Raw genomic sequence first — 144,179 nt, forward strand, 5'->3', positions numbered from 1 at the left:
TCACAGAGGGTTTGTTGTGGGGGAGGAAGGGAAAGGAGAATGTTAGCCGCTTTGAGACTCCTTAAAGGGAGTGAAAGGCGGGATATCAAATCCAAACTCTTCTTCTTCTTCTAGTACAAGGACAATGCTAGCCTGGTTCATTTCTACCTGCTGTGTAACATTGTGTTATTCCAGTGTAACCGTACTAGCAGTGATCCTATCCCACACAGTATGCGTAACAAGTATCACAGGACTGCTCTCTTGAGACATGGAACTAGCCCTGAGAAGTTGTATGTTGCATTTTTTCTATATTCTTGGACAAATGTGCACTCACTCCTGTAGTGGTTCCCCTGGCAGCATTTGAGCAAATGGATTGTCATTTTAAAGAGGTGTTGTGGAAATTGTGAAAATGGGCCTAAGGCAATCTTATGCTCAACAGCTAAATTGCTTGTGTTCAGTGCTATTTCTCTAGAAAAAAGAGGATCTCGCCACGAATGCTTCCTTTGTCCTCTCATTGGGAATGACATCCACCTGAGTTCTAGCGAGTTCCGGCTGAAAACAAAAGCCCGTATTGTGCTAGTTTTGAGGCACTTGATGGTGAGCTCTGCTAGAGTTGGCCGAAAACATTTTAGTACCTGAGACAGATAATGCAAATACCTTTCGCTCTTTAAAAATATGAATGAAGCAACCACAAATTGCCATCATTTAAGTTCTCATTCAGAATGTCTACCTCATGATAGAACTGATGGTAAACTCCTGTTCTCCTGGCATTTCAAGAAAGTGCGTTGACTGCTTGCAGCCATCTCCCCTAGCCTACTGTGCCCCTTCAACAGAAAGACCTTGCCCGATGATGTTCTAAATAGATCCTTTAGCATTTATAAATCACTTACAAGAGCTCTTGCCGAATAGCTTTTGCTGACACAGCAACTCCCCATTTCCCTCTCCAAAGAGAAGGCCCGTTTTATCTTAAGGCAGTAAAACTATTTAATGTGACCACTGCCTAGGTTGACTTGCTGCTTGCCTGAGGATTTTAGCTTTGGAATCTAATAAATAAAGCCTGTGTAGCAGGCTTCCATGGTCGGCTGGATCATCTTGTGTAAAAAGAGAGAGAGAGAGAGAGAGAGAGAGAGGGAAGGAAAGAAAAAAAGCTGAATTGTTTTGGTGAGAGCTTGTGAATAAACTATGTTTAGACAGGCTTAGCCTGTTTTTAGCAATTTAAAAATACTACTAAAGCTGTCAAGCTGTCATTAAAGCGCACTTACTGTGGGTTCTAGCCAAAGCAAGTAGAAATAAATTGGCTGTCTTCAGTTTGGAGGCTAAGCAGCTCAGTCTATATTGACTTGTTAGGCAACATCTCATTAACAGTTCAGAGCTCAGCTCTGACACCTAAGCACACCAGAATCTAAGCAAAAAGCAAAGTTGGTTTCGGTGCACTTTTTCTTTTTTTCTTTTTGGATGGGGGGAAATAATCTAAAACTTGGCCAGAAATGATACCAATGATGTGGATTTATTTATTTATTTATATGTGAAACTTTTAAACCGCTCTTTGTTGCAGAAGAATTACGGAGCAGTTTACAAAATACGGTACTGTAACACAAAATATTAAAACACAACCATGGAACCAATCAATCAATTATAAAACCATAGCAAGGAACAACAGCAGCTCAATGCCTCCTAAAGCGTGGAATAGCCTAAATTTCAACTGACAAATGCTCAGGGAGAACAGATCTCATTTAACCTGGGATCCCATCAGGATTGGGGAGATAATTCCACAGTTTGGGTGCAACCACATAGAATGGCCTGATCCTGCGTGCCACATCTGTCAGCAGGGCAGCAAGACCAAAACTTGGATGACAACACCTTGAATTTGGCCTGGTATATTACGTATAGGCAGCATGGCAGGCTCCACAAAACAAGTTCTGTGTGACATGCAGACACACCTTTCAATATTCTTGAAGTATTCTGCACAAGTGGCAGTTTCCAGACTGTCTTCGAGGGAAGCCATGTCATTAGGAGGTTTGGACTGAGATGTTCTGAAGATGTGGATGACACCCAGTTCTTTGTCCCCAAAGCATCTGCACCAGCGGAGGCAGTTCAGGTGCTAGAGCCCATAAACCAGACCAGATATAGCTGTTATGTTTTTCATGTTCCTGAGTATGGGAGGTGACCGCCTCACCACCTTGCTCCTGTGACAGAGACTGTGGCATGCGTACATGACATTTGCATGCCTCGTGGCGTGTGTGACATGCACACAACCCACAGAACATGGGAGGCAGCCCCTTCATTGAAAAATTGTGGGTGCCCGGCTCCCCAAAACCCTGAATAGATGGCACCAAGGGAGGTGGTAAAATAGCTTTTTCTGAAGAGAGTTGCACTTTCCTGAAAGTTGTGTAGTCTAGGGCTGCTTCAGGATTTGGTACTGTCACTTGTGGCCTGTTTGTTTAGGAGTGCCAACTTCCATCAACAGTTGGCTTGCCTGCTACAATTTCTCCTAGGCAGAAATAATTTGGCCAATGGAAACCATCCTGTGAGTACAATATAATGGTTAGTGGCCCATAAATTTTGTTGACAAATATAGCAAATTGACCCAAATGAGTAAAGCACACCAAACTTTCTTGTAAATTCCTCCCTCCTTTATACAGTTTAAAAAATAGAAAAAGTATTTCTCCTCTTCTGTGTGTAGGGCTAATGAGGTGACAAATTCAGGTGACAGAATCCACAGGGGCATCAGATCCTGATGTAGATATTTAGGTACTTCCTTCCTTGTTCCTGATGTAGATCTTCACTCACACCTTCTTCCCTGGTGGGGAGGGAGGTGCCATTTTGTGGCTCACTTCAGGTGCCAAAATGTCTTGGGCTGGCCCTGTCTGTGTGATAGAGACAGCAGGGCAAGGTAAACACTTCAAGAGGAAGCCAATGTAACTTGGCTTGTTATGCAGTTTGCATTTACAACATTTCCACCTTGAAGCCTTGCACCACCTCTTGTGGAATGGTTAACAAGGGATCACACCAACTGTTCAAGTCCAATTAGGTGGGATATATCAGGGAGCAATGGTCAGGAGGGAATAATCGCAGGGGGTGTGTGTTCATTTTTCCATGATCTGAAATTGTCCTTCTGAGTCTTGGTGCATGGAATTCTCATTAGCTCTTCAGCAGATGGAAGGCTGGCAATCCACAAGGAAATGCATAAATATATTTCCGTTAGAAGAAATTGAATCATGATAGCAACTGAAAATGTACTTTTTTGGTCATAGGATGACCTGGCAGACCCAACACAGAAGTTTTGGAAGCTTCATTTTCAGATGTTTGAAAGGAATAAATATAACATAAGGTGGAAATGGAGGGGTGGATGAACAGCTGTTTGCATGCCAGATTTTCCAATGACTGAACAGCTCCTACGTACCTATTCGTTGCTGTCACATAAACTATTTCAACATCTCAGCCCACAAGGCTCAAAACAGAACCTAGGAAGGCACTAGAATCTAATTCTCTTCACCGATGTACGGCTAGTCAGAGAGGGATATGGGAAGATGATGAGCAGAAATGTTGGGCGGAGTCCTTCAAGTTTGAGAGTCAGGTGACAAGGAGGAACCAATAGCTTCCTCCTACATAAAGGGCATGCTGTAATCATGATTCCTCCTGAACAGCAGATTATCTGGAAAATGCATTTGGCTGCCTCCAAGCACCTGTCAGCCTCTTCTATCTCTGTGTCACACCAACACATACACCAACAAACATGTACACACACTTGCTGAGACCTGGCAAAAACGGCAAAGTTAAACCAGCCTCTGAATCAGGGCCGTCCTCTGTCACGGCTTCTTCCTGCTCACTAAATCTCTTCTGCTTCGACACCTCCTCCTCCCAGTCTGCTCCCCCTTCTCCCTCTGACCACTCATCATCAACCCACCACCAGTCTCCTGGCTCTGAGCCTTTTCCTCTGGGGGGTTTCAATGGGGCTTCCCATGGGAATCTGCAGATATTGAGTGGGGTTTCAGACCCTGGTCTTCCAAGTTCTAGTCCGACATGCTTAACCACTACACCATGCTGCCTCTCACACAAAACTTTATTAACAATATGAAAGGAATTCTAAAGCACCATTTAGAATCTCTCTCTCTCTCTCTCTCTCTCTCTCTCTCTCTCTCTCTCTCTCACACACACACACACACACACACACAAAATTTAAAAGGTTAAAAAAGATACAAAGATGCACAGCTGGGAAAGACAGTAATGCATATAAATTACTACACATTGAAGTGTTTTCCCCCTGTTCACTGCAATATTCTCTAAATCAAACAAATGGCCATATTCTTTTTTAAAAATAAAATAAATGTCCCCCATTTATTGTTAAATCCTGCTATTTGATTATCTTCCATTCTTGCCCTGCTATTAGATGTGATTCCCCGCCCCCATTAGTGTACACTTATGGTAAATGTGCATTACACAGAAGGCCACATTGCCTGTGCTGTGTTAAGTACATCTATCCTGCTCTCACATCTGTTGCTGGGCCCATTTGCATAAAAGAAACAAATGGCTAATATTTAGCAAGCGATAGGAGGGTACACATTTTTTTTCTAATGAAGCTACCCACTTATGCTTCATTTTATTTATTTCTTAGCTCAGCATGGTGCTGGAGTTTCCACTAGGTGACTTTGGTGCCTGCCTATGAAACGACATACATTGCGATGTCAGATTATGAAACTGGCCCCTCACTTTTCATTAGTATCTTGAGGAACTAATTTCTGTTGTTCATGATGATAGTATATGAGGAAAATATAGAGGGCCTGATGCAACAGGAAGAGAAGATGGGGACAAGCACCAGAAAAGTGTAGGCAAGAGTAGGAAGGTGGTGGGGCAGACCACCCAAATGCCCCTATTTTCCAGGGAGAGTCCCAGATTTACAGAAGCCATCTTGGTTTCTGATTTGATGCGGGAATGTTCAGCTTTCCCTTAGGATGTCCCTATTTTCTTCAGAGAAATGTTGGAGGGTATGGTGGGGATATATTTTCTGGGTTAATGATTACTTCTGGAGCCAATTAAGATGGGAACGTGTGCTAAACTTCCACTGTATTCCCCCAGATTTCTGGAAGAAGCTTTTACGTTGTGTGAAAGCTCAAATGTAATATGGAAATTAATAATTAGGGAAATGTTGGGGAAACAGAATAAACTGTTGTGTGAATGCAGCCCCAATTCACATCTCCTAGGTTAATACACACATCAGAACATGAGTCTCCTTTTCATTTGGCACTTCTGAACTTAGGGATACTAACAAACAATTTAATAAAATGTGTTTGCAACATATCATTGTAGGATAAGACAAATATGGAAATGTGTGCATTTATCACATTTTCTGGGGGGAAATTACATATTTGAATCCAAATTTCCATATGGATTTTTAAAAATCAGAGATTAATGTGGAAAGGGGATGGAACATGCTTACGAATGAACACACATGAAATGGACATGGATCAGAAGTAAACTGATGTGTTCATCCTTAGGCAAGGACAAGATCAGTTGAGGCAATAAATAGGCTAGGAGCAACACGTGGATATATGGATGTGCCTTAAATATCGAGTCAAGACCATTAGTGCACCCAGCTCTGGACTGTCCTTAGCTATATTTTTGGAGAAGTATGCAGAAAATATCGGCAGAGATTCCAGTTTATGGCAGCAGTGGAAACCTGGGTGAGTCATATGGCCAATCTAGATAAGATGAAAAATTTAAAAGTTGCTACTTATTTATACTGTTTTTCTTCTAGCTGCCTCAATTTGGTGGAGCCGGCCTGCATACTGAGTATTGTGCGAGCAGAGGTTGTCTTGTTCTGCTTATTTATTTATTACTTAGTTATGTTTCTATACCACCCTTCTTCCTGAAGGAGCTCAGAGCCGTGTACAACACAGTCAGATAAAAGAGCCGATTCTCACGATAGATTAAAACTATAAAACAATAGAACCATTTCCCCCCTTGGCTCAGCTACTTTCGAAAATACAGCTTAAAAAATTCACCAACTATTAAGCACCCGATCACCTTCATCTCCTGAATTCTCAGGTGAACAAAAGGATCTTGAGTTGATGTGGGAATGTTGACAGCAAGGGGGACTAGCAAAATTCCACACAAGGGTGAATTCCCAGAGTGCTATAAGAGATGTGGAAGGAAGTATGTTATATGTACTATGAGGATTTGCTTGTAAAGGAGTGTCCTACATGAAGAGAATATGTGGATCTCTGCAGAGCTATGGACTGTTGCCAAGGCATATAAATTGAAGAAATAAATAAAATGAGCAGAATAAATTATTTCATACTTGCTGTATTCAGTGGTTTTTAAAATCCTTATTGCACCTTCCATATCAGCACAATATATTCTTGCTATTGCCATTTCACAGTCAAACTCTCTGGATCACACTGGTACAACTACTGTCATCAGCAGAAGATAACCTTTAGAATGCAGAATCTGTTCCACATGATGTAAGGTTAACATCTGGGTGATAATTTTCAGTATGGACTAGCCACCTGTTCTAGAAGTTTCCTCCTGCCCTGCTCAACATACCAGCTTTGTTATGATGCTGGTAGAATCTGTTATGGTTCATAATTACCACATGGTAAGAGAGGTTTCTCTTCCTCCAAAAAAGATTGTTTGTGTTCTGATAGCTCTGTTCCTAGTACCATTGCTGAGCTGTGTATACAGTGGTACCTCGGGTTAAGAACTTAATTCGTTCCAGAGGTCCGTTCTTAACCTGAAACTGTTCTTAACCTGAAGCACCACTTTAGCTAATGGGGCTTCCTGCTGCTGCTGCACCGCCAGAGCATGATTTCTGTTCTTTTCCTGAAGCAAAGTTCTTAACCCGAAGCACTATTTCTGGGTTAGCTGAGTCTGTAACCTGAAGCGTATGTAACCTGAAGCGTATGTAACCCGAGGTACCACTGTACTTGGAAGTACTAATATACTTAATGAACTTTACTCACTGTAGATGTATTATTAATATTGGCTTATTACAGGATTGCCAGATTTCAAAAAGTAAAAACCAGGAGCTTTTTTTATTTTTATGAAAACACCAAAAACCCATGATTTTTTGGTTTACTTGCCGAGGACCCAAGACAAACCACCGCCTTCTGGAAATTCCCTTCGGACGTCACTTCCACCTTTGAAATCCTGGTAATGTCTGGGAAATCCTGGACATATGGCAGCCCTAGTTTATTTATTGCCATCTAAACAGCCATATCAAGGCGATTTACACATAAGATAATAAAACAGATAAAATAATGAAAAAAGCAAATAGAGTACATTTAAAACAAGACTAAAACCCTAACAAAGTACACCCATGGTAAAAGATCCATTTAGGTGGCTGGGATAAGCTGTTGGGACAAATTTTATGCCAAGTTTCCCCTGCTATATGCATACTCTCCAACATTTCTCCGATGAAAATAGGTACGTCCTGTTCCATAAAAATAGTAACAACAGCAACAATGTTACTATTTATACCCCAACAACAACAGCAACAATTTTGCTATTTATACCAGGGGTCAGCAAACTTTGTCAGCAGGGGGCCAGTCCACTGTCCCTCAGACCTTGTGGGGGGCCGGACTATATTTTTTTTTGGGGGGGGGGAATGAATGAATTCCTATGTTCCACAAATAACCCAGAGATGCATTTTAAATAAAAGTACACATTCTACTCATGTAAAAACACCAGGCAGACCCCACAAATAACCCAGAGATGCATGTTAAATAAAAGGGCACATTCTACTCATGTGAAAACATGCTGATTCCTGGACTGTCCATGGGCCGGATTTAGAAGGCGATTGGGCCAGATCCGGTACCTGGACCTTAGTTTGCCTACCCATGATTTATACCTTATGCATCTGACTGGTTGCCACTCTGGGTGGCTTCCAACATATATAAAAACATAATAAAACATTAAACATTAAAAAACTTCCCTATACAGGACTGCCTTTAGATGGCTTGGGGGTCGGATAACTCCATTCATTCTTCAATGAAAATAGGGATGTCCTAAGGAAAAGCAGGACATTCCAGGATCACATCAGAATCCAGGACTGTCCCTGGAAAATAGGGACACTTGGAGGGTCTGTTATGCATTTCCTCAAACATTACTTGATGGGACAACTGCTTGGCAAACATGGAATATATGCAAATTTTGAAGAATGCTTGTGTTTTGTTTCAGAAAGTGTGAATCAGTTAGGTCTACCTTTAAATGGGAACTAAATTGAATCCTACCCCCTTCCCCCACATCGCTACTCTGTCTATAGCCCAGCATTATTCCCAGAAGTGGATGTTGTGGCCCTGTCTGGCCCTGTTCTTTTGTTTCATATTTACCTCAGGCAGAGTTACCAAGTGGGTGGGGAAGGGGGAGGCGAGGGTTTGTATCATGGTACTATTTTTATAAGGAAAATGTAGCAAATTGTAATGGCACAAATCTATATCAGGATGGCTGGGGGAAGATATGTACTAAGAAGAAGTAGACTGCTCATATGGGAATAATTTTCAAGAAAAGGAAAGGCAGCATAAAAAACAAATGTTGGACTTCTATTCTGTAGCTGCACCTCTTTCCTTTCTTCTTGGTTATTTTTCGCTTCATTCAGGATCAAGTATATCATGCTGGGAAAGGGCTTGCTGTGCTCTACAGTTTGATAATGCTTTAGGCAGTACATCAGGTTCATCAAGGATTCTCTGTAAAAGCTGATCATTCAAAATAGACCTCAGTTTTTCGACTGTAGAGTTGTTTTCGCTCCAAGCCAGACTTGAAACATAAATTAACCAGGCACGGGGGCCATACTTGCTTGAAATTCAAAATGATTTTGTCCCTCCCCCAATTTGGAAGGCAAGGAAAGTAGAGTTAAAAGTTTGTTTGGAAATATCTTGAAAACAACACTGCTAATGCCGTTGCTGAAATATAGCAGAGAATATTGCATTTGCATGTTTTTGCTCAGCTTTTATGAGTGTTTAACCTAGAGTTCATGCTCTTTGCCTGTTGAAACATGTATGGGGAATCATATTTCCCTGCCCCTCTTAGGTCCAGGGGTCTTACGAAGCAGAAGGAGCATTTCAGGGCAAGCAAAGTAGTCACGATACCACAGTTGCATGCAGATAGCTGAGGCAAACTGTAGAAACATCAGCATTAAAAATGAATGATGGTGGAGATGTTAAGTATTGTGATTTAATTTACTGAAATTGGGAATGCTCAACTGCATTTCGGTGTGTTTAATTCCCGATTGCTCCCTGGTAACTTGTGCGATTGGTTAATTTTGGTCAAACAGGAGGTATCTTATTACAGTCTCCATTTTGTTTCATGTGTGAGTGACTTGACTCTAATAGGTGCATCTCCATGAAAACTGAAGAAGAGAAAGTGATAGATAACTCTCTCTCTCTAAACACAACTGAGGACAGTAGTGCTAATGTTTATGTGTGAATGTATATGACAGAAAGAAGTAGAGAAGTTGATGCTCTTCCAAGGAAGGAGTAAAGAGAAGTCTGCTAGAAGGAGGAAGTGGAACCTCTCAGAAGGAACTCGTGGCCTAAAGTACAGAAGGCTGAGTGCAAATACTGAAGGAAAGACAGTTTGTTTGGGTGTTCAAGGAAGAAGCTGGAACCTCCAATTTAGAAAAACTAAGCCCATGCTTGGATAAGCTTGTGAATGTAAATACTATTCATATAGTCTTCTTTAGCTATATGTTCTGCAAGTGAAAGCTTTTTAACAAGCGTTTTGACTTTGTTTAAATTTCAAGAAAATGTCATTATTGCACATGATTGGGCTTCCTAGCTGCAATTTAGCTACTCTGCCAACAGGAGAGCTATTATATGGTTGGATGGCTATTCCTTTGACCAAAGTATGAAATTTTCTGGGACAACACACATGCGCACACACACTTGGATAGTTCTTTGGCTGTTGCTGCAGTGGCCATTCTCAAACCGTGGGGTAGGCTTCCTTGGGAAATACAGGACACCAACAAGAGCATAATGAAGTCCCTGGAACATAGCTGTCAACTTACAGATTTGAAAATAAGGGACCAGCAGCCTTAAAAATAAGGGACCAGCAGCCAAAATAAGGGACCTGCAGCCTCACCTGTTCCAGGCACTCCAGTCTTCCTGTCCTCCTGCAGTCTGGTCAAACTCATGCTGGTATCCTCGAGAACACTGTCCAACCAACTTTGAACCAGAGGTTCAACTGAATAGAATCTGAATCACATGCACCACAAGGCCTATGCAGCCTCAACTTAAGATGGCTCCCCGGCCTGGCTTTGCACTGCAAAGTTTGCAGCAGCACGTGCAACAAAATGGCGTCCAGCATTCAAACCCTCCCTCAGCTTGCATTAACTAGCCACATACAAGGCATGCAATCTCCACCCCCCAGTCGTTCTTAGACTTCTTATTGGGTGAGCAACACAGCCAAGCAACACAGTTGGAGTCTCCCTCCTCCCTGGCTGGCAGGGAGGGAGGGAGAGGAGCTGCTTCCTTTGAAATTTAAGGGACATCATTTAAGGGACATTTAAGGGACATCCATCAATAAGGGACAGCAGCGGGACATGGTGCTGGAATAAGGGACTGTCCCTTCAAATAAGGGACACTTGACAGCTATGCCCTGGAAGGGATAGGTTTCTGAAGCAGGCGGTCTCACTCCTCCCTATCTGCCAAGATATGGATGATTGCCAAAGTCATTTTTCCCAGAACCACCCTCCCAATTCTCTTTCTGCCCTCTTTTGCCACACACGTAAAGCTGAATGTACACAAGCTAAATGCCTGCAAGTTGTGGGCTTACTGTATGCTATTTGCCCAGAAAAGTTGCTTTTGATTCTTTAAAGACCTCTGGGGCTGTGTGGGCTTGGCTATTGTTAAATGTCTCTGTGTGTGTATTTTTAATTTCTACATTGTCTTTTTAGGTAAAAAGTTGATGAATATGTGTTATAAACGACTTGACAATCAATATGATTAAAACTCCTAGCTGTATAGTTTGTTATTTTTGCCTCCCCTTACTTGTGAGCACCCAATCCGTATCTTTTGAACATATTCAAAAGTTTCCATTGATCTACCATCTTGTTATTGGTCAAATAATAATTCTTTTCCTTTCATCTGATTGACCTGAACACGCTAGCCTGCTACTGCAGTGCCCAGACCTTTTTTATTTTAAGTCTGTTTGATGCTTTCTATGTCCATATTTGTCAAGCCAAAGACGAGACACCAGTGGGAGTCATGTTCTCTTAGGCTGCAGCGCAGAGGATAATAATAAAAAAAATCATTCAAAAGTAATGATGGAAGAGGAAGTAAATAGTGAGATTCAAACTTTGGAACGGCACAGGATGCTCTTCAGAAATAAAGGAGTGGATTTTGAACACAGGTTGAAAAACTCCCTTTAGTCCTGTACTCCCTTTGGCAGCAGTGTGATGTTTTCCACAAATCAAAGTTGCATAGTTGTTTTTGTTATTGTTTTCCACGTTTCTCTCCCCCCACTTCGGGGCATTGTTTCCCAATTCTGGCACTGTGTGGGAGATAGTCATTATATTCTGCTAGGAAAGCAGATAGAAAGTTTTATAGAATCCTTGAAAGTTTTATATGAACCTCTCAAGTCACATCAATTTTTTCCCCTTGGGCACTTTTCATAGCTCTCTGAGAGCATTCACTCAGGTGGTTGCAGACCATCCAAGTGTTTTCCAAGGACAGTCACAGATTTACAGAAGCCACCCCACTTTCTGACTTGATCCTTGAATGTCCTGCTTTTCCTTAGGGCATACTTATTTTCATCAGAATCAGGCAGCAAGCTCCTACCTTCTCCCAGAAGACATGGCTGGCATTTAGGGAAAGTCTTGGCCTTTCTGTGGGGTTTTCCAACCAAAAGTCAGTCTCTCCTTCCTGCCTGATGCCCCACCTTCTGATAGCCATGGATCACTATGGGCAATTCAACCTGACCTGTAGTAGTCTGTGACTATCTGTACCCAGCTTGTCTAATAACCAAGCCCCAAATATTTCTGATTTGGCTATGATTTCTGATATGTATGCCCTCCAACATTTCTCTGATGAAAATATTGATGGCCTATTCAATAATAATAATAATAATAATAATAATAATAATAATAATTTTATTTTACCCCACGCCTCTGACTGGGTTGACCCAGCCACCCTTCCCTATACAGGGATGCCTTCAGATGTTTTCTAAAGGTTGTATAGTTACTTTTCTCCTTGGCTCGGGGGTCACATAACTCCATATGCTCCAAAATTTCTTCAGTGAAGGGGAAAAGCAGGACATTCCAGGACCAAATCAGAAACTGGGACTGCTTCTGTCTGGGGCTGTCCCTGGAAGGGTCTGAATATGCAAAGTTCTTTGCAACAAGCATTTCACACATGAAGTCATATAAATTAGTGTCCCATGTTTGCAAATTATAATTCTCGTGGAAAGATCTCTGTATTTCCTCCCCATGCCAGAATTTATTATTCTTTACTCCCAAATCCACATGTTTACTGAACAGCAGTAAAAGTGATAAAAGTAGAACGGCATCAACTTACGGACTTGTTGCCAAGAATGCTGATTGATTATTTTTTGTATCAAGCTAATATTTTTTGCTGTCTTCATGCTTTCTTCACCTTTAAATTCTGCTCTGGCTTTAATTAAACTAGCCAGTAAGGTTTTCTCAAGCTGCCAAAGCTGTAGTAATAACTTTCATCAGTCTACAAGACAAATCGATAACTCCTTGCTATGGTACTTTGGGGAATTAGTACATTTGGATAAAAGTTGCTCAAAGCTTTATTGAATTTATGCAATTCCAGTTACCAAACATGCCTATTAGAAGTTAGCTTGATGACTTCAAAAGCATGTTAAACTTGGTCTGGTGTAATATTTGGAACACTGGACTCACTTTAGCAGGACAAAATGCATTCTTAGCTTCTGCAGTGTGTTGAAATGCATATTGATGCTTGCATTTCTTTATACATAGACCTTGATCCATCAGTTAAAATGTCCACATGGGAGCTTAGATGTATATACATAGCTCTCTGTGAATACAGGAGGTGTCCGCTCTCTTCAGCATCCCTATAGGTTTGCAGAGGCAGGGTGGATATACCCTGACATTTAAAAGAACAGGGTAATAATAATAATAATAATTTATTATTTGTACCCCACCCATCTGGCTGGGTTTCCCCAGCCACTCTGGGCGGCTTCCAACAAAGATTCAAAATACATTAAAATGTCACACATTAAAAACTTCCCTGAACAGGGCTGCCTTCGGATGTCTTCTAAATGTAAGGTAGTTGTTTATCTCTTTGACATTTGATGGGAGGGCGTTCCACAGGGCAGGCCCCACTACCAAGAAGGCCCTCTGCCTGGTTCCCTGTAGCTTTGCTTCTTGCAATGAGGGAACCAACAGAAGGCCCTCAGCACTGGAACTCAGCATCCGGGCAGAACGATGTGGGTGGAGACGCTCCTTCAGGTATACTGGGCCGAGGCCGTTTAGGGCTTTAATGGTCAACACCAACACTTTGAATTGTGCTCAGAAACGTACTGGGAGCCAATGCAGATCTTTCAAGACTGGTGTTATGTGGTCTCGGTGGCCTCCCCCAGTCACCAGTCTAGCTGCCGCATTCTGGATTAGTTGTAGTTTCCGGGTCACCTTCAAAGGTAGTCCCACGTAGAGCGCATTGCAGTAGTTCAAGGGGGAGATAACTAGGCTTCCGGAGGCAGCGCCAACGGCAATGGCGGTCTCCTTCTAGTTCGGAGGGAGAAGCTCCGCGGAAATCGGGTCTGTCCGCTACAGCGAAGCGGAGACCCTTGTGAAAATCACAGGCAGGAGAAGCCTGTGACCGTGGGACTCGGCGGGCACCTGTAGCGCCCCCCGGACTAGCGAAGGGACCCCGTAAGGGGCTCCGGAGCGCAACGGGAGTTTGGCGTGGTGCTGTGAGTCGATCGCTTTTTCCGTGGGGTGAAGCCGCACAGCTGTTGCCGGAGAGCGCTGACCTTTTTCCTGTGACAATTCGGCTGCTAAACAACTACCTGTGAGTAGGTGAAGTTTAAGAATTGGGACTTAAAGGAGGAAAAAAAAGGATTAATTCGGCACTGAAGTGGGAAGGTGTAAACAGGAAGTCCGCCTTTCCGCTTTCTGTACACAGTTCAAAGCAAAGACTCTTCAAGCTAAAGACCTAGAGAGCGGTGTTATAAAAGTTCCAAATCCGAACATCAAAGTAAAAGAACTCCCCCCCCCCAGGCTGGAGAGGGCGGGGGAGAGGGAAAAGTGACTTTTTTACTTCTGGAAACAATAGAGACAATTATCTAACTCCTGGGAACGGACTGCCAGGTCCACTAGAATTGTTGCACTGAGAGTCGCACTATTTATAGACAATGTAACTTTTTAATGGTTAACTCTGCAAAGGAGATACTTGTTGAAGGTCTTCTCTGGACTTGAAACTGTTGCTTTTCCTGAGGGGGACTTAGGGAAGTTGGAAAAGATTTTTTATTGTAACTTTAATGACTGTTACAGTGTCCCCCTAGAGGAACATTGAAACTGCACACCCAGCTGGGGGATTTTTCCATTCTTGACTTTGGGGATTTTCCACGGTAAGACTTGACCGTGGGATCGACCTTGATTCATAGACAAAAGTGTGATAACTGATAGGACAACAAGATCGGGCGAGGCTAGAGTGCAGCAGCCCAGCACAGTTTCCCAGCAACGTAGATCATCTGTTCCCGGCCCTCCTGTGACACAGGGGGAAGACTTTGCACAAGCTGGGCCAAAAGGAATGGCTTCAGAAGGGGATTTTACTTCTGTGTTAAATAAAATTTATGAAAAATTGGAAGGCCTAAGTAAACAAGTCACGGAACAATCAACTAAAATAGACAGGAATACTGCCAGCATTAATAATCTGGGACAGAAGGTGAATTCCAATACAGAATCTATTGAAAAATTGCTGGAAGAATCTGCGTCTAATCGAAAAATAGCTGAGGAAGCAAAAGAAAAAGCAGTGGTTGTAGAGGAAGAAATAAAACCTATGCGCAAACAGATTGGGGACCATCAGTCACTTCTGTCTATGATTGAACTGAGGGAGAAACAGACCAATCTGAGGATTAGGGCAGTACCGGAATCTGAAAAAGATAACCTAAGTGACTACCTTACACAGGAATTTGGAAAATTTTGGAATTTGGAGGTGGAGAAAGACTTTAAGATAGTAAGTGCGTTCAGACTTGGAAGAGGAGGGAGAAAAAACAGGGTGAGAGACTGTTTGGTTACCCTCCGAACGAAAGAAGAGAGAGATAAAATACTGAGTGCGCACTTCCAGAAGACTTTGGAGATCAACGATTCGAGAGTGGAGATTTTTAAGGATATACCGAAACATCTATTGGATCTTAGAACCAACTGCGGAGATCTGGTGGCCCTACTGAGAAGAAACAGAATTGTTTTTAGGTGGGAATTCCCCCAGGGACTATCTTTTACCTTTAAAGGGAAAAAGTTCAAAATAAGATCAGTGGAAGATAAGTGAAAATTTTTGAGAGACCACGAAGAAGACCTGCAAAAAGAAGTACTAGAAGAGCTAAGAGCTTTAAGATCAGGAGTACTAGACATAGTACCACCACCTTTGGGACTGGACAAACTAAAAAAAGCGATACCACCGTCAGAACAAGAAGAACTTTTGGGAGCAGTTGGAGGAGAATAGAATAACCACACCATGTCTCTGCAATTATTAAGTTGGAACATTCATGGATTTAATTCCCCGGAGAAGAGGAAGAAAATATTTCATTTATTGAAAAAGGAACAATTGGACTTAATTTGTTTACAGGAAACTCATGTGATAAGGCTTCACAGGAAAGTACTGATTAATAAAAGATTGGATCAAGAGTTTATTTCATCGGACAAGGTTAAAAAGAGAGGAGTTGTTATTTATGCCAAAGAGAGCCTATCACCGAAATTTGTTTTTAAAGATGAACAAGGAAGATTTGTGGCAATTGAGATTCAATCACAAGGAGAAAAATTTCTGATTGTAGGAGTGTATGCACCAAATGAGGGGAAATCTGAATTCTTCAAGAAATTGCATGAGACATTGCTTGACTATATGGACTACAACATTATTATGATGGGAGATATGAATGGAGTGGTATCTACAAATATGGACAAGTCGCAGAGACAGGTTGTAACTAAAGATGGCAGACTACCAAAAACTTTTTTTGAACTGACTGACAATATGGACGTGATTGACATTTGGAGAACTAAGAACCCCCTTGGAAGAGAGGGAACATTCTTCTCTGAAGCCAAAATGACATGGACAAGAATTGACCAAATATGGATAACTAGAGGACTGGCACCTAAGACTCGAAAAGTGGAAATTTGCCCAAAAACTTGCTCCGACCATAATGCGGTGAAGATGGAGATGAGACTAACACCAATCGGTTCCTTCAGATGGAGGATGAATGACACCTTATTTAGAGATCAAGAGGTTACCAAGAAGGCCCAAAAAATCTTGAGAGATTATTTTGAGATAAATTTGAATACCACGGTTGAAAAAAGAGTAATCTGGGACGCAAGCAAAGTGGTCATGAGAGGGTTTCTGATTCAACAGAACGCAATAACGAAGAGAATCCAAAATGAGAAAAAAGATAAAATCTTGGAAAAAATAAAAGGAGAGAAGAAATTAAGAGCGAAACCAAAGTCGCAAGAGATTCTGAGAGAAATAAAGCTATATCAAGTACAATATATGAAAATGATAAATCAGGAAGTAGAATGGAAAATTAAGCAAATGAGACAAAAGACATTTGAATCGGCTAATAAATGCGGGAAATTGCTGGCCTGGCAAATGAAAAAAAGACAAAAATTAAACACTATCACAAATCTGGATGTGGAAGGAAAGAACATACAGAATCCATTGGAGATTAGAAAGTGCTTCCAGAGATATTTTAAACAACTATATACACAAGGGCCACAGAAAGAGACTGATTTAGACCAATTTTTAAGAACAAATGGATTACAAAAAATCTCTCAAGAAAATAAGATAATGTTGAATCATAAAATTACAGAACAGGAGGTAGAAGGTGCCATTCAGAACATGCAGTTGGGTAAATCTCCAGGGCCGGATGGTCTAACCTCCAAATACTATAGATCTTTGAAAGACTGGTTAATTCAGCCACTAAAGGGGGTCTGTAATGAAATTTTGGAGGGGAAAAAGGCGCCAGAGTCGTGGAAGGAAGCTTACATTACACTTATACCGAAAACTGAGTCTGAAAAGACACAACTCAAGAACTACCGCCCCATATCCCTGCTTAATGTGGATTACAAAATTTTTGCTGATATCTTGGCTAATAGATTAAAAAAGGTATTAGTTGAAGAGATACATAAAGATCAAGCCGGCTTTCTCCCAGGTAGACATCTGTCTGACAATACAAGGAATATAATTAACATTTTGGAGAAGCTGCAAGTGAACATCAATACCAAAGCAGTTTTAATTTTTATAGATGCGGAAAAAGCTTTTGATAATATTTCTTGGAATTTTATGAAGAAAAATCTTCAGGGAATGGGGGTGGGCCAAGGGTTTGAAAATGTATAAGTGCAATTTACTCAGAACAAAAGGCTAAGTTAATAGTCAATAACGTGATAACAGAGGAATTTACGATAGAGAAAGGGACACGACAAGGCTGCCCAATTTCCCCATTGCTTTTTATCTCGGTTCTGGAGGTTTTGCTGAATATGATTAGAAGGGACCGTCTGATTAAAGGTATTCCGGTCGGAGCCAAACAATACAAATTGAAAGCTTTTGCAGATGACCTAGTTTTGACGTTACAGGAGCCAGAATCTAGTACGAAAAGAGTATTAGAATTGATTCAAGAATTTGGTCATGTGGCAGGATTTAAGCTGAACAAGTCAAAAACTAAAGTGCTTGAGAAAAATTTTACACCAATTGAGAAAGAGAGGTTTCAGAAGGAGACAGGTTTAACATTAGTTAAGAAAGTAAAATATTTGCGGGTTAATATGACTGCTAAGAATTTAAATTTATTTAAAGATAACTATGAGAAATGTTGGATAGAAGTGAAAAAAGATTTGGAAATATGGTCAAATTTGAAGCTTTCCTTGTTGGGTCGAATTGCAGCTATAAAGATGAATGTATTGCCAAAAATGTTATTTCTGTTTCAATCATTGCAAATTTTGGACAAGATGGACTGTTTCAAGAAGTGGCAGAGAGACATTTCCAGATTTGTCTGGCAGGGCAAGAAGCCTAGAATAAAATTTAAAATATTAACTGACGCAAAGGAAAGAGGTGGATTTGCCCTGCCAGACCTTAAACTTTACTATGAATCAGCAGCATTTTGCTGGTTGAAAAATTGGCTGCTTCTTGAGAACACAGACATTTTGGACCTAGAAGGTTTTAACAACGTTTTTGGATGGCATGCATATTTGTGGTACAACAAGGTTAAAGCACATAAAGCATTTAAAAACCATATTGTCAGGAAAGCATTGTTCAATATCTGGATAAGATACAAAGATTTACTGGAAAATAAAACCCCAAGGTGGTTGTCACCAATGGAAGCGAAGGCTCAGAAAAAGCTCAATATGGAGGCCAAATGGCCGAAATATTGGGAAATATTGGAACAAGAAGGAGACAAATTGAAATTGCAGAGTTTTGAGAAATTAAAAGATAAAGTGCGAGACTGGCTTCATTATTATCAAATAAGAGAGGCCTATAATTTGGACAAAAAAATTGGCTTCCAGGTGGAAAAATCAAAATTGGAAACAGAACTGTTAGATCCCAAAACTAAGATACTTTCAAGAATGTATAACTTGCTGTTAAAATGGAATACGCAGGATGAAACGGTTAAATCTGTTATGATCAAATGGGCACAAAATATTGGTCACAACATTATGTTTGCTGACTGGGAACAGTTGTGGACCACTGGTATGAAATTTACGGCATGTAATGCCTTAAGAGAGAATATTATGAAAATGATATACAGGTGGTACATGACACCAGTCAAGCTTGCAAAAATATATCATTTGCCCGATAATAAATGTTGGAAATGTAAAGAAAATGAAGGTACATTCTTTCACCTTTGGTGGACGTGCCCAAAGACTAAGGCTTTCTGGGAGATGATATATAATGAAATGAAAAAGGTATTTAAATATACCTTCCTGAAGAAACCAGAGGCCTTTCTCCTGGGCATAGTCGGCCAATTGGTGCCAAAGAAGGATAGAACTTTCTTTATGTATGCAACAACAGCAGCAAGAATACTTATTGCAAAGTATTGGAAGACACAAGAGTTACCCACTCTGGAAGAGTGGCAGATGAAGGTGATGGACTATATGGAATTGGCGGAAATGACTGGCAGAATCCGAGACCTGGGAGAAGAGATGGTGGAAGAAGACTGGAAGAAATTTAAAGACTATCTGCAGAAACACTGTAAAATTAATGAATGTTAAAATGATGTTGGATTGAAAATAAGTGGCATTAGCAACAAAGTTAATAAGAATATGCAAAAATGAATTGATAATGGATGAAAATATAGAGTTATAATATGTTAAGATATAGAGTTAAGATAAACGAAAGAGGGTAAGGATTTGCTGATTTGATTATTTAAATGGGAATACAAAAAGGGGAGGTGTGAGGAGGCCAAGGAAACAAGCTAATGAGTTTAAAGTTATAAAAAACGGATTTGTTCTTAATTCTTTTTTATCTATTTGTATTTTGTATTTTGTATTTTTATTCTTCTTTTTTCTTTTTTATGTAATTTTGTATGTTTTTTTTTTAATCTTTTTCTTTCTATATGACTTTTTTCTATTTTGTAAACTTATGTTTTTGTAAAATTTCAATAAATATCTTTTAAAAAATAAAAAACAAGGGGGAGATAACTAGAGCATGCACCACTCTGGCGAGACAGTCCACGGGCAGGTAGGGTCTCAGCCTTCGTACCAGGTGGAGCTGGTAGACAGCTGCCCTGGATACAGAATTGACCTGTGCCTCCATGGACAGCTGTGAGTCCAGAATGACTCCCAGGCTGTGCACCTGGTCCTCCAGGGGCATAGTTACCTCATTCAGGACCAGGGAGTCCTCTACACCAGCCCGCCCCATGTCCCCCACAAACAGTACTTCTGTTTTGTCAGGATTCAACCTCAATCCATTAGCCACCATCTATCCTCCAACCGCCTCCAGGCACTCGCACGGGAACTTCACTGCCTTCACTGGTTCTGATTTGAAAGAGAGGATGGCTCATGAGAAACTAACTCTGCACATTTGAGTTCCAGAAGATTTGGATCATGGATCAAGGTTTTGGTCTCCTGCTTGCTTTGAAGGAGTAATAGAATTGTAGATTTGGAAGAGACCCCAATTTCCAACTACTCCAACCCCCTGCAATGCAGGAATCTCAGCTAACTCATACATGACAGATGGCCAATCTCTGCCAAGTGGTAGCAAAATTCCAGGAGGCTTGGCACTTAACCAGGATTTGTGTTTCCTTGGGGGAAATGAGGTACAGCATAGACTAATAAGTTTAAGAAAGTTGGTTTATTTTACACATATTTACAACCTGTGTTTTGATGGAGAAGGGGTTCACAGCATTTACAAGAAGGGCTTGGATCTATTGGATTCAGAGGCATCCTAAACACCAGCCCCTTGTCTCTTTGTGACAGCCTGCTCCAGCCAGCCAACATGGCTGCTTCCACTCAGTCTTCCCATGGAATTCTGCCTGCTGCCTCCTTCTACTTCCCACTTGCAGAAAACAAGTTCTTAACTACTTCCTGCCCGCTGGCGATGTCCTGGACAGGAAAAGAAGCTTAGACTGCCTTTTTGCACTGTTAAATCCAATGCCTGTTAAAAAAGTAAAGGGACCCCAGACCATTAGGTCCAGTTGTGGATGACTCTGGGGTTGCGCGCTCATCTCGCTCTATAGGCTGAGGGAGCTGGTGTTTGTCCACAGACATCTTCTGGGTCATTTGGCCAGCATGACTAAGCCGCTTCTGGCGAACCAGAGCAGCGCACGGAAACACTGTTTACCTTCCTGTCAGAGTGGTACCTATTTATCTACTTGCACTTTGACGTGCTTTCGAACTGCTAGGTGGGCAGGAGCAGGGACCGAGCAACAGGAGCTCACCCCATCACGGGGATTCAAACCACCGACCTTCTGACCGGCAAGCCTTAGGCTCTGTGGTTTAACCCACAGCACCACCTGCGTCCCATTTAAAAGGTAAAACACTGTTTAAACCCTAACACCCAGAAATCTACTGCAGATATAGAATATTATACAGACAGCACTGCCTTGGTACAGTGAGGATTATTTTTTAAAAAAATTGACGTTCCTCTAGATGGATCTGATTTCCATATCATAGAAAACAAGAAGGGGAGAGAAAACCATAGGTCATCACAGGATACAGTTACTTGAATAACTATGATAGATCACAATGGCTATGATCCAGTCCACTAGATACCTCTGCTGAAGTCTCAATGAAATCAATGGGATTTAAAATGGCATAACTGTGGTTTGGATTGCAGCCAATGGGAACGATACGATACATTTATTTTTTCTTGACAGCACACTTAATTTTTCCAAACTGTGAATGCAATGGTGCTTTGGGAAGCTTTTGCGCAAATTCCGTCACAGGACTACAACGGAATGTTCTTAATGTGAATTCCATATTTATTTAATGGGAAAGGGCATTTTGTGGACAAATGGGTGCAAACTTCTATATTGCTTTGACAAGGATTTTGAAATAAAAGGGGTAGAGAGCATCCCTCAGGGTGGGAGGCTGAAGAAAGAAAGAGAAGCTCACAGGAGAGATCTGGGAGGGTTCACTCTTCTATGTGTGGAATAAGGGTTACGGTATAATTGTGAAAAAGCGTTTGGTATTGCGTGGACAGGCAGAGTCCCCCCAACCCCAGGCAACCCCCGAGTGGAATAATGACTCAAGACAACGTGTTATGGGATTAAAATTGGCCACAACTTTATTAAGTTTCAGATGTAGGGAGAGCTTGGCTCAGGCATTGGGTGTTTATCCTTCCCAGTCCCCAGCCGGGGATCTGGGAGACTTCAGGGTTATCCAGAATGTGTGGGGATTGGGCTGGCTCTGGAGAACATATGTTCAAGCAGAGAGCCCGCCCCCCATTTCGCCACCATTGGAGGGGAAAGCAATGAAAACCTCTTGGCGTATGACCAGTGCCTCCCCTCAAGACCCCTTTAACAGGGAACCCTGGTATCACCGCCGCACGGGGGGGGGGGGCGTGGGTCACTGCTTCACCCCCCCCCACCATTTAGGAAGATAGACTAAAGGATTCCGCCCAAGGCCTGAAACCGCCAAAGTTGTGATGTTTTGCTACAGGAAAGGCAAAACCTGCCAATGCAGGAAAATTCCTTTTCTGCCCTTCAACAGCGACCTTGATGTAGCAGTGCCTGCATACCTGTAGAGAAGAGGTTAACTGAAGAGTTAACTGAGGGAGGGGAGGGTGGGAGAAGCTCTGGAGCTGGCTGCCGCTTCGCAGGTAAGGTTCACCTTCTGTTGTGTGGGCAGGATGGTCCCTCCCCTTACCTGGCCAATCCCCTGGCAACGCCTCCCCAGGCGGGATTGGGCGATTGGCTGAGGTAGGCGGAGACCTCCAGGTAGCCAGCCTGGGGAGGATGAAGCCAGCCAGAACTACCAGGAGTCGCACTGGGATCTGGGGGGCTGAGAGCGACCACGCAAAAGGCGCCCCCCATTTGATGTGGGGAGTGGTCATTATGATCTTCTTCTCCCCCCTTCTTCTTTCCTTTTTCTTTCCTCTCTCCTTTTCGTCTCTTCTTCTTTGGTTTCTTCCCTTTCTCTCTTAGATTAATTTGGCTGTTATTGTATTTCATGTTTAAACTTTCAATAAAAATTGATTACAAAAAAAGGAACTCAACCGGGAAACGTATTAACTGTGCCTTGGATCCTATCAAGACAATGCTATCAAAAGACATGTCCAGCATCTCCCACACTCACCCCTGTCTAACCGTTAGGTTTGTATAAAGAGGTACCTGAAAATATAGTGTGGAATTCAGTGTTGCATTAATAGGATTGTTCCGTCTGTTCAAGCAGACAGACAGAACTATCTCCCCTCTCTTCCTGCTGTGTGCTGTTCTTGGGGTTCTCCTTATTTGGGGGTTGGGGCATAGAGGGCACTGGGTGGAGAAGGGGGGAATCCCCATTGTGCTAGCTCCCGCTGAATCTGACCCCGATTGTTCTGTGTGTCCAAATAAAGCAGGAATGAATGAATTTAATTCTATGGGAAAGGGCCATAGCTCTTTCATAGCTCTGCCTACAGAATGTCCTATGTTCAGCACCCAACATCACCAGGTTATACTGGGGAAGGCTGCTGTCTGGAATTGGAGAGCTGCTGCCAATCTGTGTAGCTACTACTTTGCGAGAAAGACCTACTTGGTCTGACTTGGTATAAGGCAGAACTGCATAGCTCAGTTGGTTAGGGCATAGTGCTGATAACGCCAAGGTTGCAGGTTTGATCCTGTATAGGACGGCTTCAGATTCCTACATCACAGTGGATTGGACTAGAATAATCCTCAGGGTCCTTTCGAACTGCAGAATTGCAAGATTCCATGATTCTAAGGCAGTTTCCTGTGTTCCTATGGCTAAGCCCAAATATTGGAGAGTGTGACCTACTTTCAAGCACACATCCTTCAGATTGGGTTGCAAGATGTGCAAACTTTCTTTGAAAATAAACCCACGCATAGATAGTTTCCTGCAAATCTATTGCTTCATCGTGTTTACAGACCCAAGTTCCCTCAAAGATTTCCTGACCAGATCTAAATTAAGTGGAATGTTTCCTCTACAGTCAGCCTACAACTGCATCAGCATTAACTAGATGGTTGCAGGGCATTGTGGGTTTGGGGAAATTCCAGCAGATGAAATATGAATTCTGAGAGAGCTAGAATAGTCCATTCTTTACCACTAATATCTATCTATCAATGTGTGGTCCATCTGGTTGGCATCAAACTAAGGTGGCTTTTGGTTTTCGTTTTTGTTTTCAGAAGAGAAAAGAGTTACCAACTTTAAACAAACAACAAGCATCTTTATAATGAATGATTGCTTTTGGTATTATGTATGTAAACGGATGCATTTTGCAAGTTGGTTTTAGTTGGATGAAAGATGTTGCATTATGTCTTTAAGTACTATGTATGCATTTTGAGAATCAAGCCCCAAATTCAAAAGCTTACATAAATAATTTTCTGTTTTCATCAGTTGAAGCTTAGCATGCAGCCTTCAATTTTTCCTCATTTTGGCTAACCAGAAAAATATCAACCCTTGAAAATTCTGGCACCATAAATAGAGCAAGCATGCATTCAATTTAAAATATCTAATTAAGGATGTTTTTCTATGTGTGGAATTGCTAGTGAGTGGTGACATCATAAACTTGAACCAGATGACGCATTTTTGTCCTTTCCTTAAAAAATGACAATACTGGCTTTCAATAGTAAATTAAATTTTGAATGTGCCTAATTAGAGATCTAATCCGTCCTCAAATATGCAGAGCTATGACACTTTCCAGATTTCAGGAAGAGTTAACAGAAAATGTTTATTATATTCCAGAATTACAAGTTTCCTCTTTCAAGCATCAATTTACATTTTAAGTACTGAGAAAATGTATATTATTTCATCTCATTAGCTATTCCTTCTTATTTATTTAGGGTGATATTTAGTTGTGGTCGGCTTCCCACTCACACAAAGGGAACTCCCCCTATCATGGTAGTTCCCCTGTGACCCCCCCCCCCAGATTTGCTCCGGGGAGGAGAATAAGGTAAAGTCATGTTTCATCTACTGTCACAATGTTGGATCTCATCCTTAGCTATAAAACAGAAAGTTATGTTGGTAGCTACAGTCTTGCTTTCTCATGATTATCATCCCACTCATTATGATTTCAAATGGTGACAAACTTTGCATGATTAGTTTTGTTTGGTCAATCTCAACTTGTTTTTCTTTTTCTAAATGGTGTGTTTTAGGGTTAACTGCTTTCCAGTTTTGTTTTTATAAATATAAACCTAAATGATTTAACATAACTAGCCTTAAAATGCTATACAGAAATAATTACAGTAAAATAGTTTAATTATGTTTACCTATGCTTTAAGTAACTCATTAAGGATATTGACAAGTTGGAACGTGTGCAGAGGAGGGCAACCAAGATTATCAAGGCTCTGGAAACCAGGACTTATGAAGAGCGGTTGAAAGAGCTGGGTACATTTAGCCTGGAAAAGAGAAGACTGACAGGAGATAATAGCCATCTTCAAGTACAGTGGTACCTCGGGTTAAGAACTTAATTCGTTCCGGAGGTCCGTTCTTAACCTGAAACTGTTCTCAACCTGAAGCACCACTTTAGCTAATGTGGCCTTCTGCTGCTGCCGTGCCGCTGGAGCACGATTTCTGTTCTCACCCTGAAGCAAAGTTCTTAACCCAAGGTACTATTTCTGGGTTAGCGGAGTCTGTAACCTGAAGCGTATGTAGCCTGAGGTACCACTGTATCTCAAGGGCTGTTGTATAGAAGGCAGAACAAGCTTATTTTCTCCTGCTTTGCAAGGTAGGTCTCAAACCAATGGATTCAAGCTACAAGAGAGGAGATTCCGACAAAACATCAGGAAGAACTTTCTGACAGCAAGAGCTGTTTCACAGTGTGATGGACTCCCTCAGGAAGTTGTGGGCCTGCCTTCATTTGAAGTTTATAAACAAAGGTTGGATGGCCATCTGTCATGGTTGCTTTAGCTGATATTACTACATTGTAGGTTGTTGAACTATAGGAGCCTTGGTCTATACAATTCTATGATTTGAAATGCATGTTTACTTGGACATCCTTTTAAGTTCAGTGGGCCTTACTCATAGGTAAGTAGACAAAAGGGATTGCAGCTTAACCCGGCTTTGTGCAATATTTCCCCCCAAGCTGACTAGACAAATGTAGTAAGATAATAAGTTCCACTATCATGCAACAAGCACGAAAATCACACTCTGGGTGGATCATTGTGAGCTTTCTGCCAGACATTTTTTGTTTGTATATATTATGTACATTACTCTTCATTCTTCCATTAATTTTCAGACATCAAGTTTTTTAGCAGGGTACCTCCATCACTTTCTACCTGTCTGCATGCAAATGCTGTAGGACTGATGTACTTTAAATTCACATTAAATAGAGATTAATGTGCATTATGGAGCTGATGCAGACAAGCCCTAAATCACTGTTTTTATCTCTTGTCCCCTCTCTGATAGTTCAAGGATTCAAATTCAAGCCTTGGCTTTCCATAAGATCAATACTTGTGCTACTAGGGCAATGGTATGTGAAGCCACTACACAGCCTATTTAAACTCTAATTAGTTACAATCTTAGCCTCATTAAATAAAAATCCTATGGTCTGATCAGCTTACACTTGAAAGTCATGTTAATAATGGTTCATGAATTCTGATGAGTGCTTGGGAATTAATTTTGGACACACCTAATGTGCTACATAATCAACACATACATCCCTTGGGCATGCTAGGCCTAATGGGAATATATTTTATTTCCCTTTCTCCTTTTGTTGCTGTGCTCAAAGAGGACAGTTTATTACTATTCTGCAAGCCTGTCATTCTTCAAATGGAACCATATCAATGGAATACATTACTAGAAATGTGCTTTTTCTTAGTATCTTTTAAAGCAATTTTCTATCCGCTTTTAATATATGTTAATTGAGTAGGTGAGCTTGCCTTTGACCACACAGTGTTCAGACACACCAAAAAAAAACCCTCATCATGCCTTCTTTTCAGGTTATCTTGAAGGATTAATATGTTTCATTTTTTAAAAAATATTTATTAAGATTTTACAAAAACAAATATACAAAAACACATAATAAAAGAAACAAAAAAATAAGAATAAACACACAGAAAAAATAAGAAAAATTAAAAACAATTCTTTTTCATAACTTAAAACTCATTTGCTTGTTTCTTTGACTTCCTCACACCTCCCCTTCTTGTATTCCCATTTAAATAATCAAATCAGCAAATCCTTACCCTCTTTCATTTATACGACTTATTTCCAATCCAACATCATTTTAATTATGTTTTTACCTATTTATACCCTTTTTCCATAGGATTTTTCCATAGGATTAATATGTTTCAAATGCAAAAAGGTTCCACACCTGTAAAATTATTTTGGTGTAATCCAAAGGGCTACGTGAGGGCCTTCTTTGAACCTGCCTCCTAAAGTAGCTCTCCACAGTTTCCAAAAAGCCTCTTTTAAAAGTGATGGAACTGTGTGAGGTGATCTGATGCAGTTAGTGCAGCTGTAATCAAAAGAGGAAGTTGCTGAAAATAGAGATGGATGGATGTCTATTTCCAGAGTGTGTCAATTTGGCATCCTATTTCCACATTAATCTGCATTTTAAAATAAATACACCAGAAAAATCTTTGATTTAAATACCTATTTTAGCACAGTCACACATTTTCGCTCGACGTGTGCATTTCTAAGTGTATTTAACCTAAAATATATGCATTTAAATTAATTTTGGGCATGCTTGCCTTTTAAGCCAAGGACTGTACCATAAAATATGGAGAAATGCAAAATCGCTAATTACACTCCAAACTATTTATTAGTTTATTAACTATTTATTAGTTTGGAATGAGTGGATTAGGACAGTACTTTTTAACTGAAGAAAATGCTTCTATCTTTGTAGCTGAAAAGTTAGCATGTGGTGGACAGTTCTTGGCCAAACAAGAATCTTTGGACATCAGCCAGTTATTGAATGGATTCACATAAATCTTTGTACTCACCTCATGGTGGATATTCATGTAGGATGCAATCTTATTCAGCAGATGTTTGGTAATTTCCCACTGTGCTTCTGGAAAGCCGAATGTTCAAATTCCCTGAACGTGGTGGAGTGGGCAGACCTTGTTAGTTCATCCACAAGGATATGACCAGATTCCTCTGTGGGGTGCCTGAGAGACATCACTTTAAAATGGGGGGGGGGGGATCCTAAGAGGTATTGTACACAACCATGCTTATATTTGCACAAGGTGTTGCTGCTCATTTTGTTGCAGGGCCTCTTCTTTATATATCATGCCTCTCAGTTCGAAAAAGTGTCATATTAGCCTGGAGAAGAGGAGGTTAAGGGGTGATATGATAGCCATGTTCAAATATATAAAAGGATGTCACATAGAAGAGGGAGAAAGGTTGTTTTCTGCTGCTCCAGAGAAGCGGACACGGAGCAATGGATCCAAACTACAAGAAAGAAGATTCCACCTAAACATTAGGAAGAACTTCCTGACAGTAAGAGCTGTTCGACAGTGGAATTTGCTGCCAAGGAGTGTGGTGGAGTCTCCTTCTTTGGAGGTCTTTAAGCAGAGGCTTGACAACCATATGTCAGGAGTGCTCTGATGGTGTTTCCTGCTTAGCAGGGGGTTGGACTCGATGGCCCTTGTGGTCTCTTCCAACTCTATGATTCTATGATTCTATATGTTGTCTCTCAAATTTGTCTTTCTGGTGCAGAGATATTGCATTTTTCAAGCACTTTTTTAAACACTTGCCCCTTGCTGGGTATACGGTGGTACCTCGGGTTAAGTATTTAATTCGTTCCGGAAGTCTGTTCTTAATCTGAAACTGTTCTTAACCTGAAGCACCACTTTAACTAACGGGGCCTCCTGCTGCTGCCGTGCCTCCGGAGCACGATTTCTGTTCTCATCCTGAAGCAAAGTTCTTAACCCGAGGTACTATTTCTGGCTTAGTGGAGTATGTAACCTGAAGCATATGTAACCTGAAGCGTATGTAACCCGAGGTACCACTATATTGCTGTTCTTTCTCCCAGCTGCTGCATCCACTGCTATTGTGAGGACTGTATAAAAGATAGTTGCACAAGTATATCAGGCTCTATTGGCTTGCCCTTGTTCCTTCATTGGCAACGACACGGTTACTACTTCTTTCATGCCATCAGTGGTTTTGAGCCAAAGTCACCAACATGCATACATCTGATCACATTCCAGTTCTCCTGCTACATCTCCACATCCCCTCAAGTAATTGCTCCATTCATGGGAATTTCCTTTTGTTCCCCATTGGTATCCCTCCCATGTTGCGTAAAGTGCTGGCTGTCTCTCTGGCAGTGTAGACAAGGAACCAACTGGATCTTGTCTCTGTGGAATGCTGTCAAAGTGCCAATAGGAGTGCCCAAGGTGGATTTTGAAGAAACACTTGGTATGGCTCATACTTGTAAAAGTACCATTCATACTTGTTGTCAGGGACTGTGCTGAGGAGGGCTGCACTGAGGAAGAATGGTGGGAGCCACCCCCTCCCCCCTGATCCTGAATCTTCCCAGGAGCAGGAGGACAGTATAGATTTGGAATGGTGGTTTGCAGAGGGACATAGCTCAGAAGGCAGAAGCTGGGAAATACTGGATGGGGAACAGCTAGGAGAAGAAACACTGGAAGAGAGAGGGTTGACAGATCCACAGTCGTTGGGCAGCATTCATCCACCACCTCCCCAAGGTCAAGAAGAGCTCAAAAAGTCTCAGAACAGGAAGGACAGAGGGTACAAACTGAAGGCACGAGACAGGTGTTGATCATGATGTGAGCTGCACACAGGTGGTCTGAAGCGAGCGAGCTACCACCATTCCTGTGGAGCCTCCTTTTATTGAGACAAACATGCAAGCTAGGCAAAAACATTTTTGGGCTGTGACCTTTACACATCTTCCGTCTCGAGATTGTGGGGTGGTACGAAGCTATTTGGCACCTGTTCCACAGCATCATTTTTCCCTTGCACAGTGTATGACGTAGGAGACAAAAGTCTCATGGAAAAGGATTACAGACAGGACACCGCAAACTGCTGAGATCGCGAAAGGTCATGCAGAGGTGGAACGATGTACCAGACAGCTGTGGCTTGTCTGGGGGGGGGGGTTCCCTGCACCCCAAGGTCACGCGTGCAGGCAGATTGTGGCTGCCTGCTGGTGGGGAAGTGTGCTCCCTCCGGACCCCACTCCCCACTCCGCGATATCCCTACACAAACTCAGATTACAAGATGTAGGAGTGATGTAGATTAGTAGGGATGGAGGGGGTGTGAGCCTTAATTGGGAGCACTGGCATTTCTAGGGAGACGTGTTCTGTTGTCTCTCACTGTGATTATCAAAGAATCTAACTGGTAAGACGTTCCTTTTTTTGATCTTCTTATTTACTGCCACGGGGGAGGAAGCTGATTCCATGAACCCTGACACTTGTGTACCTGTGGGATATTTTGGACAAGACAGCGCAAGACTGTCCCATATTTTCAGGATGCTTTAGGAAATGAAAACACCTTTGGAAAAAGAGCAGGGAATAATGGTTTCCTTGCCAGTGTATTTTGTTGCACACCATCCCAATCTCCAAGTGGTGCAGGTTTCCAGGGGTCCCAGGAGTTTACCCGGGGTTCATGCTTCCTTTTGGAAATGCAGCACAGTAGAGCCTGTGGTGTCTTTATGATGTATGACTTATTTAGGCATATATACAACCTGAGCGTGTGATGGAGGGGTTCACAGCATCAGCCCCTCCAAAGGGTCTTGCTTCTCTCATAGCCACAGCCTTGGATTCAAGCAGAACCCTCTTTCTTCTGTTCTCTTAATGGCCCATCACCTTTTCTTTGTTTCTCTTCATGAGCCATCTCCCAGGTGATCACTTCATGAGGAAGCTAGTAAAGGTAAAGGGACCCCTGACCATTAGGTCCAGTCGTGACTGACTCTGGGGTTGTGCCGTTCATCTCGCTTTATTGGCCGAGGGAGCCGGCGTACAGCTTCCAGGTCATGTGGCCAGCATGACTAAGCCGCTTCTGGAGAACCAGAGTAGCGCACGGAAACGACTTTTACCTTCCCGCTGGAGCGGTACCTATTTATCTACTTGCACTTTGACATGCTTTCGAACTGCTAGGTTGGCAGGAGCAGGGACCGAGCAACGGGAGGTCACCCAGTCACAGGGATTCGAACTGCTGACCTTCTGATCGGCAAGTCCTAGGCTTTGTGGTTTAACCCACAGCGCCACCTGCGTCCCCCATGAGGAAGCTAGCCTGGTTTATTTTTTTTTAACATTTCCTAGGATTATAGGGATTAGAAGTCTGGCACCCACAAGCTCATAACAATATGTTCTAGATTCTCTTACAAGTCAACAAGTAACTTCCTGCCTTGTTTAAAGTACAACGTTGGCTTCCCTATACTGCAACCTCATTATTCACCAAAATCAAAAAATCTGAAGAAATAAATTTGTCTGGTGTTTAATAGATTTGGGAACAAGGAAAAAATTCTAATGATTTATAGCTTTTAAAGTAAGAATGTTAATGCTCTCAATAAGCTGAACATGATGGATAGGTATATCTAAAAATATAATGTATGATATTTCTTCAAACTGGTATCTCATCTGTAATTTTTTTTTTTTAAGTTTACAAAAAATGTGGGGGGTTTTTTGAGTAGTGGTTCCCAATCTCCGCACCTTCCATGAACCACTTGAAAATTGCTTTAATGATTTTTCTACTTCTTGTAGCTATTGTAATGAGCCATACTATGTGCTGTATAATTTTTAATTTTAGACTTGGGGAAGCCCTGCTCTAGAAATTGGGAGGGGGGAGTGAATGATGCCTCAGACTTCTCATTCAAATAGTTTTTTTTTTAATGGCTACAAGAAGGAGATGGTGCTCTTTATATTAAGGATTGCAAATGCATTGAAATTGGGACCTGCGGCAACAAATGTTGTTGTGGATCATCACCTCTACCAGTAGTGTTCCTGTTGAGAGTTCCAGCCAGCCTTCTTCTCTTCTAGGATACTAAAAATAGTAAGAAGCTGGAGACTATTGGAGAAGACAGGCAACAGTATTTTCTTTGAAGCCATTTCTAATGTTATGATGGACTGAGGTGTTAGTTGGAAAGGAGATAAGGATTGTGGGGATTAAAGTTAGAGCAGTTGGAAGGTTTAAAGGGAGTTGGTGGTTCCCTCATGGTTCACCTTGGACTCCTGCTTGGACTTCCTCATCATCATGGTAGAAAGTCCAAGGGATTAGTAGGGGGAGTGGGGTGGTAATGAGGTATAGGGTGGAGGGTTGGCAAGGTGCGTGGGGTGGCTTGGTGAGGGGGGTAGGCAGGATTGATGAGCAAAGTGAGCAGAGATGCAGCCCCTAGTAGAAAAATGTATTTCTTAAACTAAGTCAGACCATTGGTTTACCAGAGATCTGCAGAGATGCAGGAAACCAGGGAGTGAAACCAAAGAACTAGAGAAATGCAAATCACGAGTGGAATGATGAGATCAAAATCAATACTTAAATAGCAAATCAAATGTTTGAATGATTTCTTAGGTTTGGGGCTTGCATTAGGGGGTATTTATATAAAGCTTGGAACAAACTGAGAGTGGCGACCTTGAAACACAATGAAGGTTTATCCTTGTCTATATGAACAAGACATTAAAGGTAAAAAGTATAAGGCGTAGGAGAAAAGTAACAGTGAAGTAATTGTCAGCCATCTGAATTGTCAGAGAAGTAATTGTCAGCCATCAGAAGGACATGGTTACATTATTTTCCCCTTTGATGTATACATTTTATAATGATAAGTTTCCCATGTGAAATGAACTTTTCATTATATTGTTGGTAGTTTCCTTTTCATCTTGGTATTAAGTGACTGCACTCAAGCCAAGCAATTTATCAAAACAGTTTTAATTTCTGCATAATTTGCATGCTGGCTTGACAAAAAAATTCTACTGTACTGAAAATGCAGATTTCAGCCTGAAAATATAAACTAAAGCAAAAGCAAAAACTTTTTCCTCTATAGTTGTGCCTCACTACCTTCTCAGAGTAAGAGAAGGTAATATCTCTATCGCTATCTATATCTCTATCTATATCTATATCTATCTGGAGTTTGGTGTTTGCCATTTGATGGAACTATTTATACACAGCACCATCAGAACCAAATGTAGAAAGTACAAACTTATGTAAAGAAAGGAACCTCTACAGTTCTCGCTGTTCCAGAAGAAATTACATTCAACCTTTCTGAAGAAAATCAATGGCACACTCACACTCAGTAAGGACCGTTTTACCACTGAATCAATTTAAAGCTTGTTGCAGTATTATCTAGAATACATTAGCCTTTTTGTCTGAATCAGAGGTCACAAATCCCTTTTCAACCGGAGAGTTCTACTGCCATAAAATGTCAGACAAAGTGACTAATTGAAGCTTCAATAAAAGTGCGGGAAGGGCTCTCTGTTGTTGGAATTGTAGCCAAAAAAGAGTTTGTTATGTAAAAAAAGACTAATAAAATAACATGTACGTCATTGAAGAATATTGTGGAAGAAAATTGGTTTTTGATAAAAACATGGTTCTATTATGTTTTAGGTGATGTGGAACAAATATGAAAAAAAATCTATAAATGGAAGACCTTTTACAAATCTTAATATGGTACATGATATTGTCCATTCAAAAACACCAAAAGGGATTATCTATTTTTGTCAATATGCTACTCTAAAGTACTATTTTTTCACTAAAGTGAGATACAAAGAAGACCCGAGGTGTATGGAGGAACTGAAATATAGCATTTCTTTATTTCTCTAACTACATGGCCGTGTAAATGAATTTTATAGATTCACCTTGTTCTGTATCTATGCATTTTAAAATTTTCCGCTCTGTTTCTGAGTCATTCTGTGCTCTTGCTACTTCAATCTCTCAGGGTTTCAAGATGGGGAATTTTAAAATGTCTATATCGTTCTCTCCTTTTGGCCAAAGTGGATGAAATTTGCAGCCATGTAAGCCCCTTCAGAATGGATTATGCCCGCCAAATTGCAAACAGTTTGTCCAGGGGCTTTTTGTGGGGGAATTAAAAGGGATTCACTTTCCTCTATAAACCCTTATGGGAAGGAGGATGGTGGTTTGTCTCTTGTTTTTTTCTTACCTTAAAATAATTATGAGGTGGTTGAGTAGTATGTATTATAAGTTGCACAGTTTAAAATGTTTGCAGCTTCACAATGATCATTCCTTTCCATTGCTTATCTGTAGCTTCTGAAAGGCTAGACAATGTGAGGCTGTGCAAACTGCTGCCTGCAGACTTCTAAGGAGCTCTGAATGTTATTGTTAAAACAGAACAATGTAGATTTAAGAAAATAAAACTTGAACGAAGCTTTGACATTTTTATAAAGTTCCTCCAATGCTGTATTTTAACAGCACCAAATATCTATAGCTCTTCAGTGTTCTGCAGACAACAGTTTAGACAGCCTCGCCTCTTATAAAGCCCATAGACCTAGAGAAACAGAGAAGTACAGAAATGAGAGTAACAGAGGACCAAAAAGCTTTGTGAGGGCCCAATTCTGGCATTGAGGGGGTTGCTGGCATGGTGCTTCTATTTGGGAGCGGGGGTGAGGCTTTCCAAACAACCTTGATTCATATTGTTATTTGACCTCACAGAGCTGATGCACACCTCTAGTATCAATCATTAGACAGATTCAGAGTAAACCCATTGAAATGAATGGATATGACTCACATTTATCTCACTGAGTCTATTCTGAGCAGAACAATGTTGAATCCAGCCCATTATGTCTCTTGTCATCTGTAATAAAGCTTTCATTGGAACACCATCCTTCTGAATCCTGCATTGTTCGATTGTAGAGAATGTTTTGTATTAATGCTTCTTGAGCCATTGGCATTAAGCATGAAGCTCAATACTCCTTAAACAGATTCTGATTGTATTATTAAATTTTGCCAGATAATGGAGGAGCCTAGTGATTTGACTCCCATGCAGAATCAGAATCCTAAGATGCGAGTAAAGGACCAACGTTTGGAAGCTATATTATGCCAAATACAGCACATTGGAATGTATGGTTGGATCCCTGAGTTAAGTGCATGCTGGCAGAAGCTGACTTCTCCTCTCTTCTCATCAGAGAAGCCACCAGTCTCCGGTTTTAAGGGACCAGACAAGGAGTTTAAACTCCTTGACTAAGTGGATCTTCATTTCCCTAATCACTGGTGCTACTATTCCTGTTGAATTGATCTAGTAGAGGTTAGCTGAAACAGAAGGTAGCTTGAGGTATGGGGAGATGAACTTAGAAGGCAGAAGTTAACAAAGAGGAAAAATGTGGTCACAGGGTGAAACTTGAAGGTCAGTGATTTTTTTAAAAGCCCACAATGCATTTGTTGTGATTTCAAGTGGAAGACAGTCATAGAATTATTGCAGTAGTTCAAGCCTTCAGCCACATTTAATGAAAGTTACATTTCTCTGATAGGATTCAGGCTACAGCTGGTATTTTTTTAATACACTGAAATTCAACCAGACCCATGTTATAATGACCCAAACCACCAGCCCAAGGGTCCCGGTGAAATCATGGCAGTCATATATAGCTTAATAAGAGCATTGGAAAAGTAGTAAACTTAATGAGCCAGTAAAGCAAATGTTTATAGTATCGAAAGACTCTCTAATTAAACTCCATTCTTGAAATACACCATATAGTCCTCACCTGTCTTTGGTGGAGTATTTTAGCACTTTAGTTCTTTATAAAATATATATGAATTTAGTTTTGGCTGTGGCCAGTGCTTGGAAAGTTAATTTTAAAACTAAATTAGCTCTTCATTTATGAATAAGGAGGCATATGGACAGATGGTGCCTCTACCTCATGCTAAAGAATAGGTTACATAGGTTACATAGGTTACATTGCTGTTTTATTTTATCATATATCATATTTTATATATATATACACATTCATATGGTGTGCACATGATAAGAAAGCAATGAAATTAAAAATATTAAATTTTGTTTGATCTACCTCATATAATTACCAAATTGGTAATTGCTGTGGTATTTTCTTTTCCTAATATGTTGTAATGTTTGTTAAACCACAACAATATTTTTCTGTACTTGTGTTTCAGGTCTGCATTGATGTTGTCTAATGCTTTTCTTATTCTCTTTATCATTTCCTTCTGTATTTTTTCCCTTTTTCTTAGATTTTCCTCCTGGGGAGGAAATAGTTCTAGTTCAAGAAGAACTAGAAAAAGAAGGCAACACAATTCCAATTAAATTCACAATTTATTCATATGGTCCTGAACATTTTTATTTCCAGCTTTCAGAATTTTGCAAGTGGTTTTGAGGTTTTCATGTGCACTTTCATGCATACTTACGATATATACTTAAGAAAAATAAGAAAACATTGAAGTACACACATGCAGCATAATGTGAACAATTTTCTCCCACCCAACAATTGTGAATTTTACACTTAAACTGCAGCAGCCCTATTCAGTTTAGTAAAAATAGTAAAGGCAATGGCCACAATCAAACACAGAATTAAGTGAGATGAAACCTTACATATACCATGAATCAAAGGTTTTTCCAGAAAATGAGCTTGATTAATATTCAGTTCACATGGAAATTATAGGAATTACTTTCAGGTGTAATTCAGCGATTTTAAAAAATTAATTCAGTAAATCTTAATTAGTTTGTTCCAAAGCCTGGATATGGCATATTAATTATCTTGGCGCAAAGCAGCCCACACATCAAATTAACAGGAATAAGAATGTTTCATCTTAGATCTTAGAAAAATTAACAGTAACCTTTTGACCACATTTTTTTCCTCACATATTACTACAATTTGCTTGTTAATATTGATTAGTCTGTTTCATTTAACTTGAAATTGTGTTCTGTAGGTATTAGCTACAGTTCAGCCTCAAATCCAAACATTGTGGTAGGTCCATTGCAGGTGAATGCCTTAAAGATCATAACTTTTAGGATGTTTCCATCCTCCAGCCTCACTACTCTGTTTGTAGGCTTCAGAGTAAGAAAGGATCTTTATGGTTTGGTTATTAAGGTGTGCAATCAGGTGTGAGGTGAACTGGTTCTTGGTGGACACCATTTTCAACCCTAGAACATTCCAGAGTGACAGCAGGGAGCCTCGCTATTGCTTCAGGATGACACCATGGCTCAATACTCTAATGACTGCACCACCACAGGCACCTAAAATAATCATAGCCTCTTGGGCTTGCTGATCGGAAGGTTGGCAGTTCGAATCCAGGCGATAAGGTGAGCTCCCATTGCTCTGTCCCAGCTTCTGCCAACCTAGCAGTTTGAAAGCACACCAGTGTGAGTAGGTACCACTGTGGCAGGAAGGTAAATGGTGTTTCCGTGTGCTCTGGTTCCATTGTGCCAGAAGTGGTTTAGTCATGCTGGCCACATGGCCCAGAAGGCTGTCTGTGGACAAAGGCCGGCTTCCTCAGCCTGAAGTGAGATGAGCGTCGCAACCCCATTGTCGCCTTTGACTGGACTTAACGGTCCGGGGTAATTTACCTTTTTACCTACCTTATTCTAATGACTTGTAAATAAAAGAAAACTCTCCTGAGACTCATTCAGATGGAGGGGTGTGTGTAATTTCAGTTGGCTTCATAGTTTGGATTGCATGTCAAGCATTCTTGTTTGCTGCTACCTACATTTTGTTGACACTGGTGCAAGTGCTGTCGTGTTCCTTTTTTCTTTCTAAAAACCACGACTAGCTGCTTGGAACATCTAGTATGTTTAGTATTTGCCAGGCTCACAGATGTTTTGAGTAAAACCAACAAACCACAAACGAACCCTGGAAGTGGCACCCCTTCCTGGGTAATTTTATGGACATGTAATGTCCCTGAGGCCATAGAAGAAGAAGTAGTAGAAGAGGAGGAGGAGGAAGAGTTTGGATTTGATATCCCGCTTTATCACTACCTGAAGGAGTCTCAAAGCGGCTAACAATCTCCTTTCCCTTCCTCCCCCACAACAAACACTCTGTGAGGTGAGTGGGGCTGAGAGACTTCAGAGAACTGTGACTAGCCCAAGGTCACCCAACAGTTGAATGTGGAGGAGCGGAGACATGAGCCCAGTTCACCAGATTACGAGTCCACTGCTCTTAACCACTACACCACACCAGCTGGTGGACTCCTTTGCAATATCAATCTGTCCATCCCTACCTTAGAGTCTGTGGTGCTATCACCTTGGAAGAGAAAGGGCAGAGGAAAAACCCAGGTCACATTGACACTACTACATTTACAGTACATGGCTTCCCCCAATCTTAGGAACTGTAGTTTATTAAGGGTGCTGAGAATCATAGCTCTGTGAGGTAAATGACAGTTTCCACGAATCTTTGGAGGAAGCCATGTGCTTTAAATGCAGGGCTTTTTTTCAGGTGGAACTCAGTTCCGGCACCTCTCAGGTAGGTGCCTTTGCCATCCTAAAGATTGCTATCTCAGAGATTCAGGACCAGAAAGAGACAATACTGGATTAGTGGTATTATTTGGCTGATCAGGGAGATTCCTATGTTGCCTGTGACTTTCCTTCAGACTGTACTGTATTCACTGCACCAAGAAAAGACTGTCTGCCACTTTGCGTATGAAGGCATTTGGCTCTCTGAAGTTCTACATTTGCTTCGAAATGTGACCAGCCTTTAAACAGATCTTCCCCATCATCTTTCGGCACCAGCTGCAATATTTTTGCTTATGTAGGGGTTTTTTTTGCCTGTGCAAGTTTCAGTTCTGGCCTTTCAAGTTTTCCTTCTCCCCACCCTAGGGAATAATAATCTCTTCCTCTGTCACATTGGCCTGTAACCCCTATCCTTGTTTTAACATTATTTTTGGGGGGTGGGGAGATGGGGCTTTTTTGCCTTTGAAAATAAAATGTGAGATATTGGGAGGGGAAACAAATGATTTTTTAAAGTCAGATTTGGTCAAAGCACTTTGGGTTTTAATATTAAGCAAATTAGATTAGTGTGTTTGGTTATTGACTTATTTCAAAGATTTTTTTACACTGCCTGGCATCTGGCAATCTAGTTCTAAGAGGACAAGGGAGGTGTTCGTGGTGAGTTCCGGCACCTCATTTTCTAGAAAAATGGCACTGTTTAAATGTATGGTGTTGGTGCAACCACAGTTGGGATCAAGCCCACCTGCCTGGCCTTGGTGATCTCTCGAGCTCTGGTTGCTCTCTGCGAATGACACTGAAGGCAGTAGGTATGCATCCATATTCTGAGAAGCACAACCTCTCTCTGTATGTAGCACCCCATGCTACTTTCCTGTGATCCAGAAGTGATTCTGTGATGTGGCAGAGGAACTGCTTTTTTGAGAACAAGAATGAGGGCGTGGAAGCCCTGCTGAACGAAATCAATGCCTTGCAGGCACATAAATGGACTAGGTGGATCTCAGCCAAGGTGGAAAGTTATTTCTACATTTGTGTTTGTTCGTATTATATAGCTGAACCTGAATGAAAATAAAACCCACATATGCTAGAAATAGCATAATAGACTGGCAGGAGCTGTTATGGCTGCTTTCAAATCTGTTCGTTGGCTGTAGTTAAATAGTACTAGATCTTTTACATTTATTAAATCAATCTACACGGGCATCAAAGTGACTGATGCCTATTACACTTATTTCTTTAAATCATTTAAATAAATTAATAGGATTTTTTTAAATAAAAAAAAATAGTATTGGGTACTGTATTTGATAGCCCTTTGTTATGAAATCATTGGCAAGCTTATTCAATTTTTTAAAACATGGAGCTTGTAAATGGGAATTCTCTGCTTTAGAAGAAGAAGAAGAAGAGGAAGTTTGGATTTGATATCCCGCTTTATCACTACCCAAAGGAGTCTCAAAGCAGCTAACATTCTCCTTTCCCTTCCTCCCCCACAACAAACACTCTGTGAGGTGAGTGAGGCTGAGAGACTTCAGGGAAGTGTGACTAGCCCAAGGTCACCCAGCAGCTGCATGTGGAGGAGCGGGGAAGCGAACCCGGTTCACCAGATTACAAGTCCACCAATCTTAACCACTACACCACGCTGGCTCCCACTTTAGTAGTAGTAGTAGAATCATAGAATCACAGAGTTGGAAGGGACCCCAAGGAACATCTAGTCCAACCCCCTGCAATGCAGGAATCTCAGCTAAAGCATCCATGACAGATGGCCATCCAAGCTTAAAATCTGCTTAAAATCCTGAAAGGAAGGAGGTTTATAGTGACAATAATGTCATTGTTGCTTACAAACCAAACATAATGTAAACCTAGACTTTTTGTTGTTGCTGCTGATCTTTAAAAACATATGTTGAAAGACTGGAATATATCATTCTGCTTTGTATTAATTCCATCCTGACGCTAAATCAGTTTACTGGATGGCCCATTTCCTTATGATGGATGTGAATATGAGAGATGGCCACACATTCAGGACAGGGCTGGGGGAAAAACCTCAGCACACCAAAGAAAAAGTTTCCAGGGTTCTTTGGGGGAAGCCATGACTGTTAAAAGTGGTATAATATGGCTATAAATGTATGGTTCAGATAGGGGTTCAGCCCTAAACCATAAAAGAATAAAGCGGGGGGGGGGGGCTATTTATGTTTTAGCTTAAAACAACTCAAAATTTCATCTGAACCTACATTAACTTTTAACTAGATATTAATTTAAAGTGATTTACTTTTTCTCATGACCAACTGGGGCATTCCAAGCAATAAATCTCCATATTTGAGTTTAATATAAAGGCACACACTTGGATAATTACCAGACAACAAGGGAAGACATCATTCATCTTAACCTTGAAGTATTCACTTCATATTTTATACTCCCTTTCACCCCCATCGCCTATAGTTTATAATTGGGGCACTTTTACAGGAACAGCTGCTTCCCAGTTTAATCAAACAGAAACACCGGTAACTCTGAACTCTGAGCAAGGAGCATGTGAAATTAAAGGATACCCAAAGATATCAGTGGATCAAAGTAATAAAAGATATTTCATTTTGAATTAAACAAAAATTCTGTGTTGGTTAAGCACAGGTTTGAATTGGTCTGAGAGATAAATTCTCTCTCTTTCCTTGTTTTTAATTAGAAGAGGAAATAACCTGGATTCCTCATCTAGGGGTCTCTGTGGTGCTGCTATCAGAGAGCTGCCAACCACTAAGATGCTTATCTTCAAAAGAAGATGCAGAGCTCAACTATGTGTTTATTTCCAAGCTTGTATGGAAGGAGGAATGATCCCTAAATACAAGAATGCCTAGTCAGCATCAGTTCTGCTCCTCCAGCCTTTGATCTAGGTTCTAGGCATTCAGGGGATTATAGTTACAGGTAGGTAGCCATGTTGGTCTGCCGTAGTCAAAACAAAACAAAAAAAAATTCCTTCCAGTAGCACCTTAGAGACCAGCTAAGTTTGTTATTGGTATGAGCTTTCGTGTGCATGCACACTTCTTCAGATACACTGAAACAGAAGTCACCAAACCCTTATATGGGGAGGGGTATTACTCAGAAGGGTAGTGGGAATGGGTGATTGGTTGATAGGTGTGGTAAACCTCTTGACGACTGTTATTGGTCTTACAGGAAAAAGCAAGGGGTGAGATGGCTAAAAATAGCTTTATCGTGTATAATGAGATAAGAATCCAGTGTCTCTACTCAGACCAGGTCTCTCCATGGTTTTAAGTTTGGTAATAAGTTGCAATTCAACAACTTCTCTTTCCGGTCTATTTCTGAAATTCTTTTGTAATAAACAGCTACTGTATAGAAGTAGAATGTCTCCCAGGACATTCTATACAAGATCTCCAAGTAGCTGTTAGTTTGTTAGTTTGGGCCCGGCTCTCCAATCTGCTAAGGTCATCTTGTATCCCAATTCTGTCTTCAAGTGGCATTGGCTACTCCTCCCAGTTTTGTGTCATCTGCAAATTTGTTGAGCATCCCTTCAGTACCTCCGTCCAAGTAATTTAGAAAGGTGTTGAACAACAATGGGCCCAGGACAGAACCCTGAGGAACCTCAATTGTCATTCCCCCCACCCTCCGGGATGATGAGGAACCATTACTGAGCACTCTTTGGGTTTGGACAGTCAAGCAGCTACAAATTCACCTAGTCCACATTTTACCAGCTTCTCCACAAGAATATCCTGGGGGAATTTGTCAAAAGTCCTGAGGATTCCAGAGACCAGAAGCTTAGGGCTTATGGAGTCCAAGGGGTGGGGAAAGGTGCCCCTTTTGAGATTTAACCATCTCATATAGCTAAGGCCATGGGGCTTGCAGAGGGACACCATCCGCATCTAAAGGTGTGGTTTGTGGAAAGCTCACAGTTAATACTACTACTGGAGGGTTGGCTCATTCATATGGATTAATATAAGAGAGGGAAGTTGAGCCTTGACTCCTTTCTACAACAGCTAGTGTGTTGCAGATCTCCTTTGTTCGATGGTCAACAAAGCCATGATTCTACAGTAGTACCATGGGTTACAAACAACTCAGGTTACAAACTCCGCTAACCCGGAAGTAGGACCTCGGCTTAAGAACTTTGCCCCAGGATGAGAACAGAAAACGTGTGGCGGCAGTGCGGTGGCAGTGGGAGGCCCCATTAGCGAAAGCGTACCTTGGGTTAAGAACAGTTTCAGGTTAAGAACAGACCTCCTGAACGAATCAAATTCATAGCCCGAGGTACCAATGTACTTATGTCCTTCTTTCTTCTGTGTGAAGATGCAAACAATTGAGTTCAACCTAAGATTCTCAGAAATGTAGGGGGGAAGTGTGAAGTCTGTCTGAAAACATGAATCTGTTCTGGATCAAAGAGTTCAGGGTTCATTTTAAACCTGAGTCTTCTGTCATTAAAGGAGAACAATGCTAAGCAACAAATGTTGGGAGCCTAATGACATTACAAACTGATGAAATGAAGGCCATGGTCCAACAAAGCTAAGCCTGGTGAAGCTCACTGGAATCAGTAGGCTTAAGTGTACCAAACTCTGCATTGACTCACTGCCAGGGCTTTGAGCAATATACCATGGCTTAAAAAACCAAATACAGAGATGGGTTATTGAGAAAACTCCTTTAAATGAGAAAAAGCTTCCAGAATTGGAGAATGAAGTACAACTTCAGAATTGTCATCAGCACTTGCTTTCTTAAGATGTATTGACCATCCACTGTGTTGGAGCCAAAATACTTCCCCATCAATACCACAGAAGTTGAAGAAGCTCCTCACCAGTAAAGGAAGGGGTGCTGCATGACTTGCATCAGATACTGCAAATTTGCTGGTTGGTTGTTCTTTTTAATAGAAGAAGTATTCAGCCATCCTTGCCACTGGGAATGCGTGTAAAAGACACAGCATTAGCTATTGCAGCACTTGGAGTCATTTCAGAATGACAAATGTGTCAGGCATGTAATTGTGTATACAGCTACATGACTGCATAAAGAGCAGTTAGTATGGACCACACTGAGAACCACAAGTCATTTCTATTATTGCGGCTCGGGCCAAGGCATTTTACCGCCTGAGGCAAAGACAAATGGACCGACAGTTGCACCTCGCTTGATCCTTGGCGAAGGGACGGCATCTTCAACCACACCTTATGGGAACAAGCTAACTTAGGAGGAAAGGCACAGACCGCATGACACACACACATTTCTGTCTTCCAGCACCTTGCTGTCTCTCTCTACACCCCCCTCCCACCCCCCTCCTCATTAAGGGAAATGTAAGTTGATTTCAGGAGTCCAGTTCCTGGCTTGATCACACAGTAAGAGTAGTTAATTAAACAGGATGATTTATTGTCAAAACAAATGGATTGCTCCGGACGGCTCTAACACAGCCTCCGACATCATCAATTAAGATGACCCTTCTGAAGAATGCTTTCGATTTTGACAGAATATATTGAACTGCTGCCCTTTGAGCCTCTTGTTTTGTTTCCGACCCATTCAATGACTCTTTGGGGAGACTGAACTAGCCCCAACCTCTTCCTGCTCTGACTATCTCTCCATGATTTTGCACCTAATTGAGCTCCGGAGAGCTTTTGCTGGGTTCCCGTCCACTCTCGGTTATTCTCTTATCAGCCAGCATTCCAAGGGGTGGGGGAGTTGACACTAGCTGATGTTCATCCTGTATGACAGGTAACTCTCTCTGTTCCTGTCTGCTTTCTTCAGCTGTCTGCAAACCTTCACTGGGAGCTGTCTCATTCATGACAGTTGAGCGGTTAAATGCCATCCCCTCCAACATTTCTCTGATGAAAATAGGGACATCCCATTCCATAATGATAATTTTACTATTTATACATCTTACTGGGTTGCCCCAGCCACTCTGGGAGGCTTTCAACATATATAAAAACATACTAAAACATTAAACATTAAAAAACTTCCATATACAGGACTGCCTTCAGATGGCTTGAAGGTTGAATAACTCCATAGCCTCCAACATTCATCCAATGAAAATAGGGACATCCTAAGGAAAAGTGAGACATTCTAGGATCAAATCAGAAACCAGGACGGCTTATCTAAATTAGGGACATCCCTGGAAAATAAGGACACTTGGAGGGTCTGATACGCATAAGAACTGACCATTGTCTGCACATTCACCAGTCCTCATGGAATATGTATATATAATCTTTCCACGAAGAGGTAGGATTTTTCAGTAAATTATGTATATTGACTGAGAAATGTGCATACAGTAATGCCTCCGCGAACGTCTGCCTCGCCTAGCGTCCATTCTGGCGAATGTCCACGGCAAACCCAGAAGTACCGGAACGGGTTACTTCTGGGTTTGCTGCTCGTGCATGCGCAGAAGCACTAAATCGTGGTTCGCACATGCGCGAAGCGCAAACCATTTCACACATGTGCGCAGATGTGGCACTTTGCCCTGCGTCCTTTTTGGCTAGTGGCCGGGTCTCTGGAACAGATCCTGGTCGCAAAACAAGGTACGACTGTAGTTCTCTCATCATGGAAGGATTATGTGCACATTCTCCATGAGGCCTGGTGAATGTGCACAATATCTGGTTGCTCTATGGCTAGTATGCTACATAAACATGGTAGGTCAGATCAGGTGAGGAATTTGCTCTGTGCTGGATCTTTTAAAATTACCTGGTATTATTATTATTATTATTATTATTATTATTATTATTATTATTATCAGAGTAGAGATTTTCCAAAAGTTCCAAAGTATAGGGTTTAGATTTCCCCCCTTTTTTGTTTTTTGTCCTCTAGTGATTGAATGGTCAGCAGGATAAACTCTTTTCTTTTCTTTTTTGCTGGATAAATCCCTTCCCTAGTTTATCTTTCTACTGTGCTTTAAAATATTAAACCTTTCATTAACCACAAGGTAATGAAACCTATTCATCTAATTGATTGCAAATGTTCTACAATGTTAGTGAGCTAGTAACTAATTTGGAAGCAACCTCATAAGACAAACACTAGGGATATACTAGAAAACTATTGGGAATCAAATACTAGATTCTAGGTGTGGAACAAACAACTCATACTTCAAGGCTGAGTGTGGATGAAATAGGAAAATAATGCTATATGAAATATTCTCTTCATGGCATTCTAAGAAGTCCTGGGTATTTCATATGCTGGGTGGCTTCCCAGTCAATTAAAGTACAGGTGAGCTGATTCATTCTGCTTTGATTTGTTTTTAGCATGCTAAATGACCTGACCAAATAAGGCTTTGGAGTATTTGACAGATCTAAAATAAAATGGACTAAAATGAAAAGCATAGGGATTGCCTTGAAAGCAAAAGAATAAATGAGCACAAATCTGACATCAGAAACAGCAATATTCAGGACATTTTGACCTACTAGGATATTTTGTTAATCACCTTAAGGTCTTTGAACACGGAAAATTCAAAGGAAACTTCAGCATGAAGTTGCAACTGATCAAGAAGTTCAATATGCTCATTTGGATCTGAACAGAGATAATGGTTTTCTGTCCCACTACAGGTGTTAATTTACTTAGCAATGTATTATCACCAATTACTGCTGTTGTGAAGGGTCATTGTGCATATTCTGCATACAATATAGTTCCAGCTGAACTGTCACAGACTGTACTTTTTGCATTTCAGTGCTATCTAATTCCAGCATCTGCATTCCCTCCTTTATACCCTCATGTAAAAGGCCCTGACATCTGACAATTGCACTTGGTGCATCTAATTAAATGGACTATAGTGCAGAAAAGTTAATGCCACCATAAATATGTTTCTCTTTAAGGTACCACAAGACTCTCCGCTGTTTTACAAAAGCAAAAGACAACACGGGAATTTAGTAAGCTTAGATTCAGATCTGGCAAAATATGAAAGTACAGAATAAGTCTGTGCACAGAAAAAGCTTGCTTAACTACCTGATTGAGGGAGGACCTTTGAAAAGAATAAAATGATTTAATAAGTAAGTAAGTAAATTAAATAGCTATATTAAAGATTATTCATTGTACCTCACTTTAAAGTAAGAGCTCTTTCTTTGAGTTTAAATGGATGATGCTCCAAACCAATGACTCTAGAATTGGTCCATTGGCTTCAGTAAGAGTTCTTAGAAGCAAGTGATTCTCAGAATGAATCCAAAAGCCTTTGAGCATCTGGTCTGAAACAGAATTATTGGCAAGTCCCCAGTATTTAGGTCAAGAGGTCTAGTGCCCCTGAAGGAAATACAATACACAGATAAATGACCAAGGAAATGAATGATGTACACCATCAAGACCTGTGAAACGATAAAATTTATATGGGTAATTAAGTTGAATTTAAACTGTATATTTAATAGTTGAAAACTATTTGGTGGAAGAGTCAAGGAAATACCTGCCTTTTGTGCTGTGTATCCTATACTTCATAGATGAAAGTTAATATGCATAGAATTTAAACGTAAGTGAAAGAAGAAAATGCACTCATCCTGGCTCATTTCATCAAAGAGAAAAAGACTAGAAGGAGGAATCCTCAAAAACAAAACAAAACAACTGTACTGGAATTCTTTTTAGATGTTTTAATTGTTTCTTTGCCACCTTGGTCTCCTTTAGAATGATTAAGAAAAATAATCATGCTTAAATGTTAAATTCTTAAATATTTTTCAGTAGTGATATCATCTACAGAATTCTTATTGCATCATAGATCTTGTAGGTATACCTGTTGGTATCTGTGGCAATACTGCATTTACTATTTAAAACTGACATGACTTGGCTCTGACATTACGCAGTTCAGAACAAGTCGTGTTTGTTATTTGGATGAGAGCTGTTGCTGAAGAGACCCTTGAACCAAAAGCCAGGGGACCAGTCTGAGAGAAAAACACCAATGTTCATTCTGAGAAACAGCACTGAAACCATCATTTGTTTCCGGTTATTTTTGCTGGCATCCTGTGGAATCATTCCCCCCTCTCCAAAAAAATATAATCTAACTTGATGCTTTGTGCTGCAGCAATTTACAGTTAAGATTAAGAAGCTGTGCTCCCAGAGCTGAGGCAGCATGCAACAGAGGAAAGTTAGGATTTCATAAGAGACCTCCCTTCCTTTTGACATTCTCCACTCAATGTATACAACTGCTTTAAATGTGTACTGAAAGGTTTAGATTTGTAACACTCTTGTAAGCCTGGGAAATAATGTGATCATTTGGCCACATTTAATTCTTTCCGACAATAAAGCGCCCCATTCTGTTCACTAAGGACACAATTCACTGTAAAGTTCCCTTGCACAAAGCCCACTGATGTTAATAAGAGCTGCATAGGAATGCTGCATTAATTTTGATGATGCTTTCTTTCCCAGGGAGACTTGCTGGTGGATCGGGCCCCTTCTCAACGGCTTAGAAAGTTTATTGCCTAGGGTGGCAATTCTATACACTTGCCAAGGAGTAAGTCCCATTGGACTCAATGGAGCTTACTTTGGAGTACAGTGGTACCACAGGTTAAGTACTTAATTCGTTCCGGAGGTCCGTTCTTAACCTGAAACTGTTCTTAACCTGAAGCACCACTTTAGCTAATGGGGCCTCACGCTGTTGCCGCGCTGCCGCCGCACGATTTCTGTTCTCATCCTGAAGCAAAGTTCTTAACCCAAGGTACTATTTCTGGGTTAGCGGAGTCTGTAACCTGAAGCGTATGTAACCTGAAGCGTATGCAACCCGAGGTACCACTGTATATCTGTGGATAGGATTGCACCAATACATTTGCTATGCAATTGTGGTTTACAAGCCGGTCAACAAGGAATAAAAATCTGTCTCTCCTTTCCAGCAGGCAGATTTGTGGTCCTCATTGGTTGGCTTCCTTTAACGTACAACCAGTTCAGGCTACAAGATAAGTAACGCATCAGTTATATTCACAGCCTTTCTCTAATATGCACATTAGACAAAGGAAAAAGGAAGGAAGGAAAAGGAAACATGCAAGAAGAGAGCTTGCAATAAAACAACAAGCTGTTGTAGCTCAGACCAGCAGTATACTTAACCTCCTGCCACTCAGCAGCAGTAACTGCAAATTGCCCCCTGCCTGGCTGTTATCAGTGAGTAGTTCTTTGTAAGCCTCACAGAAGTGAGTTCTCAGGAGAGACCTGGGAAATTAGCAAGGTGATAGCTTAACAGATTTTGATTGTCGGCTTTTGCCCATTGAATGGGACAGGATAGAACCTGGATTCAGTCAGGTGCTTTGAAATAAGAAGTGTCCCTTGAGATGGCTTGCTCTGGTGTCCTATATAACACACATCAGATAGCTGAATTACTCCTGGGATTAGTGTGGGGATGGGGAGGAAACTTTGCATTTAAAGGACAAACTACCTTTCCCAAACAATACATGAACCAAAGCACAGCCAAGCTTGGAAATTATCCAAATTTCGCAATGCAGTTTTCCAGCTGCGTTTGGAAAGAAGATTACAATAAAAGGCTAACGAATTTTCACGAGGCTTTAAGAAAAGAGATTTTGCAAACTGATGCAGAAATACAGAAGTGGAGGGAAGTGAAATGAAGAGGGAAAATGAGAAAGTGAGAGGAACCAAAATTGGCAGGTTTGCCTATCCCTAGGTCAATCTGTTAGAAGCCTGTTAACCTGTACTTGGCTGAAGCACATACCGTATTTTTCGCTCTATAAGACACACCAGACCACAAGATGCACCTAGTTTTTGGAGGAGGAAAACAAGAAAAAAAATATTCTGAATCTCAGAAGCCAGAACAGCAAGAGGGATCGCTGCGCAGTGAAAGCAGCAATCCCTCTTGCTGTTCTGGCTTCTGGGATAGCTGCGCAGCCTGCATTCGCTCCATAAGACGCACACACATTTCCCCTTACTTTTTAGGAGGGAAAAAATGAGTCTTATAGAGCCAAAAATACGGTATCTTTAACAAGTAGCCACTAGTTGCCATATGAAAATGGCACAAATCCAGCTTTTCTCTCAATTGCATACCCTCCAAGTGCCCCTATTTTCCAGAGACAGTCCCCAAATTATGAAAATCATCCACGTTTTTATACATGGGAGTGCTTTTATATATGCCGTTTTTTGTTTTGTTTGTACGTATGGAATTGTTTTTAATTGTTTTGGTTGTAGAAGTTTTTACTATGAAATGGCATTAAGGTATTTTATGGGAAGTGATTCATAAATGGAATCACAAATATAAATGCTGCACAGAGCAGTGAGCAAGCCTGAACTGGAAGCTTTTGTAGGTTCAGAAAATATCTCTTGACATTCACTAGCCCCTTGGTGAGGTTTCTTTGCTGATTAGGCAGATCAGGTTACCCACTTTAACTTCTCTCTCCTAATCATTATTTACAACATCCCAAATTTTTGCATTGTTTCAAAGGTTTATCAGCAACAGCCATGCACATTTTTATAAGGTTGGATCCAGATTTAGTCATACTTGGAGTGGGTCCATTAAAATCGATGTAACAACGAGCTCAAGTCTCATTAATCTCAATGACTCAAGTCTAAGCATAACTAAGTCTAGATACGTTTACAGATCCCCTGCAGTTATATTGGTTATATAAAACATAATTGTAGTGGGTAGTTGCTATTTCCTATTTCCTGATAGTTCTGAATTAACAAATGCTCATGGATCTGTCATTTACATTCCTCTATCATACATTATTGATTATACTGTAGATTTTCCACATTCAAAATGCTTCATTGCCCTTTAGTCAAATATTTTATAATATTTTTTGCTTTGGGAAAATATGCATAGCTTATATGCATAGCGGGACTTGACATCTTTCCACAGGCCCTGCAAGACAGAGCTGTTCTGCCTGGCCTTTGGTTTGGACTCAGTCTGACCATTATGTTTCCCTCCCCTTATGGTTTTGACTTTTAAAATAAGGCTGCATTTTAAATTGCATTTTAACCTGTATTTTAAATTGTTTTTTTCTTTTTCTGTTTCTTTTTTCTTATTATGTTTTTACTGAAATTTTATCGGTGTTAGCTGCCCTGAGCCTGGCTCTGACGGGGGAGGGTGGGGTATAAATATATATATATATTATTTTTTATTATTATTATAGCAACATAGTGGTGATTGTGTGCTGGCTTCTTATTTTGCTTTTCAAAAGTAAAAACTACACAAAAATTGTTAGTGCATCACCTTCTTTATGAAATAAGTCAGTGGGGAAACCAGTGCCAGTTTTCAGGATTCTGCTATTATTATAATTATTTGTAATCACAAGGGAAAGTCATGAAATTACAGTACGGGGAGGAGCACCACGGGGTCATCTATCTATTCCTCCTTTCTTCAGTAGCATCCTTTGTTAAATTTTATACTTTTCATTTCTTAAACTAAACCTGAGTGGTGCATATCTAATTGCTGGGAAATTAGATTATTGTGACAATACCTACAACTTAAGAAATCACAAAAGGAGCTCTTAAAATAGGCATTTATATCCAGAGCTTTGTATGTATTACAATATGACAATGGAGTATTTAAGTTTAGGCTATCCCATTCCCTGCCATGGAGAGTGAAGCATTGCATATACACAAATTTGGACTTCTGAAGCTGTCCCAATCAGGGAAGGGAAGGGAAGGGAAGGGAAGGGAAAGGTCCCTGGTTTTGAGGATGCCAATGTTGAAAACTTCTCGATCACTGCACTGGAGCAATAGGCTGCAGCTAGGAACCAGACTCTCTTGTTGTCATCTCCAGCAAAACGAAGTGCTTTCTCTCAGTAGAACTCCATCTAGGTAGCATGAGAAACCACATGCGGAGATCTGTACTGAAGCCATAAGGCAAAGGATCTCTAGATTCCTGTGAATAAAAAGACCTTTCTGTTGTCAGCTACCAAAGGGGGGGGGGGGAGAAAAGGAAAAAGAGAGACTTCAGGACATATACACTAAGAGTCAAGTCAGTACACCATGTGCCGAATTTTCACTTTTTATAGAAAAGAATGTGAAATAGCTGCATGTGTGGAGCTCTGGACCATTATCAGTATCCAAATAACAAATACAATAGGAAAGGAGACTGAATTGCAAGAGGAGTAGCCAAGAATGGGAATACTTCAGGGTCCTGATCAACCAGATTTCTAAATGTGATGGGACAGCCCACTACCATTAGGCAGAGTTAGGCAATTGTCTCAAGTGGCAGATGCTGGGTGGGTTGGGAGAGATGTAGTTATAGAAACATCTTAGAGAACATAACTATGTGTCTTATGTGGTCAGACCTGCTGTCAGGAACTGGACTGAGGAGGAATGGTGGGGACCGCCACCCCTCTTCTTGAACCTTTCCGAGAAGAGGAGGATGTGGGATGTGATACATAACTAGCAGTCAAGTACAACATTCCTTGTTTTCCTAGAGTGGACATGCAGGGGAATGTTTGGTCCAGCCGGTCAAAAACTTCCTGTTTCCTCCTGGCTGGGACATACTTCCTTTGCATGTGACTAGAGGTGGACGTGACCTTACCTGTCCAGGTAACAAAAAGGACAAGGCATTCTGCCATCTCTCTCTTTTTGACTCTTCTCCATCTTGCTTTCGTCGTGTGAGCTGCAGTGACTGCTGGTCTGCAGTCACTGGGATTATACCCCCATATAGGGTAGGTCCACATGTATATACTTTGTAACTAAGTCTGCCTTCAGGGATCCAACTGTGAACTGATGTGAGTAAACTACTTTTATATACTTTACACAAGATTGTGGCGTGTCTATTCTTTGAAGAGGGATATAAGGGGACTTACCAGGAATCTAATATTGAGAAGCTTAAACAAGCATGCAACCAGCTATCGGCTGTGTGTTTAAAAGGGGAATGTAAAACTCTGCTAAGTAAAGGAACTTGCTAACGCAAGTTAGGAAGGATATTAATAAACAATATATCCTCTGCTGCCTCCCTGAACATTCCCACAGAGGACAGTATAGATTTACAACAGTGGTTTGCAGAAGGTCATAGTTCAGAGGCTGCAGAGGGGAGAATCTGGGAAATATTGGAATAGGAACAGCAGGAAGAGGAAGCATCAGCGGAGAGACAGCTGACAGATTTTATGTCTTTAGAAAGCATTGCTGACCCAGCATGCATTGAGAGTAGTAGAACAAAAAGCTCAGAGACAGAAAGCACAGACCAGCCAGCACAGGGATGACATATAATAGGAGAGACAAAGGGGGTGGGACTCGGAGTAATGCCATTATTTAAGAGAGATGGCATTTCTACGTTGCTCTCTGTGAATATTGAATTAAAGACTTGCTAAGAAATCTTCTTGTTTGACTGCTTCTTGGCTGTCACCGTAGGAGGGATCAGATTCCCTGAAGCGTAACGTAAACACCAAAACTAGGGAGCTGTCATTGGACAAGGTGAAGGATATTGCCTCATCACAGGTGCTGGGTTCTGCACAACTTTTTTGGGGGGGCACCATGTGTGTTTGACATCATGAGAATGGTGCACATGTATTACACTATGCATCAGGAGGAGGCTGCGAGGCCTGTCGCCAGTGGCGGAGGAAGGGGGTGGTGGGGGCAGTTTGACCCGGGTGTCATTTCTGGGGGGGGGGGGTGACATTTGGCATGCCACCTGCCAGTGACTTCCAAGCCTACCCTGAGCCATTGGGGGAAGGGGGGAGCTGGGACGCTTTGCTAGCGGAATTCCCCCTTTCTTTTGACAGCTGGGGGAGGCTTGGGAGTCACAGGTGGTCGGGCGAGTGGTATGCCGAATGTCCTCCATCAGCGGCTTGCTCCGCCCCTGGCTGCAGGGCGAATGCACCACTCTGTGCACCCAAGCTGCTATCCTGCGCCTGGGGGGGGGTACCCTCCATGCCCCGCCCACCTTGGGAGCGTGCCCCCTTGGGAGCACACACCCCTTGGGCAGTGTGGGCATATGCTCCGCTGCTGCCTGCCGCAGCTGCAGGAAGGCCCAACAGGTTCTGGAAGGCTCTTTTGGACAAATATGCTTGGAAAGTGGATACTTATTTAAAATTATATGCTGTCTTTCAGGGCAAAACTTTCCCAATGCAGATGACATCAAAAGCATAGCACAACAGCTATCAGTAAAACCGCAATCCAAAATGAAAATAATACAATTTTAATGTATCAGTATCAGCTATCAGTAAAACCGCAACCCAAAACTAAAAGAGTATGATATTAATGTATTTTTAATCTTTGTTGGAAGCTGCTCAGAGTGGCTGGGGAAACCCAGCCAGATGGGCGGGGTACAAATAATAAATTATTATTATTATTACAACGTGGGTAATGTTAAAGCAGCAGCAGTTAAAATAATACAACCAACCACATATTAGAAAGCAGTTTGAAAATTTAAAAAAGTTTTAAAGGTCCATTCACAATCCAGTATAATGGAGGTGATACATATCTCTTACCACCCTAGAGGAGGAATTTGACAAGCGTAGAGCCACTACCAAAAAGTCCCTATCTCTTGTGTCCACCAGTCTAATAGATCACAATGATGGTCTTCTAAACAGGGCCTCTGACGCCATTTAAAACCCTGAGCACAAATGAGCACAATTTACCACTTCTAAGTGGGAGAGAATTAAGCCCGCAGTTAAACTGTGTCATAATGGTGGCGTCATTTATCGCTTCTAAGAACATTTTTTGACCCGCTAGACTTGATTTTTATCATACAAGGTGAAAAGCATATGCAATTCCATTAAAAGAAAAGAAATTAAATCTGCATGAAAATTCTGTGCAAATAGGATCCTAATGCATAATGACATTAATGTGGCTGTGAAACACTGTGGGCTCAGCTCTTTAATGCAAAATTAATCTCGATAGAGGATCATTTCTCTGGCTTAATAGCTGAAGAAGAAGGAGAAAATAGAAATGGTTACAAATTTAATAACAGATTGCTTTCTCCCTCCAGAAACCAGATTACAAAAATGGGCACAGGCACCAGTTTGTGGAAGAGTCAAGGGAAAGAAATTGAATAGGAAATCAAAATAATTCAGTTAGCCATTCCGGGATTCTTCAGGTATTCTTTCCACATATATGAGTGACACAAGAAGCTATATGCTATGCATAGAGTATCATGTTGTGAATTTATAGGTTGGGAAGGGGACAGCTCCCCATTCCAATATACAATCAAAAAGCAGAGCAATATACTAATCAAAAGTAGAGGGGAAAGGAGGTCAGATGGCCTAGATTCCACTGAGTTGATGAGTACAGCAGTGCTGAATATTTATAGCTGACACCTCCAATTTGCATTTTCCCTGTGCTCTCTCTGTGTGTATTGTATCATTCAGTCCAATAAATCAAGAAAGGAAAAATACAGTCAGAAGCAGGTCTGAGTTATGGACTCATTCAATTAAGCATTCTGGAGGGCATGATTGCTTTAGGTCTTGGACTGAGCTGCATCTCGGTTAAAAAAAAATTAAAAACATAAAGGACTGAACCCTGGTAATTGCTTATTAAAGTTTCAAATCCCTAATGACAATAACAAGTTGAAATTGATTGCTCAATATGTTTAAAATAGATGTTGCTGAATATAAAGAAACCGCACTAGTGTGGCTTACAGCTAAACCTTGTTGAATGGATAAGCCGTACAGTACTTTATTATCTCTGGAGAGCTGAGGAGATTCTCCAAGTTTCATAGCAGCCGGTCTTATTAAAGTATTCAAGCCGGGAATGCAAGTGGTTTCTAGTCTGCAGTTGTCACTGAGTCTTGTGCTTAGGCAAAGTAAAGGAAAACCAAAATCTGTTGGAATCTGGATCTACCCATCTAGGGGGAATAGATTCAGGGGGTAGACCACCAAGCTATTAAGGGCAAAGAAAGTGATGTTGTTATTATTACCGTTCTTCTTACTTAAGGAGCCCAGGGCAGCAAACAACAAAACAATAAAAAGAATACAGCATTTTAAAAAAATGTTTGGAAACCAACCAAATATCCTCACACCTAATATTTCAAAGTTGCCGGAAAAAATATCTTTCAGTTGCCAAATGCCTGGGTGGACAGGAATGTTTTAACATTTATAATTATTATTATACCACTTTCTATTTTAAAGAAAGAATCTTGAAGTGGTCTACAATACATAAAACCATCGAACAAAACAATCAAAAATAAAACAAACTCAAGCTTCAAGGAAAATATTTCAGATCCTTCTCTAAGTGACATTTTTCTTCCCTCCTATTTATTTACCTACTTAATTTATATAGCTGCCCCATAGCAGACGTGCTCTAGGGAGTCAGTGTGGTGTAGGCATTAGAGTGTCAGATTAGGACCTAGGAGATCAAATCCCCACTCAGTCATGAAGCCCATTACCTCACAGGGTCTTCATAGGGATTAACTGAGGATCGGGGTGAACCAAGTAGTCCTTGGAGAAAAAGGTGGAAGATAAATGCAACTAATAAGCTCTTCTGCTTACTTGCTCAAGAAAGCAGGAGGGGCCAGCCAAACATCAGTAATGAGGAAACATTTGTACACCACTGGGCATTCCATGAGTGGGGGTCCAAAGATGCTGGACAGCATCACCAACAGATGTTGGTCATAGGTCTCAACATGATTGATGTGGGAGAAAATGATCATTTAAGTATTGGGGCCCCAAACCCTCTAAGGCTTTGCATGCTAGTACTATCATGGCATCATCAGCTGATATGTTTCCTAAAACATTTAGCTGCCTAGGTTATGCCATTCATAAGAACATAACAAGAGCCCTGCTAGATCAAACCATGTATCCTTCTAGTCCCGCAGCTTTTTTCTTCCTATGTCTGCCAACAATATGCCTGAAGGAATTGCAGGAGCAGGGCTTGAAAGCAATTGAGCTCTATCTCAGTAGCCTTAGCCCTTTCAGTGTCATCTTCTGACCCGCTCTGCTTTCAACAGTATTTCTGTTTGCTGGTTAGATCAATCTATAGCTGCCTCTCAGGGCTCATTCTGGTGAAAAACATGAGAGAGATAAAAGAGTAGTTAAAAACAAAAACAAAACATGTCTAGACCATCTTTGGAAGTAGGTTCTCTTGACTTTGATAAAGCACTTTCTATGTTTTGCATAGCTGAGACCATCTAGAATGGAATCTGCAAACAGTCCCATATAAAATTTGAACAGACTTCAGACTTTTATGATCTTCATTGTTGCATTCCCCCGCCCCCAATAAAACCTTGAGATTCGCTATCCACAGTCTGGGTGCAAAAGGATACATTTAGAAAAAAGTAATTGTGAGCCCAGCAAATTCTCCTGACCACCAGGTGCTTACAGTCCTTCCCCACAAAAATTAACTCCTGGTTACCCCCAAGTTTTCTTTATTTCAGCAATCTAATTTAGAGTGGGGTAGCATGAACTTGCTATTGTTAAGGAGTTAGAAGTTGGAAATCTACTGCAAATCACCCTGAGATCTAGCAGTAGAACCAGATCTATTTTCTACAGACTATTCTACTGGCTTAGAAAATCTGATAATTAAGCAGTATATAAATACTTTAAATAAAGACAACTAAAATTAAAAATCTTTTTGAGTCACCCTTCCTCAGCTCATTATTGGAGATTTTTTCTGATATTTGCACTCCTTCACTGTATGCAAGAATATTTACACCAGTCCACAACTTCCCCCTATACAATGGCAGGAGTGAGCCTGTGAAGTGATCAATGTTCACTGTCTCCTTCGCTTGCTGGGCCAGAGCCTGTCAAATAAATATAATAAAAGATAGGAATAAAATAAGCATAGGCTTGGCCAAGTAAACCAATCAGTTTGAAGTCAAGAAACAACATGCACTCTGTTGTGAGTGCAGCAATAATTCCACCCTTTTGAATATGCCAGTGAATGAAATACTTGGCAAGCCATGTGAAGTATAGCTAGTTGCCAGCTGCTGTATCAAAGATGGCTCCAGATTAGAATATAGATGCACAGCATTTGAAAGTTGATGGTTCAAACATGTACTCATGGATCACTTTTGAGACAGCTAAACCTGTAAAGTAAATGGCAAATCATTGTGGGTTTCAGGTGCATGAGATGGTTCTTCTGCATCGGTCATGAGACACAAGTATGGCAGGCAATCGCCATGACTCCAGGACAGATAACTGGGGCTGTCAGCTCAGATCACTGAAGAGTGGATTGGGGAAGTAGGGTCCTGGATTCAGCTGCACACTCTCTCTCTCTCCTAGTGGTTATTTAAATTTAGGAGTATCCAAAAGGATTGAAGCAACTTGAACTGATAAACATCCTATTCTGGGGCCTCATATATTTGCACAGTAGTGTGCACACACAGAATACCTGCATGTGTGAATGCCCCTCCGTCAGGCACATACAAACTTTGGGAAATAGCTCTGCTATTTCAAACTCAGTTCCTGAAGTTGGGGGAGCTCTGCTCTTTCAAACCCAAGTCAGGGATGACTAGAAGGGTACGATTCTCCCTAACCTTCACATAGACATTCAGCTCCCCTTCTTCCACTCACCTGTCGACTTACCATCCACTGCAGCTGGCAACAGCAGGCTAGTTTTGAAGTGCAGGACATGCAAAGTTTTGCTATCCAACACTTCCTTGCCCCTTTCCAACTCCCAGCACCCACCACATTTTATTGTAAAATAATTCAAAATTAAAGATTGTGAATAGAAGCGAACATTTACAGACTATGCATTCATCTCCTGAGGAGCTTCTTTGTGTGACTCCTCCACATGAGGTCTGGAGGGTGGCAACACAAGAAAATGCCTTTTCTGCAATGGCTCCCCATTTGTGGAATGCTCTCCCCAAGGAGGTTCACCTGATACCTTCATTATGTATATTTTAGGTGCCAGGTGAAAGCATTCCTCTTCAACCAGGCCTTGGGCTGATTAATATTCTACAGCCTTTTAAATGTCTCAGTGGGAACTGGGGTTATTGTTTTGCTGTTTTGTTTGTATCCTGTATTTGTGAACCACCTTCTTACTATGAAGGGCGGTATATAAAAATAATAAATGAATAAATAAAATTCTGTTCAGCTGTCATATTCTACTCATTCTGACAAAGTGCTTGCCTAAAGTTACTGAGGCAATACAATATTCCTTCAAAAAATGTTCCAACAAGGGCTCTGGTGTACAAAAATAATAATGTTCCACAGACGTCATTGGCTAATGAGACAGCAACAATTTCCCACTCATACTGTTCAGTCTAATGAAATATACCTATTTATTTACCATTCATACTTACATTGCTATTGTTTTGGTTTTCTCCTCTCTCGATGTTGTTTGTGGCCTAAGTGAGTGACCCACAGGGGGGGAGTCACTTCCATCAACAGCCTGACTGATGAAAGGTTATAATTTGACTACACACCATGTTCTGCTGAGATTTTGTGTACACCAGCTGGTTCCCCAGCTGTGCCTTTCCTAGAGTAGATGAAGCTGGTATCTGTTATCTACACCCTGGTTACTTCCAGGCTGGATTACTGCAATGCTCTCAACCTTGGGCTGCCTTTAAAAACATGCCAGAAATGTCAAATGTCAGACTCACCTTTAAAGCCCTAAATGGCTTTGGACTTGTTTATCTCTGAAGCCACCTGCTCCTCCCACCTGGCTTTGCCTGGCTTTTGAGATTGGCATTGGAAGACCTTGTTGCTATGCAAGTGGGATGCAGGTGGTGCTCTGGTCTAAACCACTGAGCTTCTTGGGCTTGATGATCAGAAGGGTGGCGGTTCGAATCCCCGCAGCAGGGTGAGCTCCTGTTGCTCTGTCCCAGCTCCTGCAAGCCTAGCAGTTTGAAAGCACACCAGTGCAAGTAGATAAATAGGTACTGCTGTGATGGGAAGGTAAACGGCATTTCCATACGCTCTGGTTTCTTTTTTTTTTATAGAATATTTATTGAAATTTTCAAAAAATTTAAAGAAAAACAAAACACAAAAAAGAACAAAAAACAAACATATAACTTTCAGTGACATATTTCCTTGACTTCCCCACATCTCCCCTTCTTGTATTCCAATTCAATTTTTAATTCAACAAGTTCCTATCCCCAAATTTTACCTTATTATATTTAAATCCTTTTGCTTAACCAATTTTAACATAAACCTCAATCTTTATACATCAAAACTTATTCTTAATACCTTTTTCTAAAGTCAACCCCAATTCCATTTCACGATTTCCCCATTTTAATCTAGAATAGCAAAACAAATTATTTACAAGAAAAAACAGAATATATTTGTACCGCCTTTGGATACCCAAAACCCCACTCCCCGCTTTTCCCGGTTTCAATCTCCAACCGATGTCCATCAATCCATCTGGTATCAGCCTGGTGACCTCACGTCCGAGGCCCTTAAGTCTCTCTCCTTTCCTCTCTGCCGGTTTTTTTGATAGTCCTTTATGATAAACACCAAATCTCAGAGAAGCTCTGTCCCCATAAGATCCATCCTTCTTCCTGCCAGGCCTCCATATTTAAAATTGTAATCCAAATCTTGTTTTTTACTTCTTTTAAGTCCAAATGTCCCAAAAACTCCTGCTTCCACTTTAATCAGATTTGTCTTTTCCTTTGTATCCATCTTTACAGGCCTTTGGCCTGCCAGGTCTCCATATTTAAAATTGTAATCCAAATCTTGTTTTTTACTTCTTTCTTTAATCCTCTGCTGCATTATAGCTCCTCCTTCCTTTCCCTCTAAATTGTCATGTGTATATTCTTCAAGTATCTCAAATTTCTTTTCTTGTTCAGCTGCAAGAGTTTTTAGCTCAAAAGCAAAGTCTTTTTGTTCTGGTACAAAGACTTGAGTCAAGTCCCTTCCAATTTCCACAGGTTTGTTTGCTTTTTCATTCAATATTGTAACATTTCTAGCCAAAACAATGCTTTGTTCTTGAAGTTTTCCCAGGCTACGAAAGATCTTCTCAAGTGCAGTCTGTATTTTTCCACTTACAGCCATTCTGTAATGTCCCAGAGCCCCCTCTAGGGGAGTACTGGTTACTTAGTGTTCCTTCCGGTTGTAAATCCAAAAGTCCTTTATTTTCCTTTATTTTCGACAATTTGTTACCTAAATGTAACAAATATGACCAGCCGAGGCAATAGAAACAAAGTTCTCTCTCTTTTTTTTCCCCCTCTCAGCTTTGACAGCTAGTTTGACAGCTGTCAAAGTCTTCTAAATCTCTCCAACAGGCTCCCTCGCGGATCGCTCCCGGGTCCTGGGGGGGGGGTAGCAATTCCACTCTCAAAATTAACTCTTATCCTCCAGCACATTCACTTATACTGCCAAAACGTGAAATTAATTACTTTTAACTTCTCACGAAGAAGATGTTCTTTTCAACCTTAGTTATCTAGTCCTTGCTTTAAAATGTTTACAAGAGGGGGAGATGGACTTCCTCTTTGCGCCTTCCCCGCTCGTGCCGAATCAAAAAAGGAAATTTTTAATATCCAATTTCCGTATTACTCACGGGTTGTTACTTTTAGTCCAAATTTCAAAGGAAGAAGTCAGCGCTCTCCAACCATGGCATGCGGCTTCGCTTCGCGGAGACGGGTAAACAGCTCTCAGCTCCGCGCCGCTCACCCCCGGTATGTTCCGGAGCCTTTAAAAAGGCTCCTTTGCAGCGGGGGGGGGGACGCAAATGGAGCCCGCCGAGCCTTCAGTTCACAGGCTTCCCCGCCTGTGATTTTTTTCGGGTCCCCGCTTCGCCGTAGCGGTAGAACCCTAGCTCCACGAAGCAGATTTCCTCCGGAGATCGGAGGAAATCCGCCATTACCGTTGCTGGCGCTGACCGGAAGTCTCCATGCGCTCTGGTTTCTGCCACAGTGTTCTATTGTGCCAGAAGCAGTTTAGTCATGCAGGCCACATGACCCAGAAAGCTCTCTGTGGACAAACGCCGGCTCCCTCAGCCTGAAGTGAGATGAGCACCACAACCCCATAGCCACCTTTGACTGGACTTAACCATCCAGGGGTCCTTTACCTTTACCTATGCAAGTGGAAGATAGATGCAGAGTTGGTGCCAAAACTACAGATTACCTGAGGATGGAGAGGGAATCCTGCAAGGTATGAAAATACAGTTGATCAGGGCAGGAACTTGCTCTGAAAGCCAAGCCCCAAAGTCTGTCCTTGAGCTGTTTCCAAAGATTTTTGTCTTGTTGATGTTTTAGTGTTTTAGATAAATATCAGCTCCATGTACCAAGTCTAGTAGGGTTTCTTTTTTTGGGGGTGGGGGAATATTGTGGTCAGTCCAAGACTGAAGCAGGATAAGCACACATGAGTGTGAGTGTGCAGTATGCTGAGAACAGGGTCAGAAGGTCTATATAAGTCAGTGTGCCCTAGGTAGGCGTCTTTGTTCCAATCTCACACTGTCAATGGCTATTTTGGTCAGAGGGAAAAGTTAAAACTCTCTCCCCCCCCCCACATATCCTACTGAAAAAGTAGAATTAGAATTTGGTTTTTTAAAAAATCGACTCTTTCCCGCACTTCTGTCAGTAGTAGTAGTCAATGAGCAGGGTTCCACTGATCTGGATCCAACCCATATTTGCTATCTGCCCCCCCACACACAAATGCAGAGATGCAGAGACGTCCATAGCTCTAGATGTTTTGAAATTTAAATCTCAAAGTACAATGCGGTCTTGACTATGCTACCACTCAGTGGATTTGTAACTGGCTGACTGACCGAACCCAAAGGGTGCTCATCAATGGTTCCTCTTCATCCTGGAGAAGAGTGACTAGTGGGGTGCCACAGGGTTCTGTCTTGGGCCCGGTCTTATTCAACATCTTTATCAACGACTTGGATGATGGACTCAAGGGCATCCTGATCAAATTTGCAGATGACACCAAACTGGGAGGGGTGGCTAACACCCCAGAGGACAGGATCACACTTCAAAACGACCTTGACAGATTAGAGAACTGGGCCAAAACAAACAAGATGAATTTTAACAGGGAGAAATGTAAAGTATTGCACTTGGGCAAAAAAAATGAGAGGCACAAATACAAGATGGGTGACACCTGGCTTGAGAGCACTACATGTGAAAAGGATCTAGGAGTCTTGGTTGACCACAAACTTGACATGAGCCAACAGTGTGACGCGGCAGCTAAAAAAGCCAATGCAATTCTGGGCTGCATCAATAGGAGTATAGCATCTAGATCAAGGGAAGTAATAGTGCCACTGTATTCTGCTCTGGTCAGACCTCACCTGGAGTACTGTGTCCAGTTCTGGGCACCACAGTTCAAGAAGGACACTGACAAACTGGAACGTGTCCAGAGGAGGGCAACCAAAATGGTCAAAGGCCTGGAAACGATGCCTTATGAGGAACGGCTAAGGGAGCTGGGCATGTTTAGCCTGGAGAAGAGGAGGTTAAGGGGTGATATGATAGCCATGTTCAAATATATAAAAGGATGTCACATAGAGGAGGGAGAAAGGTTGTTTTCTGCTGCTCCAGAGAAGCGGACACGGAGCAATGGATCCAAACTACAAGAAAGAAGATTCCACCTAAACATTAGGAAGAACTTCCTGACAGTAAGAGCTGTTCGACAGTGGAATTTGCTGCCAAGGAGTGTGGTGGAGTCTCCTTCTTTGGAGGTATTTAAGCAGAGGCTTGACAACCATATGTCAGGAGTGCTCTGATGGTGTTTCCTGCTTGGCAGGGGGTTGGACTCGATGGCCCTTGTGGTCTCTTCCAACTCTATGATTCTATGATTCTATGAATTTGATGTTCAAATTCAACATGAATTTCAAATGCAAAATATGTCAGCCAAGATTTGAAAAGGAGACATTTTGAATACTTGTCCAAGTTCTATGCCACATACAGAATCATGACCCCCGCAAGAGCCTACTAGGTTCCAGGAAAGAAAGCAGAAGCTGATGTAGAAGCATCACTCTCATTCTTCTCCACAAAGAGACCCTTTTCTTGCTGCTTGGGTTTCAAACAGTATGGTTTTCTATCTATTTTCCCTAGTCTTGACTCTAGCCTAGAACACCCTTTTCCTTTCCAGAGTTCATTCTTTAAAAATTGTTAGCCCTACTTGGTAGCTACATTCCCAGAAGGCTCAGATCTAATTTTTGATGACTCCTGCTTACATACATAAGGAAAATTGCTTCTCCTTCATAAAATAAAACCCCATGATAGCAGACAAGACTCTGTCATGGTTGCCCCAGATTCCTCCACCCCAAATCATTTTTATTAGTTTTCCAGATTTGTCTCAGATATTTTTTATATTCATAGCATTCCTCTCCTTGTTTTTCTTAATTTGATTATTCACTGTTTCCATTTCTTCATAAAAACCAACCCCAGCCTTTCCTTGGAAGTCTGTATTTTTCTGAGAATCTGGGAGATGTTCAGTTACAAGCTAGAATTTGGCTCAGCTCCATGTCGTTCTTGGGCAATAGGAAATCTCAAAACATTTTATCGTGTTCATCCACCCATCCATCAACAAGAAAGCTTCTCACTTCACTAAAAGGGGACAGATGTTCAGTAACATTGAAAAGATCTATATTTCAAAGAGCATAATTTTCTATTCAGTAGAACACACACACACACACAGAGAGAGAGAGAGAGAGAGAGAGAGAGAGAGAGAGAGAGAGAGACATAATACAAAGTTGCATGAGAAGTTCTTTTCTGACTATACACTGCAAGATGCAAAATAGGACCTACCTTTCAATCTACCTTTTCTGTAACCAGGAGATGCAATATGTGACAGTAAACAACAGATATGAATGACAGAGTGGAAAAAGAGGAAATACTAGAAAGTGACATTTGTCTTTGAAGCCAATGTGCTTTTCTCGAAAGTTTTTTTCATGTGGACTCTATGCCAGAATTGACTACCAATGATATTCCTGATGATAGTTCTATACATGCTGGATTCACACTCCATGTTAGATTGTACAGTTACAGGTCAAATTTGAAGAGAAAGGTCACTATCTGTGCCTCTTTGCTAGAAGGGAAGGCTCTTTTTCCTTCCATAGGTTTTGGTTCGTTCTCTGTAAGGCTGATCAAAAAGAAGACGAAAAAGAAGAAGAAGAAGCGAAAACCTCCAACCTCTAGAAAGTGTGCAAAGCTAATTATACTCTTAGGAGTTTTATCATCTACAATTCAAATCAGGATTTCCCTAAGTAGGATTGAGAATTTTGCATATTGCATGTGCTGCTAACCTTTATCGTGGAAAGTAACTGAGAAGGCTAGACTAATTTCCATATCAAAGGTATTTCCTACTATACATTTTAATCCACCGGTGCATTTTATGCTAAGTTTTGCAAACACTGGTACAGGGCTGAGGCTGCCTGTGGTGACATTTCTTCAAAAACATATTTCGACTTGATGAAATGGGGTTGGCGGTATTTCACAAAGTTATGTAGAAGAAAGGAAAGGTTTGGTCAACGTTTTTGCATGGCTTGGTTTGCATGCTGCATTTATTGCACGCTACAATTAGCGGGGGACGCGGGTGGCGCTGTGGGTTAAACCACAGAGCCTATGACTTGCCGATCAGAAGGTCGGCATTTCGAATCCCCGCGATGGGGTGAGCTCCTCTTGCTCGGTCCCTGCTCCTGCCAACCTAGCAGTTCGAAAGCACGTCAAAGTGCAAGTAGATAAATAGGTACCGCTCCGGTGGGAAGGTAAACGGCGTTTCCGTGTGCTGCTCTGGTTCTCCAGAAGTGGTTTAGTCATGCTGGCCACATGACCCGGAAGCTGTACGCCGGCTCCCTCGGCCAATAAAGCGAGATGAGCGCCGCAACCCCAGAGTCGGTCACGGGGTCCCTTTACCTTTATCTTTACAATTAGCTCTCTGACTGATCTCTTCCCTCTTCCCCCTGAAAAAGCTCCGAAACATGTTATTGATGCAATAATAGCACATTCTACTGGACTAGCCACACCATTCTGCTTTATTGGTTATTCTCTGATGCTACTGGAGCAGCTACAGTACAACAAAAGTGGGGCACAAAAAATGCCCAGAACATTTGTGGTCTGAAAAGTCACGGGATTTTAGCAGGGGACACGCACCTCTCGCAAACAAAGCATCGTAACTAGCTCACACATTTTGCCGTCACGAATGGTCTTGAAAGTGAGGTGGGCAATGGAAAGTAAACCATAACTTGTGTCACATGCTGAAATTCTTGGGCTCGTAAATGCCTCTTTTTCTGGTGCTGGCTAATTTCAGGTTGAAGGGGATATAAAGGAGGTCCTCAAATTGGGGCCACACGGTTCAGGGAAGCTCATGTGGTAGCAGATGGTCTTTCAGGTACCTCAGCCCCAAGCTGTTAGGAGTAAGGAAGAACTGTAGCACACTGATAGGACATCTGCTTTGAATGAAGAAAATCTTTGGTTCAATCCCAGGCAGGGCTGGGATAGACCCCTGCTTGAAATCTTGGGGAGGTGCTGCCAGTCATTGTAGGTCATGGGTAGGCAAACTAAGGCCTGGGGGCCAGATCCAGCCCAATTGCCTTCTAATTCCGGCCCGTGGATGGTCCGGGAATCAGCATGTTTTTGCCTGAGTGGAATGTGTCCTTTTATTTAAAATGCATCTCTGGGTTATTTGTGGGGCATAGGAATTCATTCCTTTTTTGTCTTTTCCAAAATATAGTCTGGCCCCCCACAAGGTCTGAGGGACAGTGGACCGGCCCCCTGCGGAAAAAGTTTGCTGCCCCCTGATCTAGGTGAACTGATTCAGTATAAGAAAACTTTCCGTCTTCCTCCGTTGTTCCTCTTATAGTGCGGATGACCCCACAACTTAAGAAGACGAGATTAAAACTGGCTGAGTGTATGTGTGCAAATAGCTCAATAACAGATGACAGCAAGTGCTTGCTGCAACCTTTCAGGTAAAGTGTACACATGCAGACTTGTTTAAATATTCACTGTTGACCAATTTACATTCAATGTGTATTTAGGGGCTCTTTAAAATATAGGCTGTTGACACAGTGGACAGTAATAGCTGTACAGTTTATCATATGCCTACTGTTCGTTTGGAGACTGCCTAATATGAAAAGGTTGTGTTTTTAAATTTTATTACTGCCTATGGATTATGGAGCAGCAGCTGTTCTGGTTGTGTGCAGCAGTGCTCAAATAAACTGGGCATGAAATAAAAATTTCCCTTTCTCTCCCCTGCTGCTGCTAGAATGCTGCCTTGCCCAAAATGTGCCTCAGGCTGGAATTCTAATCTCACCTACCTGGGAATAAGTCCTGTTAAAGTTGGTGAGGCTTACTTCTGAGTAGTTATGTGTAGGATTGCATTGCACGTGAAGAAATTGCACTTCGGTACTGATCAACCTCTGTGGTAGCGCCGTTTGAGGTAAACAAAACTGCTCGGCTTTATTGTAACTCAATATATTGTAGCTGTCTTCCTTTCTGTCACATTTTATCTCACATTTTCCTATGACAAATGGTCCCCACACTTCTATCTTTAGCTATGGGCTACAGGGAGAGCATAAACAAAAGTTTAGAGAGGCTGCTAGGAAGGACCTTGGTCTGAATTACCTCAGTGAATGAAAACAACCAGTTTAGTTATGGCTGTTCAAAACCTTTGCTAACCCTTTATTTCAACCCCACCCCCAATTTATAAATAAGGCAACTAACCAAAGAGAAACATATGAGCACAAAGTATATTTATAGATTATACCAAAAAATAAGATATTTTTTTAAAAAATAGTTTTTATTGAAAGTTTAGACCCTCATGGTCCCTTCCAACTCTACAGTTCTATGATCAGCCATCCCAAACCTGCACTCTCTAGATGCTGTGGTGTGTGTGTGTCTCTGTGTGTGTCTGTGTGTATAAAGAACAGCCACGGGGGGGGGGGGTAGCCTGGGAGAGGGGTGTATTACTACTACTACTACTACTACTACTACTACTACTAATTTAATTTCTATACAGCTTTATGGAATGCCTGCCTGTCACATGTCAAGGAAATAAATCACTATCTGACTTTTAGAGGACACCTGAAGGCAGCTCTGTATAGGGACATTTTTAATGTTGTATGTTTTATTGTGCTTAATGTGCTTAATTTGTTGGAAGCCACCCAGAGTGCCTGCGGCAATCCAGTCAGATGGGCGGCATGTAAAATAATAATAATAATAATAATAATAATAATAATAATAATAATAATAATATTACATCTCAAGGTGTTTTACAACCTCCATTTACATATCAAATCAAACATTCCAAAATAAAACATTACTAAAAGAGGTCAGACATAGAATACACATTTAAAACAGCATAATTAGCAAGATAATAAAACAATACTTTAAACATAGACCATATATGCTGCCAATGCTGGAAACTTGGGCTCAGTTGCCTGTGTTTGCATTAAAAGAGCTGGCACCGGGCAGAGAAGCAGAGGGACTCCAAGACACAAGTGAGACACTAAGTGCGTACTTAGCATCACCCTTGACCAGTGGCGTAGCGTGGGGGGTGCAGGGGGGGCCGGCCGCACCGGGCGCAACATCTGGGGTTAGGGCAAATCCACGGGTTAGGGGGCGCAAATCCACGGGTTAGGGGGCGCAAATCCACGGGTTAGGGGGCGCAAATTACTTGCCTTGCCCCGGGTGCTGACAACCCACGCTACGCCACTGCCCTTGACATGTCACTGAGGCGCTGCCTCAGGCAGATCTTCACTGCTATATTCCAGTCCACGTGAGGCTCATTGATGACCTCCAAAGAGACAGAGCTCATGCCCACCAATCCTACTGATGCTGCCATGTAGTTAAGGAAGCCCCTGGGCCTCAGGTTCCCCACTCCTGACACATAGGCATGGAGGCTGAAAGAAGGAAAATGGCGCTGACTGTTGAGTCTGCAGCCTAACGTGACTCAAATCACTTCATGTCAAGGGGCTAGCTGTTATTTTACCATTCAGAGCCATTCTGGTGGCTCTTGAAAGAAAACCCTTCAGGCTAATCATGTTCTGGGAATCCTATATTATGCTTCCCGTGGTGGATCATGTCTTTGCAGGCACAGACCCCGTATAAAAGTATAAAAAATGCAGAGGTAGACAGCAAAGTAAAACAAAAAAGTATGATATATTATTCATAGAGAGCCCAGAGATGCAGGAAGGGGGAGAACCCACTTTTTATCCTTAGGAAATATATGTCGTCTTGGTAGTTTCTGTAACATAAATGGTAGATATGGTTTCTACTTAAAACACATACAAAGGCAGGAATGAGACACAGTGCATTGCTTAACAATGAGTCCAGGAATTCACCAAGTGAGATTTGTACTCTTTAGTTTGGCAAATTTGTTGCTGCCTTTCCAATGCTGAGGATAAACTATTCCCATAAAAAGAGCATTTGGGTTTAGGAAAGATTTGTGTTTCCTTGGGCACTCAAAATATTAATATCTGAGTAGCCAATTGAGGAAGGAAGATTAGTTCCTGTTTCTTAAGTTCTTTCAGAGAGAGAAAAAGGAGCCCAAGCCCTAAGGAAGCTGACCTCAGGGTCTTCAATATGGCACATTGTTAGTTAACAAGCCTAAGGATTAGATGTCTAGTTTTTAGAATTACATTTTTTTCTGTGAAAAAATAACACTGTTCTGGGGATTATCTCTCCAGATGATTTCTTAAGTAGCAGCCACTGAGCAGAAATAAAACTGATAGGCTTAAGAAACAAATGAGTCCTAAGAAGACCTCTAATCCTTCCTTAGAATAATATGCAGGCCCTTCTCTCGAGCTCCAGAACAAAGCTCAAATGCTTTGGGCTGCTGACTATCTGAAATACCCATTGCACATGCTGAAAATACATTGCATTCTTCCTCTGGCAGCTTTTGTTATTGTTATTTTGGCCACCACAATGCAGACCTGGTCCAAAGTCCATTAAAGTCAATAAGTGTCACTGTTTTCAATGAGCTTTGCAAAATACTAAAGACTCCGGCTTGGCTTCCCTTGGAGTTCCTTTAGAGCAGATTGACAGCACATTCAATTTCCTGTAAAAAAACACAAAAACCCAACTTGGAATCTTTCAAAGATACAGAAGTCTCGGCACCTTCTTATGTTGCCACACAGCTCTGAGATCACAGGAGCACCAAGGGAACTGTGCCTTCTACACTTTAGAAGGGTTCATCTGACTTTCCTTTTATCCCACGGCGCTAAAGAAAAATGCCACAGGAAAAGGTACTCTCCTTCCTTCCCATCCATCTGATAGACAACAGCTGAAGCAAAAAAAAAACAACAACAAAAAACCTTCTCCTCAGTTTGGAAAATAGCTTAAAATTGGCCACACCTGTTCTTGTGGAAAATAGGGATGGTAGCCTATCAGTGAGGGCAACGGCACTACCAACTAAATACCAACTGCTGGAATTCACTAGTGAGAAGAGTTGTTTTGCACACAGGTCCTCTATCTTCTAGGCCACTTTGAGAACAGGATGGCAAATTCTCACCGTGATCAACTCCCACCCGGAAACCTATGTCCCCACTCTGGAAGGACGTGTGGATCCAGAATTGGCCTCCACATCCACTTATGGACACACCATTAAGGCCATATTCATGGAAGACAGTCTTACTTGGCTACAAGTGATAGCCAAAGAAGAAGAAGAAGAAACTGGACTAGAATTGGTTTTATCCTGCAAAGCTCTTCTTATGTTGCTCTTATGAGGGATTTATCCAGTGCTTTTTTCTTTAAAAATGTTTAGAGGTACTCTCATTTTCCTACACATATTGAAGTACTGCCCCTCAATGAGGCCAAACTTAGATTCACAAAATTTTTATAGGGGCATGCATACACCTGCGTCCCCCCAGAAAAAAAGCACAGGATTTATCCCAAGATCCTACGAGCTTTATGCACTCTTAACCTTTTCATGAAAGTGAAATGCCCACAGGTGAGGAAGGAAATTTAGATGCAGTTCCTTTATTTCACATTGTTTCTATTTTACTGGTATAGTAGAAGATTTGGGTCATCCTGCTCACCCGCCCTTATGGTTTTTTCTTTTTAAAAAATTAAGCTTAGAAACTGGCATATGTGTCACCAGAGAGCAGAATTTGAAAATCCCATGCATGGTCCAAGTGCCACACTGCTACCATTATTCTAGGGGCATTTTAAGGGAGGGAATTGTTCTGAATGCTCTTCCAATAGAGATTCAATTGGCATATTCTATATTAACCTTTAAACATTTGCTGAACACATGTCTTTGCTGCCAGGCTTATGCAGACAATTAAGGAAAGCATTTTCTTTAATAGCTGGTGATCTGTAATTTTAAATCTTTTTGTGGTTTGTCTTGTGCATGTATAATTGTTGTAAACAGCTTTGGTATTTTTTAAATGAAATTGTAATCTAGAAGTATTTTTATAAACAAGCAAACAAAGGCAGTGGAATGTCCTGCTTTTGAGCCAGCTGTGGCACACATACGGAAGTTTTCAAACTTTTAAACCATTGTATTAAATATCTATCTATCATCTATCTATCTATCATCTATCTATCATCTATCATCTCTCTCTCTCTCTCTCTATCTATCTATCTATCTATCTATCATCTATCTATCATCTATCTATATCATCTATCTATCTATCATCTATCCATCATCTATCTATCTATCTATCTATCTATCTATCTATCTATCTCTCTATCTCTCTATCTCTCTATCTATCATCTATCTATATCTATATATCATCTATCTATATCTAACTGTCTCTACCAAAAAGTTGCCAAAAGAGTGAGAAACAGCAACAGGACCATATTCCCTCTGTCCTTCTCAATATAAAGTCATCCATCAGGACGACTAAGGTTGATTCAGTTCTTGAAAGTAGGTCTGAAGATCACTGTCTCTTCCAAAAAAAATCTGTGCCTTCCAATAATATTATGGAAAATTCCCAATACTTAACCATTTCTTTTTTACAAAATGATCCCGCATCTAAAACTGCTTAGATTTGGCAGGTTATTAACTTCTAGTGGGCATCGAGAACACACAGCAAGACAGATAAAGGCCTTGTCTGCACTGGTAGTTTACCATGCATTAATGTGTATTTAACGGTTATTTAACATCCTTCTCACCTGCTGCAGCAGGGAATCAGTATAGCTGCTTAGTTACTGTGCTACTCAAACTGTGGGTGGACAAAATCTCATTTCAGCAATTCACAGAGCAATAACATTAATGCAGAAGGTAGCACATATCTGTGGCTGTGCAATTGTAAAACTTCCACTGAAGATTAAGAGAAAAAGTCAACCTAGACAGATAACAGGCAGGCAGATTCACTCTCTGCTTCAGGATTGCCCAGTTACTGTAGCAGGGTCGAAGGCATGCAGACATTATAAAGATGAAAATGTGCCTGAGATGCTGGGCTGATTGGCAAAACAGATAATAAAAAGCACATTCACTTTAAACAATGAAAATGAAAAGAGCACAGAATATAACACAGAATTTGTGAATATCATAGTATTAAATATTTCACATCTGAGATGCAGGAGGAGGACTGGGTGCATTGGTGCACATATGGTGAAGAAGAAGAAGAGGAGGAGGAGGAGGAGGAGGTGGTGGAGGAGGGGGAGTAGGAGTTTGGACTTGATATCCTGCCTTTCACTCCCCTTAAGGAGTCTCAAAGCGGCTAACAATCTCCTTTCCCTTCCTCCCCCACAACAAACACTCTGTGAGGTGGGTGAGGCTGAGAGACTTCAGAGAAGTGTAACTAGCCCAAGGTCACCTAGCAGCTGCATGTGGGGGAGCAGGGAAGCGAACCCGGTTCACCAGATTACGAGTCCACTACTCTTAACCACTACACCACGCTGGCTGTGAACAGAAAAATTAGCATGGACTTAATCTGCATTCCACTAAGAGGTGAAAATTACCATAGATTGACTGGAGTTTGGAACACAATAAACTAAGCATGCAGGATCTGTTTGTTGCAATCTGAACTGTGCTGCTGACACCAGGAGGTAGCATTTCTTTCAGTATCCCATCAAGGATGCTTTTACAGTTTCCCTTTGATTCAGGTTCCAATTGAGCTTAAAGCAGCACAGGAAGGTGAGGGCAGAGAGAGAGAGAGAAAGAGAGAGAGAGAGAGAGAGAGAGAGAGAGAGAGAGAGAGAATGTACCATAGAGACACAATATTCGTAGGACTGGTTCACAAAGCCTAGGTGTGCAGGTAGGCTTGTTGCAAAACAGAGAGAGGGGTGCGGGGAAAGAGGCTGTTCTTCTCACTTTTTGGCTCTGTCTCACCTGCTTTTGACTCTGGCCCTGCAGCCTTATTGGAGTTCACTGATTGGGTCCGCGTTGCTCCCGCACAGGATGAAGGAAGTCAAATGACACCGAGGGTTGGTTCAGAGAAAGAGTTCTTTATTTCTGCTCTCCGGAACAGCAGAAAGGCACCTGCGTGGTGTGTCCACAGCAAGTCCAAAGAAATGAGAAATTTCATGCAGTATATATATCCTCCAGGCACCCTCTCCCTCCTTCCCCAGGAATCCAACCACGTCAGCCTATACAGGCAGGTTGACATCACATATGTTCCTGCTCCGGTATTCTTAACCATAAAAGGGTATTCCTTCCTGTACTTCTGACCATAAAAGGGTATTCCTGTTCCTACTCTTATCTTGGAGCAAGAGGTCACCAACTCCAAGAACACACTCTGGCACCGTTCCCGGACTAGGTCTGTGCGTCAGGACGTAAGATAAGACCTAGACATGTCATCCCTACTCCACTGAAACAGCCAAGGTCATCCTTGCCGTCACGAACTGATAAAGGAGAGGGCTCTGAGCACTTGTTTATACAGCCGGGTTTTTGTTTACACATTGACTCAGAGCTCAAGTTAATGGATTTTAGCTAAGGAAAAATAGGGATTTTGGTGCCCGTTTCAAACTGCCTGCACAGTCAGTTTTGGGTTTGGGAAACCCATTCCTTCAGCCCAGCTACTACCGCTTTGTGCCTCTGTTCCCCTTTAGCACCTGAACCCCCAAAGCAGTTAACCCCCAAAGAAATGCAACACTCAGTAGAAAAAAAGGTTCCTCACCCCTGGCATTGATCTGAACTGACAGGTGGGCTGGTATAACAAGAAACACTTTGTATTTAGCTTCCGATTTGAATGTGACTTTGTAAATCAACACAAGCACCTTGAATTTAATCCAGTATCATATTAAAAGTTAGCAGGTCGACAGCAAACTGAGCAGGCACAAAGGGCCCATGATCACAGTCTTCCCCACTATGGTATTGTATTTAAATTATAGCAATCATTTCTTAACAGAAATAAACCATATACCAATTTCATACATCATATTTTTTGCTTTCTCTTTTTTTGGTGATGCATTTGCTCTTTTGGGGGGATGTTCAAATGGCCATCCTAACCAGGAGTTTTAAAAATAGCCTAATGACTAGTTCTAGTTCTATGTGCCTAGTCTAGATTTGAACCCAACATCTTGTAGGCAAAGTGTTTCTGAAAACAAAGACAGTTTCAAAAGCTGGTGGTCACAACCTGCCCTTGTTTGAATCCTAAACCAAGCTGGCTCTGACTGGACCAGGAAGGATGGGAGAAAAAGCCACCATAACCATATCAGATTTCTGTTCTCCTGCTGAAGGTTATCCTATTGGCTAATTGGATTTTCAAATTAGACAATCATACTGATAGCTTAATTTAATTCAGTGGCTCTCAAACGAGATTGGATTTACTTTCCTGAAGTGATAAACTGAAGCTATTTGATGTACATGTTTTTCTACAGGGTCAAACTAGATGTTATACAAAGTTGTGTAGAACATTCTCCTAACTTTTTTATGTTAAAATGAAAAGCAGGGATTGCAAGAGGAAAACTGGGAAGAGAAGGAGGTGACATGTAAATCTTTCCACAGCTCCATTGTCTTTACTCCACAAAGGAAGAAAGAGATTGAGGCGTGATTTTTGACCAGAAAACAGCAGGTATACGTGTGTGTAGAAATCATAGTTGCCACATAATATCAACACACACTCTTTAAATCTTCCATCAGATGTCTTTAATCCCCGCCTCCCCTTTTGGCTTTTTGTCAAGCTATACAGTCGTACCTTGGTTTTCAAACAGCTTAGTTCTTGAACGTTTTGGCTCCCGAATTCCTCAAACCCAGAAGTGACTGTTCCGGTTTGTGAACTGTTTTTGGAAGCTGAACATCCAATGGGGCTTCTGATTGGCTGCAGGAGCTTCCTGCAGCCAATCAGAAGCTGCAATTTGGTTTCTGAACATTTTGGAAGTCAAATAGACTTCTGGAATGGATCCCGTTCAACTTCCAAGGCACGACTGTGCTGCTATCCATCAGGCACTGCACTAGACTGTATTAAAAGTAATGTTGTTGGCTTTTAGGGAAATGGAAGGTCTGAAATTAAGGTAAAACTGGAAATGTCCAGTTCATACAGCGTGGCTGCAACCATAGCCAGTGGCGTAGTGTGAGGATAACCATCTTATCTGTAAGCTAATTGCCTTAAGTGGTTTGCAAATCACACTGTGGGTCACTGCATGTTTTCGCTGAATGCATCCAAGCCTTTAATAAACAGTTCATAATACTGAAGATAATGACTGGCGTGCTCTGGTCCATGGGGTCATGAAGAGTCGGACCTGACTAAACCATAACAACAACAACAACAACAAAAACAACAACAACAACAACAACAATGCTGAAGAATAATGGTTGCTTCCATCCTTGGTGGTTAATGCCATTAACAGCTCGTGGGTCCCTGAACATTTTAAAAGGAGTTCTTATTTTTGCTTGAAGTTGTATCCATAGTCCTCCCGCCCTTCCACACACCTTCAAATAAATGGATGGCTGTCCTGCCAGTGATTGTTAAATCTATGAAGAACTACAGTATCTTCCTTGCAAGAGACAGATAATTGAGGAAGCTGATTGTGTGATATTTATTTCTTGTTATGATGAGCAAATAAGATAAGACTGTTCTTAAGAAACATCTGTGTCCTTGCTGCGTATCTTTGTTCCATACACGTTACTTGGCAAGGATAACTTGAAAGCAAACAAGCTGTCACTCAGCAACCTGGCACAGATCCTGCTGCAAGTTGCTTCATCTTTACACAGATTAAATTGACACGAACATGTCTTTTTAAAAATTTTCTAGGCAAATCATGCCACTGCTCAGTTCAGTCCAACAACTAAAGAGAAGAAAAATATTTTTTTAAAAAAAATGCCTCACAGAAAAGCACCGGGAACTGAAAAATCCCATCTCTTCCACCATGTGATCAAATTAATTGGGAATCCGTTCAAGTGTAACTGATAATGAGTGTCAATGTGTGAGTCACCTAGAATCTCACAAGTATGAAAAAAGCAGGTGACAAAGTTATTCTATTGATCTTCGTTCCTTCCTTCCTTTTTTGATGGAGAAGAGCATTTACCAACATCTGTTTGGAGAACTTTTTTAAAAAAAATTAAATCTAGAATCTTTTTCTAGACTAGTGCCCTCTAGATGTTTTGAACTGATGGGAGTTGTAGTCTAAAACATCTGGAGACCACCAGGTTGGCGGAGGCAGATCAAGAGGATATTCTATTAGTTCTTTAAAATGGCTTTCTTTCTTTACTACACCAATGGGAGCTTTCCTTCTGATGCAAGTAACAGATGTGTGTGTTGTGGTGGAGGGACGAATCAAAATTGTGGCAGCAGTGAAAACCAATTAAGTCAGCATTCCTTGTACATAGGGCTCTGATGAAACTAAATGAAGATTCAAAACTCTGTCTCTCTCCACTGTATCTACTGAAACTGTTGGACTGGGTCATAGTTTGGGAGTCTGTGTGTTGTAGTGGTAAGAGTGACAGGCTAGAACTGGGAAAACCTAGGGCCCAATCCGTATTCAGTTACACAGCTCACTGGATGACATTGGGCAAGTCATTATTTCTTAGCCTAGTCAACTTCACAGGGTTTCTATGTGAATCAAATAGGTGAGGTGATAACCGTGTTTGCTTCCTAGAGCTCTTTAGTTTGTATAAAGATCATGATATATCCAAAGGGGGGACTGCCAACACTTACTGATGAACGTTGGTTCTGGCTTTGATCCCTGAAACAACTTGATTATGACATGATAGCCAATTATCCAGACCTATAATATAAAAACACAGATCTATATGTTGCGATGATATTGAATATCAAAGCCTCTTCGGTGCTAGTTTCTAATGGTGTTGTATAAAGGACACGTATGGCAGTGAGCAGATGAAAGGGTGAGCGAAGTATTCCATTTAAGCACAGAGAGGTATAATAAACAAGAGCCCCAAATCCATAAATGTATTCCTAGTACACTACATAAAACAGATGTCACTGATATTTTTAAAGGGATAATAAGATAATCTGAAGAGGTCACCACATGGAAATATAGGCAGTAAACATTTTAGCTTCTATAAGATTATTACAAGGATAATTTCCTTTGTCCTGGTGACTTATTGTTTAATAACAGCTTTATAACCTTAGTGATACAATGACTGCAAATCTATATATGCTGCTCCTTTCTGAAATAGATATAGCTGAAGACTGTATAGAAAAAATTGGTTGAAAATATTTTCTTCTGTTTCAGAGCACCACATGCTTTTGGGATGATGTGTTGTTGAGGACATTGGTGTGTAAGCTTATAAGTTTCTGCGTTATTTTTCTTTCTTTCTTTTTTGCCCTGAGTTTCCAGTGCCACCACGGTGGGCCAATTCTTGACTGTATAGTGACAGTTTCAAAGAACAGGTTGTATCCAATGGTGTTTTAGCTGAGTTCTGTTAGCCCGGTTGACTTCCCCTTACTCTCTTCCTCTCATGCACCTCACCAATGTGTTTGAGAGATTGCTCCAACCCTCTGAACCAGATTTTGAGGATGTATTGGGTGCGGGGTGCAGGGCGGAAAAGAGGAAGGAAAAGCTCCATTGAGAGAATGGGTGGAACAACAGATTGGATACAACCATATGTTGGTTCTTCATTTATGCCTGATCACACCTGAATATATGGCCTACATATTTTATTGGTAGATTAGTCCCTTTATCTGAAGCCCTGAAGAGACATAATGTTGATGTTGTCAGGATCAGATGCTGTTGATTGTTCTACTGGTATGTTTTATGTTTATTTAAGCTTTCAATATTATTTAATTAACTCTTGGTTAATTGTTGGACTGTCAATAATGCAATATGTTTGGTTTTGTTAAAAACAAAGTACTCTGTCAAGTGTGAAATGTGCTATGGCTAGTGATATATGCTGTCATTGTATTCAGATTGTTGCCACTTTATTTTCTGTGAATTGTCTTGAGAACCATGTATTTGTGGAAAATGTAGCATATAAATAAACTTGACTATGCCCCATCTACACCTTGGTTCTTGTTTACTATGTTCCAGCAGTATGAACTGACCTAAGATCAAGTTTAGTATCTGAGTAATCACCAAGTTTAATTGCTTTATAGTAGTCGAAGAAACATGCTTTATAGAACTATTGTTGTGCCTAACTCAGCTTTGACTTCAAAAATCCAGCTTTATAAGACAATACAGAGTAAATATCATGATTAGGAGCTTAAGCTCTCAAAAAAATATTATCTAGATATATTGCTTAACGAATGATGTCAGTATGTGTGCTCTTCTACTGCTATGGAAAATATAAAGAGTAATAAAAAGTCACTTGGAATGCAAAAGAATATATTTTTTATTCTTATATTGAATTAAATGAGATGTATTCATATACAGTGGTACCTCCTGTTACAGATGGGATCTGTTCCAGGGGCCCATCTGTAATGTGAAATGCCCACAACTTGAAGCACTGTATCTGCGCAGGCGCCCAAAGCGTGATTTGGCGCTTCTGCACATGTGTGAGCGGTGAAACCCAGAAGTACTCTGTTCTGGTACTTCCGGGTTGCCACGGGACGTAACACAAAAAGATACAACATGAAGCAGACACAACACGAGGTAGGTTAAGGTAGGTTATTTTTCAAGCTGGCTTGTTGGGTTGAAATAACGACAGACAAGTAGCGAGTGTCATATGGGAGGCATCTCCCGAGCAAGTCTCGGGGAGTCCCTTTTATTGAATATTACAGCATTGCCACACATGTGCTTATTGCTGATTGGTTAACACAAATACAAAGCAAAAGGTTGCATATAGGCATTAATCACCAATAGATTAAGGGCTGGGAAAGGGAGCACAGAACTAGACAGGCATGAAAACCTCCTAATTAAAATATAACTAATGACTGATAATGCAAGACTTAAACAATTACGTTCCAATAGATGTGGTCAACTATGCATTAAGGACAGGTCAGGGTACGGTGTTTCATGAACTCAATGTGAACTGAACATTCTGGGGTGGTGAAGGAATGTCTTAGTATTAGAACGATTTGTGCAGAACAATTTATGCAGCATGTACAGAGACGAAGCTTAGAAGCAAGACTTTCCCAACATGCCACAGTCATGTGCAGAAGCAGAGCTTTCCTACACTGGCTAAAGAATTTCTATAGGAATTTAGTGGGCTCTCAGATAATTCTGGCATCAGACATAGCAGCCTGATGCTATCCTTTGTCATGCTGTACACCAGTAATGAATAGCCTTGAGTCCATGGGCCAAGTGTGTCCCTCCAGGCCTGTCTATCTAGCCCCTGGACTCCCTCAGTCCATACTCTCCCAAGGCACACCTCTCAGCAGCCTTGAACTCTGAGAATGCCTATTGCTTGCTTGCGTGGAGGACAGAGAGGGATTCACAGCTATGAAGAACGCCTGCTGCACACAGGTAAAATTCAGTTTCATTTCTTTGTCCACATTTGCCTCTGGACCTCCCCACTCCAAAATTTGCCCCACTCTCAGTATTATCTGAAAATATAACACTTGTGAGAAAAGGGGGCACACCTGCTGCTTCTTTCTTGGATAGGGGCTTAATTTCTCCAACATTTTTTGGGGTGGGGTTGATGTTTACCTTGCTTAACCTAGTGAGGCAGCTGAGTTACTTGCATTTTTAGCTTTAAAGAAAGTGCTCTGTGCTGCTCCATTTCTCTCTGCCTACTTCAGAAGCAGCACCCCATCACATTCCTCCAAAACCATTCAAGGTCTGGTGGGATGTGGTAACCTTGTGGCATTTTTCTGCCTGCCACATTTCCAATAATGTTTTTTTGAGGGGGAGTGATGCAATGTGGCAAGACATCATGTGGCAGCACTCCCGAGGCATTCCAGTGGGAGACTGAGAAAATATTTCATTCTTCTATATTCATATTAGTGTTGGAGATATCCCACTCATTTGCACATGTTGGCATCAACTATTTTCTTCAGTGGTTCAGCCACATATTAAAATATAGCAGCTATTTATTCTATATTGGAACGAAGCTGGGTTTTAGATTGCTGTTTTGCCCCATTATTTATAATAATGCAAATTTCCATTTGATACATGGACTCTGTCACCCAAGGTTAGCAATAAAAGAGAATGGCCAGCAGTTGGTTCCCATAAAATCTCATTAGTGCCTTTTATTTTTTCTGACAATTCTTTGAAGAGAATGGTTCATTAACATGCAAATAGAGATAACCCCTATTTCCAGGCTAATTGTGATAGTGCATTCTTATGCATTCAAATAAATCTGACCATTTTCAGGCCAAACCAATTTTGGAGACTAAATTATGAAAATGGTGCTTGGCCGATAGAAGCTGGTTGCCATCTTAATTACAGCTGATTATACGTTATTTATCTTATCATGAGTGTTCAATGTTAAATTAGCTTATTGCAGCCTAATAAATGGTTAATAGATTTTAAATAAATGAGTAATCAATACCTATGGATTGAAGCCGAATCCAAGGACTTGATGAGTTGATGATATACTGCTTATAGTTATAAAGCAAAGACTTCTTAACCACCTTCAAGTGACAGGAAGCCCATTGAAACTATTCATCATTTTGTGTCCTATTGACTTCTCCTTTTGAAGTATATTTAATAGCAGTAGTTTAGCATATTTGAGCTTGTCAGTGGAAATCACACTGTGGCTGCCAATAAAAGAAACAAAGTGTTGGACAGAGATCCTTAACAGAAAGAGATAGCAAAGGCAGTTCATCATTGTTGCAGGTCCTACATTTCCACAGGAAACCAATATAGAAATATAGATACAGATATGCAACAATGGTACCAAAGAATGGAAAAGGATTACTGCTGTGCATCTGGGTAGTTTGCTTTTGAAAGGAAAGAGATATTTGTGATACATTGTTTAGATTTTTTTGTTTAGCGATAAATATTTGGTAAAGTACAGATTGACTTAATTAGTTTTCACTTTCTGACAGGGGTCACCTGAGCACCTTTCCTTAACTTGTTATGGCTGGGCAACTTCAGGGATGTATGGAGGAAATGGATTGTCTTGGCTACCTTTGAAGGTAACTAGGAAACTACAACTAATCCAGAATACGGCAGCTAAACTGGTGACTGGAACCATATAACACTGGTCCTAAAGAATCTACATTGGCTCCCAGATGTTTCCAAGCACAATTCAAAGTGTTGGTGCTGACCTTTAAAGCTCTAAACGGCCTCAGCCCTGTATTCCTGAAGGAGCATCCCCACCTCCGTTGTCCAGCCTGGACACTGAGCTCCAGCTCTGAGGGCCTTCTGGAAGGTCCCTCACTACAGGGAACCAGGCAGAGGGCCTTCTCAATTGTCGCACCCACTCTTTGGAACGCCTTCCCATCAGATATCAAGGAAATAAATAAGTATACAACCTTTAGACGATATATGAAGACAGCCCTGTTCAGGGAAGTTTGTAATGGTTGATGCTTTATTGTGTTTTTAATATTTTGTTGGGAGCTGCCCAGAGTGGCTGGGGCAACTCAGTCAGATGGATGGCATCTAAATAATAAAAGTATTATTATTATTATTATTATTATTATTATTATTATTAGCCCACTTCACTCTGTCTTCACCCTGGTCACCCTGGTAAATGACCTGTACAGTTGTACCTCGGCTCCTGAATGCCTTGGGAGTCAAATGTTCCGGCTCCCAAACAATTCAAACCCAGGAGTGACTGTTACAGTTTTCAAATGTTCTTTTGGAAGCCGAACGTCCGACGGGGTTTCCGTGGCTTCCGATTGGCTTCAGGAGCTTCCTGCAGCTAATCAGGAGCTGTGCTTTGGTTTCTGAATGTTTTGGAAGTCGAACGGACTTTTGGAACAGATTCTGTTTGACTTCCAAGGTACGACTGCATAGGGAGAGATTGAGAGATATGACCCTGTTGATTCTCCTTATCTCTTGGCAACTTTTGATCACCCATGGTATACTCTTGGATGAGCTTTGTAAATTGGGAGCTGTGGGCATGGCTGTATGTTGGTTCAGGTACCACCTGCAGGACCACCCTCAGCGACTGAATCTTGACAAGATAAAGGCATTGGTGGTGGGTAGTTATCGTGTCCAGAAATTGGAGAGGCAACCTGTTCTGAATGGAGTCACATTGCCCTGAAAGAGCAGGTTTATAGCTTGGGGCACTTTTTGATTCAACATTGTCGCTTGAAGACAAAGTTGCAGCTACTGAACCCACTTGAAGATGTAACTTTAACTCAGAAAGCCCTGAATGACTTGGGAACCAAATCCTCGAAGGAACATTTTTCCCTACATCTTTCAGCCCAGGTCCTGAGATCTGTATAGGATACCCATTTCATGGTCCTGATAATAGTTATAATCTGTTGTACAAGGACACAGACTAGAGCCCTCTCTGTTGGTGGAGCCCCAGTTGTGGAACTCAACCCTTTGGAGGGAAATGATCTCTTTTGCTATTGTTATTTAACTTTTGGCATCAACTTATTTGTTCACTCATGTGTTTGGAGACTGTTTTCCCCTGGGAGAATCTCATATTTAGCACTAGATCAGAACAAATGGCCACCAGTTTTCTGCGGATTGTGATTTGTTCTGATTTAGCCCTAAAGAGCGGGCTTTCTGGGGGAAAGCAGTGAGGCCAAGGTAAAATCGCTTGGATGCATGCCAAGAAAATGTGGAACAAGCAGAAAACCACTCGGATCCTTGATTTCCAGGCATGGGACAAGCAGAAGTGTGGATGAGCTCTTAGTCTTGTGCACCTTTTTGTTGCTGGATGACTGAAATATGGTGATCTGAATGCTGTTAGTTTTATGTTTGGTTTACATTTTTTAATGATTGTGTAATATATTATTGTGTTTTTGAATTGGTATTTTGTAAACCATCATGAGATACTATGGGATAAAAGGTGGTTTAGAAAGCATAAGAAATAGACAGATACAGAAAAATAAATTGAGGACAGGGCTAGTATGTGCAGCCTCACTCCTCACTGCAGATCTTCAGGCAATAACTCTTGAATAGAACTTATATCTCCATGGTAACCAAAGTCTTGGATGTCGTTGCCTATCTGATGCTAAATTCTACAGAAATTGTTAGGCCAGATTGTGTAGATAATTTATAGCATCAATGAAGCCTGGCTCACTATGCATAAGCACGGTACTCAGCCACAGCTGACCGTAGAGGTGAAAGCCCCAGATTGGAACAAACAGAAGAAGTTGTAGAAGTCACATCACTCTGAGTTATGAATTGCTCTCAGTCAACCAAAGCCTATGTGGAGGTTTATGGAACAAATACACGCCAAGTGTCCTGTGGGAAAAAGGATATCCCATTTTATCACGTGAAATTATGGCAGCCATTTTGGGTGCCACACTCTTACGCAATCTCACACCACGTTCGCGTCCCACTAAAGTGCTTTTTTGGAGTGAGATTGCAGCGCAGGTCACATGACTTGCTCAGCAGTGCATCTCCGAAGAAAATGTCCCGGGTTTTGATCTGAAAAATCAGATTGGTCTACGTCTATGGCAATATTACTGGAGGCACATAAGAGAACTATTCATCAATATGTGAATATCAGTCAAAGTAATGATGCCATTTTAAAGCTACAAACCCCATAATACATTGCACCTGCAAGGGAAACATGCATGCACAAAAATATTCAGGGTCTTGACTGAAAGTGCAGTGGTGACAACGTGGACCCAATTGATGTGTAACAGCAACCCACAAAAATTAAAGCTGGCAGATGAGTTATGTGGGTGTGCAGAAATCCGCTGCTCAAGACTGAAAGCAACTGAAGAGGGAAATTCTCCCAGTGCGTTTCACACATGCCAACACATTTCTGATGTTGAGCTTTTCCCGGGGCTTCCTAGAAACAGAAAAATGCTAAAGAGAAATAGTAGATGGATTTGCAAAACAAAAGACAAATGTGATAGGTTTTGACATTCCACTTCACATAATCTTCCAGTTTCTCGAGGATGGTAATGTTTTAGATAAGAGCATTTGTGCTATTTCACATTGCCTATTTAGAGCCGTATACTATAGATAGCAGACAAATCCTCATTGAAAACAATGAAAAGTCATTCTACTGTTCCTGCCAGGAGCTTGGCTTATAAACTGTAGTTCACCTAGAATTCCAGTCTTGTACCCATCTACCTGGCAGGAAGCATCACTGTGCTAAATTGAAGTTCCTTCAGAGTACATCTAGGAATGCAAATCCTCTGTATGCATTCCCACCAAAATATACTCTCATCCTGATGTAGTCCTTTGTGTGTAGAAGGTCCAGGAAATTCACCTGTAGTTCAGTGGTAGAACCTGCTTGCATGCAGAAGGTCCCAAGCTCCATCTCTGGCTTTTCCACGTATGACTAGGGATGTCACCTATTTGAAATGATGAAGAGGCACCACAATCGACAATACTAAGCCAGGTGAACCAATGGACTGACTCAGTATAAGGTCTGTGTTCATATGAAGGAGGCCAGGGGGCAACCCCTATGAAACCAGAGTCTCCCTGGTATCCCCATGGAAAGCTCTGCCAATGTAGGTGTCCTACCAGACATGTGGGACAAAATATGGGCAATCCAAGGGCTTGCTGAAGGCATCTGAAAGACCCAAAGCCTGTTAACCAACACAATCTGTTTGAAACTACACCAGGCCAGAATATGAAAAAGGGAGCTGGAATCTCCCCACTGTCTGTTTACCCCACTCTTATCCCAATAATAATATTGCTGTGGAAACCTTGTTTTATAAATCATAATGAATATTTGACCAGGAAAGAGGGGGAACATGAACACTAGGTTTGCAAGTCAAGAAAGAAGCCATAAAGTAAATTATGGAGAAATGTGTACACAACTACACCTTTAAAGCACATTCTTTCCCTCAAATAATTCTGGGAACTGTCGTTTATTACCTCACACAGAGCTCCAATTCCCAGCAACCAGTGCTAGAAAAAGAGGTGCTGGAATTCACCATGAGGTGCCAGAACTTGTTCTCTTGTAATGGCAATGGAGCCCACCTGAGAGGTGCCAGTTCCGGTGAGTTCCTGCTCAAAAAAAGCCCTGCCAGCAGCCCTCAACGAACAATCCTTTGAGGTAGATAATATGATTTGAATGTGCTTTACAAGTGCAGTGTGTTTCCTTCTTTAAAAGGTCTAATTCTGTGCTTGAGAAATGTAACTGGGGGATAGCACTGAACCTAAATAAATCAATGGCAAGATTGCCAAGTTGATGAGAAGGGAAAGTACTTCAGCTGAGCAAGAGGCTCATAATGACTGTTGTGTTTAAAGCTCACATTTCACTCAATTTTAGTGTCGTGGAAGGTATAAAAAGCAATGATATTTACAGCTGCCTTATCAGAAGAAAACAGATGCAGGGGAGGGGGAAAAAAGTATTTTCATACAATTTTTCCTTATAAAAAACTTTTTTCTCTGTCCTACTTGGCTGCTGTGGTGCAGCATGCTAGTTTTGTGCATCAAAGGGTTTCAGACCTCTGCTGAGACTTCACAGAACTGGACAGAAATTACAGAGGAAAGTTTTTCATGACTGAAAATATCCTTTCCATTGAGAAAAAAAATGTTTGATGGGTAAAACACACTCCTTGAAGGGAAAATTCACCGTGAAAAAAGGAAATGTCATGGAAAAGTTTCCTTTTAGCTACCTGAAAACTTGTATCTTTTTCATGGAAAGAGAAACAACAACTTTAATTTTATATTAATAACCTTAATAAATGGCTCTCCCCCCTTAAAGCACATCACGACTTTGTTGTCTTTGTTAGAAGCACAACATGAGAGAGACTGATAGTTTGCCTATCTTTTTGCCCTCTCTTGTACTAAAATAAAGTTTTAACAGACAATTTCTCATGGAAGACTTAGAAGGCATGCCAGTCGGGAAGCTGGAGAAGATCTTTTCGCGCTCTTGCCCCCACAAACAAGAGCAAAACAACAACTTTAAACTCCAGACTCCACCCAGAAACAACTAAGTCCAGTGCCACCTAGTGACTGATCTACATAATGACACTATCCACATGCTTTTAGTTCAACATCTAAAAATCCAGCAAGGACAGGCTACTTTTTATGCCAGGTTGCCAGTTTTGCTTCTTGAAGAAAAACTAGTGAACAAATATAAATGGAAGATACAAATAGTGATTAATCCAGCCGTAGCTGAAGCCCACCTACACTAGTAAACAAGGATAATATGAGATACTTCTATCTACATTTTAAGAAAGGCAATTTTTTCAGGACTATGGCAACTGCAAAACTACATCTTTTAATACTAACACAGAGTTACTCCACATGGATATGCGTGATTAGATAAAATAATCCCTGTCTTTAGAATTCAAATAGGAGAGTTGGAATTAAGATTGCATTGCTCATTTTAAATTTATTCACTTATTTTTCAGTACAATGGGGTCTTTGATCTTTAAAACTGAAATTACTGTTCATTCTGCGTAATCAAAAGGGTCTGCCTTGTTTTCTGTGTTTATCCCAATTCAGTGTAAGAATACAGACCTGGTAAGAATGAAGAACAGGGAATTCTTTGCTTGATGTTCTATGGATCTGAAACCTACAGACTCTTTGTTTATAGTCTCCATTCTTATTTCAGTTGGGATTAGGACATTTAAAGCACAATCCTTCATATATCTAACTTGTCTTATATTGCACACAATTAATCTCTTTGCTGAAAAAGCAGCCAGTGAGTTGAGGGGGTATGGATGTATCTGATTTTCATTTTCATCTTAAGCAAACCAACGTATCTGATTTCATTAAAACAATTCATAATGTATGAAATAATGAGTGTGCTGTTATTGATGCACATTAATCAAAGGTAGTTTTGAAAATCCTTAAGCATAACTTCATAGCAAGATTTCACCCTCACTAAGTGATGAGTTGACAGTGTTTCTCTGCTTGTTATATCATTTTTATTACTTTAAATTATTTTCCATGTGTAGTTTGCTGAGATATATTGACTCATTCCAAATCAGTTTAACAGTGCTGTGGTTTAATAGCATTTGTCACTCACACTTTGCTCTTTCTTCCCCAGAGACAAAGTCTAGATTCCTACAGTGTTTTTGTATTAAAAGTATTCTCTTTTTAATAGGTTTTATGCAGTTAGGAATGGCGTCAGCCCAATATACCTGAAGGAGCAACTCCACCCCCATCATTCAGCCCAGACACTGAGGTCCAGTGTCAAGGGCCTTCTGGCGGTTCCCTCACTGCGAGAAGTGAGGTTGCAGGGAATCAGGCAGAGGGCCTTCTCGATAGTGGCTCCCGCCCTGTGAAATGCCCTCCCATCAGATGTCAAGGAAATAAACAACTATCTGACTTTTAGAAGACATCCGAAGGCAGCCCTGTTTAGGGAAGTTTTTAATGTTTGAAGTTTTATTCTGTTTTTAGTGTTTTGTTGCAAGCCACCCATAGTGGCTGGGGAAACCCAGCCAGATGGGTGGGGTATAAATAATAAATTGTTATTGTTGTTGAATGTGAGGGCCCTAGGCCTCTTGGAAGCCAAGATCAGACTCACAACATTGGCCAGGGTTTATTCACAAAGGAGCAAAAACCAGATTCCTCACTAGGGCTGGTTTTCAAGGTGGGCCACACTGGGCACCGTCCAAGGGGTGAGACACACAACCTCCTGAGGGGTCTCTCACTGCCCCAAGCTGGACTCTGTACTACTGCCCTGGGCATCTGACAGGCGAATAGAAGGAATTCGATTTTGGCGGGGCTTAGATTGTTAGTTTTATTTAAAAAAGGAATGCTAAATATCTATTATCTATCATCTATCTATCTATCTATCTATCTATCATCTATCTATCATCTATCTATCATCTATCTATCTATCATCTATCATCTATCTATCATTTATCTATCTATCTATCTATCTATCTATCTATCTATCTATATCTATCTATCTATCTATCTATCTATCTATCTATCATCTATCATCTATCATCTATCATCTATCATCTATCATCTATCATCTATCTATCTATCTATCTATCTATCTATCTATCATCTATCTATCATCTATCTATCTATCATCTATCTATCTATCTATCTATCTATCTATCTATCTATCTATCTATCTATCTCATCTATCTCTGGTTTTTTAAATAAAACTGTACATGCTTTATATCAAATTAGTGCTGACTTGGAACAAGAAACATGGTGGACTGTAATACAGGGGTGCTTCCAAGGGCTTGGAGGGCGGTGGCACTGCTTATAAATGCTTTTTTGTGGGGTCACAATTATAGCAATAGGATCAATTCATTGTGAGTTTTTGTATTGTTGTTGTGGATGTTGCTTTCCCCTGAATAGCAAACTCACCACACAACTCTCCTCCTTCCAGACCCCAGGGGAACTGCGGAAGATCGCATTGATAGGGTTATCTTGAATTGTGTAGAACTAAATGGTGAGAATGTTCTGCAAAGCCTGTAAATGACATCTTGGTAGTCAAGATAACCCCCAGGACAGATAAGTAGTTGCTGCAAAAATGAGCTCATATATGCTTACATGCTTGCTTTGATAGATACTAATTGGTTTGCTTTGATGCTATGTTTATCCTTAGTAGCCTAAAGAGGGGAGACATCCATAAGATGTCGACCTCCTGTGCTGTCATTGGCAGGTGCAATGATGGTAGGCCATGCCCCAATTGATGTGTGCTGTTTTTTAATATTAGTATAGTGGTACCTTGGGTTACAGACGCTTCAGGTTACAGACAATTCAGGTCACAGACTGCGCTAACCCAGAAATAGTACCTTGGGTTAAGAACTTTGCTGCAGCATGAGAACAGAAATCGTGCTCTGGCGGTGCGGCAGCAGCAGGAGGCCCCATTAGCTAAAGTGGTACCTCAGGTACTTAACAGTTTCAGGTTAAGAATGGACCTCCGGAACGAATTAAGTTCATAACCAGAGGTACCACTGTAATACATAAATGTTTTCCTGGGTGCAGACAAGTCATTACAAAGTTTGCCATTTCAGCAGCATCCCGAGTCTGTAATGGCAGCAAGGCTCTGCAGGAAGAGCTTCCAACAGTTTTCAGATGAAAAGAGGGACATTTCTCTCACACACCCAAACTGACCCTCCCTGAGTGCTATTCAGGGCAAGCGCCGGCTCTTCCTCTTTCCCTAAGCTTGGCGGCAGGGATCAAACCAGAAGCCGGGATGGCTTTTGTAATTCTGGGACTGTCCATGGAAAATTGGGACACTTGGAAGGTATGTTCCGGTTATGTTTTAAGATTTTCATGGTACAAGGTCAGATGTCCCCTCTCAGATTGGACCTCTCTCTCTCCTCCCTCAGAGAGATCATAGGACAGCATTTCAGTGAGGAACACTTTCTTCTAATAGAGTACTAGAATCGGCCTTTCTGACATTTTTGACGCCCTTCTATGGTATCGTTGCATCAAAGCACTCACTCAGGCCATCCTTTGGGTTTGTGGATCTGGACAAAATCTCTTTGTATAAGTCCAAAGCTGAGCTGATGACACTTTATACCAGGCATAGGCAAACTCGGCCCTCCAGATGTTTTTGGCCTACAACTCCCATGATCCCTAGCTAGCAGGACCAGTGGTCAGGAATGATGGGAACTGTAGTCCCAAAACATCTGGAGGGCTGAGATTGCCTGTGCCTGCTTTATACGCTTAAATCACCATGGTGAATGAGATTTTAAATAGCCAATGAGGGTAACTGTCATAGAACCAAGACACGCTACAAGCAGCCTTCTAACAATGTTTCAAAAGAAGAAGAAGCAAGCCCTAGTGATTCTGGTAAAGACTCAGATAAGGCACCATGCCTAAACAGCTAGATGTATAATATATTTATGACAATATTTCTCTTCCGCATTATCCATTAGTCTCCATTCCCAAGAATACTGAAGGTATAAGAACGGTAGCGTTTTGAAAAACCCCACAGCAGCATTTATAACTTGCACTTTAATACTGAAGAAAAATAACTATCCTCCTTTGCTACTGTCCAGTTCCTCGGAAGTATTTCTCAGAGATTATTTCAGCGGGAAATGTCACATGCTGTAAAATATGAATCACATCATTCCATTTTGGGCTTGATTTACTTTTGGTTTTTGCCTTTCTGGTCTGACAGTATCAACATTAACTTTGTGGAGCTGAAATGCTGTTATCCACAGTGGAGTTGTTGAAAAGTGCTGTTTTCATTTGATAAATGCTGTAGGAATATAACCCAGAGGAATTCTACTAAAGAAAATATTGGACGCTATTTCATTTCTCATCTTTGATAGAACTTTGAACTAACAAGGCCCATCAGGGATCGCAGCTCTGATTATGTTTCGACTGATACATTTTGTAGACATGTGGACCTGTTATGGCACCTCTTGTCCTTAACAAATGTAAATAACATTTGCACATCAGTGTCACTTCGGATGGTGGCCTTTATTTTTGTTTAGCAACTTCCTAGTTTGGAATCCGTAAGCCATAAAGAATTCAAGGATCCCTGGCAGGTGTTTTTTTGGCAGCTGTTATTAGATGCGAGGATATAGGTTGTCACGAAGAATTATGACCATCATCTCCATGTTTTCTAACTGCTGCCACAGATGGCAAAGTAACTGTACCATCCAGGCTTTTTCAAAATGCAACCGGTGGCTGAAAAGATAGGTCAATAAATTCTGTTGTCCAAACAACATAACTCAATGAAATTGTTTTTGCAGCCGAATAGAGAGCACTCAGCAAACAGAATACTGAGTGTGGCACAGTGTTCCGTGTGAAATGATAGTTGCATGTGAATAATAGGTTTTGCTCAACTCATATACTGCCACCCTCAGTGCAAGCAGCAAAACAGAATTCCTAGATAAGGATAAGCAATTAGAAGTTTTGCTTAAATGATTATACAGCATAGTGCTTTCTAGGGTATGCTGACATTGTGTATGCATTCCTGACAGTGCCAAAGCAAGGATTTGGGCATATGTGTGTTGTGGGAAATCAAGAGAGTGTCTGCATTAGACCTGAAGCTATGAGCCAACACACAAGTTAACATATTCCTGGAAGAGTATTGAAACACTGGTTAAGTAAATCAAGATGGAGGGCTAATGTTTCAACGCAGGCTGACAGAACTCATAGACATTTTCAGGAATGCAGTAAAAATGTGAAGCCACTGTAGATGGCTGGTGCCACCAAAGCCAGTGGTTCTCAAATCAGCTCCACATCAGTTTTGCTCATTTCCCCAGGCCTAGCCCACTGGTCCCAGTTCCTACTGTCATTCCTATTTTGAGAATGTTTTGCAAATGTACAGAACCAAAAGGTGATCTCACCACTCCTGTCAACATTCTGACAAGAAAGGGGGAACAGGATTGCAGCCTGAGCAGACATAGCTAGGTTGGAGTAGTAACCTTGTATTCTCACAAGATAGGCTTCATTCCACAGTCACACTGCCATCAAATCCATCCTCCCAATGCAATTTTTCAAAAGTCACTGAGAATGCCAAAGAACATTCTTGTGTTGAAGTTTGTATGTACTAGAAATATCAAATTGCACATACTGAATCTGTGTTTCAAAACTGATTATTGAGATAGTATTAGCATCATATATGAAAACAGTTAAGTGGGCTTATGTTAGGCATGGTTCTCTTTTTTCTGAGCTAAGCCAATAAGCCAGATGTTCATATCAGACAATAGACCTTGGCTACAGCCTGCATTGAGTGCATTATGTCATCCTTTAGTGCTATCTGGGGCTACGCTGAAAATTTCTCCTGCATGCTTTTTAGCCATTCTCCATCAGTTCCTGAGGAAAGAAATTTGCATCTGAAAATTATCAAAGAAGAAATTCTACTGGGGTGCAGATTGTTTTGCTTAATGGTAAGAAAAATAGCCACCTGCAGCCATTTCGTAACGGTGAATTAAACCCAGTTCTACAACCATTGAAAGAATAAAGAAATTCTAAAGTACTTGTGGAAGAAGAAGAAGAAGAAGAAGAAGAAGAAGAAGAAGAAGAAAGGGCTTAGTGTGGTCACTTCTCATCCATATCTTCAGCATGTGCAAAGGGGTGATGTAATAAAGTCAGTATAGTCTGAAGCTGAACTCTGTTGTCAGATATGAGCATCTGGCATGATGGCATGGTCTAGGAAGCTAAAATCATATCTAATGCAAGGCCTTCCCTACATACTGATACCATTTTCACATGTGATGCTAAGAATATATTTGTGTCAGGGACTGGATATCGGAGGAGGAATGGTGGACACAGTCCCTCCCTTTCTTCCTGCACTTCCCAGAGAAGAGGGACACAGTATAGATTTACAAGAGTGGTCATAGTTCAGAGGCTGCAGAGGGGAGAAGCTGGAAAATATTGGGAGGGGAGCAGGAAGAAGAACAAGCACCAGGGGAGAGACAGCTGACAGACTCAGTGTCTTTAGAAAGCATTCCAGATTACCCCCTTCTCCCAGAACCCGGCAGGCATGGAAAGTAGGAGAACAGAAAGCTCAGGGGCAGAAATCACAGATCGGCCCATGTAGGGATGATGTATAATAGGACAGACGAAGGGGGTGGAGCTTTATTCGGAGCAACACCATTACTGCAAGAGAGGCACTTTTCTTTTTTTATTTAAATTTTTATTGGAATTTTATTTACAACATAACATAAACCCTCCACCCCCCAATACACAATCCATCCTCATTAAACATGAACATAACATACAGTGAGCATAACATACAACAGTACAAGCAACAAAATAGAAGACTTCCTGTATCTGGCCTCCTTATTTACTTCTTATAAACTGTTTCCTTTATGAATAATTATTAAGATTTTTCTAATTATAACTTAAATATCCACAAAGTCTCCTGCAGATTTTAACCGAAACAAGTCCAGGTATGTATTTTAGGGTTGTGAAGTATTCTCTGCATTTTCCCCATGCTTTTTGAAACTTTTGTCTAGTGTGATCTCTGTTAATCTAGCCAGTTCAATATACTCTAACAGTTTGTATTGTCATTCCTTTTTTGTTGGCACAGTTTCTTTTTTTCAGTTTTTAGCAGTTAGGATCCTTGCTGCTCCTGTGGCATAGAGGAATATTTTCTGATCTTCTCCTGCTATACCTGTGTCCATTATCCCTAGTAGAAAAGCTTCTGTATTTTTCATAAAGTTATACTTAAGCATTTTTTTAAGCTTGTCATATACTGTGTTCCAGAAGCTTTTGATTTTTTCACAGGTCCACCAAACATGTATAAGTGTCCCCGGCAAGAGAGGCACTTTTCAAAGCCTCTCTCTGTGAATATTGAATAGAAGACTTGGTAATAATTCTTCTTGTTTATCTAATTCTTGGCTGCCCACCGTGAGAGGGATCAGATTCCCTGAAGCTTGACAATTTGTAACGACTAGTTCTGAACTTATCAATGCGGCACATAAAAAAAGAAACAGTGATGGGCTTATTTAATATCAGCGATATGTTGGATATGCTGTTATTTGGATGTAGAGGATCAGTTTTGAAGATATATGGAGGGTCAGGTAGACAGAGGATAATAAGGCTTGCTCCTTCTGGATCTCTCAGCAGCTTTTTATACCCTTGACCATGGTATCCTTCTGAACCCTCTCTCTGAGTTAAGGGTTGGAGACACTTTTCTACAGGGGTTCTGTAGAACCTGCACCAGCTGTCTTTTCAACACTGCACCAATTTTAAAGTCTTTTTACATACAGTGGTACCTCGGGTTAAGTACTTAATTCATTCCGGAGGTCTGTTCTTAACCTGAAACTGTTCTTAACCTAAAGCACCACTTTAGTCCCCTGTGAGTGTCTGAGGGCCCTGCTCTTGCCACTCACCATCTGGCCTGGGGCGGGGCCTGAAGCCTCAAAGGTCTGCTCTGCTGCCCAGGAGGACTCCCCTGTGAGTGTCTGAGGGTCCTGCTCCTTCCTGCCACTTACCATCTGGCCTGGGGTGGGGCCTGAAGCCTCAAAGGACTGCTCTGCTGCCCAGGAGGACTCCCCTGTGAGTGTCTGAGGGCCCTGCTCTTGCCACTCACCATCTGGCCTGGGGCGGGGCCTGAAGCCTCAAAGGTCTGCTCTGCTGCCCAGGAGGACTCCCCTGTGAGTGTCTGAGGGACCTGCTCCTTCCTGCCACTTACCATCTGGCCTGGGGTGGGGCCTGAAGCCTCAAAGGTCTGCTCTGCTGCCCAGGAGGACTCCCCTGTGAGTGTCTGAGGGACCTGCTCCTTCCTGCCACTTACCATCTGGCCTGGGGTGGGGCCTGAAGCCTCAAAGGTCTGCTCTGCTGCCCAGGAGGACTCCCCTGTGAGTGTCTGAGGGACCTGCTCCTTCCTGCCACTTACCATCTGGCCTGGGGCGGGGCCTGAAGCCTCAAAGGTCTGCTCTGCTGCCCAGGAGGACTCCCCTGTGAGTGTCTGAGGGACCTGCTCCTTCCTGCCACTTACCATCTGGCCTGGGGTGGGGCCTGAAGCCTCAAAGGACTGCTCTGCTGCCCAGGAGGACTCCCCTGTGAGTGTCTGAGGGCCCTGCTCCTTCCTGCCACTTACCATCTGGCCTGGGGTGGGGCCTGAAGCCTCAAAGGACTGCTCTGCTGCCCAGGAGGACCCCCCTGTGAGTGTCTGAGGGCCTGCTCTTGCCACTTACCATCTGGCCTGGGGCGGGGCCTAAAGCCTCACAAGGACTGCTCCTGCCACTATCTGGCCCAGGTGGGGCCTCACAGGGACGGTTGTTGCCACTGATGCTGCTACTGCCCATGAGGACCCCGAGGGGCGCAGAGTTCTTTTTAACATGTTTTAAAATGTTCCTTTCCCTTTAGATTTTTATATATGGGGGTGGGAGGGATGTTTGGGTGGGCTTGGGAATTCGTTAGATTTTGATGAATTTGTAATTTTGTAGCTTTTATTTGTATTGTTTTATTGTTTTCTGGGTTGTTTTGTTTTTTGTTTTTATTGTTTTAAGGTTTTATTGTCTTAGGCTGCGAAAGAATAACATTAATTGCCATCAATGGAGGCTACTATGAGGCTTGGGATTGCTACCGTGGAGGGGCGAGGGAGGTATGGCGGTGGGGGCAGATGTTATAGGTGAAGGGGATCGAGATATGGATATGCTCGTACCCCTTCCAATCTGCGCCTCATCCCGAGGGACGAGGGTAGGGCGAGCAAGGACTACTCACCTCCGTCACTGGTGCTGTGCAATGCCAGGTCTATAGGCAACAAAACCGCCACCCTGCGAGATTTCTTTATCTCGCAGGGGGTTGACCTGGCTTGTGTGACGGAGACCTGGGTGCGCGAAGGGGCAATAGTTACCTTAAGAGAGATGGCGCCCCCGGGTTTCTCCGTCCTCCACCAGTCACGGACTGTGGGCCGGGGGGGAGGGGTGGCATTATTAATCCGGGAAGATTGTTCTTTCAGGGCTCTACCATCACCATCGATCCCCGGCATTGAATGTGTTGGCCTAGTGTGGGGCTCCGAGGAGAGCTTGGCTGTCTGGCTGGTGTACCGGCCACCTAGCGCACCAGCAGCCACCCTGTCAGGCCTATTGGAGGCGGTGGCCGGCTGGGCCTTGGAGTTCCCTAACCTATTGGTATTGGGGGACTTCAACATCCATGCTGATGCCACTCCCTCCTCACAGGCTCTGGACCTGGTGTCTTCCATGGCGACACTAGGGCTCTCCCAGTTTGTTTCGGGCCCCACACATCAAGCAGGCCACACGCTGGATTTGATCTTTGGTGCAGGTATAGATGTGATCATGTCTCCTTCGATGAAGGTGCCATGGTCTGATCACTACGCTCTGAAAGCCAGGATTGACTTTCCACCCCCACCCTGCTTAGGTGCCGAGCCGATTTGGGCTCGCCCGCAGAGGCTGATGGACCCTGATAGATTCCGCCAAGCCTTGCGGGACCTTGCTCCCCCTGGCGACTCATTGACTGAGCTTGTTGAGGGCTGGAATATCCAGCTCCTGGCAGCCATCGATGAGATCGCACCGAAGCGCCCTCTGCGACCCCGCAGAAACCGGGCTCCCTGGTTTACCGAGGAGCTCCGGAAAATGAAGCGGGACCTCAGACGGCTAGAGCGAGTATGGCGGGGTGCCCGTGACGGAGCCTCAAGAACATCTTATAGGGCTTTTATGAAAACCTATGAGATGGCGGTGAAGGCTGCTAAGAAGTCTTACTTCTCGGCCTCCATTGCATCCGCTAGCTCTCGCCCGGCGCAATTATTTAGTATAATCAGGTCTTTAACGTCCCTTGAAGGACAGCCAAATTTAAATAACAATTTGACACACGGCTGTGAGGCATTTGCGAGCTTTTTTGCGGAGAAGGTCTTGTTGCTCCGCCATGACCTCCCTGCCAATTTGGATACAATAAAGGAACTGGAGGCCCCTCGACTGTCCTCGGGTCCAGTATTGGACCACTTTGACCGGATATCCCCAGCCGATGTAGACAGACTCCTCCGAGCTGGAAAGCCCACCACCTGTCCTCTCGACCCGTGCCCGTCTTGGCTGATTAGAGCGTGTCCAGACGAGGTGCGGGCCCTCCTGGGGGATATCATCAATTTGTCCCTTGGCACGGGGACATTCCCAGGGGAACTGAAGGAGGCAGTGGTGCGCCCGCTCTTAAAGAAAACATCATTAGATCCTTTAGATCTATCCAATTACCGCCCGGTTTCGAATCTTCCGTTCCTGGGTAAGGTGATTGAGAGAGCGGTTGCTGAACAGCTTGGTGGGTTTCTGGATGAAACATCGGCTCTGGATCCATTCCAGTCTGGCTTCCGCGCTGGTCATGGGACCGAGACAGCTCTGGTTGCCCTAACAGATGATCTTCGTAGACAGCTGGATCGAGGCGGGTCGGGGCTGCTGATTCTTCTAGATCTGTCAGCAGCTTTCGACATGGTCGATCATGAACTTCTGGACCACCGCCTTGCCGACGTGGGGATCCAGGGCACAGTCCTTCAATGGCTGCGCTCGTTTCTCTCTGGTCGGGGACAGAGGGTGGCGCTTGGGGGGGAATTGTCATCGCGCCACTCCTTGGTGTGTGGAGTACCTCAGGGTGCGATACTCTCCCCAATGCTTTTCAACATCTTTATGCGCCCCCTCGCCCAGCTTGTCCGGAGTTTTGGGCTGGGTTGCCATCAGTATGCCGATGACACCCAACTCTATCTGTTGATGGATGGCCATCCTGACTCGGCCCCAGACACACTGACCAGATGTCTGGAAGCTGTGGCTGGATGGTTACGTGGGAGCCGGTTGAAGCTAAATCCTTCGAAGACAGAGGTCCTGTGGCTGGGACGGGACGATATGGGATTGGGGGGGCAACTCCCATCTCTTGCGGGGGCGCAGTTAGTGCCAGCACCGTCCGTTAAGAGTTTGGGTGTAATCTTCGACACCTCCCTTTCCATGGAGGCGCAGATTGCAGCTATAACAAAGGCGGCATTTTTCCATCTCCGCCAAGCTAAGCAGTTGGCTCCTTACCTCTCTCGCCCTGACCTAGCCACTGTGATCCACGCGACGGTCACCTCCAGACTGGATTATTGTAACTCGCTCTACGCGGGGCTGCCCTTAAGACTGACCCAGAAACTCCAGCGGGTGCAGAATGCTGCAGCGAGACTCCTTACGGGGTCTTCGCTGCGAGATCACATTCATCCGGTGCTATATCAACTGCACTGGCTCCCGGTGGAGTACAGGATCAGGTTTAAGGTGCTGGTTTTAACCTTTAAAGCCCTATACGGCCTTGGACCCTCGTACCTACGGGACCGCCTCTCCTGGTATGCCCCACAGAGAAACTTACGGTCTTCAAATAAAAATATCTTGAAGGTCCCAGGCCACAGAGAAGTTAGGCTGGCCTCAACTAGAGCCAGGGCTTTTTTGGCTGTGGCTCCGACCTGGTGGAACACTCTGTCACAAGAGACTAGGGCCCTGCAGGACTTGACATCTTTCCGCAGGGCCTGCAAGACAGAGCTGTTCCGCCAGGCCTTTGGCCAGGGCACAGCCTGACTCCCTCCCTCGGCAATCTTCGCGGAGCTCTGGCCCAATAGTGGCCAGTGGCTTGAACTTAATTAATTTTATAATGAATGATTTTAGAGCGTTGTTTGTGTTGTACTTTTGTATTGTTTTATTGTTGTTAGCCGCCCTGAGCCCAGCTTCGGCTGGGGAGGGCGGGATATAAATAAAATTTATTATTATTATTATTATTTAGCTAATGGGGCCTCCTGCTGCTGCCGCGCCGCTGGAGTCCAATTTCTGTTCTTATCCTGAAGCAAAGTTCTTAACCTGAAGCACTATTTCTGGGTTAGCGGAGTGTGTAACCTGAAGCGTATGTAACCTGAGGTACCACTGTACTTACAAAACTCTATGCAGCTCTGGACCCCAAACACCAGCTTTCCCATCGCTGACCAGCAAGGCATTAAGATGAACAAATAGAATCCTATTAGTTTGGTACAGCTTGATGATTATTGACTTGTGCCAATGTGGAGACATGTTTTTTTCACTGGTCATATTGGTAGTATATAGAGTGTACTCCCTGCTGAAATATGAAATAGCCCATCTGTAATGGCATTTTTTTCTGGATTTTGAAGATGCACCTGTTCACACAGGCATTCCTATTATTGATCAACCTGTGCCTCCATTTCTTAATGATTGTATTGTTTTAATAGTACTACTTTATCGTGCATTTTAATTGTGGGTATTTATATTTTAATGTTTGTATAACTTGGTTTTAATACTTTGTCAGCTGCTTAGAAGCCTAGTTTGTTATCTAGGGGTATACAAAATTATTATTGTTGTTGTTGTTGTTGTCAGTGGTGACTGTCACTATTTGCTGCAGCAATTAGGCTTTCTTTGTGGAATTAGGCTTTCTTCGTTTGAAAATTCTTGTTACTGTAGGTCAAAGATGCAACAATGTTGATTTGAATATGCAGAGACCTAGGTGGGTGTGATGTCATTGCACAGGTGCAAGAATTACCAAAAGGAAAAAAAGGGGGGAGTAAAAAAAGAGTTTTATTTAAAAGCTGTGTTTTTCTACCGACACAGCTTACCTAGCAGAGCGACTCACCTCAGGCTATACTTTAAAAACACACTTTCGCTTTTGCTATAAATTGACATGCCATAAGAAAGACATGGGGGGAGGGGGAACTTCCAGGTATCATCAGCTTCAATTATTCAAGTTAATTAAAGTTTCTAAAATAGACATCTAATTTGCCATTAACCTGCTTGACACTCAAATCTGAAGGTAAAAGCTTCATTTACCTTCACTGAGGAGAGAGAAACGATATGCCAAGGCTGTTTTTACAATATCCCTATGCACAGGAGAAGAAAAAACCCCTCAGGTTTTTCAATATCATCATTCTTTTTTGCTTTTTTAATTTATGCCTTTGATGGACATATTAAATAAGAAATGCAGTCTCCTGCTGCTTCTTGCTTCAGATGTCACCTACATTTTCCACAAATCCTCACTGTATTTATTTCTAGTCAGGTTCACAAAAACCACACTGGATTATCTGTACCTGTGGCAAAGCAAAGTAAACCACACAAACAAAGCAAAGCATATGCACGAGATTTAAAGAGTGAGGTGCTTCAAATCACGTAGGGCACAAGTTCACGGACTGCCTCCAGACTGTCAGTATTTTTGCAGGAGGGATTCCAATGCATACCAGGAAATTTAGTTTGCACAATTAAAGTAGATTAAAGTGCTTTGTTGCCCGCATACAACAAATGCACCTTAAAAAAGAAACATACATTTTGTGCTTAGGAAAATGGTGAGAAATACATTTAACCAGTGCTTTTTTTCAGGGGGGGGGGACTCAGGGGTACGCATATCCCTAAACATTTTGTGAATCTAATGGGAGAAGAAACTAAAAAGTTTATTTCTTCTCAAGCATGGTGAATCGTCAGTTCTGTTGCTACCCCCCATGGCGGCCTCATTTCTTGTCATGGTATTTCCTGAGTCTGAGACGGAAGCGAGCGTTTAATATGTGAAGTAGGAATTGGACTCCAGGACAGTGATTGGTCAGTTTTGTTGTTGCACGTGAAGACCCCCAAAACCACCCCCCAAATAAATACACAATAGACACATAATTTAGTTTAAGGTTTTTGGCATTAATTCTGGCCACAACTTTATTGATTACAGCATGTGAGTGGTTGCTTAGGCATTGGTTCCAGACTACCTGAACCTGCACAGTGGCAGGAACAGGACTGACACTGGGCACCACTCTATGTCAGTAAGGGAAAGCATCCTGGGGGAGCAAGAAGCTGGCTTCGATCTCACAGCTCACCCCAGATGCTCCCAGGGGCTCTGGCGTGGCCCTAGCCCCTTGACAGGGTTCAGACAAAAGCAAGGAGAGCCCCTGGATTCCTTTAATGGAATTCTGTAGCAGCAGCGATGGAGGGGCAGGCACAGCCAACCACTTCCCCTCCGAACAACATTGAACCAATGCCTAACCGCCAACCTTACAAAGTTGTGACGATTTGCTACACGGTAGGCAAAAACCAAATGGCAACAGCCAATCAGCCAAATGGTAAAATTCCTACCGGGCCCCTGCTCCAAAATAGACGACCCCTAGAGCGGCATAGCAAGGCCAAAGAACAGCCCTAAATATAGGGTGGGAGGGCGGGTGATCCGATGCACGTCACAGGAAAGAGAAAGCTCCCAGCAATGTGCAGCAGCTTAAATAGCCCCTTGGTAGCCAATAGACAACCCAACAGGCCAAATTTCTACCCCAGCAACTGAGGGGCAACTAATGGGGTGTTGTGGCTATCCAAACGGTCCTACCCCCACAACAGGGAGGCAGTTTAGATGATCTCACCTCAACACGTCCCCTCCATGATGGAGGACACGATTTACCACCTACGATAGCGGCTTCATTTCCTTTCCCGGTGATTTTCTTGAGTCAAAATGAGAGCACCCCTAAACATATTTTTTTTAGGGAAAAAAGCACTGCATTTAACAGTATGGAATGACCATAATAATCAACTGGAATACGTATGAACACCCATGGCCCCTTCCCATTCTACAATTCTATTATTCTAAATCAGAACAAATGTTCAATAAAGACCTGATGTGACCTAGGCTTGCCATATGTCCAGATTTTCCTGAACATATCCGGAATACTTTAGTCGGCAGCAGTGTCCAGGCAGAAATCAGGCAAATGTCTGGGAAATCCAGATTTTCACTGTTGGAAATATGGCAACCCTATGTGACCTAACCTCCGCATAAGCTTTGTGCAAGCATATCAGAATGAGTGCTCAATAAAGTCCTCAATAAATGAGTGCCAAATAAATCATCTCTAAATGATTTAGAGATCATTTACATCACTGGCTTGAGAGCCAGTGTGGTGTAGTGGTTAAGAGCGATAGACTCGTAATCTGGAGAAATGGGTTCGCGTCTCCGCTCCTCCACATGCACCTGCTGGGTGACCTTGGGCTAGTCACACTTCTCTGAAGTCTCTCAGCCCCACTCACCTCACAGAGTGTTTGTTGTGGGGGAGGAAGGGAAAGGAGAATGTTAGCCGCTTTGAGATTCCTTCGGGTAGTGATAAAGCGGGATATCAAATCCAAACTCTTCTTCTTCTTCTTCTAAATCAGCAAGAAAAGGAAGAACTTATTTATTTACTTATTATTATTTATGTGTCTTACTGCAATGGTTATTATAGAATAAATAAATAAATAAACAAATAAATGCATAATATAGCTTACGCATGGAAAGGTTGCTGAAAACATTTATTCTACCAATAGGGCCATACAACTTTGGAACCCCCCCTTTCTTTTTTTACATATAGAGCCCATTATCGAGAAGCAACACACACAAGGATTCATATAAGTTCTGGCTCGCACTTCTGTAGGCAACCTTCCAACATTGCCCATTTGCTGAGCTTGTCATCAGAGGTTCTGCTCCAGATGCTCCCACCACTCGAGGTTAGTTGGGTGGATAGTGGAGATACAACCCTTTTTGTTGGGGTGCCTCCATTGTAGGACAGACACTCCAAAGAACTTCACTAATTCACCTAATTCAACTTCAATTTTGTCATCCAAGATGCATTCAGCATTGTGGGCCCAAGCCTGTAGCTCCACCACCCAACCGAGGTTAGATAGTCATGCTTCTTGATGAAGTTCAGGCTAAGTTAAGACAAAGGCTTTCATATTCCAGTTGCCATTTTAAGAGTCTTCAGGTTTCTGCTTCATTTACTTTTATATATAATGCTTAGAAACACTAATGATTAAGCAGTATAGACAGATAGATATAATAAACATCATGCAAGTGGGCTTCTGCTTGTATGATGGGACTTTCTCTGCTTTCCCCAACGCCTAGAGCAGATTTTAGGCATTTCCAAGTAGTTGCCGGGAGAAGAGGAAGTTTCATCCTGATGGTAGACAGACGTTATTACAGTGGTACCTCAGGTTAAGTACTTAATTCGTTCCGGAGGTCTGTACTTAACCTGAAACTGTTCTTAACCTGAAGCACCACTTTAGCTAATGGGGCCTCCTGCTGCTGCCGTGCCGCTGGAGCCCGATTTCTGTTCTCATCCTGAAGCAAAGTTCTTAACCTGAAGCACTATTTCTGGGTTAGCGGAGTCTTTAACCCGAAGCATATGTAACCTGAGGTACCACTGTATCCCATTTCACCCTGTTTCATTTTTCTGTGCTTTCCCTTACTTCTACTGCTTTTATTATTTTGGTTTTACTGTAGTTGATCTCACTGTTTTATCGTAGAATATTTTGGAATGTTTTGTGGCTCTCTATATTCCTGATGTATATTTTGCTCCAAATAATAATTATTTTTAAAGGTAGGCAACTGATTTCCTATATAAAATAAATAATAAAGTAGAACTATGCATGTTAATCAAAACTTGGTACTGTTGATGTTTTAAAAGCACGTCTGCCGGTGTAATGCTGTTTTTGTCTTTCCCATTTTTTGCCACCCTCTCTCTATTTAAAATGATTTTGCAAGCATTGGGTACTTCTTATCAAGAGTTTTCTCATTTTCTTGAGGAAAGAGAACCTGATTTACACAATTTATTTTTTATTTGCATTTTTTAATCAGTAAAATTTCTTCATTGGTACACAGACTGAAAAAGAAAAGACTTGATATAGGGTGGGTCAGGGTTGGGTGGGCATAGAAAAGAATTATTAAATAATTCATCACATTGCTTTAAAAAAAAGCCCTACCAAAAATTCATCAAACCAATGTAAATAAAGTGAAATGTCACACACCATCACCATTTTATCATTTCAATAACTGGTGAAGAGTGACCATTTCTTAACAAATTGATATTCATATACGGCTTTCCCACATTCAAATATATCAGGTTAATTTGTACATTATAGGCGTATCCCAGATCCTGGAAAACAACTCTGATATTGGGTGCGACCTTCTTTCTCAAATAAACGGCACTTGACATTTTGGTAACCATCTCCACATGTCATTGCAAATAATTCAGTAGTGTTATCATTAGGTCATTTGGGAGATGACATCCAGTTATCTGTTTAATAGAACACAAACCTCCAGAAGCTTTAAGTCCAGTATCACTGCCAAAATAAATGTAAATAATCTGCAGAAAGGTTTTCCACATTTCCAGCAAATATCCCATACAGGCTATACATCTGTGGTAACAAATATCACTGAGGGAGGCAGAATTCTATAAAAACAGATCCTCCAATTTTGCAGTGATTAATACTTTACCTATATTTTTGTCCAACCAATTCCTTTTCCAAAGCAAGTATATGAAGTTTCTTTCCCTGTTTTCTTTAAGTATTTTAAGGGTTTTTATCTTGTAGTTCATTAAGACTCCTAAAACAGGAGTCTGCTGATCCTATGAGCTTCCTCCATCTGTAGATGACCTAGGATTTGATCATGTCCTATTGTTCTTTTTTAAGTGGCATGTGCAGAGACTGTCCCTGCTGTACATGTGAACACACTGAAGAGACCACAAGGGAAATCTACACACATATAAAAAATGCTGTGAAAATGCTTTTTAAAAAAATGTTTGAAAAATACATTGAATTTCGCATAGCTCACTTTCACCATCTAGTGCCACATTTGCATATTGCACTTTACAACACATTTAAAACTTGTCATTTGCAGCTGTGTGAGGGTAAAAGAGGAGAGCGTAAAATATGGTCTGAAGCTCAACATCAAAAAAACGAAGATCATGGCCACTGTTCCCATCACCTCCTGGCAAATGGAAGGGGAAGAAATGGAGGCAGTAAGAGATTTTACTTTCTTGGGCTCCATGATCACTGCAGATGGTGACAGCAGTCACTAAATTAAAAGACGCCTGCTTCTTGGGAGAAAAGCAATGACAAACCTAGACAGCATCTTAAAAAGCAGATATATCACCTTGTCGACAAAGGTCCGTATAGTTAAAACTATGGTTTTCCCAGTAGTGATGTATGGAAGTGAGAGCTAGACCATAAAGAAGGCTGATTGCTGAAGAATTGATGCTTTTGAATTATGGTGCTGGAGGAGACTCTTGAGAGTCCCATGGACTGCAAGAAGATCAAACCTATCCATTTTGAAGGAAATCAGCCCTGAGTGCTCACTGGAAGGACAGATCCTGAAGCTGAGGCTCCAATACTTGGGCCACCTCATGAGAAGAGAAGACTCCCTGGAAAAGACTCTGATGTTGGGAAAGATTGAGGGCACAAGGAGAAGGGGACGACAGAGGACGAGATGGTTGGACAGTGTTCTCGAAGCTATGAACATGAGTTTGACCAAATTGCAGGAGGTAGTAGAAGACAGGCGTGCCTGGCATGCTCTGGTCCATGGGGTCACAAAGAGTCGGACATGACTAAATGACTAAACAACAACAAAATATGAGTCCCACAGCTCTAAATACAGAGAGCCTTCAATAGGTGCCTTTCACAAACATATGGGAGCAGATGCTTTTACATCAGAATGGTGACTGCATCTTAAACTCTCTACTCCCTACATATTGCTAAGACTTGGTAGAAAATATTGAATCGGGGAGCTGAATATGTATTTCCAAACAACTTAATTATTTGTCAGTTCATATGCATTGAAAGCCAGTCAAAAAGGCATTTGTTCTTTTGTGTGATGCCAATTCTACACAGGAAGACCTTGAAATCAGCTGCAAAGAATGGAAATCTTATATATATATATATATATATATATATATATATATATATATATATATATATAATACTTATATAATTTAGAAATTTCACCAGACATAATCGCGGGAGCCTTGAGAGAGAAAAAACAAGGATCTTTTAAACATATAAAATATAAAATGTTCCAAGTTTAGCAAATAAGCACTTTCTCTAACTAATGACCTCATTGGTTTTAATTAATGCTCCATGCAGAATGTTAACCTAGCTGCATTCTGGGAGGGTTAGACACAGTCTTCAGGTCTTCCTAAAGCTAAACATCTCCAGCTTGACTGCATTCACTCTAGCAACTCTCAAATTAGTCATTCATTCATTCTTCCATCTATTCATTCATTCATTGCTAGCAACTCAATAGGGAAACGTATTCACGTGTTATAGCTGCAACACTGACAGATCAGCTACAAATGATTTTACACGTTGCAGGGATGAATACCTAGAAACAAGTGACGTTGTGCAATTAAAACAACAAATTCCATGCAAAGACGTTATTTCAGAAAAAATTCAAAAGACTAATCATTTTGATTATTTTTTAATAGCAATGTGGAGCTCTGTATTTACCGCCTGATGGAACTCCTGAAATGCATTGTGTGCCTTCAAAAGCCGTCTAGGCTTCTGAATAGGACACTATAAACCTGATTTCAACAGACTGAAAACAAGATGTGACAAGCAGTTTGACACTGGCCCTCGACTAATTTCCGTTATTTGTAAAGAGCCACAATCTGAATGGAAATAGCTCAACAGAATGGGTCAGTATGGTTGGGGCCATGTCAGTTCACACATAAAAACCCAGTGCAGGGGAAAATAAGCAGCCATTGATTTCTAGAGAAAGCCCCAGAGACTGTGGAAAGCTGCCAAAATGAGGCACCAGCTGCTCTCCGCTGGAAACCTTTTGTGGTGGAGTGAGAGAGAGGAGGCTGGTGCGTCTGAAAGGGAAAATGAAGCAGAAACCAGGGTAGAAGAGGGCTTCCTGACTGCTTCGGCAAGGCCTCATTCCCCAGGCTTCACATTCTCTTTTCTGAGAAAATGTTGAAGAAAAACTGCGTGTGCGTGCACAAACACACACACACTTGAAAAAAAAGCTATATGAAACCTCCAGCAACCGTCCTCTCCACCTTTATTTATGCAGTGAATCGGGAACAGTTCCAATGGGAATTTCTCATGCTCTTTCGCATTCCCTGAATTCAACCTACTGCCTCTTCCGCTTCTTTTAAAAAAGAAACAGCTCTGATCGAATAAATATATGCTTCAAAAATGGAAGAAATACTCAGTGTGATTGCAGATCGTCATTTGCATAATTGCATTATGACGACAATTTTAGAAAGATAATAAATGGGGAGCATTTTGTTTGAAGTTTTTATGCCTCTATAATAAGAAAATCCTGGCCGCGTCTCCTTAAGCACCTTAGCAATGATTTCATGCTAGAAATGAGAGCACACACCAACACACACCAACACTCTTTAAAGTTTTGGCAGTGGGTAATAACTCCTTTGTTTCAAAACTACATACTCCAGGCACTACAGCCTCTGCCTGTATAAAATATCCACAACAGAGCATAAAAATGAGCATGTATTGGCAAGCTTCAGATCACCTCCAATGCTGGAAAAGACTGTTTCTCTTAATCTGGTGAAGTGAGCAAGAGGATGTTTGTCTATATTGCTTTTTTTAGTGCTTATGGAAGGCACCCCAAAAATTGGTATCATCAAACAGATATACTTATTGTTAAAAAATAAAAAGGAGCCTGTTCAAATCAGGGATAGCACTACCATTTGATAAAGTGAGGTGCCCCTCTTAGGTAGCTGCTATTTCTTTTTGACCCCTCAAATCAGTTAGTATCAATAGTAAGCAAAACTATTAACTGTTATTTCATTTATGTTTTATTATGTTTTTGTATATGGCAAAAGCTGCCCAGAGTGGCTTAGGCAACCCAGTAAGGTGGGTGGAATATTATTATTATTATTATTATTATTATTATTATTATTATTATTATTAATTATTATTATTATTATTATTATTATTATTATTATTATTATTATTAATGTTTTGACTGTCAGTATGAGGTGCATGTGGGATTTTCAGTCAGGTACAAAAATATCTTTCTTTCATATTGTTTGTTTAACTGCAGTATTTAGACAGGCCTTTGAAATGAGATTTGCTTGGTTCTTTTCCCCTTAAAAATGTTTTTATTTATATAATTGTAGTATTATGCTTTTGAATATTTAAAGTGAATAAATTGAATTGGAGCGAATTTTCCTGTCCAATGTGTGATTCTGACCTAGACTGAGCGGTCTTTGACCCCCTGGTACCCTTCAGATGTTTTGGATGAGAACTTGCACCAGCTACAGCCTTCGTAGCTGGGCTGTTAGGGACGTTCCTCCCCAGAGTGACAGCAAGGAATCCGAAGAGGAAAGAGAGCAGACTGGGGGGAGTAGAGACTTGGTTCCTTCCCACGTTGAGAGTGTTGTAAGCCCCTCTCGCTCTGGAATACAAGCTGTCAATTCTCAAAACAGCACAGAGCCGACAGAGCCGGCTGCAGGAGAACAGCCACTGTTAGACTCGACTCAAGAGGAGGAAGAGGAGGAGGGGCTGGCTGCACCCGAATCTCCTCGGAGCAGGAGGAAGAGCCGGGTTCTGGGGCAACGTCAACCCAGCATGAAGTGGGGCAAAAGGTGGAGGATATCCAGCTGGCGCAGACAGTGTCATCCAGTTGTGCCAACTGGTTCATCCAGCGATGACTGAGCTAGGAGAGCTCGGACTGCAGCTACTGTGTAAATTACTAAATAAATCTAAGAGTAATTAGCCTGTCACCCTGCTGCATCTTGTGTGGGAGAGACATCATAAAACCTGACAGCGGCTGTCTGGAGCTGATGGGAGTTGTAGTCACAAAACATCTGAAGAACACCAGATGGGTAAAGACGGGTATGAAACAAACAGCTCAAACCTGTCCTTTCATTGCAGACTTGTGCAAACTAGCTTTAATTTGCATACTTGAAGATGCTAACCATACTGAGCCAGTACGATCAGCTACGCACAGGTGGACAGGAGGAGCTCACTGACTGGAGCCAAGGAGTCTCCATGTAGATGCATGAATCACTGTGAGAATGGTGCTTTGAAAAGCCAAAAAAACCCTGTAGAAATCCTCAGTAATCCAATTTTCTTCAGTAGTGTAAACCCACATTCACTGAAACACTTCAATAAATAGGAATTACGGCTTATTCTCTGCTTTCTCATTCATGCTCCAGGCACTCTGTATACACAATTATATGGTTGGAAATGCTCAGTCAGTCTAGTGTAGTGGCTGTCTGAAAATCCTTAAAAATAATTTGCCCCAAAGCTACCTTTCTTTGTATCGCTGGCTACACTGTGATGAACGGTTTGTATTTTAGCTAAGCAGCCACAAGAAAAAAAACACCAAGTTGAGCAAGTTCTGCTCCAGCAAACCTAAACTACAAAGGAGAAATGGCCCAGATTTGAATGAAGAGGAAGGTATCTGGGGAACTCTGTCTATGCTCACACAAAATAAGCAGTGAGACAAATAACTGGATAATAAGAAAAGCTTAATTGAAGGAAGCAACATTCCATCTCGCAGCCCATTTAGGCTGTGGAATGGGCTATTGTGGATCAGAATTAAACTATTTGAAAACTAATTTTATTTACTTGGAATTATACCCTTCCCTGGTGTTCTTTTTAAAAAAAATTTAGGTACTTAAATTTATAGGCAAGCTTCAAAGAAAAACCTAGCGCTGTATAGTAATTATCTGTCATTGAATTGGTCCATGCTCCCTGGATGCAATGAGACATTGTCTCTGCCTGCTGCTGCTCATTTGAGGTTTTGCAAGCAACATTTCCACAGACTGAACTCTGTTGGGAGAAGCAAGGGCTGGAGTTTTCAGTGTGGAATATAAATCATACCTATCAGGAATACTAGGGTGCCAATCATTTTGGCCAGTTAGAGCTTTGGAAGGGGATTCTGTGTTTGTACTTAATGTTTATGTCCACCTGTTCACCTTATCTTTCTCCCTTTAAATGATATGTATGGGGGTGGGGTTGTTGTTCTTCCTAATGCAGCAGCCAGACTGGTGACTGGGAGTGACTGCCGATACCATATCACACTGGTCCTGAAAGACCTATATTGGCTCCCAGTACGTTTCCGAGCACAATTCAAAGTGCTGGTGCTAACCTTTAAAACCCTAAACGGTCTCAGCCCAGTATACCTGAAGGAGCATCTCCACCCGCTTCTGGCGGTTCCGTCACTGTGAGGAGTGAGGTTACAGGGAACCAGGCAGAGGGCCTACTTGGTAGTGGCGCCCGCCCTGTGGAACGCCCTCCCATCAGATGTCAAGGAAATAAACAACTATCTGACTTTTAGAAGACATCTGAAGGCAGCCCTGTTTAGGGAAGTTTTTAATGTTTGAAGTTTTATTCTGTTTTTAGTGTTCTGTTGCAAGCCACCCATAGTGGCTGGGGAAACCGAGCCAGATGGGTGGGGTATAAATAATAAAAAATTTGTTGTTGTTGTTGTTGTTGTTGTTAAGTTTGACTTCTTTTTAGCTTCCAATAAGCCTTCTGACAGGGCAAGGCCTTTTTTTTGCAGGGGTGTGTGTGTGTGTGTGTGATTTCTTCCTTTCCCTCTGTAGGACATTTTTCATCATTCCCACCACTGTGGCTTATCATGTTTCTTGGATGTCCCTGCGGAAACACTGTTTATCTTCCAGCTGCAGCAGTACCTATTTATCTACTTGCGCTGGTATGCTTTTGAACTGCTAGGTTGGCAGGAGCTGAGACAAAGCAACGGGAGCTCACCACGTCATGCGGATTCAAACTTGCCGATCAGCAAGCCCTAAAGGCTCGGGGGTTTAGACCATTGTGCCACCTGTGTGCATAGAACTGCAATCCCAGTGAATATGTCTATAAAATAATAATAATATGTAGATCTCCGCCATGATACATTAATAAGCCTCAAATAACTTCATGGAGCTTATTTCTGAACATACACATACAGGGCTGCACTGTGAATCCTTAAGCCACAATTCAGTAGGGTCAATTACACATCTAAGTCCATAATCACAATATGGGAAGCAGCTATTGTGAATAATCCAGATGACTCAAACCTAATAACCAAACTATAGGCTAAAGGGTAGCAAAAATACCTTCTGTAGTTGCTGGCTGGCATGAAGAAGGAAATCCTACCCAATTCCAAATCTAGGAACCAGACTCAGATCATAAAGTCAGCCTTTTGTTTAAAAGATGTCCATACCTTACAAATGCAGTTTGATAAGGACAGGCAAAATAAAAGTAACTTTATAGCAGAAATGAAATGTTCTATACTGTAACAATATTCTACAGAACAGTACTTTCTGATAACCCACTGATTAAAGAGCAGTTTGGGAGAATTCACTTAGAATTCCTAGTGATCTGTTAGAAACCCTGACATCTACCAACAAAAAACCCCACTCCTTTGCTGATAAATTGTTTGCAATTTCCCAGATTATATCTCTAAAAATAAAATACCTTGCACAGTTTAATTGGCCTCCTCTTCCTTTGATATTTGCTTCCATAGAGACTTCCTAAAGACAGAGTCAAGGACCATAAAGGTTAGAGCAGGATAGTTACAAACAGATCGGTTTTATCTAGAAAGAATCAGTTAACTAGAAATCTCCACAGGAGGCTTAAAGGTATCATTTTGTCAAAGAAGCTGAAAAAACTTGAGGATGGGGTGATGTAGGAAAACTCCACACTGTGCTCACTCTGTATGCCATTCAATACTGCAGAAAAAAACAACATGCTGATATTTCAATTTGTGGTGGAATTCTTTGAGGACCACAGAATAAATTGAAGAGATGAAAAGAATACAACTTGGTCATGTTTTCCTGAAAAAAATGGTGCTTTCAATCTCAGCAGCCATTTGTGGAGAAAATTTACTAAAGAGCATCTCTGTAGACCATTTGTTTCATCTAAGGCTTGGGCTCAAATGCGTCTAGATGAGAAGGTGACATTCAATGTGTGTGTGTGTGTGTGTGTGTGTGTGTGTGTGTGCGCGCGCACCTGAAGTTAGATAATTTGAATCTTCTAATCCCTTTCAGGCACATGGCAATAGGCAGAAGTGAAAGAAGACTGCACCCCACTTTTAACTCTGTTTTTTTAATGGTTTACCTCCCATTGGGAGAAAAAAATATGCATGCTAGCTCCAGTCGTAGCATTTCTCCCTAGGTTTTTTGGGTTCGGATTGGGGAAAAGATGTGAGGGAAAGGGGAAAACTTTGGATCCTTCAGGTCCCAAAGTTTCTTTGATCTACCTTTGTCAAGCCCCCAGTCCAACCCAGTATGATTTTGTTTTTGGTTTTTTTTTGGGGGGGGTTTGCCTCAACTGTTGCTGGAGCTCCAATGCCGGTAAGGCAAGGAGTGTGGAGATTTCCATGGTACAAGGTCAGATGTTTCCTCTGAGATAGGCCATAGGATAGTATCATTTCTGTGAGGAATAGTTGTGATGGACAGGTGTGGCTTTCTAGGAGAATTGTCCACTCAAAGGAACATACAATTTTTCAAGATAAAGCAGTGTAACAAAATGAGATAAAATACAATCAAACAATTAATAAAATTAATAAAAACAGAAGACAAAAAAAAACACCTTTCAAAATCCAGCTGTAGTAAAATTATCTGGGTGTGATGAAATGCAGTGGTACCTTGGATTACAAACACCTTAGGTTACAAACACTTTGGTTACAGACTTCACTAACCTGGAAGTATTCCTCGGGTTAAGAACTTTACCTCAGGATGAGAACAGAAATTGCGTGGCGACGGTGCAGTGGCAGCGGGAGGCCCCATTAGCTAAAGTGGTACCTCAGGTTAAGAACAGTTTCAGGTTAAGAACGGACCTCCGGAATGAAATAAGTTTGTAACCAGAGGTACTACTGTAATACATAATCACAGAAGAATGTCCTTGCTGGATTAGATGAAAGGACCATCAAGGCCAACATCTTGTTCTAACACTGACTAAATGTGGGAAGCATTCAAACAGGACCTGGGTGCAACAACATTCTCCCCACTCATGTTCCTTAGCAACTGGTATTTTTTTATTGGGTTTTATAAACAAGAATAATGTTAGATAAACAAGTATTTTGAGGCATATCACCTCCAGTAATGAAGGCAGTAAAACAGGCAATAATAAGGCTAGCTGAATCTTTCTGGGGAGATCATTCCATAATTTGGATGCCATGTCGAAATGGCGGCCTCCCTCATCCTATCAATCAAATTGTTCTTAGTTGGGGGGACAACCAGAAGGGCCTCAAGTTCTGAGCAAAGTTACTGAACAGGATCAAAAGGAAGGAGTTGATAACTAAGAATTTAAATAAGCACACACAGACTATGCAAGCGAATGAAAAGAAACTTAACTCTCCTGTGAAGCAGGCTTTAACAGACAACCTAAAGTTCTGTTCCAAGCCTGCCTCGGGAGAGCTATGCTGACATCTCAAGCCGGCATATGAATGTTCCCCGACTGATTGTTTTCAGAGTTCAAACATACCATGCAACTTTGTTATCAGCTGGCTTTGAGGTATTATTGGAGAGTGGTGAATTCACTGCCATTTTGTGGGTTCTTTTTAGGTTTGATAGTGGGAGGTAGCTTCTTAATCTTTTGTTTTGCAATTATTATTATTATTATTATTATTATTATTATTATTATTATTATTTATTATTTATATCCCACCCATCTGGCTGGGTTTCCCCAGCCACTCTGGGCGGCTTCCAACAAAACACTAAAATACAATAACCTATTAAACATTAAAAGCTTCCCTAAACAGGGCTGCCTTTAGATGTCTTCTAAAAGTTTGGTAGTTATTTTTCTCTTTCACATCTGGTGGGAGGGTGTTCCACAGGGCAGGTGCCACTACCGAGAAGGTCCTCTGCCTGGTTCCCTGTAACTTGGCTTCTCGCAGCGAGGGAACTGCCAGAAGGCCCTTGGCGTTGGACCTCAGTGTCCAGGCAGAACGATGGGGGTGGAGACGCTCCTTCAGGTATACTGGACCGAGGCCATTTAGGGCTTTAAAGGTCAGCACCAACACTTTGAATTGTGCTCGGAAACGTACTGGGAGCCAGTGTAGGTCTTTCAAGACCAGTGTTATATGGTCTTGGCGGCCGCTCCCAGTCACCAGTCTAGCTGCCACATTCTGGATTAGTTGCAGTTTCCAAAGGAGCAAAAACATGGACTGCCAACCTCAGAATAACTACAATGTAACATGTTTGGGGGCATTTGAGGTGGTGGTGGTGGGGAACAAGGTGGCCGTCAGAAAAAGCATGCAAAAAAAAAAAAAAATCTGCCACAACACACTTGAAAGACAACCTCTGAGGTGGTGATGAAGTTCAGTGCATCCCTTCAGATAACAGTAATTTCTTCACCTCTATTCATGGGACTGAATTATATACCTACAACTAAGATTGACTGCATATACACATTTAAAGTACATGACTTTCCCCCGCAAAATAATTCCGGGAATCATTGTTTATGCCTCACAATTCCAAACATCCTTAACAGACTACAGCTCCCAGGATGGGGAAATTAGGTGTTTTAAATGTGCATGCAGCCCAAAAGTGACAGTCACTGTAGCTTTGTGGACTTTCTGACATCGGGTGCCGTCTTTCCACTTTGAACGGTAAAACGTTTTCTGCTTTTCTCAGAGATACACGCCCCACTCCTAGTTCTGCTCTATGTACCACTGAAAAATGATGACCAGATGTTCATAGTTAGGCCACCACAATTATCCAAACGAGTGGCATTAATTTTCTCCACATAAAACACGGTGTTGTGGCAACATTTCAATGTGATCTGGTCCCTTCTAGGGTCAGCTAGAAAATGCCATGATCATGGCCTCTCCTTCCCAAGCTAATATGATTATGGAAATGGGTGTCAATGTAAACAGCTGGTGTACCCGGCCACATGCAGTCTTGTATGAAGAGCTGCCTGTTTGTGTAAGCCGGCCTTTAATTAAAGCCTTTATCATGAAATCACAGCTGCAATGAGGTTACACTGAGCTGAATGAATGTGGAACAAGGATTTAAGATGGGGATTAGAGCTTTGTTAGCAATAAGCAAGGTGAGGAAGAGGGGGACAGGGTGTCATCCTGCTTTTGCATAATCTCTATCTTGCTCTTATGAATCTCCTTAAATTCATAGCAACACAAATAGCAGTTTGCACCACAGAGTTGTGTTGTATAATTCATAAGTGGAGGAGAACCATCTGGCTCTTCATAAGCACTCCAGGCAACTGTCGCTTTTGCCTTCTTTCCTCTAACAAGAGACCGTGGTTACCTGTGAGTAAGCCCTATTCTGCACCCTGGGACTTACCCCAATAAAACATGCACAGGCTAGTTAATGCTATTTTAAAAACTCTCACACATATCTATATTATGCTAGAAATAATCGTTTGGATTTGTCCTGGTATTTATGCTCTGTTCAGCTCACTTGACTTCACTGTTCTGTAAGTGTGTTTTCCTCCTACCATTAGCAGCTATTGCAGAGGGAATATTCATCAACACAGGACAACAAAATTACATGCTTTGCAAAACACTGTTTACCACTTAACAACATATTTTAACAACAGCCTTGCATTGGGACACCGTAAAAGAAACCACTGACAGCGGGTTCTTCCTCCTGCTGTAGTGCACAGGTACCGTAATTGTAAAGTGGAAGTATTTCCTGATGTAACAGAGACCTGCATAATACTAGACTCACTGAAATTCTGGGTTAAATGATTAAAGTTGACAGTGGGAGCTGTCCCTGAATAGCAGCAGACTTTGTGCTGGACAGAGACTTTTCCTGTGATTGCGTGGCAAAACCCTCAAGCCGACCCCCCATTAGGATAAATAAATTCACACGGACACGGATATTTTGTTTAAGGTTCTTGGGCAAAAATTTGGCCACGACTTTATTGATTACAGGAATGAGAGCAGTATTGGCTTAGGCATTGGCAAGACTATATCTGACTCCTGTCCCCTTTGTAGGAAGTCTGTAAGGGTAAACTACCCAAAGGGAAATTGCTTCGGGGGAACCTGCCTGCATCTCCCCTGGTGTTCCCAGAGGCCTGGCATGGCCTTCACCCTTCAAGCAGACTTCGGACAGGAACCTGGCCCTGGTTTCCTTTAACGGAATACCCTTGAAACTGGAGGGGCAGGCGATGGGCAACCTCCCCTCCCCCATTCACAACAAGCCAATGCCTAACCGCCAAACCTTACAAAGTTGTGATGATTGCTAAGAGGTAGGCAAAAACCAAGTGTCCTGTGCAAATTCGCCAAATGGAAAAAATTCCTACCCAGCCCCCAACTCAAGCCGGGCAACCAACCAAAGTCCAAAGGAAGGCCAAAGGATAATTAAAGGGAGGGTGGGTGTTCAGCAGTGCGAAGCAGGAGTCTGGCACACGTTGCGCTGCTGCTTTTATACTTTCCCTCACTATCACCCTTTGACATGATGGGCAATAGCCCTGGGTGATTGTGGTGCCACCCTGGTGTGAGTGTGATAGCTCCACCCACGCCAGGGTGGGGGGAACCAGGTTGAGAGCCCGCCTGCAGCCAGGATCATCTATTAAGATGATCCCATTTCTCAGCTGAAGGGAGGGTTGCTGCGAAAGTGTTGCTGAAAAGGAGAGTGGTTTCCAGGGGTGGGGCAAAATCTATAACAGGGCAGGGTATAGTGGTTTGCTCTGGAAAGAATGGCAACAGGTTTCCCATTGTTTCTTCTTTAACAAAGAAGCTTTGCTACCACACTGAGTTACAGACTTTTTCTTTTACCTTTCTCCTCCTGTGATGAGGCTGCATTTAAACATTTTAATATTTTACTGTTTCAATATTTTAATGTTGTATTTTAATCTTGTTTTTAAGTTGCATTCATTCGACTTGTTTTTATTATTGCTTGTTAGCCACCCTGTGCCCGGCCTTGGCTGGGGAGGGTGGGGTATAAATAATAATAATAATAATAATAATAATAATAATAATAATAATAATAATTATTATTACCATAATCAGCCCAACATTGCTGCTGTTTCCTACAGAATGGTCCAACAAAGGTGATGCAATGTCAGGGGAGCTTCCAGATGTTGTCGGACCACAACTCTCATCTTCGCCTTCCATTGTCCATGTTTAATTGATGGGACCTGTATTCCAGCAACATCTGGCCATCCCTGGTATAGTTCCATTCCCAGGAACATTGTTGGGAGGGTGAGGGAGATAGCTGGGCTAGTGGGCTGCTCCCCACCCTCCCACAATGCCCTTGGGAATGTTGCAACCTTGTAATGTCACGTTTTTCCTATTGGGCCATTCTGTAAGAAATACTGCTGTTCTCACAGTGACCATACAAATGTCTGTGGACACAGGGCAAGACCTAAGGACAATGGCACTCTCTTTCCCTGTAGTTTCCAGCAAACGGTATTCAAGACACTGAAAATGTTCTCTACTTTCTCCGCCAATACATGGATCCAAGTTGCTCAATGGTGATTTTTGACTAGGGTTGCCATATTTCAAAAAGTAAAAACCAGGACACACCAAAACTTGGAAGATTCCAAACTTGTTGAGCTTTTTCCTTTTACAAAATCGCCAAAAAATTGCAATTTTTCAATTGACTTGCCTAAGATCCAGGACAAAGTGCCACCTTTTGGAAATTTCCCCCCGATGTCAATTCTGCCTTTGAAATCCCAGTGATGTCTGGAAAAATCTGGATGCATGCATCCCTATTTTTGACACATAGTGACCCAGGCTGCTTTCTCTGTTGAGGGAAGGGCGAGGAAACAGATTTTTCTCAGAAGTGCAACAATAATTTCAATATAGTTTTTAGCTCTACATGAAACTGCCAATGAATTTTGATCAAAAATTTGAAATTCTAGGAAATGCTACTTGCACATTATTCACCAGCTGCATTTTCTAACAATGAACTTCACCAGTGAGCAGATGATCCTGTATATACACAGTTTGGGTAGGTAAAAAAAATGTGTAAATTAAAAGCCGTTTTCTGGACTGTATGCATCAGAAAATGACTTGATGGGCACCAGATCAGGGTAAGGCAAACTGTTTTTCATCAATATATGGCTGCCTGATGTCTGTCACTAGCACCAAGCTAAAGTCAAATTATAAAACTTCCCAACCTAAATAGGCATTAGGCTGTCCATATATGTGTCTCATACTTACAATTAAAACTTCTACTTCTTGTGCCCTTTTTGCCACTACAGTGGTTCAGGGGCATGTAACTTGAGGCTAGTCTTCCCCAACTGGTGACTTGGAGATATTGTCGAACTCCAACTCCCATCAGCCCCTGCAAGCATGACCGGTGGTCAGGGACATTGGGAGTTGTAGTCTATCTGAAGGGATGTCTGAGGAATCTGAGGAAGGGAGCTTTAGGTAATTGTAAACTATGCACAGTAACACATAATAAGAAAAAAATAGGGAATGCTTTTTAATGGAAACAGTTGTGATTTATTCCTGGTCCCCAAATAGCTTTGAGGATGTGAACAATTGTGCTCTGCTGACAGGTATTTAATATACTGTGCATACTATACACAACAATATAACAATGGATCTGTTCACTTAGATTAATCATCCTGTGACTTTTGTGCCTCCTACTTATATTGTCTCAATATAAAATTGAGTGCTTAACTGTGAATTGGATAATTCCAAGCACAAGATCAAGTGTCTCAATATTTATACCCCAATCTCTTAACTTCAAGTGTGTTTTTCTTAATTATAAAATTACACTGTCTGACAATTCTGGAGGGCAATTGAGATTTCATCATTTTAAGTGTGGCTAGGCTATCATTTTCCCCAGAAACTTCCTTAAATCCTTTGTATCTTGCTCTCCTATCCAAATGCCCAAATTATTATTCATTTAATCTAATACCCTGCTGCAAAACAATCATTTTAATCTCTTCAATGTAATTAAATTAATACATGCACACACAATTGCTTCCATTCCCTTCTCTATTTTTATCAAATCTTCAGCACTGATAATGGCCTATCTCTTCTTTCTCGGTTAATCAGAATTGGGATCTCTTGTAAATGGGGACAGCTAGAAACAACATTTTATGTCTCACTTTATTCTAGTACAGGAGTAACCAACAGATGTAGAGAACTACAGCTCCCATGATCCCTGACTTTTGGCCATGCTGGATGGGTTTCATGGGAGTTGAAGTCCTATAAAGGTTGAATTATGTTCCCACTCTGCATATCATGCTCCTAATTTCCTATGAAAAGGGTGGGATTCGAAGTCTTTTTAGCAGAAAGGTCAGTCCCATCAGGAAGCGAAGGTTCTGAACATGTTCTGAAACAGTCAACAGACTTTGATTGTGTGGGATGTTCAACTCCCTCAAATGTTTGCTTTCCACTTTGCACACATAAAGTTTATTTATTGTTTGTGAACTATGTGTATTATCTTGCTTTTGCCGTCATTCTTTCCAAAAGTGCACAAAATCCCTTGAGGATCTGCAGTCCTAAGAAATGGCTGGAAAAACAAGATGGTTTTCAAGGTGAGCACAGAGATGTTTGGCCATCCTTAGGTCATACATGGCACTGAAATACTGCAAGCGTATAACAGTGATTGACAAATATTGGTTTTCCGCTATCATCTCTCCCACAGAGAAAGTTCAAAGATAAATTTTTACTTCTTTTCAGTCTTACTTGCACTATAAAAACTTATGTTGAGTTTTCCTCTACATCCTTGTATGTCTTCCAGTCATTATTGCAACTTATTTCATTGCTCACAACTCCATGGTAATCTTGACCAATGAATGGGTTCTAGTCAGAGGAAATGGTGCTTAGACTCCATCGTGGCTACTGCCTGAGTCATTGTGGAAGTCCGAAGAATAACCAAATCATTGATGCAAGCTCTAGTCATGATAGTAGGGAATTTCCCAGAGACTTTCATGAGTCCGTATATAGCAAGGAGTCCAAAATTGTGTTCCCCAGACCACTTCATTCAGGTGATCTGCAGTATGTCTGTACAAATATGATTATGATCATTACAGAGCATTACAGTTGCTACAATAGGCAGAAAAATCATTAAGTAGTCCAGCAAGACTCTTAACAGTTTTCAAGTGGTCAATGGGGAAAAAAGATTGGGAACCACTAAGTAGATAGAAGGGGAAGAAATGGAGGCAGTGAGAGATTTTACTTTCTTAGGCTCCATGATCACTGCAGATGGTAACAGCAGCCACAAAATTAAAAGACGCCTGCTTCTTGGGAGAAAAGCAATGACCAACCTAGACAGCATCTTAAAAAGCAGAGACATCACCTTGCCAACAAAGGTCCGCATAGTTAAAGCTATGGTTTTCCCAGTAGTGATGTATGGAAATGAGAGCTGGACCATAAAGAAGGCTGATCGCCAAAGAATTGATGCTTTTGAATTATGGTGCTGGAGGAGACTCTTGAGAGTCCCATGGACGGCAAGAAGATCAAACCTATCCATTCTGAAGGAAATCAGCCCTGAGTGCTCACTGGAAGGACAGATCCTGAAGCTGAGGCTCCAATATTTGGCCACCTCATGAGAAGAGAAGACTCCCTGGAAAAGACCCTGATGTTGGGAAAGATTGAGGGTACAAGGAGAAGGGGACGACAGAGGATGAGATGGTTGGATAGCGTTCTCGAAGCTACCAGCATGAGTTTGACCAAATTGCGGGAGGCAGTAGAAGACAGGAGTGCCTGGCGTGCTCTGATCCATGGGGTCACGAAGAGTCAGACACGACTAAACAACAAACAACAAGTAGAGGAAAGCAATTCTGGGAGGGTTCGGGAGATTACCATGCTTGTCTGAAAATTTTATAACATTTCAATTGAGATAATTGATATATATATATATATATTAGAAGCGGCACAGTCTGGGGAAATTTCATTTCAGTCCTTGCCATTAAAAGAGACTAAACAAATTATCAATATTTTCACCTTGCATACTCGGGCAGAATGAAAATTGTGGCAGCATAAATTGGCTCCAGTTCTTTCCCCTTTAATACCCATTTTGTATCACCCCACATTCCTTGCAAGGAGAAACCTAAATGACAACAATGATCAGAGGATAAGGGATTCCATAGATTATGTTGTTGTTGGGGTTTTTTTAAAGGCAAGATAGAACAATCACAAGAGAACAAATCTGAACTGAATTGGAGGGTATAAAAAGAAATTGGTTGCAAATCAATCAGGTAAATACTTTCATAACTACTGAATTTGTTAAAGAACAGGCAACATATTCAGTAACAGCAGTAACAGTAACTGCTTCACTGGATTTTTTAAGCAGAGATTAGATTACCATCTGTGATGGATGCATTATCTTCCTAACTCACAAATGACCAAGGGGAGTCTTGTGACACATTATCAACCAACACATTTTTAGTCAATCATTCAGTTAATCAACCTTTATTGGCAAGCAAGAATCGAAACACAGAATTGGCGTCTGTTCACAGGAGGAGAAGCTCCAAAACAAAACTACACTTTTAATGGTATAAACTTTTGTGGATTATGGGCCACTTCATAAAAAGTGAGGCTCTCAAGTCTACTAGCAACATAATTTAAGAACAACAACCTAAATTGAATAATACAGGAGGTGACAGCATAACAGTAGTATCTAGGGGCCACCCAGACCATAAGCCTTCTGGAATAAAAATGTTTTTGTCAAGTGTCTAAAGGCCATAAGTGAACACTAATATAGATCTGATTCACAATGAATCAATTCACTGAACTGATTCAAAATTTCATTTCCATTGCCATGTATAATTCCAGGTGTCATCACCAGGGGCACTTAAAAGGCACATTTTCAAGAGTTCCAGGGCATACTCTTTGAAACCTCACCTACCAGATAAATGACCATTTCCAGCAAATAAATGACCCCATCTCCTACCCCGTTAGTAAGAAACCTACACATGCACCTTCCCTTTGAGCTTCTCATTTTAATTCTAATGGATAACTAGGGGTTATATTAAATAGCATTTTTCAGCATAACTGACTTTCTCTGGCTATTCATCACATTCCTATGCATTTCAACACTGTATATTCCATATACTGCAGTTTATGAAGTAAGAGTCATTCAATGCATTCACTATCATAAAAAGCTGAGAATGTTATTTCACTTTGTTGCTGACCAGCATGTATAATTTGCTTCAATTGCTAGGGGTAAAGTAAAATGTCTGCAATCCAGTTGTGGATAATATGAGATTTTTAAACTCTTTCCTGGCATACTTAAACAAACAAACAAACAAACAACACAGGCGTGTTAAGGTATCCTTTTACAATTCAGATGTCATCCATTAAATGAATCAGTATCCATTAATAGCCAAAGCAAACTTTGAAACCAGAATTACAGCTGGATTTCTGCTTTGCAGTTTTCACATGACAGCAGTTGTGTAACTGTGGAAAACAAGCAGATTGTTTTTCACACTCCACCCAGTGACATCACCTTCCCATGGCTTAGTATTAAGGAACTTCATATTTTTATTTTTAAAAAACAGCTGCACATTTATTAGCACTGGAAGGAAAGAACTGGAAGATGATGGGTTGAAGAAAGGACAAATTTCCCAACTCCTTGGCATTTGTCTCTAAATGTGAAAATTATCTATTTAAACCTAATCCTCTCTCCCACTTGGTGTATTTTGTGTTTTTTTGTAGGATGTCTGGAATTGATGGATTGAACTGAGCATGCTTAGGTCATAGAACTCAAAAGGTAGAGATGTTCATACACTTTCCAGCCCATCTTCCCAATGCGGGGGTTTGACACTGAGTTTCTGGAGAACTTCTGCACAATAATCTGTTAATTCTTGAACTCAAGTGTTTGAAAAAAGGTGAAAATAGATAGATATATTCTACCAACAACTAAGAACAAGCTTTTCCTATAGAGTGTACCATGTGCAGGAAAGTGATCAATAACAGCAAAAATCGTGAGAGATGAAACAATCCCCTTGTATTCTAAATCTGCATTGGAATCCTTTGCAGCTTTTGTTAACCAAGATGTTGTGTGGTTTCTTTGGCAATAGTCACTTCTCTGCCAGCATTTATTATTAAGGTAAAGCAGAAAGTGTTGTTTCAGATAGAAATCTTTCCATTGATAGCACTATATATTTCTTAGGAGAAGGCATGTTCATTTTCACTCATAAAGAAGTACGTAGGTTATATTCTTTCAGCTGCATGAACTGTTTTTTTCCACTGAATTAGAACCAATAGGGTTTTCACTCAAACAGCAAAGTTGTTTCTGGTCCTTATTTTTAGGAGCTGAATATGTGAGGAAAACTTTCTGTTGAATGCTTAGAAATGGCTGGAAATCTAAGTGGAGTTTGCATTCTCAAGGCTGCATGGAGACAAGCACAGATTTAGTGGTGACTCTGCTATTGAAATGTAATTGCCACCGTTTGGGACACATTCACAGTCTTACTGTTGGCAGCAGACACACTTGTTTGGTCGGTGCAGAAACCAGCCACCCTTTATTTCAGAAGCAGAACTACCTCACCCCCTGTTTCAGACCTAGGCTCCACACAGTGTTGACTGGCCCTTGTGTGAATCACAAAGCTTGAAGTTCAAATTCACTACCACAAGATGTAGTCATGGCCACCAGCTTGAAATTCATGAATGATAAAAAAATTCAGTTTTGTGTGTGAAATGTTTAAGATTTTGTTGTTGTTGTTAACTTCGTTTGTGTTAAATATGTATTCTGTAGCTGACCTCCTTTGTAATGTTTTATTTTGAAATCTTTAAGATAATATTTTAGTTTTCTGTTAATCATGTTGCTTTGACTATAGACTCTATATTTGACTTTCTTCAGAAATTTTTGATTTTGGATTGTTTTATTGATGTTTTAATATGCTGTAAACCACTTTGAGATTTTTCTTTAAAATATAATGTGGTATAGAAATGAAATGAAGAAGAAGAAGAAGAAGGAGAAGGAGAAGGAGAAGTCTGTATATGGATACTTATCATGCTGGCTATCTCTGCTATTACAAACAGCATACTGTTGCACACCAACCCAATCTCCAAGCAGTGCAAGTGTCCAGGGTTCCAGGCACTTACTCAGGGTTTGTATTTCTTCTTGGTAATGAGGCACAGCGGAGACTTTTATGTTTTTATGATATATGGTTTATTTACACCTGTATACAACCTAGTCCTTTTTTTCTTTAAAAAAAAATGTTTAGGGATACTCTCATTTTGACTCAAGAAAGTCACTGGGAAAAGAAATAAAGCCGCCACCGGAGGTGGTAACAAGGAAACTGACGAATCACCACGCTGGATTCCAATTCCTACTTCACACATTAAACGCTCGCTTCCGTCTGAGACTCAGGAAACACCGTGACAGGAAATGAGGCCACCATTGGGGGTAGCAATGGAACTGACAATTCACCGTGCTGGAGAAAAAACTATTTTTTTAAAAAAGAAGTTTCTTCTCCTGTTAGATTCACAAAATGTTTAGGGGTACACGTACCCCTGCGTCCCCCCAGAAAAAAAGCACTGATACAACCTGAGCCTATGATGGACATGTTCACAGCATTAACACCCCAAAAGTGTCTTGTTTCTCCCACAGCCACAGTCTTGAATTCAAGCAGAATTCTCTGCCTCTCTGGTTTTCCAGTTTACTGCTTTCTTCTAGGTCACATTACTCCTAACTCTAACCTCTGGCTTTATTTATTGATGGAGGGCCCCCCCACCCATTTGCCACCTGGTACAGAGTCTCCATTGCTCTCTTAGTGGCCCATCACCTCAGATAATCACCTCAACACAGGTAGCTAGCCTGGCTTAATTATCTTTGAACACTTGCTGTATCCAGAAGTAGAGAGGTCTGGCGACCAGTTTAACACCCCAAGCCATGATTAAATTGCAACACTTGATGGATCCAGGAACCATTGGTCTCTGGTACCTAGTCATACAATTAATGAGATCTTGGTCAAGAGTTTGTTGAGCTTCCACTTATCTTGTGGCTCACCTTCATGTATAAAGCCGCATGCCACGTAGCTTATGACAAATGAAGCCCTATAAGTGATCTACATTCTCCTTTTAATCGCTGAATTAAAGCACGTCCACCAACCTCACTACGGCATATAGTGTTGTGTGTGTGGCAGCAGACAAAAATACAAGGTAGGCTTAAAAAATGTGGTGCTTAAGCAGGATTGCACTAACTTTGCCGAGATTAATAATTCATATATTTTATCTCATTCAGGGCATTTCGGAAAGTCCATTATACCTATATTTTCTGTGCACTCAGTAAATTTTGTAGCTCTTAAACCCCATGAAATGAAAAATAGACCTGAAAAGCCATAACACCATCAACACATTAATATTTATGTAGCTCTTTTCATGACAAACATTCCAAAGTGCTCCACAGTAAAATAAAGTGAAATAAAGCATGAGCTGAATGTGATGATGGCGAGCCAAAAGGTCACTTCGAAAGGCAAAGCGGAGGAACTTAGTTGGTGAAGTTATTGACCTGTTCACACAGACGAGCCTACGAAAGCTTTTGCCCTAACCACAAGCTTAAGCAGGTCAGGCCGGGGAAGTAAATTGTCAATAGTCAGAATGTTCTCTTAATGAATGAAGTGCTGTCTCAAGCCAAACAGATAGGAAGATGTTATTCTATCTCAGCTATAAAACCCAAACACTGGTGCATCCTACTTATTTAGTGATTCACATGACTCTGTAAAGGTGGGGGGGGGGGTTTGCAGCTGCCACGTTTGCATAAAGGTAAATAAGTGGATTGAAAGGCAGCCTTTTTTTTTTTTACAGAAGCCATTTGTAGAGGACTATTATTTGGCTCATACTTTGCAGAAGCAGCCTATTGATATAAATTATGCGAATTGCTTTCTATGGTCATTCAAGAATGAAACAAACAAATAAATCTAGAAGATAAATATTATCTAATGTGAGCCTGTTGGCTTTCTAATAATAGACCGCCTTTACCTAATTCCCATTTAAGAAATCCAAGCGTGCTGGAAAACAGCTGCATTTCAGTAACAAATATTGTTCACGTGGGCTTTCCTCCCTTCATGTCTTAATGCTGAAATAGACAACCCCCAACCATCTACAAATAGAGAGCACTCAAAGTGTTGGATAGGAACATAAAATTTCAGTGGGATAATGGATCCTGCCACATATCAGCACGGATGTCATGCTCATAAACGAAAGTGGCATGCTTTTACTGTTTGCATAATACAGCAATGGGGTGGCCTGCAAAATTTAGTCCCCGCTTTACTAAATTTATATCAATTAATTCAGTTTAGGTATTACTTCCCATTATCCCAAAGTGATTTACAGTGACAATAACACATAAAATATACCAAAAAAATCATCAAAATGGAACATTTTAAAGGTGTTCATCCACAAAAATCACCTAAGTACATGAAAGAGAGAGAGAGAGAGAGAGAGAGAGAGAGAGAGAGAGAGAGAGAGAGAATTAGCGCTGTACAAATGCCCAGAAGAGTAAAAATATATTTGCTTGGCACTCTATGGATGACAAAGTCTACACCAGGTAAGGCTCACTCAGGACAGCATTCCACAACTGGGGGGCCACCACAGAAAATGCCTTTTTTTCTCATTGTTGCCCTCTGCACACAGAGAAGGGCCTCAGATTTTGAGCTCAGGGTCTGGGTAGATTTCTATGGGGAAAGGGACCCCTGAGGTATTGGCCATCCATGGCTTCATAGGCCAAAGCCAGAACTTGGAATTCGTATTGGAAACAAACTTATTCATTCGTTTATTTTGAGAAGATATGCCCCATTCTCCAGTGGCTTTTCAAATGGGAGAAAGCGACACTAAAATAAGAATGTTAAAAAAATGGCATAACAGAAGCGTCATGTGATGATAAAATGAAGTTTATAAATGATAAGGCGTGATTGGAGTAAGAGCTATTCACATGGTCAGTGCTTTTTTCTAAAAAAATAAATAAAAATGTTTAGGGGTACAGTGGTACCTCGGGTTACATACGCTTCAGGTTACATATGCTTCAGGTTACAGACTCTGCTAACCCAGAAATAGTGCTTCAGGTTAAGAACTTTGCTTCAGGATAAGAACAGAAATTGTGCTCCGGCGGCGCAGCGGCAGCAGGAGGCCCCATTAGCTAAAGTGGTGCTTCAGGTTAAGAGCAGTTTCAGGTTAAGAACAGACCTCCGGAACGAATTAAGTACTTAACCCGAGGTACCATTGTACTCTCATTTTCCCACTCGTATTGAAATACTGCCCCTCAATGAGGCCAAACTTAGATTCACAAAATATTTCAGGGGTATGCATACCCGTGTTCCCTCAGAAAAAAAGCACTGCACATGGAACTGCTAAGATATCATGTTCTGTGCCCTCGAGCCTCCTCTAGAGAAAGCATTCCAAAGTCAGGGACCCCAAAGTGAAAAGGTCCTGCCTAACTTCCAAAGTGGATTTGGTGAGTGGCTGATGAAGAAGATATTAATAGTCAGGCAGATTTGCAAATAATAATAATAATAATAATAATTTATTTATACCCCGCCCATCTGGTGGGGCTTCCCCAGCCACTCTGGGCAGCTTCCAACAAAATACTAAAATACAAGAATCCATCAAACATTAAAAGTTCCCTAAACAGGGCTGCCTTCAGATGTCTTTTAAAAATCTGGTAGTTGTTGTTCTCTTTGACATCTGGTGGGAGGGCGTTCCACAGGGCAGGTGCCACTACCGAGAAGGCCCTCTGCCTGGTTCCCTGTAGCTTTGCTTCTTGCAGTGAGGGAACCACCAGAAGGCCCTCAGTGCTGGACCTCAGTGTCCGGGCAGAACGATGGTGGTGGAGACGCTCCTTCAGGTATACTGGACCGAGGCTGTTTAGGGCTTTAAAGGTCAGCACCAACACTTTCACCCTCTCAACCCATGTAGGTTTGGAATGCCAGCACCTTGAACTGGGCACAGAAACAGGCTAGGAGCAAAGACTGGTGAGAAATGGTCAATACGTTCCACCTTCCACCTTCACTGTCAGGAGGCAGAATGTCTCTGAATGACAGTTGCTGAGAAGCGCAAGTGGAGAGGCTGCTGTAGGGCTCAGGTCTTCCGTCTGGACTTCCCACAGGCATCTTGTTGACCTCTGTGAGACCAGGATGCTGGAATAAGATGGGCCATTGGCTTGATCCAGCAGGATCTTCTCATGTTTTTAGTGGTCATATTTTGTACTGACTGCCGTGTCTGACATGAGCAGCCCAACAAGCAGAGCATTATAGCAATGCACTCCAAACAGAATGTCACCACATTGTGCAAAACAGTGGCTTTACCCATGCTAGCTAGAATATATGAACATTTATGGGTATTTCTGTTTGAACTCTATGACAGTATGCATGGCAGGTAGTTTTAGAAAACCATCTGCTTAATTATTACCAGCTTTTTTGCTGATAATTCCACCACCTAATTACTTGTAATATGTTTCAGGCATCTGTTTATTAACAGAATACACTCTCTTAAAACATTTTAATGAATGTTAACCAGGTGGCGTTCATTTTAAATGGAAATATTTTAATTATTCTTTTGAGGCACAGGGTTGCACACATGGTATATTTTATCAAGGTTGATTCTATGGGTATAGCAAGGCTACAGCTAGGCTATATTTTTAAATGGCAGAAAATGACTCATTTACTATCTTATGCCTTCTGAGAAAATAGTAAGAAGATATTCAAAGCTTGAGTATAAATTGCTGTATCCAGTGCTTCCCAAACTGTTCCTTACTGAAGAAATTAACTGGATTTTTTCCACGAGGGATATACTTAAGTGAGCGCCACAAGCTTCTGTACCAATCCCTGACCATATGGGCCACTAATCTAGGAAAATATTCTGAGACCAGGTATGAGATCCATTCTGCTGAGCCTGAGATCAGAACCCTGGTATCCCTGAGTTTCCAAAACCACAAAAGAGACACAAGGAAAGATGAATTATTCATACAACTGGCTCATTTTTTACATTTGTTGTTTAGTTGCTTAGTCGTGTCCAACTCTTCGTGACCCCATGGACCAGAGCACGCCAGGCACTCCTGTCTTCCACTGCCTCCCGCAGTTTGGTCAAACTCATGCTGGTAGCTTCGAGAACATTATCCAACTATCTCGTCCTCTGCCGTCCCCTTCTCCTTGGGCCCTCCATCTTTCCCAACATCAGGGTCTTTTCCAGGGAGTCTTATCTTCTCATGAGGTGGCCAAAGTGTTGGAGCCTCAGCTTCACAATCTGTCCTTCCAGTGAGCACTGATTTCCAGTGAGGGCTGATTTCCTTAAGAATGGAGAGGTTTGATCTTCTTGCAGTCCATGGGACTCTCAAGAGTCTCCTCCAGCACCGTAATTCAACCCCCCCCCCCGGAGGAGGAACCGGCAAGCCACTCCAGTATCCCTGCCAAGAAAACTCCATGGACAAAGACAACAGGCATTTTTGACATGGTCTGCTACTAATGTTAGTCATTGGTTGTTCCATACTCAGTAGTCAAGCCATGTTGCTTAGCTTTCCTGATTTTGCCATTTAGACACCGCAAGCCATTTGGGCAGCACACTAACTGGCATCTCATTCACTATCTGCTGCAGCACCCTCTACCTGCCCATGGTCTGAGACACAGACTGAGCAGCTCAGCCATGGCCACCATCAGCCAGAAATGAGAGCACCAGAAGGCACTGGCAATGAGGCCAGATGGATGAGGGCTTGGCAGAGAGCAGCCACATAGCTGGATGCTGGCTGCCAGCATGATACATTAAGCGTGCCAACTGGCAGAAGAGGAGGAGGAAAGGGGAAGTGAAGGGAGGAAGGGAGGGATGAGAGCGAGTGGGTGTTGGAAACTCTCATTTCCCAAGGAAGAGATGTCTCTCCTGCCCTGTGAGGGAACTCTTTCGGAAGGGCATCCTCAAGAGTTGCCACTATCAGAGCTGGCTGAGGCAAGGCATCCATGCCACAAGGGAGAGGAGAGCTCAAGAGAGAGGGATAAGGGAAATGGCTGAAGCTCTTCAGTCAGGGCAGCCAAATCTCCCCAGGGGGAAACTGTAATATTAAAAGGTTACTTGCTTGAGACCTATAGGGAGCCACTGCAGCCTTTTTAAAGAGTGGCTGAGGGATAGAAATGTATAGCATGGAACTGCTTCTTGCCTTACACACAGGGTGAGCCTATGGCAGCAATTATAAAGCCCTTTAAAGCCCTAAATGGCCTTGACCTGAAGGTATGTTTCCACCCACTTTGTTCAGCTTGGGTCCAGCTGAGATCCAGCACCGAGGGCCTTCTGGCAGTTCTCTCACTGTGAGAAGTGAAGGGACAGGGAACCAGGCAGAGAGCCTTCTTGGTAGTGGCCCCCGCCCTGTGGAACGCCCTCCCTTCAGATGTCAAGGAGATAAGTAACTATACAACATTTAGAAGACATTGAAGGCAGCCCTGTTTAGGGAAGTCTTTAATGTTTAACGTTTTATCATGTTTTTATATATGCTGGAAGCTGCCCAGAGTGGCTGGGGCAACCCAGTCAAATGAGCAGGGTACAATCATCATCATCATCATCATCAGGCAGAGTGAGGCAGTTCCTTCATGCACCAAATACTTATTGGAGATTCATTCCCTGTGTCTGCAGTCATGGGATTGTTGTCTATTCCACGACGGTGTACGTTTTCATTCTACACTGTGGCAAGTGACGGAGACAGGATGTTTTGGTGTTACTGTGTTCCATGAAGTGGGACTATTGTCCTTTGTTCTCTCTTTCTTTGCTGTCTGATGAGAAAGAGGAAGGAGCTAAGTCAGAATGCTCCGAGTATATTATATGTAAATAAACGTAGATTAGCCAAAACGCTAATCTACTGAGTTCTATTACACAAACTGTGAATACTCTGCAGATCCCTAAGTGTGCTAATACCTTTTGGCATCAGTCGCTGTGATGTTTGGGTAGAAGAAAGCTTTTGTAGCTCCCGAACGACCGACCAGGAGGCAGTGGTGTAGCGTGGGTTGTCAGCACCCGGGGCAAGGCAAGTAATTTGCACCCCCTAACCCGTGGATTTGCGCCCCCTAACCCGTGGATTTGTGCCCCCTAACCCATGGATTTGCGCCCCCTAACCCTAACCCCCAGATGTTGCGCCCGGTGCGGCCAGCCCCCCCTGCACCCCCCACGCTACGCCACTGCCAGGAGGGAGAGAACATGCCAGTCGGGTATGTGTCTCTGCCAGGGTCCTACACGAGAGTAGGACGCTCCTAACAATACTGAGGGGTAGAGTTGATGGCAAGTTGATGGAGGACATTGCTGTGAGTGCCACACTTCCTGCCTTGTGTCTCCTAAACTAGCCTGCTGCCCGCTATGCGAACTCTTGACAGCAACATGTTTTGGGTCAGACCTTCATGCCGGCACATGTCAACACAATCTTATAGTGTGCTTTCATTAATGATGATTAAATATTTTCTGCGCTCAGAATCTTTCATGTATAAAAAAAATCCCCAATTCTTACCTCAAGAATATTCATCACAAACATGCATGCACATGGATCTGTTGTGAGGAGGCTTAGCAAGGTTTCTTAACAAAGTGATTCTTGTAGAGTAGGTAATCACCAAAATGCATAGGTCAAATGTTGAAGTGGGTGGTTAGGCAGGGAATTATTTTTTTTTAAAAAAAGCTAATAACAAAAGAAAACAGAACAGTTAGCATTCTACATCCATTAGAAAATTGTGTGTGTGTGTCTCCTAACCTTGCCTTGAAAAGAGATAGAGAAAAGGTACAGAAAAGGGCAGCAGAAATAACAGATGGATATATAATCTTTAATAAGAAAGGCTTAAAGTGTTGGGACTTCAGAGATTAGGAGAGGGAAGATGATTGATGGGGAGCATTATGTGACGTGGAGAGAAAGCAAGGGGAAAGATTATTCACTTTCAAAATAAACTTCCTTGGAATCTCTCAAAGAAATTGATAGCAGCCAGTGTAAGCGAATACTTCCCACAGTTCAAAATTAAGCAATGTAATTTGTTACCACAGAATGGCTGATGCCACTAATTACATTCTTAAACACTGTGACTTATTTATACATGGAGATTAGGACAGGAACATTCTCTCAGGCTGGGTGAGGACGTTACTTCCTCTTCCACTGGCCACACTGACTCCTGGGGCTCTCCCATTTTTTTGTAGACAATCATGGGCGATGCTGGCTGGAGGGGGGTGGACCAGAGGGAAGACTTTTTCTCTCTGGCTTTCCTCTGGTAACTCCCTGGTTATATAAGTCAACCATGCCTGGGCACCAGTTTCAGTCAGAGCTTGGTATCCCTACCCACACACCCGGCACTCTGTGTACAGGACTGCCTGAGAACAAGGCCTTGCTATGGAAGTCACCATATCTGGGGCCAGGGAGGAATTTGCCTTCAGACAAATTGGGTCCATCTGGGATTTTTGCTATCTCATACCAATCCACACAACTTGATGGTGGAAAAGGCATTGGGGTGGATATTTTGTCTAGATGGACAGTGGGGTTGGAACCCCCCACATGTCCAAGGAAACAGGGTATCCAGTTAAAGGGATCCAGGGTAGAGGTACAGTCGTGCCTCAGCTTCCAAACACCTTGGGAGTCGAACGTTCCAGCTCCTGAACGATCAAAAACTGGAAGTGAGTGTTCCGGTTTCTGAATTTTTTTTTGGACGCCAGACGTCTGGCGTGGCTTCCGCTATTGTTTCCAGTGCACCTGCACAATTGGTAACCAATCGGAAGCCACGCCTTTGTTTCTGAACGTTTTGGAAGTCAAATGGACTTCTGGAATGGATTCCGTTCAACTTCCGAGGTACGACTGTAATTCTATCTAGATGCCCAGATGGGCGATGGGCCATAGCTCCACTATGGTGATCTCAGGCTGGGTCTCCCTGATTTGGTATACATCATAGGGTGATCTGTAACCTTGGTTAACTCTGACCAAAAAGCAACCAGCAGACAGGTTGGTTTATGCACACCCATGGGTATTCTGGATATACACCTAATGACGTCAATCAATCAATTTCCTTTATTCGACCGATAGTCAGAAATAAAACATTACACAATAATTATAAACTATAACATCATAGGGGTACATAAATAAGGTAGGGCCACAGTACTAGACCTCTCACAGATAACCCACATCAAAGCATTCAGTTATACGTTTCCGACACTTGAGTGCCAGGAAAAGGAATTTAGCCACTGACAAAGTTGTTTTCCCAGAAGACTTATTTAGCAGATATGCTGTCTGCTTTCCTCTTTGTCGGGAACTGAGCTGGGGTAAATATGGAGTTATAAGGTACTGTCTTAAATCGTTGTAGAAGGGACAGCTCAGTAAAAAGTGCTCTGTGGATTCTACCTCACCCAATGCACAATGGCATAATCTCTGGTCATATGGGACTCCTCCATATCTTCCCTTCAGAACCGCCGAGTCAAGAACATTCAGCCTAGCCGCAGTAAATAGTCTGCGGTATTCCACGTAGTGGATATCCGCCAGGTAGCGAGCTGGAGCAGCCCGATACAACTGTTCCCCCAGAAACAACCCAGGTTTCACACGGGCTATGTCCTCCCACCTAATGACGTCTGTAATCAATAAAGTTGTGGCCAATTTTAACCCCATGTGGCTATCCTGCATTTATTCCAGTTTCACCATGCTTAGGCCCTTCTGCCCACAGCTTCCACAATGAGCCCAACGTATGAACCATGCTTCACATAATTAGGGATCACGGGGACCTCAACTTTTGAGTGGTGCTTTCCTGGGATGTGTATTTAGCATAATGGTTAATTTAGCCCCCTTCCCCCCCCATAGGTTAAATTCCATTCACAGTTTTTGAGGAAAAAAGAACATCATTATCACAGGGTAAGCCAGTATATGAATGCTCATAAAATCTGACAGAATGAAATAGCTTGGCAATAAAAATCATCCACGATTAAACGGAATCTAAGCAAGTTGCCTAGAGGGAAAGATACTCTACTTTGAGAGGGCCCACTGGAGGTCTTTAAGAAATGGAATAGTTGATGTGTCTATGAGAAGCGTCCTGGGTTAAAGGGCAATGACTGCTTAAAACATTCATTGGACTACGAGTCATATCTCTTCTACTTCATAACAGACCAAGATGCTGGGTGTCATAAATTCACGATGGATCTGCTGGCTATTGTGCAATTGGTTCAAGTAAAGTGTCTGGACAGGGAGCAGTCAAAACTACAGTGGTACCTCAGGTTAAGTACTTAATTTGTTCCGGAGGTCCGTACTTAACCTGAAACTGTTCTTAACCTGAAGCACCACTTTAGCTAATGGGGCCTCCTGCTGCCGCTGTGCCGCTGGAGCACGATTTCTGTTCTCATCCTGAAGGAAAGTTCTTAACCTGAAGCACTATTTCTGGGTTAGCGGAGTCTGTAACCTGAAGCATATGTAACCTGAAGCGTATGTAACCTGAGGTACCACTGTACAGGGGTTTATTTTTAGCATATTCATATGCTGTAGACAAGTGAATTGCACATATTTTATTAAAATACAGTGGTACCTCAGGTTACATACATTTCTCTTTTATGGTATTATCCACAGCCATTTATTGACTAGGGGTTGAGATTGGTTATATTCTGCATTATTAACATAAACAATAAAATTATACTAAACAGGAAAAAATGTCCTTACTTTTTTGACCTCTAGAGGCTCTCAGTTTATATGACAATTTTTCCAGTAGGGCTGATTCCCATCCCTTCACATAATAGTAAGAAATATCTGCCCTCCAGAAATTGGACTATTGTGGCTCTGGTTAGCATATGGATAATCCACACACACCTTCCCACATTTCATTTGAACTAATAGAAGAAGAAAGAAACCTATTGGACACAATCCGCTGGGAAATTTTCCTGCTGAAGGTCAAGTGCGATGAACAGGGAGTGTATATGAAGAATCACCTCCAGCAGAAATGAAACCCAAACATAGGTAATAAGCTGGGACAGGAACATGACTTTGGTTGAGACATTGATGATATTACTGCATATTAATGCCACCAACGCAAACAGGTGCAACGTTCTAATTTTGATGTGAAGAAGCTACGTGTAACCGAAAGATGAACTTAGATTGCAATCTGAACCATTTTCTTGGGAGGCAGCTTTCAGAGGAGACCATTTCTCTGCCTCCAGTACCTATTTTTGTGTATCATAAAAATAAAAAAAATAGAGCAGAGAAGGACTGTCATTTTGCCTTTCCACTTTAGATACAAATTGTCACCGCCATCATCTAAGCACTTGCTCATTTTTAAATTCCCACCCAACTGAGAAAACCTCCTTAAATTTCATTGTTAAAGCATATATTTCAAAGTGTGCTGAAATGTTTAGAATTATGTTTTCTTCTCTGCCGCAGACAAGATGGAATCTTGTTTTGATGTTAGAAAATGGCTTAAGGCTGTCTAGTTTGATACTTCCTGGAGCCAGGTGAAGACCTTTTTATTTTCCTAGACTTTTAAACTGTTGATGATCTGCTTTATTCTGCCTCATTTATTTATTGTATTACTGCTTTCATATGTTTGTTGTTTTGACCTTATTTATGTACTTTTTATTTTATTGTAAGCTGACTTGGTAGTTTGATTTAAAGAGCAAGCTAAAGATTTTAAGTGAAGATGATTATGATGGTAGCAGTAAAAGTAGTAGTAGTAAAGATATACTTATTGTTATACTTTATTGCGACTTTCATTGTTGTTGTTAAAGAAATGAAGGACAGATACTTTAGTTGGTGACCTGGGCATTAGTACTAGCAATAAAGGATTTGGCAAGCAAATGGCATATTATTTCCTTTCTCCTGAAAGTCAGTAATGAGATTGATTTCTGAAACTTTTTGGTGGAATCTACACACATATAACAAATGCTGTGAAAATGTTTTTTTTTAAAAAAACGTTTTGAAAAAAACACATCAAATTTTGCATAGCTCACTGTCGCCAACTAGCATCGCATTTGTATATTGCAGCTCACAACATTTAAAACGTATTTGCAGCTGTATAGCTGAGCTCTTGGTTTCCTAAATCAGGCAGTACCAAGTACCAAAATCCACAAAGGAAGGAGATAGGCTGCAATGAACTCCCATTCAGTGATGGGTGGGCAGGAAAATAATTCCAGTGGAAGGAGTGCAGACCTGTAGAAACCATAGCATTTATACAAACAGCAGCCAATCCAACACATTTCTCAGCATCTCCTCCTCATCCTAACCTGTTGCAGCTGGTGGATCCAGTGGTTTGGGCTGCAGGGTAAGTTACTGTCGATGTGAATAATTCTGTAGAGGTTTATGAGGAGATTTCACCCCTCCCATATCCAAGAATCTGTTGATGTTCTCTGCTGATTCTCCAGAGAGGAGGGGCGGTTTCTGCTCTCTACTTATTCTGCTCCAGCCTCACATCAAAGAGAGAGAGAGACTGAGTGTTAGAGAGAGATCGTGTGTATAGATAAGGTTGCTGCTAAGAGCAGCTGCAGACACTCAGTGCAGTTCAGCATTTTTCGTTTATACCTGATTTAGCTCTGTATATAGTTGTGTCTTATAGTTATAGATAGAATAAAGAAGATATTCTACAGAGCTGCTCTCCGAGTCGTTTGTGCTCTGCTATACTCTGCTGTGTCAGCGACTGTCTTCTTGTGGAAGAGAATCTGGTGCTCACAACTCTAAGCTGTGAGTCCACAGCACTTTGACCTGTTCCTGTCCAGAAGGTGGTCTCTGGAAGTGCTACCCAGCTCGCCTAGCCCAGTCGGGGCTGATGTGGATGAGTCCAGTTGGTGGCACTGGCTCAAGGGTGATACAGGATGAATTTTGCATAGGTAATTGTCTTAGGGTCACTCTTGTAGTGTGCATGTTCATCTTATGCTAACTACACCTCAGTAGGGTCAGTAATGGAAACTGACAAAATATTCTAGGTTCAGCCATCAGAAGGCATCGTATATTAATTCACGTGCAGGCTGGATATCTGTTTTCCTCCTTTGACTTGCCTGATGACATAACGAAGGTCAGATGTTCCCTCTTTGGAATGAAATGTTTCTGCTTCGCGGGAGAAGAACTAGAGATAATCAGCAGTCTCATTGCTCCATTTGGTCCTGTTCAAGGAAGTGTTTCTGACTGGAACAGTGGATGAAAACACACCAAGCAGCAGAAGCACGGAAAAGTATCAGTTCTCTAGGGAGAAAATTCATGCAAGAGGCAACATAAAAGGATGAGCCGTTCATGTGAGAGAAATCAATATTCACATGCAAATGCAGCCTCTGAAGTTTATGAACCAGTTCCATGCTTAAGTGACTCAGTTTCAGATAATCATATGAAGGTTCAGCTCTAGTTTATTCTGCCAGAGGGAAATCTGAATGCATTTCTGATAATGGGGTGGGGAGAAACCAAAAAGCAAGAAGATATTGAAAGCAATTATAGCGTGTAAGGCAGTTGTCTATGACTCAGGAAGTCCATAGTTTGAGTCTCCCGTTTCACGAATGCACTTGGAAGCTTTAAACAAGTCACTTCCTCTTTGCCTCAGTATCCCTATCTGCAATATGGGAGATAATAAGATTGAATTACCTTACAGCAGAGATAGCAGACCTGTGAGCTAGAAATTTTTGTTATCCTGCTGCTGTCGTGAGGGCTTCTTTTGCTGTCTTTTATTATTCAATGTTGGTTTTTAATTATTATTGCATTCTGCATTTTTAATACTTTGTTGTAAACTGCCTGCAGAATGTTTATTCATGGGCAGCTGTAGAAATCTAATAAAATAAATAAATAAATGACCCCATCCATTTAAGGCAGCCTGGCCAATTGTCAGGGATGGTGGGAGTTGTCGTCCAGCAATTTCTGGAAGACCACATGCTTCCCATCCATGGCTTAGAACAGTGGTTCTCAATCTGTGGGTCCCCAGATATTGTTGGACTACAACTCCCATCACCCCTAGCTAGCAAGGCCAGAGCTCAGGGATGATGGGAGTTGTAGTCCAACAACATCTGGGGACCCACAGGTTGAGAACCGCTGGCTTAGAAGGTGGCTGCTAAGGTTTACTAGATTATCTATCTATCACTGTTACAGGATCCTTTTTATGAAATGGTCCCAGGCTGGAGATACATACCATAGGTAAAACATCTTTCTTATTATTTATTTGACTCATGTACCTTTAATTACAAAATCAAGAAGAAGCAGTTCAATAAAACCCAATATATGTGTGTGTGTAACTGTAACATCCAGAGAGCAGTAAAACTGGTGTTAAGATATTAGAGGCCTGGGAACGCTTGGGCAAATGAACAGTCTTTAGCAAATGGAAAAATGCCCACACCATTGGTGCATGCTGGATCTCTGAGTGGAGGCCAAAATGTGTGCCACCCCTGAGAATGTTACCTTTCATGCAGTCATCATGAGATGTATTTCTACAGGAAGTGGCATAAACAGGAGGGCACCTTCTGATAATCTGAATGGTATGTCCCACGGAGGACCTTACAGTCTTTAAACAAAAACATCTTGGAGGTCCCGGGCCGCAGGGAGGTTAGGCTGGCCTCAACCAGAGCCAGGGCTTTTTCAGCTGTGGCCCCAATCTGGTGGAACGCTCTGTCAGAAGAGACTAGGGCCCTGCAGGACTTGGCATCTTTCCGCAGGGCATGCAAGACAGAGCTGTTCCACCAGGCCTTTGGCCAAGGCACAGCCTGACCCCCTCCTTTGGTAATCCTCACAGAACTCTAGCCCAACGGTTGCCATTAATTTGATTTTGAATTGATTTTAAAATGAATTGATTTTAGAATGGTGTTTTACGTTTATTGTTGTTAGCTGCTCTGAGCGGGGAGGGTGGGATATAAATAAATTATTATTATTATTATTATTATTATTATTATTATTATTATTAATAATAATAATAATAATAATATTAAAGCACTCTCTCGATAAACTGGCCCAAAGATGTCTGTGATTTCATAAACCAATAACAAACCGGCAGCTGGATCCATTCCTTCAGGGTGGGAGTTATATGTGTGCGGTGAGATGCTCCACTTAGGAAATGTCTGTTCACCTGTGAATGTGGGGCAGTGTGGTTTGTGGCTCAGACATGAGGACCTCCTTTGTTCTGGGACCATTGGGGAACACAGGATCTCCACCTGCAGTTGGCCTAAACTTGGCACAAAAAATCATTTGAACAGGCCAGTAAAAAGGAAACAAAGGGGGAGTGTTTTGTTTGATGTTTTATCGTGTTTTTAATATTCTGTTGGGAGCTGGTCAGAGTGCTTGAGGAAACCCAGTCAGATGGGCGGCGGCGGGGGGAATAAAATAATAATAATAATAATAATAATAGTAGTAGTAGTAGTAGTAATAGTAATATTCTTAGATATTTGGGGCTATGAAGCACAATGAACACTTGAAATCTATAGCCAGTTCAAAAGTGTTAAACCTATTGAACACTTAAATATTTGGGTATTTGGTTCAAAAATATCTGAGATTACACACACACACACACTGTACCTGTAAGTTAGCAGGTTCGCTAATAAACATCATCGCTAATAAACATCATCAATGCACTTTTGCTTTAGGAGTGCAGAAATATATAATCCAGTTGCCATGAAAGTTTTAAGAACTTCTCAGAGGCCTGGCAGTGAAAACAGAAACTTTGCACTAATATCATACCCTCCAATATTTCTCTGATGAAAATAGGGACGTCCTATTCAATAATAATAACAGCAATAATAATTTTATTGCTGGGCAGCTTCCAACATAAAATAGTTACAATAAAATATTAAACATTTAAAGACTTCCCTATACAGGGCTTCCTTCAGATGCATTCTAAAGGTTGTATGGTAACTTATCTCCTTGGCTCGGGGGTCGCATAACTCCATACCCTCCAACATTTCTCCAATGAAAATATGCATGTTTTAAGGAAAAGCAGGACATTCGGGGATCAAATCAGAAACCAGGATGGCTTTGTAAATCTGGGACTGTACCTGGAAAATAGAGAGACTGGGAGGGATCTGCATGGTGCCGTTTTGCAAGAGCAACATGTCCCATAACTTTGGCAAGTATAAAAGCCAAGTTCATCTTGCATGTAAAAACAAATTGAGCAAGAGGACTTTGCACCATGCTGGGTAGGAACTGAGACTCACGGCTTTCAATTTTTAGGCAGGCTAATATCATTCCATGCAATTTTATTCAAATAGAAATGTAGAGGAATGAAGGGGGCAGGTGACAGGCAATCCAAAGGCAAAGGGAATTGATTTATACAGGGAACCTTTCATCTCTGGAGCAATAAGCTAGAGGGTAGTGCAAACTGATTAGTCTGAAAATGAGCTTAAATGGCTACATTGAACATATAGACACTGCTGAGTGCACTTGGTGGCATTTGCCATTCCACTTTGCCGTTTATCTTTTAATCTCTCTTTCTCGCATCTGTTGAAGAAAGGTTCTTCTGATCACTGCGCTGTGACAAATCAGTGGTTTTGGTGTTGAAGCGATAGGGAAAGCCAGAAGTACTGTTGTCTGCTTACCTTTTGGGGCAACAGTCTTGGTAGTAGCATGGATGCAAGCAGGGAAAGAAAAAGGCAGTTTTCTAAATCAACCTTTCCTTCCCCTTAGATTGTAGCTCCATTCTTAAAATAAAAATGGGCAGTGGACATTGGATTTTGCTTCCGGAAGCCACTGTTTAATAATAATAATAATAATAATAAATTTTATTTATATCCCGCCCTCCCCAGCCAAAGCCGGGCTCAGGGCGGCTAACAACCCTAAAACAGTGCAACATTATAAAAACATTATAAAAATTAATTAAAATAAAAATTGATGGCAACCATAAACTAAAGTTTTGTAAAGATTGCCAGAGGAGGGAGTCAGGCTGCGCCCTGACCAAAGGCCTGGTGGAACAGCTCTGTCTTGCAGGCCCTGCGGAAAGATGTCAAGTCCTGCAGGGCCCTTGTCTCTTGCGACAGAGCGTTCCACCAGGTTGGAGCCGCAGCCGAAAAAGCTCTGGCTCTAGTTGAGGCCAGCCTAACCTCTCTGTGGCCTGGGACCTTCAAGATGTTTTTATTTGAAGACCGTAAGTTCCTCTGTGGGGCATACCAGGAGAGGCGGTCCCATAGGTACGAGGGTCCTAGGCCGTATAGGGCTTTGAAGGTTAAAACCAGCACCTTAAACCTGGTCCTGTACTCCACCGGGAGCCAGTGCAGCTGGTATAGCACCGGATGAATGTGATCTCGCAGCGAAGACCCCGTAAGGAGTCTCGCTGCGGCATTCTGCGCCCGCTGGAGTTTCTGGGTCAGTCTCAAGGTCAGCCCCACGTAGAGCGAGTTACAATAATCCAGTCTGGAGGTGACCGTCACGTGGATCACAGTGGCTAGGTCAGGGCGAGAGAGGTAAGGAGCCAACTGCTTAGCTTGGCGGAGATGAAAAAATGCCGCCTTTCTTATAGCTGCAATCTGTGCCTCCATGGAGAGGGAGGTATCGAAGATTACACCCAAACTCTTAACGGACGGTGCTGGCACTAATTGCACCCCCGCAAGAGATGGGAGTTGCCTCCTCAATCTCATATCGTCCCGTCCCAGCCAGAGGACCTTTAACTTCAACCGGCTCCCACGTAACCATCCAGCCACAGCTTCCAAGCATCTGATCAGTGTGTCTGGGGCCGAGTCAGGATAGCCATCCATCAACAGATAGAGTTGGGTGTCATCAGCATACTGATGGCAGCCCAGCCCAAAACTCTGGACAAGCTGGGCGAGTCTTTGTTGCTTTCCACCAGTGACAATAGTCCAGTAGAAAGGAAACATAAATTCAATCAAACACATTTTTGCATGGAAGATTAGTTGAGGTGAATTGCCACTTTGTAGAACATGATTATTTATTCGCTTGCTATATTCATTCTCTGACAAAGGCATATTGTGCTCTGAAGGCTTCTCTGCATCATAACATGATAAGACACTTATTTTTGCAGATTCATTTTGATTCCCCCTACCATTTTATGTGGCTCTGAATTGACAGAATTTAAATTAATTTTCCAGCTAAATCTATTATGGCTGAATAAACAAACAAGGAGAGAGTGATGGTGATTGGGGAAGATACCCTTTGTAAGTTCACATTGGTATTTATGTAGCGGCTGGGAATAAGTCTTCTGCCTTTTATTGGGAATAACAAAATGGTTCTCTGGTTGTGTTGGACTTGCTACTAGTGGCCCTTTTTAAACAAAAGTTTCCTCTCTCCCACCCCCTTTACATTCCATCACTGTGGCTGCAATCCACTATCCATTTACTGCAGAACAGGTCTTAACAGCCTTTAATAGGATGAAATGTGATATGGATTGCAGCCAAATAAGTTACTTTCATGAGGCAAGCACTCCCTTAACTGCCAAGCATAGATTTGGGCAATGTGGAAACACCTGGGCCTCATGTAAGTTCTGGTGGCCTAAAGGTGAGAAAGGAGCCTCAGCTCTCTAAACTGTGCCTGGTCACTCTCGAAGCCATCTGTTTCTGTTGTTGTTTACAGCATCCCTGGGTTATTTATAAGTCTGTGTAAGATTTAATTCAAAAAGCAAGCTTACTGGAGAGAGAAGGAGAAATGTCAATAAAGCATGCCTTTTGGAAGGGATTTTTTTGTGTGGGATTCCTTTCATCTTTCAATTCTGATGTAATCAACACTTCTCTGGATAAAGTTAACATTTACAGCCTCATAAATTGACATTTCCCTGACAATGTCTGTATCTTTTCTCAACAACTTTATTTTCTAGTCAAGGCCAGGTGCAGTATCAGACAAGTTGCCAGCGGAATTTAAGACTCAACTACACAAGGATTCTTTTCATACAATCGTAGAATTGGAAGGGACTCTGAGGCTGAAGACAAGTCTGGGATGTTCATTGCTGTCTTCTGCAAGGTAAGTTCACAGTAAAACAAGAAATTCACATTTTACCTTGAAATCATTTTTTTTAAAATGTTGATAATTTCAATTTTCATATTCTTCAATGGGAGACCTAATCATTCAGTTTTCTTCATTGTGTTGAAGAACATACACAAGTGCAGCACACTTTTCCTTCACATGTTCTCGTGAGACATTAATATATTGGGTCAACTTTGTTGTTGCACCCAATATATTAATTTACAGTTTTTCAATTCACCTAAAGATTTGACCGGCTTCCCTTTCCTTGCCTTACTTTTGCTTGTTTGTTTTTCCTGTAAATAGACTGTGGGGACTTTGAGGAAAAGGACTTGTTTTTATTTCTTTGTGCAGACCCGCAGATGACAATGGAAACCATTCTAGAAAGACTTGGGTATCTTGGAGGGTTTTCTTCTGTAGTTAAAATTAGCCTGAAACACAAGAGTGTTGTCACTGTTTGGGTTCCTGGCTTGGAGAATGTGTGACGTTGGCCTGGATGCAAATCTGTGTAATCATTGAAGTGGAATACAGTGGAACCTCGGGTTAAAAACACCTCAGGTTACAAACACTTCGGGTTACAGACTCTGCTAACCCAGAAGTAGTACCTCGGGTTAAGAACTTTACCTCAGGATGAGAACAGAAATCGCGTGGTGGTGGCGCGGCAGCCCCATTAGCTAAAGTGGTACCTCAGGTTAAGAACGGTTTCAGGTTAAGAACGGACCTCCAGAACTAATTAAGTTCTTAACCAGAGGTACCACTGTATACGGATTTAAGTAATCACATTCTAAGCACATCATTTTAGCTAGTTTCTGGATTTTTGTCAAAGGCAAGAATCCTAAACATATGTATCTGGGAGAAAGTTCCATTGAACTCTATGGGTTGTATCAAACGGTCATTCTCAGTATTTCTCCATTGAAATCAATGTACCTAAGTCCCTTAAGTGCCTTGTTTTCAGTGGGTTTACTTTGAATATGACTTAGTCAGATGCAGCCCTGATGACTTCCATCTGAAATGACATGTAAAGGACTGGGCTGCCTGGATCCTTTATTACCCATTCACATTATGTCATTATTATTAGGTTAGAATTTTGAAGTGGACTGATAGACTGAAGTATGATTCAAATAATTAGTAAAGAAAAGCCTCTGGTTTAAGTAAATCTTCAGACATTTCTCTGCTGAAAATATGGTTGCAAACCTAAAGGAAGATAGTCACTTGGTTCCTCTTCCACCAACCTGACAATACAAAATTTGAAGTGCAAACCATTCATTTGAGTATTATTGCTTAAATAAGTGATTTTGGAAAATGTAGATGGTTTACAATGGCAGCCTTTTGTACATCGTTTTTGTTGTCAACATGAGTTCTAAATAGAATAGATGAAAAAAAAAACATGCTCATTGACCTCCATATTTTCATTTTCTAAAGTACCTTATCAGGACAAGGGTTGAGCATTATGTACTTCACATTCCCCAGTTTCCATGAAAATATATTAAATCCCAAGTAATAAGGGGGAAGAAATATATAATTGCACATCACAAACATGCATATGACACTATGCTTTTGATCTTATATGCCAGCCTGGTTTTTGTCCATTTTCATACTATTTTAATTTTACTGTATTGCTTTGACACAAAACTGATGTACACCGCTACTGTTCTTCCACTATCACTGGGCCATTTTATCTCCTCTGTTTGCTTTTTACACTCTTCTGTGGACACAAATAACTACATAGCTATTCAGTGTGTCAGGCCCAGACTTATCAAACCATCAGAGCCCAAACCGAATGAGACACAGTAATAACACAGCCCTGTTTCGTCCTGCATCCCCTTTCTTTAAGATAACACTGCTAGGAGGCTTAGAATGGAGCTAGAAGCATTATTTTATTATTTAAAGGAGGGAAATTTAGGTGCCATATTTCCCCAAGCATTTAGGCACCACAGGGTGTTTCGAGAGAGTAATGGAGCACTGGTGCATCGCGCTGCGCTTCACTTTGGGAGGAAATGGGCCATATTTCACCCTTATCTGTTCATTTCCTGCTGTTTACAGATTGTGCCACTGCCTTGCCATTAATCACTGTAGCTTTGAAGTATGGAGGTTCCTTCTACTATTCTTTTGAATGAGTGTGCAAATAGCTTTTAATACAAGTCCAGAATATAGTTGCACCTGAATGTTTGATGGGATAAAACCACTTTTAGGTTGTCATTTAAGGGACGTGGGTGGCGCTGTGGGTAAAAGCCTCAGTGCCTAGGGCCTGCCGATCGAAAGGTCGGCGGTTCGAATCCCCGCGGCGGGGTGCGCTCCCGTTGCTCGGTCCCAGCGCCTGCCAACCTAGCAGTTCAAAAGCACCCCCGGGTGCAAGTAGATAAATAGGGACCGCTTACTGGCGGGAAGGTAAACGGCGTTTCCGTGTGCTGCGCTGGCTCGCGAGATGCAGCTTTGTCACACTGGCCACGTGACCCGGAAGTGTCTTCGGACAGCGCTGGCCCCCGGCCTCTTAAGTGAGATGGGCGCACAACCCCAGAGTCTGTCAAGACTGGCCCGTACGGGCAGGGGTACCTTTACCTTTACCTAGGTTGTCATTTGGGAACATGTGGGTGGAGGGGTGTAAGACACACATACCCAACAATCTTTAGGAGTGCATAAGTTGATAAGGAGGGGGATCTTCTGCTGATGTTTGCCCCCCCTCCCGCCCCACACTTTTCACAGACTTACACTAAGCCTGAGGCTATACCTCAAGAAATGGGGAAAAGCTCAATTGAACTCCCTGGGACTTACTTCAGAGAAGACATGTATAATATTAATTCCTTATCATAAATTCCAGTTCTCTTCCCCTGCCTTCTCCACTCATATTTGCTTCATCATCTCAGTAAATGCTGCCCTTGCATTCTTGGAACATAATATACACAGGAAACAGATAAAAAGAGAGTCAGAAAAATAAGCAACAACATCAATATTCCAAATATTTTTCTCTACTTTTAACTGCCTTAAAAAGGGGGGGGGGTGGTGGTTAGTGATTTAATAGGATTAATTTTCACATTAAAAACAGCAGAGTGATGCCATAACATTTTCCCCATGTGTACTTCTTTTGGGATATATATATATATATATATATATATATATATATATATACAGAGAGAGAGAGAGTGTGTTTAATATGCTTGTGGCGATCACACAGGGTCCCCGGATGTTTAACGGTCTATTGATTTCTGTGCCACCACTGTGCCCGCTTCCCTGCTGCCACCAACCCGTTACTCTTGGGTACACACTGAGTTCAGACAGTTATTAAAATTGAACCAAATAAACAAGTTTATAAGCGTTAACAAATTTATGGTTTCTTAGATAATATTATTATCAGTTTCTCACTCTCTCACATCAAACTAGCCCAACCCACAGACTTATCCTCTCCGTCCCTTCTCTAACTCCAGACTGACTTCTTAACAACTCGAACTCGAACTCCTCCCCTTGGGTCCCTATTGGTTAGTCATTTTACACTTAGTTAACC

This window comes from Podarcis filfolensis (assembly GCF_964270895.1).
Source record: "Podarcis filfolensis genome assembly, chromosome: 11".
NCBI lineage: Eukaryota > Metazoa > Chordata > Lepidosauria > Squamata > Lacertidae > Podarcis > Podarcis filfolensis.